The sequence below is a fragment of the Muscardinus avellanarius genome (genome assembly GCF_963383645.1).
Source record: "Muscardinus avellanarius genome assembly, chromosome: 12".
In the NCBI taxonomy this organism is placed as follows: Eukaryota; Metazoa; Chordata; class Mammalia; order Rodentia; family Gliridae; genus Muscardinus; species Muscardinus avellanarius.
Window position 1 is genome coordinate 99,464,844 of NC_137798.1, and position 110,057 is coordinate 99,574,900.

Genomic DNA, 110,057 nt, shown 5'->3' on the forward strand with positions numbered 1-110,057 from the left:
TCTGTTGGATGGAAAATCTTGTTTCTCTGGTTCTGGTGTGTGTTACCTATTTCTCCTTTGTAGTTAATCTCTTTGAGTATTTTCTCTAGCGCTGGTTTTGAAGACATATTCCTTCAGTTTCTGTTTGTCGTGGAAGCTTCTTATTTCCCCATCTAATTTGATAGAAAGTTTTGCTGGGTAGGAAATTTTTGGCTGGAAGTTGTTTTCTTTCAGAGTTTGGAATATGTTACTCCAAGCCCTTCTGGCTCTCATGACTTGGTTTGGGAAGTCTGGAGTGATTCTAATTGGTTTGCCTCTGAATGTCACTTGGCCCTTTGGTTTTTTTGCCTTTAAGATTCTCTGCTTGGCTTCCAGATTGGTCATTTTGACAATTATGTGGCGTGGGGATCCTCTTCTCTGATCCTCTCTAAAGGGACTTCTATAAGTTTCCTGGACCTGTGTATCAACCTCTTGCTCTATGTTTGGAAAATTTTCTGCTATTATTTCCTTGAAAAGATTGTTAATCCCTTTGGTTTCACCTTCTTTTCCTTCCTCTATTCCAATTATTCTTAGGTTAGCTCTCTTAAAATGGGCCCATATTTCTTCAAAGTTAGATTCCTGCTGTCGGATTTTTTTTTCTAAATTAGAAACTATGCGTTCATTTTTTGAATGATCATCTTCTAGGAGCGAGATTCTATTCTCCATGTGGTCTAATCAGTTGTTTGTACTTTGAATTGAGGCTTTTACTTCATTAATTGCATCCTTTATCTCTCTTTGGCTCTCTCTGAATTCTTTTCGAAACACCTCTATTATTTCTACAGTTATTTTCCTGATTTGATCTTCTAGAAATCTCTGAATTTCTGTTTTATCAGGTTCTGATGTTGTGGGGTTGTGGGCATTCATTGCTCCATTGTTATTCTCTTTCCCATGATTTCGGAAGTTTGTGCCTTCTCTGGGTTCTTCCCTGGGTTACTACGATTTCACTTAAGGTGCTCTGGATCTTGAGTCTGTGGTATCTCAGTCCCCACTACTCCTTTACTGGGTTGTATCACAGAGTCTCAGACCCTGGGAGTCAATAGAGGCTGCTTTAGACCATGGGGGGGTGCCAGGTTGGGCGTTCTCCTATGTTGTGATATCTCTGCCACCACCACTTCCCCACTGGGTCTAGTCCCTTGGAGTACAGTACTGGGATTTCTCCTCTAGGGGCCCCAATTTGACTCACTGTTGAGTGCGCAGATGGAGCTGTCGTGGACTCAGTGAATTCGCTGCTGCTGCTGCTGCTGCTGCTGCTGCTGCTGCTGCTGCTGCTGCTGCTGCTGCTGCCGGTAGCAATATGGCACCGCCGCCGCGCCCTCGGCCGTGAGGCTGGTGTATTTCTTTTCTGTTTTTGAACTCCACTCTGGGTCCCTGCAGGGTGCGCTGAGCCCAGCCCCTGGGAGCTTTAGATGCTCCCTGCGCCGAGAAATCTGCCGAATCTGCCCGGCTGTTTCGCAGCGGCTCACCTCGGCTCGCTGTCTGCCGCTCCTCTCTGGAGCTTGGTAGGCTGTTGAGTCTTATTATACATTTAAAGCTAAGTATGCACTAGTCTTTTTCCTTAGGCATTGTTCAAAATATCTAAACACTGTGATAATATAAATGTTGATATAGGAAATAACCTTTTGGGGGTTACATAGGGAAGATTCTTTTTTATGTGCATGTGGTATTAGGGGTTGTACCCAGGGGCATTCTACCTCTGATCTACACCCAGCCCTAATTTTTTCATTCTTTATTTTGAAACAGGGTCTCATTAAGTTGCAGAGGGCCTCACTAAGTAGCTGAGGCTGACTGAGAACCTGCGATCCTCCTGTCTGTCTCAGCCTCCCAAGTACTGGCACTACAAGTGTACGCCACCTTGCCTGGCTGAAAGATTGTTTTTTGAAAGACCATTATAAGCCGGGCGTGGTGTCGCACGCTTGTAATCCCAGCATTCAGGAGGCTGAGACCAGAGGATCGCGGTTCACAGACAGCCTCCACAAATTAGTGAGACCTTTTCGAAATAAAAAATAGGGCAGGGGGTGTTGCTTGGAGGTGGAATGTCCTTGGGTTCCATCAAAAAAAAAAAAAAGACCATTATGCCTATTTTTTTACAGTGAAAGCTTCTAGAAATGGTTATAGGCAGGATATTCTCAGAAAGTTGCTAGTTAATATTTTATACTAATTAGCAATTGTAAGGCACAGCTGTTTTAACCAAACAATATTTGGATATCTTTTAATAAAGTCTCCTTTTTTGAAGAATGGAAACAGACTGTAACCCCGTGGAGATGAGCAGTATGTCGGGGTTTGAAGAAGGCTCCGAGCTTAATGGTTTTGAAGGCGCTGATATGAAGGACATGAGGCTTGAAGCGGAGGCCGTGGTAAATGATGTCCTCTTTGCTGTGAACAATATGTTTGTCTCCAAAAGCCTGCGCTGTGCGGATGACGTGGCCTACATCAACGTGGAGACAAAGGAGAGGAACAGATACTGCCTGGAACTGACCGAAGCGGGACTCAGGGTAACTTGCTTTTCTTTTCGGAAAAATATCTCTGCTACCTTTTCAAAAAGGAAGGGAGGACAGGGAAGAAGAAGTATTAACGTCAAAAAGTAAATGCTCACTAGCTTCCAAAATTTTTTTTTATTTTACAGAAGTTTTTTTTCTAGGAATTTTCATTTAGTCTTTTGATCATCAAAGGAAATTGAGATTTTTTAAAAAGACAAATGTTTGCCTTGCAAGCATGATGCTGCTCTAATCATTATGTTCAAAACTAATTTGTTTTTCATTTTGTAGCTAAATGTGTCCACCAGAATTATGCATTCTCTACAGTTAATGAGTTTTGCAGCCATATTGAGATAATTTTTGTCCACCTGTTTTAAATGTCTCTCCAGCTCTCAGATCAGAATTCAATCAGTGCAGAACATCGTACTCCCAAATACCCAAGTGTATCCCATAGCTGTTCTTGATTACAAGAATCTCTTTATCATGAATGAGCTCTTCAGAAATATTTAAACCAGAATCATAAGTTTAGAATGGTAAAAAGCAGTACTTGAGAGCAGTTCTACAAGGAACATAGAGCTTGGCATAGTGGCACACCCCTAAAATCCCAATCTGAGGCTGAGGCAGGAGTTCGGTCCAGCCTTGTCAACACAGCATGACCTTGTCTCAAAATAAAAAATAAAAGGCAGCCAGCCTCAGCTACTTAGCGAGGCCCTTTGCAACTCAGTGAGACCCTGCTTCAAAATAAAGAATAAAAAATAGGGCTGCGGTGTAGCTTGGAGGTAGAATGCCCCTGGGTTCCATTCCCAGTACCGCAAAAATTAATTAATTAATTAATTAATTAATTAAAAATAAAAAGGGATGGGAGTATAGCTCAGTGGTAGAGTACCCCCGGGTTGAATTTCCAACACCACAATTAATAATAATGATAATACTAAGTAAAATTTTTAAGGGGGTCGAGGATATAACTAGTGGTATCAGGCATGCCCAGTGTGCATGAGATCCTGAGTACAATTCCCTATACTTGAGTACTGGGGATTGGTACCATGTGGACAAAGAAAAAAAAACCTAGTATGAAAATCTTTGACATAGTGAACAAAGGAATAGACATTAGAAAATCTAAAATTTAGCTGGTCATGGTGGGACACACCTATAATCCCAGTATATAGGAGGCTGAGACAGGAGAATCACAGGTACAAGACCAGCCTCAGAAAGTTAGCAAGACTCTTGGCAAGACCCTGTTTCAAAACAAAAAGGATTTGGGAGTGTAGCTCAGAGGTAAAATGCCCCTGGGTTCAAACCCTACTATCACCAAAAAGGAAAACATTGTTTTAATTTATAGTTTTAACTTCACTAATCAATAAGTCTGTAATCTTGGTTAAAGATGTGTGACTTTTATGACTTTATGTCTAAGAGTAGTTTCCAGGATCATATAAATAGAATACAAAGTTTAAGGAAGTAAGGATGTCACAAAGTATTTCATTAAACAAATACATGAACCCCTCTATTTATTTTTTATTTATTTTTTTATTTTTAAGGTACTGGAGATTAAACCTAGGGGCATTCTACCCCTGAGCTACACGTACCCCAACCTTATTTTTTTCTTTCTTTCTTTCTTTCTTTCTTTCTTTCTTTCTTTCTTTCGTGTGTGTGTGTGTGTGTGTGTGTGTGTGTGTGTGTGTGTTTAGTGGGGATGGAACCCAGGGGCATTCTACCTCTAAGCTACACCTCAGGCCTTATTTTTTATTCTTTATTTTAAAACAGGGTCTCACCCCTGTTTCCAAATAAATAAAAAATATAAAATAGGTCTGGGAGTGTAGCCCAGAGGTAAAAGGGCTTCCTGAAACCCCAGTACCAACAAAAAAAAAAAAAAAAAGATTTAAAACAGGGTCTCACTAAGTTTCAGGGGCTCTCACCAAGTAGTTGAGGCTGGCTTTGAACCTGTGGTCCTCCTGTTTCAGTCTCCCAAGTACTGGGATTACCATGCCTGGCAACCTCTCTTTATTTCAGTGGATTCCGTTTGTATAAGATGAATTATATGTTCCTTGATAGAGCAAATCGCAAGGCCAGCATCTTTACTGCTCTCAGTTTTCTCACAATTGTGTGTGTGTATGTGTGTGTGTTAGTTAATAGGAATCAAACTCAGCGCTCCATGCACGCCAAACAAGCGCTATACCCTGAGCTACATCCCCAGCCTCAAATTCACCAATTTTTATGCACTTCTTTCAAAATCTCTTAATTCGTACTAAAAGCTGCAGTAGCTCTAAATAAAAATGGGCAAATCAAAAGTTGAGACCCAGTGGATCTTAAATACAAATAGGCAAATCAAAAATAGAGATAAATCACCAAGGTGAATTAACTTTGTCTTGACATTGGTTAACCCTAAGGTAGTTGTAACCAGGTAGAAGAGGTTCAGATACAATCAGATATTAAATGTGAGTGAACTTGGGTGAATCAGCCCACTCTGAATCCCATCTTTAACTTGGAGGAAGGGAGGGAGGGAGGGAGGGAGGGAGGAAGGAAGGAAGGAAGGACGGACGGAAGGAAGGAAGGAAACTTAAGTCAGGCATGGTGGCGCATACTTGTAATCTCAGTACTTAGGAGGGTGAGACAGGAAGGTCGCAGGTTCGAGGACACCCTTAGCAAGTAATGAGACTTTCATCATCCTGCAAGACCCTGTTTCAAAATAAAATAGAATAGGGCTGGGGCTATCACTTGGAGGTAGAATGCCCCTGGGTTCTATCCCAGTACCACAAAAATAATAGAATTCGGGTGATTATTATATGAATAAATGATGCAGAAGAATCTAGATCTCTCAGAAAACCTGCCGTGTAGTTGCAGGAACTCCAGTGTTTGCTTCTCAGTCTGATGGACTTCACATCATTGAGTTGGAAATCAAAGCATGAAGAAAGCACCATCCCTGTTCCCAGGAGGTCCCCGTTCAGCAGGGATGATAAAGGCAAACAGAACTGTACTCCGTAGGAGGGAGGGAACGTTGTAGGAAGCTGGCTCTGAAGAGCGCCATCTGTTTCCTTAGTTGTGTGCTTCTGCTTTTTGTTTAAAAAAAAAAAAAAAGCCAGGTGTGGTACACATACTTGTAATATGAGCAGTTGGGATGCTGAGACAGGGAGATCACGGGTCTCAGCGACTTAGCGAGACCTGCCTGCTTTTGTTTTTTTTTGGGGGGTGGTGCTAAGGATTGAACCCAGGGGCATTCTACCTTCAAGCCACACCCCTAACCCTATTTTTTTTTCTTTATTTTGAAACAGGATCTCGCTGAGCTGCAGAGGCCTCACTAAGTAGCTGAGGCTGGCCACATACCTGTGATCCTCCTGTCACAGCCTCCCAAGTACTGGAATGACAAGTGTGCGCCACCACGCCTGCCTGTGAGACCCTGTTCTAAATAAAAAATAATATAGGGCTGAGGGGGTAGCTCAGAGGTGCATGCCCCTGTACTATGAACAGAATAATAACTTTTATTTCTAATAAACTTGCCTTTCCTATGGCTTAAGTAAGTGAGATTACAATATGGGAAGTTTGCAGGTTTTAAGCAACAAAACACTTTCACCATTATGGTACTAGTCACAGGCTATATCTTACAGTATTGTCCGAAAGCAAAGCTCTAACTCTGCTTAAAGAAAAAAACATAAAAGAACATTCTGGTTTCACTATATTTTGTTGTTGTTTTGTGTGTGGTACTAGGGATGGAACCCGGGGGCATTCTACCTCTCAGATACACCCGCAGCCCTGTTTTATGTTTTATTTAAAACAGGGTCTCAATTGCCGAGGGCCTCTCCAAGCTGCTGGGGCTGGGCTCCAACCTGTGAGCCTTCTGTCTCGGCCTCCCAAGGACTGGAGTTACATGCTCATCACCACACTCCGCTTGACATTTCATTTATCTCATAGATTGAGTGCTTGCTCCATGTCAGACTGTTAGATAAGTAATGTATGAGATGAAAGTGGCCTTTTACTTTAAACTTATTAAGCTAATTACTAAAATAAGTATTAATAAACTAAAAACTATTAAAACTACTTATTTAAATGAAATCATTTTAGAAATAATTTTTTCTGTGTGTGTGTGTGTGTGTGTGTGTGTGTGTGTGTGTGTGTGTTTGTGTTTTACTAGGGATTGAACCCAAGGGCACTGTACCTACAAGCTACACCCCCAGCACTATTTTTTATTTTTTGAAACAGGGTCGCACTAGGTTGCTAAGAGTCGCACTGAGTTGCTCGGGCTGTTCTTGAACCTGCAATCCTCCTGTCTCAGCTTCCCTAGTACTGGGATTACAGGTGTGGGTTCCATACCTGGCTGGAATAATTTCTGAATTCTTTTAAAAAGGAATCCAAATTAAATAAACAATGGTAAAATATAAACTAATGCTATGTTGTCTATTATAGTACCTTCATGTAGTGGACCCTAAGTATAAAGTTAGAGTAAAAAAAAAAAAAAAGCCTGTTTTGGAATATGAAAATGAAATGCTCTATATCCCTTTTAGTGGAAGTAGGTAAAGCAAACCTGTTAATTTTGAAAAGAGAATTCTATAGGAAGCATTTTGTGGTGGTGTTCCTATGTTATATAAGTTATTTGAATACTAAAAGCTGTATTAAAATGTGTATATTTTACTGATTGAGAGAATGACCCGTAGAAACATGTGGTTCTCCCTTCCGTATACCAGGGTGGAAACCCGTTATTTACTCATCCTTGCATTTCTCTTGTAGGTGGTAGGTTATGCTTTTGACCAGGTGGATGATCATTTGCAGACTCCCTACCACGAAACAGTCTACTCTCTGTTGGACACGCTCAGCCCTGCCTACCGGGACGCATTTGGGAATGCACTGCTGCGGAGATTGGAAGCTTTGAAACGGGATGCACAGTCATGACTGACCTTCTTCCTTTTAGAGGGGACTGCTGCTGGCTTAGAACGTGGGCATAAAGCTTGGAATTCTTGCATATGGTCCATAGGAAAGCATCTCTGCTTTTATGTGTTTTTCACTTCTTCAGATTTAGGCTTTTGACTCAGAACACTGTTGACTAATGAATATCTTAGTTTCTGGTTCATGAAGGGAATTCTGAAGCCATTGCTGTAACACCATCAGGAGACATTCCCGTCTCTTCACATAATTTCTCTGCGTTTCCAACCTAATCAGTATTCATTCTCTTATTACAGGGCTTTGATGATGCCAGCATTCTCTTTTACATAGGAAATTCTAGATTTGCACAGTAATACAGGAATTAGAATTACCTAGCTTCGAACTTGGATTTAGCCTGCTAAGTCAGGGGTCTACTACTTGGGATAACTTTGTAGTCATTATTTTGCTACTGGCCTTATTGGAAACAAACTGTCAACTAGTTTCCCCTGCACAAATTTTGAAATTCCCTGCTTCCTTTAGCCTGTTTGTATTACTAATATGGACAAAGGTGAATAACTAAAATGTTGTTTAACTGGTATTGAATGGAAAACAGGTACTCCAATAGTTCTGCATACCTTATTTGCGACAGCCAGCCAGCGAGGCAGAGGACAAACCGTTAGCAAATGAATGTAATAATCGTTTCCAAGATACCTAAGCACACAAGCAAATACGGGAACAGACCCCATTCTCACAAAAAGCATCCTCAGTGTATGTGACTTAAAAGAAAGAAGATTCTGGTTTCCTAGAAAACAATATTTTGACCTGTGTTGATTCTTATTCCAAATGTTTGTTTACACGATGTACAGTATATATTCAGAAAGTATTTTTGCCTCAGCGTTTCCTTTCTGTAAGGTCGTGCTTTGTACTCCTGGCTCACCCTCCTTCCTCAGTAGATGGCCCGTGTCTGTCTCAGTACTGAGCGTACAGTACAATGTGAGTGCATTGTATGGGTGTGAAACCAAAGGATGACTGGGTATTTGAAAAAGAGATACTCTGTATTTTCTATTTTATTACAGGTACTGATATTTATAAAATTAATAAACATACCATGCTGCTGCATGTTTTCAATTACATGTTGAACAATAAGGATTGGGGAGGTTTTTTTAATACTTACCTAAATCAGCTGCAGTAGAAATACGGAGCTGAAAATCTGCATTCAGACACACCTTCATAAAATCGCCATTTACAAATGTTTTTGTCATTATTCAAGAAATAGGCATTTTTAGGTTCTAAAGCTCGTTCGAGGGCTAGGGATATAGCTCAGTGCCAGAGCACTTGCCTAGCATGTGCGAGGCCCTGGGTTCAATCCCCAGCACTAAAAAAGGGGAGAGAAAAGAGATCATGTGACCCAAAGCAAATTAAAGTTCGGTTTGCATCACTATTTGTTACCAGATTTCGTCAGAGTGCTTTGTGTTGATAATGCATGTTCATCGACGGCTTTATTTTCAGATGCTTAACTGGGCAGCGAAGTCGAACTTCAGGTTGAATTTTCTCATGCTTAATCTCAGGCTAAATGTAAATGATATTTGTAAAGTTTGAATACAATTCTGTTTACTCATTTTTGAGTTAAGTATGAAGAAAAGCGATTGTATGTTTAACAATTGAAATTGTTCATTTTATGATAAATGATTATTCCAAGAGCTTCTGTTTCCATCTTTCAATTCTGCATTGTTACATTTTAATTTAAAGTGAGTAGAGTTGCTCTTCTTAGGACATCAGTAAAACTATGCAGATATCCGTAAGAGCCCAGACATTAAGACCTTTGCTTGTGTGGTGCATGCCTGCAGTCTCAGCTCGCCAGGAGACTGAGGCAGGAGGGTCAGAAGTGTAAGGCCAGTGTGAGCAACATAGTGAGACCTGTCTCAACAAGAATAAAGAAAATCTCCATGTCACCTAAACCATTTAAAGAATTTAACCAAACATATTAAGCCTTGATCTCACTTTTAAAGGAAAAGGAGAGAAGAATGGTCCTCTAAGAAAATAACTTCATAAAGTTATCAATGAGAGAAAGAAAGAAAGGGAAAACAATGGGCAAATGATATAATCAAACAGAAAAAAAAAAGTACATGTCCCATGACCACTTGAAAGATGTTAGATAACAGCCAGCCTATAATCCTAGTACTTGAAACGCTCAGACCGGAGGATCAAAGGTTCTAGGAGAGCCCCAGCAATTTACTGAGGCCCTGTTTCAAAATTAAAAAAAAAATAATAATAATAGGGCTGGGAATGTAGCTCAGAGGTGGAATGCCTATGAGTTCAACACCTACAAAAAAAAAAAAAGAGAGAGAGAGAAAGGAAAAAGATGTTCAATCCATCTAGTAATATAAGAAAGGAAATTTTAAAGTAATTTGGTCATTTTACCTAATAATCTTGTGATTTCTCTATAAATACCAGGATTTAGTGAGGAGCACCCTTACATTTTGTTGGAGAACATAATGAAGAAATGTTGGTAATAGAGCCTTTACAAAATTACAACTTGTGAACTGATGATATTCTAGCCACCAACCTAGCTTAGGGAATGACCCAACCAGTGATAGTACAAAGCGGCCCGTGTTCTGTAATGAGAAACTGGCAAGGCTCAAAAGAGTGGTATATTATGTTTGAGCGTTTTGATGGGGAATATGAAATGATAAAAATTGTGGGGAATGGCAATGGGGAAAAAGTATGCTACATATAAAAAATATATAAAGCTGCAAATTGTAATTTATCTTCAAAATATGTACAACAGAAGATTAAAAAATAAAATACTACAAAATGTTAATAGTCACCATTAGGTGAGGTTCCTGGAAGCCCTTCTTCCTCCAGGCTACACTCCAGACCTATTTTTTTATATTTTTATTTGGAAACAGCGTCTCTTAAGCCAGCGAGGCTGGCTTCGAACCTGCACGATCCTCCTGTCCCGCCGCCCAAGTGCGGGGATTACAAGCGTGCGCCACCACGCCAGGCTCATTTTCTTTATGCTGTTATATTTCCCATATTAGGTTGTATGGGTAATTAGGGGGGAATGCAGAGCTGCAGGTTGTAGCTCAGAAGCACGACTCATGCTTAGCGTGAGACCTGGGTTCAGACTCCAGCACCAGAAATAAAAGTTGAGGCGGGGAGAAGAATACAGTAGAGGCAGCCCCTACCTTTCCTCCAGGCCAGGATCAATAGTAAACGTCCCACACAGCAGGTCTGCTGCTAGTGGTGTACTTATTAGCTTGTTGCACCTAACACTGCACCATCCTTTCTCCAGGAATTAGAAACATAAAAGGCAGAAATGGGGAAAACCTAAGACCTCAGCTACTGGAGAAGCCAAGGCAGCCAGATCAAAAGTTCAAGGCCAGGGTGGACCACTCAGCAAGATCCTGCCTGAAATAGGGTTGGGGGTATATATCTCAGGAGTTAACCTCTCATGTATGAGACTCTTGATGGAAAATATCCAGTGATTAAAATTTGGGTACAATCATTAAAAATAAAGTACAATCCTAGCCGGGCGTGGCGGCGCACGCTTGTAACCCCCGCACTTGGGAGGCTGAGACAGGAGGATCACGCAGGTTCGAAGCCAGCCTCAGCTTCTTAGTGAGGCTCTCAGCAACTTAGGGAGACCCTGTTTCCAAATAAAATATAAAACAGGTCTGGGAATGTAGCCTGGAAGTAGAAAGCCCAAGGTTTCATCCCCAGTATCACAAAAAATAAGTAAATAGAGTACAAAAATCTCTAGTACCAAGAAATAGAATATACTGTTGGGTTGTTGCAAGGGAACCAGATAGAAAAACATACCAAAAGGCGCCACGATGACTTCAGAACTCTCCCTTCCCCTTGTTTTAGGAATGGCAGAGCTGAGCCTTGGATACCTAAGGAACTTGCTCAGTGGCCCACCTGTGAGCAGTAGAGTTGACCGACTCCACACAGTAAATTAAAGTCATGAATTTTGTGATTATATATGGGCTGATTTTGAAGAAGGGGAAGAATAATGAAAGATAGGTTCGTTGGTATAACTGACTGAGTAGGTTCTCCTTCCATAACCCACCAATATGAATATAAGCTGGGACCCATAGCTTTGTCATTATGGAACTAGCTCATTTACCTGATAGTGTAAGCAGTAAGAATGAAACAAAGGTAAATTAATGTCATCGACTAGCTAACTCAAAAGTACTTGCCTTCCTAACTGCCTAGCAATATTCAGGAACTAAAACTTTGAAAATGGGTTGAGTGAACTGAGAAGTCATTTGAAAAAACGCTGAATTTTGCACTGGCCTCGCGTGAGCATTTTTAATTTTTCAACTGGCAGCAGTTTCTTGTGCAGTGAGAAAATCGTTCCCAACTGAACATGAGTTTGCAAATTTTTCAAAGTGTTATTTATCGAAGTTTTAGTGAGACATGTATAAAAAAGAAAATGAAGAAGAAGCCAAAAAAATGGAAAGTGCCTTTTTTATATTTTCTTTTTTTAATGCTAAGCTTGGAACCCATGGCCTCAGGCATGTTTGGCAAGCGATCTCTACCTCTGAATCACATCCCAGCCCCTGAAAAGATGGACTGAATGAAGAGGCTACAAGTCAGAAGCTTGCCTCGGCCTCGGCCAAAAACAAGCAGCAATTTCACCTTTAGAGATTGCCTAGAAAATGTGTTTGTATGTCATTTAACCCTAACAGCCCCGTTAAGCTGGTGGCACCACACCTGTTTTACAGCCTATGTAATAGCCTGGGGAAAGTTAAGAGATTGGTCCCAGTAGCCACAGAAGCCCAGAAGCCCAGTAGCTTCAGAGCTGGAACTCAAAGGTCGAAAATCTCCTGAGTCCCTGACAGCCCACGGCCTCCAAGTGGTCTGGAGATCCTGGGTTATCTCCATTTATTTTGAAGTGACCAGTATTTAAAAGGAGACAGAGGAGAAAACACAGGGTGAGAGCCACGCATGTTGGCACAGGCCTGTAATCCCAGTACTTGGGAGACTGACACAGGAAAGATTGCAGGTTCAAGGACAGCCTCAGCACGTAGTGAGACTCATCAACCTAGAACACCCTGTTTAAAAATAAGACGGGCTGCAGCTCGGAGGTAGAATGCCTCTGGGTTCAATCCCGAGTGCCACACACTGTTGTACTGGGGGTGGAACCCAGGGGCCTTCTACCTCCGGGCTACACTCTCAGACCTGTTTTTTATATTTAATTTGGAAACAGGGTCTCGCTAAGTTGCTGAGAGCCTCACTAAGTAGCTGAGGCTGGCTTCGAGCCGGGACGATCCTCCTGTCTCAGCCTCCCAAGTACTGCGATTGCAGTCCCAAGTAGTGGTATTACCACGTCGGGCTCAGTAAGTTAATATTTAAAACAAAAATACTGCGGTATAATCAGGCTATTCTGAAGTACAGAACATATTCACAATCCACCACAACCTCCGACATCCCGTAATAAAACAAGTTAATTTTTAGGTTGAATTCAGCAACTGCCTTGGGCAAACTTTCGAAAGAAAGTCGAGTCTCAGTTGTATCCCTCTGTAAACGAGTAATTCCTGGGCAACAAACAGTCCCACCCTACCCCTAGAAGTCTTTCAAAAACTACTTCAACAACTCCGAAGCCCCGGAGCTGGTTGGACCAAGCAACCAGCTCGCCCAGCCCAGAGCCCGAGCCACGCCCCCGCCAGATATGCCACGCCCAGTTCCAGAGCCACGCCCATCCCGACACACCTCGCCCAAGCCTGCGCCACGCCCCCGCCAAGTACGCTCCGCCCAGAGCCCGAGCCAATCCCCGCCTGCACGCCCCACCAAGCCGAGCCACACCCGCGCCTTGGCTCCGCCCCTTCCCTGAAGCTCCTCCCGGCACGCCCCTGCCCAGCACACCTCGCTCAGCTCGGGGCCCAGCCAGGTGGACCACACAGAGCGCCCCGGCGAGCCTGCCCCCTCCCGGAAAGCATCCCTCAGCCCCAGAGCCACGCCCACTCCCAGCCCCCAGCTATGACACACCCGACACTCCCCGAGCCCCGCCCCCGGAGAGCTTGACCCTCCCACCTTCCCCGGACCCGCCTCCTTAGCAACCGGGGGACTCTTTCCCCTTAGCGACCAGTGCAGCTCCCAAGATGACTGAAGAAGAGGATGCTGCTGCCCCGATAGAGAAAGTTACCCGGATCCAGAGAGTGTTCATAAACCTGCTGGACACCTACAGCAGCAGAAACATCGGGAAGGTGAGCCGCGGGACCCAGAGCCAGTTCCCAACCCTCACCTCCCAGCTCCTGGGGCCCGCAACCTGGCTGGGTCGAGGCCTCCTAAGGGAGTTCCCACGTCCAGGGCTCCGTCTGCAACCGAGACAAGTACTACCACCTGGAAGCCCAAGTGTTTGGAGTTCGCAGGCCCAGCCCCGGTTCCTTCCCAGGAGAAACTGAGGCTCAGGGGAGGGAGGGACTTGCCCAGGTTCGTATAAACCGGGAGGGGCACGGCCTGGCCTCCAGTGAGATAAACCCGGACGGGCACAGCCTGGCCTTCAGTGAGATACACAGTGAGGGTAGAATGCCCCTGGATTTAATTCCCAGTACCAAAAAAAAAAAAAAATGTAGCTTATGAGACATTTTTAAATTGCCTAAGCAAATCATTTTACATTCGTGTGCTTCAATTAGACAGCTGGTTAAACATTTTCCCAGGAGCCCGGCTCTGCCTGTTGTGTGTTAGAGCAGAGAAGCTTCCTAGAACAAGTTACTGAAGCTCCCTGAGCCCGAGGTCCTCGCCCGTCCAGTGAGAGTCATCCCGGTACCCGCTGCACTGTGCTGTCCTAGGAATGACATGAACTTAAAGGAGATGAGGATATGCAGAGCGTCTGCTGCATCGTGTCAGCCCAGCAAGCTCTCCGGAGAGTAATTAGGATTCTGTGATTATTTTGTTTGGGTACTGGGAATTGAACCCAGAAGCATTCTACCCCAAACTTACATCTCCAGTCCTGTTTTATTTTTTTATTATTATTATTAATTTTTTTAGGTACTGGGGATGGAACTCAGGGGCATTTTACCTCTGAGCTACACTCCTAGCCCTATTTTTTTATTCTTTATTTTGAAACAGGGTCTCACTAGATTGAGGAGGGGCCTCGCTAAGAAGCCGAGGCTGGCCGTGAACCTGCGATCCTCCTGTCTCAGCCTCCCAAGTACTGGGATTACAGGTGTGGACCACCACACCCAGCTTTTTTTTTTTTTTTTTTTTGAAACAGGGTCTCCCTAAGTTGCTGAAGCTGGTCTTAAACCCATGATCCTCCTGTCTCAGCCTCCTAAGTACTAGGATTACAGGTATGCTCCACCCTGCCCGGCTAAGATTAGTTTTTGGAATTATCATTCACCGAACTGCCCTTACTCTGATTTGCGCTAAGTATTTGGGACATATCTGGGTTTTTTGTTTTGTTTTGTTTTGCAGTTTCTGTCTAACTGTGTAGTTGGGGCTTCACTTGAAGAAATTACAGAAGAAGAAGAAGAAGAGGAAGATGAGAACAGGCCAGCTGCCCGGGAAGCCTCCTCAGTCAAACTGAAGGAAGGGACGTTCCAGATCGTGGGCACCCTCTCCAGGCCAGACAGCGCCAGGCCCGACTTCGCCGTGGAGACGTACTCGGTAAGTCTGCCATGGAGAGAGTCGCTTCCTCGGCTCAGGATCTGCCGGGGCCTTGGCTTATGTGATGGGAAAGAATTCAGCACAAGCCAGTCAGAGAGATGAACGGAAGTTTATTTAGGAAAGTAAGAAATACACATTCAAGAGAGAACATGGCCATCTCCGGGGTGAGGGGGAAGCTTTGGGAGTGCAGGGCTCCTCGCTTAAAGGAAACGTTGCCAGTGGAAAACTTGAGGGGGGATCCAGTCCAGTGAGTTGGGTTCCCTTGATTTTGGCGCACAGAGCAGGAAGCAAGGGTCTGGTTCTTCTTAGAACCTTCGGGTTGACATTAGCAGGTTGATGGGTAGCACCTGGACGCTAGCCATTGTCATTGGGTTTGGAACAATATCTTTTTCTAGATTTCTTCGATCAGTCTAAAAATACACTCAGGTACATACAAATACATACAAAACCTGTATGCACAATTAACTAGACATAGATGCTTTAATATATACTGCACAGACCTTCAGGGTAAAGATAAGGACCGTCATGGGGTTTTTAAGATTTAAAGCTACAGTCTTACTTCCAACACCTTCACGGTGTGTTGTTAACATTGACAGGGGGTTTTTTTGTTTGTTTGTTTGTTTTTGGTTTGGGGGGTTTCTTTTGTGGTATCAGAGATGGAATCCAGGGGCATTCGACCTCAGAGCTACACCCTTAGCGCTCTTTATTTTTTGGCTGGAAATAGGGTCTCACTAGGTTGCTGAGGCTGTCCTGAAACCTGCGATCCTGCTGTCCTAACCTCCCAAGTACTGGGATTGCAGGTGTGTGCCACCACGCCTGGCTCTGCTGTGCTTCAAAGTATCTTTGTGGCCCGTGTTACTCAAGACAACTCTGGACCACCACGGAGGTATCATCTACACCAGAAAAATAGCCTTGGACCATAAGCCATTCGGCAACAGCACTCCAGTGTGTCTCTGTTTTGTTGAGAAACAGTGCTGCCTCCGTGTGACAAATTCTACACCATGCATGTGGGGACATTTCCATAGCGTGGGAAGGGCCTGCTTCCCCTCCCAGCCTAAGTCCTCCCTCCACCTGCTCTGTTACTCTCTGAACTCTGCCACACAGCTTTGCCTACACGGTACCCTGGAATAGCCCCCTCTCTTTGCCCAGCCAGTCCTACTCCTTCGAGATTTAACTCAGAGCCCATAGGTACCGGTAACCCCAGTACTTGGGAGGCTGAAACAGGAAAATCGCAGGTTCAAGGCTAGCCCCAGCCAATTAGTGAACCATGTTTCAAAAAATAAAATAGAGCAGGGGGGTATGTCCCTGGCTTAGTCTCCAGTGCCAAAAAAGAAAGAAAGAAAAATATTTAGCTCTTTACCCCATAAACTGGTACAATTACTATGTGTCCATTACAAATAAAACTTTAAAAAATTATTATTGGCTGGGTGTGGTGGTACACACTCATAATTTCAGTACTTAGGAGGCCGAGACAGAAGGATTGCAGGTTGGAGGACAGCCTGAGACTTTAGCAATCTAGCAAAACCCTGTGTCAAAATAAAAAAAAATAAAAAAGAATGGGAAGGGTTGTAGCTCAGAGGTAGATTGAGCCCATGGGCTCAATCCCCAGCACCAAATACATATATACATTTATGTACATATATTATTGTAACTTTCACCTGCACTCCCCCACACCAAAGCTGTGGGCTCTTCACTCACCTGACCGCCCATGTCCCCACTGGACATGGGAGCCTCGGCCCATCTTCAAGAGTTCCCCGAGGATCTAGAGATGAACTTGGAGCTTGTGACCCAGCAGGGCCTCCGCAGCAGGACCGTGAACATGGTGACAAGAAGATGCACACGGCAGCACCTGAAAGGCACAGGTGACACGTTCTCAGTCTTACCTACAGATCCAGGCAAATGAAGCTTTGAACCTGCCGAGCAGGGTGAGGCCCCTAAGCTCCCTCCACTCCCCAGACCCCGGGGCCTCCCTCAGCACGCGCCCCTGCAGATGGCCTTGCTGGGGAGCTTGCGATCTACAGGAGGCCAGGTTGAGCCTTCAGGGCTGAGCGGGCCTGGCCAGGGAAGGAGGAGCACGCAGGTGGGGGCACTTGGGAAAGTGTGGAGGGTGCTTTGAATAAAAAGTACCAGGACAGCGAGAGCCTGGGTGTGGGCAGCCAAGGGAAAGACCGAAGCGAGCCTGGCAGAACGGGAGGAGAGTCGAGGCCGGCCGGCATCAGGCTGCTCCAGGTTGTGAAGGCTGCCTCTGGTTGGCTCAGCAAAGCCCCACCTATTCCCTGGGCATTCCGTGTTCTGCCAGCGAGCCTCATGCGTATCCTTCTGACTCAACTCAAATGTCAACTCCTGCGAGACATAACCACATCCTCCTTCTAGTGTATTGAACCCCATGTGTACCTCTAGGAGAGCCCTTTCCACACTGGGGGCTGCCTGGTAAGGCTATGCAGTTGGTACACTATACACGGGCATTGGCCAAGGCAGGAAGGTGGGGGCTGAAAACCAGCCTGCTCTGCTGGCTGCACTGCACCCCAGAGGGATACCTTCTTCTAATTTCCCACCAAGAACAGACTGGCTTTTTCTAATTGGTACAAAGGTGTCATATGTGGTTAGTTGTGTCCTTGTTCTTTATTTGCTAAACATTTTCCCCAAAACACATATGTATACACGATGCCCCATAATTATTATTAATTATTATAAATATGTTATAAATATAATTTATACCATAAATTATATTTTATTATTTATTATATATTTATATATTATATATTATGTTATATATAATATATTATAAATTATAATTATATAAATATATTATAAATTATAATTATTAATAATAACTATTATTATTATAGGGTTAAGAGCAAAGCCAGCTGTTTTTTGGATGAATAAATAAATGTAGCACAAATGTAGTCAGGACAGTGCTGCTTCTTAAAAAAGAGCCTGTTTCATCCTAAATCGATCCCACTGTAGTTTAATAAGTGTGCGTGATCTTGGGGCCCAGCCTCGCTTGCTCTTCCTGGCTGGAATCGTGGATACCGTCTCTTTTTTCTTCTGGACCATGTCTCAAGCATACATTTTCCATTCCTGTTATTCTTCCCAAGTTCTTTCTGCCTGTCCTCCATGTGATGTTCCCAAATCTAGATCAGCCCCAGGTGTAACAGAAGAGCGGAGTCTTTTCACATCGCCACGCTCCTGGTAAGGTAAACATCAGCGTTTGGACTGGCCTCATCAGAGCGTCTTCCCTCTTACACATTCGGTCCACTTAGGTCCTGAACAGCTGATATTATGGACTGAATTTTATCCTCATCCCAAAAAGGTCCATTGAAGTTCTACTTTATAGGACCACAAAATGGGCCCTGATTGGAGACAGAGGAAATCAAGTTAAGAGGAGGTCACTAGGTAAGCCCATAAACCAGTATGCCTGGCATCCTTGTGAAGAGAGGAATTTGAACACAAGGAGAAGGCCATGAGAACCTCAAGGTGAGATCAGAGTGGTGCACCTACAAGCCAAGGAATTCCGCTGATCTCCAGCAACCCGAGGGGCTGGAGGGGGCCTGGAGCGTGTTCTCTCTAGTATCCCGCAGAAGAAACGAAATCTGCTGACACCTTGGCCTTACCTGAGACCACACATTTCTGTTCTTTAAGCCTCTCTGTTTATTGCACTCTGTTACAATAACCCTAGCTAATTAATGCAGATGCATGCAAAAAGACTTAAGGAACTGGGCTGGAGAAATTAGTGTGTGCTGTTGAATTCAACAAAGTTCTCCTCTCCCCTGGTTCTCCTGCCAAGTTGTTCAGTAAGCTACCAAGTTTGATCTGGAAGGTTGTGCTTTAATGTAAATGGTCAGAGCGCTAGAGAATATCTGATGCTCAGAACACTAGGATTAAAAACAAATGTAAAGCCTGCTTTGGAAACCCAGGACCCCTTTATGGTTACCTTGTTTGTCTTAATTTGGTTTTATTTTTGGTTTTGGATTTTTTTACAATTCTGAGGAATTTAGCCCTGGCCTTATCCATGCTAAGCAAGTGCTCTACCACTAAGCCAATGGTCTGCTCATTACTCACCTATGGGACTGTACCAGTCAGGGAGCACGGCAGCCAGGCAGCACTGGGTGACTGGTTAAAGCCCAGTGATCACCAGAGCTATTTTTGTCTAATGGAAGAGTGAATTTTACTGTTTTGGTTTTGTTTTGGGGGGCTAAGGATTGAATCCAGGGACACTACCTCCAAGCTACACCCCAGCCCTTTTTTAAATTTTTATTTTGAAACGTCTCCCTAAATTGCTGCGGACCTCACTAAGTTGCTGAAGCTGTCATTGAACCTGTGATCCTCCTGTCTCAGCCCCTCAAGTCCCGGAATTACAGACGTGTACCACCACAACTGAACAGAACCATACTTTTTTTTTGGTACTGGGGATTGAACCCAGGGTCATCCTACCTCTGAGCCATACCACCAACCCCTTATTTTTTTTTATTTTGAAACAGGATCTCAATAAGTTGGTGAGGTTAGCCTCAAACCTGTGATCAGCCCGCCTCGGCCTCTCAAGTACTGTGATAACAGGCGTGCAGCACCACACCTGGCTAGAACTGTCCTTTTCTGCATGTGTGTGGTACTGGGAATGGAGCCCAGGGGCCTTCTACCTCTCTGCTATGCCCCCAGACCTAATTTTTATTTGGAAACGGTCTCACTAAGTTTCTAAGAGGCTAGCTTCGAACCTGCGATCCTCCTGTCTCAGCCTCCCAAAGAGTCACTTAGGATCTTCCTTTCTTACTACCATGCCCAGCTAGAACTGTGCATTTTTAACCATTAAAAGTTTTCATTCCTAGCCGGGCATGGTGGCACATGCTTTTAATCTCAGCACGTGGGAGGCTGAGACAGGAGGATCATGGTTCTCGGACAGCCTCAGCTACTTGGTGAGGCCCTTTGGAACTCAGCGAGACCCTATTTCAAAAAATAAAAAATGAAAAAGAGGGCTGGGGGTGTAGCTCGGAGGCAGAATATCCCTGGGTTCCATCCTCAGTACTATAAATAAATAAATTGGTTAATTAATAATAAATAAATAAATAAATGCCTCCCTCATGAACAAGAGTTAAAACAGCATGCAGATACAGAACCTAAGACCATTTCGCAGTGTTTTAAAGTCATCTGATCTGGGCTGTTTCCACAAACCTTTTTTTTTTATTATTATTACTTGAGAACTCCACACTGAAGAGAGTCCAGGTTTCCTCTTAAGGAGAAATCCTCCTGCGGACGTTCCTGTGGGGACCCTTCCATAGGGGCGCATCTAATGTGAAAGTTGTCACTGCCTCCATGTTAAGGTGCCCTTATTAGGGTCCCCTGCAAAGGCCCATCACTTTTCTCTGCAGACCATCTCTCGGGAAGACCTCCTCATGCGCCTGCTGGAGTGCGACGTCATCATTTATAACATCACCGAGAGCTCGCAGCAAGCAGAGGAAGCCATCTGGGCGGTCTCCGGTCAGTGACATCGCTTCTAGCCCCAGAAACTCCATTTTTTTTGGGGGGGGGGCGGAGTACTGGGGATGAAACCCAGGGGCATCCTACCTCTGAGCTACACCCCAGCTCTATCTTTTTAGTCTTTTTTACTTTGAAACAGGGTCTCAGTGAGTTGCAAAGAGCCTCACTAAGTAGCTGAGGCTGTCTGCGAACCGCAATCCTCCTGTCTCAGCCTCCCAAATGCTGGGATGACAAGTGCGCGCCACCACGCCCGGCTGAAAATGGAATATTTTTAATCACTGAAAATAATGAAGCATTAACTTTCAAAATTCAACCTTGATTCATTCCACAGGCATTAATTAAAGAAGCGGGGTTGAAGGTATTGAGATGATACGAGGACAGAAGAAAGGGACTTTAACAGCCTAGTGGCACAGGTAGTCACACAAGAAACCTAAGGCGTGCTCAGAAACCTTGGAGGAAGACAGGGGAGCAGGCCCACAGGACAGCTATGCACACGCACAAGATGACGATGAGGAAAGGGACTATTTCTTTTCTTTTCTTTTCTTTTTTTCTTTTGTTTTGTTTTGCAGGTCTGGGGGTGGAACCCAGGGGCATTCTACCTCCAGGCTGCACCCCCAGCCCTCTTTTTTATTCTTTATTTTGAAACAGGGTCTCACTGAGTTGCACAGGGCCTCACTAAGTACCTGAGGCTGGCCATCACCACGATCCTCCTGTCTCAGCCTCCCAAATGCTGGGATTACAAGTGTACGCCCACACCCAGCTGGAAAGGGACTATTTCTAACTAAGAATTCAAGGCAATTCAGTAAATGTTCCATGGTGACTAAGGCCAGGGAGGAAGCGTAGAGAATGCTTCTGCTTTAAAGATGCCCGGAAGAATGAAATGAGCTCTGAACTCGAAGGGCCTCGGCTCCAACAGACACGGCGGTGTCAGCACCTTGTGATTTGCCCCTCCAGGCTCAGTCAAAGGAGAACGTGAAACATCTTTTCCTAATAGTCGTTCTAGACTAGGGCAGCCCAAAGGACAGCTAGTACCTTTCATTCCAAGGCCTTTGATATTTTTGTTTGAGATCAAAGGTCTGCAAAGGTTTTTTTTTTTTTTAATATAAAGAGCTAAATAGTCAATATTCTCGGCTTTGTGAGCCAACTCTTCTACCAATATAGGGAAACAGCTAAGCAACATGAAAGTGGACGGGCTGAAATCCAATAAAACTTTATTTATAAAAACAGGTAGTACTTTGCCAACCCTCAAATTAGATCAACAACATAGCTGTATTGGGGCTTAATTTCAAAGAAATGGAATTAGACCTAGGAATGACTGTACCACACTCAGAGAAATTGTGTCAGAAAAGTATCGTCTGCAGATTTTTAGGATTCCCCAGGAACTTAGGATGTTCAATTTCTCATTCATCACTCTGTGCCTACATTTCATTCAGTAAGACACAAATGGAAAATATGAACACTGTGTCTTTTTGGAACAGAACATGTTTAAGCCTACTTCAGCCAAATGTGGTGGCACACACTTGCAATCCCAGTACTTGGAAGGTTGAGACAGGAGGATCACAAGTTCGAGGATAGCTTCAGCAAATAGTGGGATTCTCATCAACCTAATAAGACACTATTTCAAAATAAAAATAAAATAAGACCAGGTTCAGAGGTAGAATGCCCCTGGGTTCAGTCCCCAGTACCATAAAAAAGCTTACTTTCCACAGCTTGTTCCTTTACAAATACTTAAACATAGCCAGGCGTGGTGGCACACGCTTGTAATCCCAGCATTTGGGAGGCTGAGACAGGAGGATCTCAGTTTGAAGACAGCCTCAGCTACTTAGTGAGGCCCTCTGCAACTCAGTGAGACCCGCTTTCAAAATAAAGAATATAAAACCGGGCATGGTGGCGCACGCTTGTAATCCCAGCATTCAGGAGGCTGAGACCCGGAGGATCGCGGTTCATGGACAGCCTCAGCTACTTAGGCCCTCTGCAACTCAGTGAGACCTGGTTTCAAAATAAAGAATAAAAAGTAGGGCAGGGGGTGTAGCTCAGAGGTCAAATGCCCCTGGGTCCCATCTCCAAACCCGCAAAAAAAAAAAAAAAAAAAACCTTAAACATGATATATAATGGTATTACCTAGAATAATAATTGGAGCTAACCTTTATTGAGCACTTTTATTTAGTGCCCATCTTTGAAAACTGATTTTTCACATAAGGCATGCTTGCAACATTCTTTAAATTTTTTATATTTTTTTCTGAAATAAAACCTGGAAAGTTTTCAAAATTAAAAAAGCATATTAGAGCCGGGCGTGGTGGCGCATGCTTGTAATCCCCGTGCTTGGGAGGCAGAGACAGGAGGATCGCGTAGGTTCGAACCCGCCGCGCGTGCTGGCTTAGGAGACCCTGTTTCCAAATAAAAATGTAAAAATAGGTCTGGGAGTGTAGCCCGGAAGTAGAAGGGCTTCCAGGAACCCCAGTACCACCAAAAAAAAAAAAAAAAAAAAAAAGCATATTAGAGCCTTGAGTAAAGAACAGCGGTTCCCTGCATTTCTTTTCTACCCTCCTCCTTCTTTTCCAAAAATGACTTCACATACAAGGGCCTGGGTTCATTTCCCATCACCTAAAAGAAAAGGCTTCATGGGTGGCCCTCACATTGGTCAGCTTTCCATTGCTGTGACAAAATAGCTGAAAAAAACAGCTTAAAAAAGAGGAAAATTTTCTTTTTATTCCGTTTCAAAAGTTTCAGTCCATGGGCACTTGGCAGGTGCCCAGGCAGAGCATCATGGTGGACAGAGTGGGGTCGAGCACAGCTCTTGACCCAAGGCAGTGTGGAAGCAGAGAGGGCTAAGGCAGGGCGGGGTCCCACTGTCCCCTCAAGGACAAGCCCTAGTGACCTTCCATCCAGGAGGCCCGCCACCTCCCAACAGTGCCACCTGCTGGACACCAAGCTTTAACGCAGGAGCCTCTGGAGGGAACAGTGAACAAACTCAAGTCTTTGCTTGTGAACTCAAGCACTAACCATGAAGCCTCAGCCCTCAATAGGGACCACTCCGCAGCCCTTAAGGGAACATAGTCGGACCCACACTGAGACATCGTGTGCCCTTTCCTGGGCTTTAAGTGTAGCAGATGTCTCGCTGCTGTCTTTTGCATTCTAAGAAAAAGCTTTCCATAAGAAGAAATTTTTACTTCTCTATTTGGAGGAAAAGTTTTAACTAAATTACATCGTTTCTTGATCTACAGGGTGTTTGTGTGTAAGAAAATATAGCGAGTCAGTTAGCAGAGTCTCCTGGTGCCCACGGGCTTGATGGGAGCAGGGAGAATTGAGCTGGCAACTTTGCCTTTTAACCTGAAGCACGTTCTTATTTGGTTTTTTATAATAGATAAGTGTTACTTTCTTTTTCTTTCTTTTTTGCTTTCTCTTTTTTTTTTCTTTTTTGTAGTACTAAGGATGGAACCCAGGGGCATTCTACCTTAGAGCTACACCCCCAGCCCTATTTTTTATTCTTTATTTTGAAACAGGGTCTCATTGAGTAGCAAAGGGCCTCATTAAGTAGTAGTAGCTGAGGCTGCCCACGAGCCTCCTGTCTCAGCTTCCCAAATGCTGGGATTGCAAGTGTGCACCACCATGCCCAGCTATTTATTTATTTATTTATTTATTTATTTATTTATTTATTTGCAGTACTTGGGATTAAATCCAAGAGCTTTTTTTTTTTTTTTCCAGTACTGGGGATGGAACCCAGGGGCATTCTACCCTCCAGATATACCCCAAGCCCTATTTTTTTTTTTATTTTAAAACGATCTCACTAAGTTGCGGAGGGCCTCACTAAGTTGTACCTGAGGCTGTCCTCAAACCACGATCTTTCCGTCTCAGCTTCCCAAATGCTGGGATTATATGTATATGCCACCATGCCGAGATTGCTCCAAGAGCATTTTACTACCTAGCTATAGCACGGTTCTTTTTTATTTTTTATTTTGAGACTGAGTCTTGCTTGGACTTGTGATCCTTCTGCCTCAAATTACCCAGTTGCTGGGATTACAGGCATGCCCCACTACACCAGGCCAGGCCATATTACTTTTTTTTTTTCCTTTTTGTGTTGCTGGGAATTGAGATTGAACACATGGGCATTCCACCTCTGAGCTACACCATCCATTTTTATTATTATTATTATTATTATTATTATTATTATTTCATTTTGAAACAGGGTCATGCTAGGCTACTGAGAGTCTTGTGATGTTGCTGAGGCTGTCCTCGAACCTGTGATCTTCCTATCCCAACCTCCCAAGGCTTGGAATTACAGGAGTATACCGCCATGCTCAACTCCATATTACTCTTTGATAATGTTTTATTAACTTATTTTTAGATGTCTTTCTTCTACCTTGCTTTTCACCAATACTATGAAAGGAAGGCAAGATATCACAGGAGAAAAGAACAAGTTTTGAAAAAATATATATTTATACTGAAGATTGAACCCAAAGGCATTTTACCTCTAAGCTTCACTTGTATTTCTTCTTTGGAAACAGGGTCTCACTAGATTGCTGAGAGCCTCACTAAGTCGAAAGACTGACTTTGAACCTGCGGTCCTCCTATCTCAGCCTCCCCAGCTCAGAAATGAAAACATAGTCGTGCATATGGATACGGGTGGTATTCAGAAGGGGAGTAGGCTGATCGTTTTAGACCCATTTTAAATATAAGCAAAATGGATGACCCAGTTAGAGGACCTCAAAGTGTGTCAAGTATTCACAACAGACACCAGTCTGAAGCAGAGCAGAGCAGAAAGGTTTTTAAAAGAACAAAATTAAACTGAAGGCACAATTTTGTTATTAGAATAAAAATAGGAACTAAAATTAGCATTTGAAGTTGGGATGAATATGTGAACACAGTGTTCTTAGGATCAATTCAATAGTACTTGCTCACCTTAGGGTAGAAATCCAGATATTTATTAGACCCAAGATGTCAGCATCTCATTGTTGTGCTTGTTGTTTGAGGAATCACCTCTTGAGACTAAAAATATCTACGGCAGCTGTAGCGCTCAGACCCTCTGACAATTTAATTGACCTCGCTTTATAGCTTACTTCTTTTCTGGAAAATTCTAGAAGGTGAAGAATATTTTAGTGGACATGCTTGCCAGCTGCACCCCAGCTGCATAAATGTGCGGCAAGACCTTTGGGAGTGAAGTCCTCACTTTTCCTCCCACAACTGTTCTACAGACCCATCCGTATAGGTTGTTCCTAATCCAGCGTTCTTAGTGAATTCTCCATCCCAGACCCCAGACCCAAGGCACAGGCTGCCCTCCACCCACCAGTCGGAGTGGAAGGGGTGGGCACAACCCAAATTACTTCCTTCCACAATGGCGTAAGCTAGACAGGGCTGCCCTTTGTGAAATTGGAAGAGGGCTTAACTCTGATCTGGGGCCTTCATTGCCCCATATCCAACCTGCTTCATTTTCCATATAGCTGGTCAGGTGGTCTAGTGGGGAGAGCCTAGCCTGGCAGGCCGGCTCCCTGGACTGGAGGACTGTGATCCCCATCACGTCGCTCCACGATTCAGGGCAAATTGTACCCCAGTTTCTTCCCCTGAGATAATATTAGGACTGTCTCATCATGTGAGAGTTCCTATCACCAGTCAGCCAAATAAAGAAAAGACCCACAAGAGAAGATTCTGAGACGGCCCAAAGTGAAGTAAAAAGGTAGAGGGGCTGGGGGAAGAGATGGGGAAGGTGATCCGCTGACACAAAAGCCTGTTCCACATTCCTGGGTATGTGTTGAAACCTTGACTTAAACCCCTGGTCTCCTGTTTCAGTACAAACTTTCTGGAGGACTAGCCCCAACCAATCCAGGACCAACAAGTTCTTTTCTGTTTCTGGTGCTGGGATTGAGCGCAGGAGCAATCTATCTCCAGTTACATCCCCTAGTCCTTTTTAAAATTTTTTTGTTTTTCAAAAGGATATCATTAAGTTGTTGAGGCTGGCCTCGACTCTGCAGTCTTCCTGTCTCAGCCTTCTAAGTGCTGGAATTACAGATGTGTGCCACTGGGCTCAGCTAAATTTTTCTCTTTGTGGATTGTCCTCCCACCCCCAAACTTCTGCACTTAGGGTTGGCCCAGCCCTCTTATCCATAGCCAGTGTGTAACTTCAATATAGTTTATGCTTTCCTTGGCTCTTACATCTGGTGGACTTGTTTCCAACTGCTGCCTAGCCTTCTAGCTGGTAATTCGGAACTTGTCTCTAGCTCTGGTCCCTCCTTGGCTATCATCTACAATGGCTCAATAAGCCCTTCTATTTCAGAGAACACTGGGTCTCAAGAGTTTTAATTTAAGAGCACAGGCCAGGACATAGGAAGGGGCTAAACTTTTAAGCTGAGCCCAGAGAAACCAGACTAAAGGAGGGAGAAAGGTGGGGTGGTACTGGAGGTTGAACCCAGGGTCATTCTACCCCTGAGCTATACTCCCAGCCCAATTTTATTTTTTACTTTGAAACTGGGTCTTGCTGAGTTGCTGAAGCTCTCACTAAGTTGCTGAGGCTGACCTGGAAACTAAGGTCCCCTGTCTCAGCCTCCCAAGTACTGGGATTACTGTAAACTAACAGCATATATGATCACAAAAAAATAAGTTCTGCATTGGGCCCAAAGAACCGCTGCTCTGCTTTGTCACCCTACAGCACTGAATGAAGAAATCAAACATTTTGAAAAGCGAAAGATCTTTATTTTACTATCCACGGTGATGACATGGGCCCGATCCAAACCTCTGGACCCGGTAAGTAGAGCATTAGCTTTCCTTAATGTGACTTTCACGCCTAGAGCCTGGTCTTCTCCATGCCAGTGGAGCTTTCTGCGTAAGCACTCAGTGGAGCTCATTGACAGTGAGTGCTTGCAGTCCTGCCGGACACCACTGCTTCCTCTGCTCCCCCATGAGAACTTTCAAACGCTCATAGCACGGCCTACTAATGCCCGAGTGACTGCGGCGTCGCTGATGTAAACCGATCTGCCTGTAGTGAGAAGGGCACTTGAGAATTATGTAAATGATTGTGTTGCTGTTTAATGTATGTGCCATACTTTGCTTTTTATTGTTACTGCACACCACTGAACGAAAAGAAAAGTTTACTGTAAAACAGTATGCCAGAGCCGGGTGTGGTGGCGCACGCTTATAATCCCAGCATTCAGGAGGCTGAGACAGGAGGATCACACAGCTTCAAAGCCAGCCTCTGCTACTTAGTGAGGCCCTTTGCAACTCAGTGAGACCCTGTTTCAAAATAAAGAATAAAAACTAGGGCTGAGGATGTAGCTCGGAGGTAGAATGCCTCTGGGTTCCATCCCCAGTACCACAAACACAACACTATGCTGGTCACGCTGGAGCAGCCGCATCTGTCTCATGTGCCAGGCCGCTGATTGCGCCGTTTCTCCTGTGCTCTCTTTAATCCCATGTTATCTTGTTCATCATAGCCCCTAAGTGTACAGAAGCCACTGCTAACACTGTCGGTAGGAGGCCATGTCAAGTCACTGACCAGGAAACTAAAGGGACAGTGACTAAGGACCAAGAAGGTGGCGCATCGGTGATGGACATGGCTCACCAGTCAGGAGGTCCCATTCCGACACAGCCGGGATGGTGAACTAGAGCCCGTGGAGGCTGGTGGAGGACCTGCTCCATCGAGGATGAGGATGGCAAGGCCAACAAGAGCCGGCTGTGCTGGCGCACGCCTGTAACCCCAGCACTTGGGAGGCTGAGACAGGAGGATCACAGGCTCAAGGGAAGCCTCAGCAGTTCAGTAAGACTCTCGGCAACCCAGCGAGACCCTTTTGAACAACAACAACAAAAGCCCTCTAGGTCCACTCCCCACTTCTCTCCGCCTGCTGTGATGCTGTAACTCAGACTAGCGAGCAGCCTTGTCCTCTGCTCCCAGCTGGCTCTGGCCGGCTCTGGGGGAAGACCCTCTCATACGGTAGTGCGAGGAAGGAAGAAACGAGAAGACGGAAGTCAGTCGGGGCAGCTATTCCTTCAACTCCCTTGCAAACGGTTGGGTTGCTGCTGTGGCCTGTCCCTTGGTCAAGCTCCCCCCCACCTATTCCTGGCCTCCCTACCCCTGCCTCCCTGTGAATCATCCTGTTATTAAACTCTCCTCCGCTTACCCACTCAAGTAAGCATTTCTTTGCTGCCATGTCCCTGATCGATAAGTCTGCTTCACTGATATCATTTGAGTTTGTGAAAAGTCACGACTCCACCGTGCAACTCAGGACAGAAGACTGAACGCCGGGCGGCCACCGCACTGCTGGCTCAGTCAATCAGGCAGTCGCCACGCTGTCCTTCTTGCCTGCAGAGCCTTGGTTCGTTCAGATGTCCTCGCTGCCCCATACATGCAGGGAGGGCACACGGGCCAGCTATAATTGTTTTGTGTTATTGGTAATTAATATTGGATTAACATAGCTTGCTTTTTATCTTTTAACTTTAGTCTAAACTGTTGTGAGAGTCTATATAATTATTCTTCTAAGTGTAGGTGTGTGTTTTAACATTCAGTGTTCAGCTGGGCTAACAGCCAACTTTTAGCTGATCAAGGTCAACCTTGTCTGTAGCTCTTGGCTAACAGCTTAGGGACAGAGAAAAGAATTTTATTGGTCTGCCTATCTATGAAAACTTGTTCTTTTTAGCAATTAATACTGCCTTATTAGCACTTAATACAGACACATCCCCACAAAATGTAGAATGGCTTAAACATGGAAGACATTCCCTCCCTCCTCCCTCTCTCCTTTCTTTTCTTCTTTCCTTCTTTCATGTGTGTGTGTGTTGTACTAGGGATTGAACCCAGGACCTCTGCATGCTCAGCCAGCACTGCATCGTGGAGCTACACCCCCAGCTCCATTTGTTTGCTTGTTTTGTTTGTTTTTTTTTTCTTTATTTTATCTTGTTTTTGAGACAGACTCACTTAAATTGCCCAGTCTGGACTCGAATTCGTTATCCTCCTGCTCCAGCATCCCAGATAGCTGGGATTGCAGGTGTGCACCACCATACCCTGCTCAAAATTTATTTCTTGCTCATGTAAAATATGAAATGGGTGTTTCTGATTGTTAAGACTCCTCCTAACTCCTTCGGGCTGGCTCAGCTGCCTTCCAGGCTAGAGGCACCTCTACCTCTAGCCTGTGGAGAGGCATGGGAACTTTTAAGAATTCTGTGAATTCCTTTGACTAAAACCTAACCCCGTGACCACACCTGCTGCAAGGGAGCCTGGGATGTATAGTCCAGTTGTGTGCAGGAAATCAAGGTGGTCCAGCCTCCAGTGCAGAGACCTTCTGGAAGGGCCCTCCCTGATTAACAGAGGCTTCAAGGAAGAGGCAGCCTTTCTCTCTGTGGACATTGTCAGGTCTGAATGAGAAGCTTGGAACTGCCGCTGCCAGTCCTGCCTGCTGCACAGAGGGAAGCGGAGCTAAGATGCATCAGAAAAGCGGAGCTACCAGCCTCGGGGGACAGTGAACCCCAGGTGCTGGTGGCAGTTGGAGTTTGCTTATTGTTATTTGTAGCCAAAAGCATCTGAAGATACAAATCTGCATAAAATCAGTTTTAATACAACAAAGGGTGAATATAATAGGATATTTTCATTTGTATTAATCTTAGTAAGTAGAAGAGTTTGTTTTTTGTTTTTTTGGGGGGTTTTTTTTGGTGGTACTGGGGGTGGAACCCAGAGGCGCTCTACCTCCAGGCTATACTCCCAGACTTTTTTATATTTTATTTGGAAACAGGATCTCACTAAGTTGCTGAAAGCCTCACTAAGTAGCTGAGGCTGGCTTCGAACCCGTGCGATGCTCCTGTCTCAGCCTCCCAAGCGCGGGGATTACAAGCGTGCCCACCACACCCAGCAAGTAGGAGAGTCTTAAGTGTGGTCAGAGGATTTGTTTATTTGTGTTTCTGTTGTTGTACACTAGCAAGCAAGAATAACTGTCCATAGCCAATTGTTTGTCCGAAAAGCCACACTTTATTAACAGGTTCGAACCTGGACCCAAGCATCTCTGCTCAGCAGATCATGACAAGGGCCCCGTCTTTTGTTAACCCTCCCCTTATATAGCATCTTGTTACAAGGTCATTAGTCATTCTATCAGCCTGGACATTTTTGATATTTATAACTTGAAAAGCAACCATAAGGCACACAACTGACCTGGGAACAGGGTCCCTCCTCTTATGGTATGTTTACTCAGATGTTGAGGAATGAGAGAACGGGGATGTGTGAGTTAGCTGCTACTTTTATTTTACCTTCCCCCAAGGACAGCCAGGGTTCCTTGCCCCATTTGTCTTTCTATCTGCCAGTTAGATAGAGGAGATGAGGGAGAGCAGGCTCGGGAAGGTATACACTTTTTAAATTTATAACTCCTATGTTTAAATTGCCTGAGAAGCATAGATGTTCAGGGGTGGCAGGGGCTCACGGAAGAGGGTCTCTTATCTATGGAATGTTTGTTCAGACACAAGGGCAGTGGAGCTGGCTCCGGCTGGCGTTTGTTCTTTAACTGCCTTGGGAATTTTCCTATAAGTTATTTCCCGTCCTGTGCCTGAATTTAAATCTCAAGAGGAAGTTAAGCTAAAAAACTTAAATTTAAGACTAAAATAAAACTTATGGAATCAAACTCTATTACGATATAATTTCTAAAAACACATTAAATTATTGATCTTTCTAATGATTATAACAAATTTTGTATTAGCAAAACTTAAACTAAGCCTTAATATCTAACTTAGAACAAATCACTTAAAGCAAGGCACAACACTGTGGTACCTATTTTTTTTTTTCCTGATACTGGGATTGAACCCAGACACATTCTACCTCTGAGCTATACCACTAGCCCATTTTACTTAATTTTATTTTTGGAAACAGGGTCTCCCTAAATTGCCAAGAGCTGTGCTAATTTTCTGAGGCTGGCCTTGAACCTGTGACCCTCCTGTCTTAGTCTCCCAAGTACTTATGGGATTATAGGCATGTGCCATCAAGCCAGGTGATAATACGTATGGAATCCAAAGGTAACCCTGACTAAACTAAATAGTCCAAATAGTCCAGAAAACAAAGACTGGTGGACTCTGCTGTCATGGAAAACAACCAGGTGGGATAAGGGTCCCCCACATGATCCATATGGACAAACACGTGACCATTTAGAAGGAGGGTGCTGCTGTAGTGTGGTGTGGGCATGAAGACCCAGCTACCGGGGAGGCCGAGCTAGGAGGGCGGTGTAAGCCCACTAATTTTTATCCCCATCATACTGTGCCATTATCCCCCTTACCTCCCTTCCCAGCCTCACTCCCTTCCATCTGTCAGCCAATCCATCAGCAAACGCCACTAATTCATCATCCCGATTATATCCCAAACCCACCTAGTTCTCCGTATCCATGGCACCTTTCTCGCCCAAGCCTTCGCATCAGCTTCCTGCACTTCTCAACATCTCTGTGTAGCTGTTGCCTCCTTCCAAGCCTTCCTCCACGACGCAGCCTCGGTCTGCAGCCTAGATCGTGCTGCAGTTCTGCTTCAGAAGCTCAGAACCTTCCGACAGCCTCTTATCCGTCCTAGAATAAACCTAAACTCAACTCCTCAACCTGGTCCACAAACCCTGATGATCTGGCTACCGCCTGCTTCACCCCTGCCGACTCCCCGCCGGCTCCTGTCGCTCTGGGGTTTCTTCCCATTGGGCACGCGGGTGCCCAGTCGTGCTCCTCCCTACCTTCCTTCTGCCTTTGGGGTTAAATCCTTGTAAGCTGCAGCTGCAAGGCCTTTGGATGGGTTATTTAGTTTAGATCAATGTGCAGTGATTGAGAGGTTCCCCAAAGAAAGCTGTATTTTAAAGCCCTGATCTAGCAAGGAGCCCTAAATCCAGGCAGATTTTTGGGGAGTCGCTGTGTTGCCTGGTTCTCGACTGTTCCCTTTGCTTCTTGAGTGCGTTCTGAGTTAGTTGTCTCAGATGTGCCCTTCTGTGGGCCTGTCTTGAAGGGCGACCGAATGTGCTGTACAGCTCGGTGGACAGTCAGACATGCTTCTCATCCCTGACTTCAAGAATAAACTGATACTTTGTCTTATCTGATGGAAGCTGTTGTTGTTGTTGTTGTTGTTGTTGTTGTTGTTGTTGTTGTTGTTTTGCAATACTGGGAATGGAGCCCAGAGGTACTGTACCCCCACGTTACAACTCCAGCCCTATTTTTTAGTCTTCTCATTTGTTGAAACAGGGTCTCATTGAGTTGCAAAGGGCCTCACTAAGTAGCTGAGGCTGTCCGCGAACCACGATCCTCTCGTCTCAGCCTCCAAATGCTTGGGATTACAAGCGTGTGCCACCACATCCAGCTTGCTTTTTAATTAATTTTTTGGAGGGGTACTAAGGATTGAACCCAGAGCCATTCTACCTTCTAGCTATACCCCCAGCCCTGTTTTTTATTTATTTATTTATTTATTTATTTATTTATTTATTCATTTATTTATTTTGGCGGTACTGGGGATGAAACCAGGGGCATTCTACCTCCAAACTATACCTCCAGCCCTATTTTTTATTCTTCATTTTGAAACAGGGTCTCACTGAGTTGCAAAGGGCCTCACTAAGTGGCTGAGGGTGTCCATGAACACAGATCCTCCTGTCTCAGCCTCCTGAATGCTGGGATTACAAGCGTGCGCCACCACACCCGGCTTTATTTTATTTTTTTATTTTGAAACAGCGTCTCTCTAAGTTGCTGAAGCGGGCCTCAAACCTGTGATCCTCCTGTCTCTACCTCCCAAGGACTGGGATTACAGGTGTGTGCCACCACGCTCAGCTTGGCAGCTGTTTATAAGTCTGAGACAGAGCCGGGTATGGTGGTACAAGCTTGTAATCCTAGTCCTTGGGAAGCTGAGACAGGAGGATCGCAGGTTCATGGCCAGCCTCAGCTATTTAATGAGGCCCTCTGCAATTTAGTGAGACCCTGTTATAAAATAAAGAATAAAAAATAGGGCTGAACTGTGTAGCTCAAAGGTAGAATGCCCCTGGATTCAATCTCCAATACTACAATAAATAAATAAATAAATAAGCCTGGGACAGAAACATGCACACAGAATGTTCTTATTAACATGTGATTGATTGATTGGAGGAGGGGGCCAGTGTGAAAATAGAAAAAAAAGAAGAAAAAAAAGTTAAAAATAATAAGTGCTGTGGGCTATCGCTTGGTGATGGGGCACCTGCCTGGCATGTGTGTGGTCCTAGGTTTCATCCCCCACACCTCGACAAACGGCCACACCAAAACAAACAAAAGCCTCTCCTATTGCAAAGACTATTAGGAAATATTAACATTTACGGGGACAACCTGCCACTGGACCTCCAAAATAAAAGAAGACATTTAACATTTTAATTTTGTTTCAATTAAAGTTTACATTATAGAACTTGGCTAACTAATGCGTTTACAAGAAAATTGAATCATTATTAAAATAAGCGGTAGTGGGCTGGTGATGTTGTATATACAGCCCTGGGTTCAAAAAATTAATTAATTAAATAATTACATAAACAACAATAGGATTTTTAAATAACATTTTACGCTGACAAAAATTGTACATATTTACGGGGTACATTTCAATGCATTGCACAACGTGTGATGGTCAGATCACCACGGACACATTTCTTTGTGTTGGGATAAAATCCTGTCCGCTGCCTATTCTGAAAGGTCCAGTTGATTGTTGTAAGCCATGGCTGCCGTGCCACCGAGCAGGAGTTTTAAACTCTGAGCTGAAAGGAGCGCACTTTGTGCCGGGAGGTCCTGCCGATCTCTAAAGCACTACCTTTGCCTCCCTTTTTCTCGTGTAGGATGATTCTGAGGTTCCATTTACTGAAGAGGATTATCGAAGAAGAAAAAACCATCCTAATTTTCTGGACCACATAAATGCTGAAAAAATGGTCCTCAAATTTGGAAGAAACGTAAGTCTGGAATCGCAGACCATTTTGGATGGAAGACGGTTTCTGAGGCAGTGTACATGTGCTCTCCTTGCGTGTATCTACTCGATCCCGGTCAAGCCAATGGTTTTATTTTATTTTTTCTCGTTTCAGTTCATTTCATTTGGGCCGTGTGCATGGTTATGATTGCTCCTGGCTTTCACATCAGTGCAACTCTTTAAATCTTTGTTGAGTTTCCTTGTATTTACACCCACAGATCTCTGAGCGCTAAGCTTACCCTACGATGCCTGTCCTTAGGGGCCCCAGCTTCTGGTCCAGCCCCTCCCCATCAAAGGGCGTGTGCATCCCAAGAGGTGACCCATTCAGAGCTAGTGGGAAGGAGGGAACCCGCCTTTTCTCTGTTCCCCAATTCTACTCCATTTGTCTGTTAAAACAACTCAGCAAAGTGCATCTTAAGCTCATTTGACAAGTAAGGAGACAGTGGCTTCCCAAGGCTGCGTTACTTGAGGTCCCATAACTGGGTTTTATCAGGCACTGCCCAGCACTGCTCAGCCTTGGCACTGCCCCCGTCTCAAGAACGCCGGCCCTGTGGGAAAGGGTAGAGCTGAGATTCAGACCACGACGCTCCAGATACCAAGCCCCTGCCCCCAGTCTAAAACTCCACGCCAGAAAGAGTTTATCTTGACACACCCAAAGTTACCGATTATTAAGACATATCTATAGCTGAGACATTCATGTAAACAAAATTAATAGCTTATTATGGCTGTGGGTGCGGATCATGGTTAAGCTCTTGCTTTGCAAGAACCAGGCCCTGGGTTCTATCCCCAGAACAGTAGTGGTGGTAGTAAGAAAAAATAATAATAATAACAACAACAATAACAATAATAATAGCTTATTAGACTTCCACTGCTGTAAGATTTATCATTTTGACCTGTGTCTGTTATAAAATTATTTCTTTTGTCTTTCATTTTATTTTTATATTTATGTTTTGTGATACTGGAGATTGAACCCAGAGGCATTCTACCTCTGAGCGACATCCCCAGCCCTTTTATGTTTTGTTTGTTTCTTTCTTTAGAAACCGGGCCTGGCTTGGTTGTTAGGAGTCTCACTGTATTGCTGAAGCTATCCTCAAATCTGAAGTCTTCCTGTCTCAGCCTCCCAAGTGCTGAAATTACAGGCATGCACCACCACGCCCAGGCCTTTTGTCTTTTATTAAAATAGATGACGGGAAGGCCCTGGTAATGAATAAATAGTGACAGCTGAAAACTTAATGTCCTTCCTAGTGATGTGCCTAGCAGTGTGCTAAATGTTTTACTTATGGTGTCTCCTGTAAACTTCCAGGATCTCGTGTATAATTTTCAAAATTCTTTGAAGTAGGTCCTATGATTATCGTCCCCATTTAAATTACACAGAGCCCCCCAAATCTCTAAAGATTCCATATGTCCCCCATTAGTGGAAGACCCGCAATTAAGTGATCTGCAGTAATAGACCAAAGACGCCACCTTGTGGCCTCAGAGGATATTACAACAGAAACTTCCAACGTTCCCAAGTTCTGCCACAAACGCGTTGACTCTGGCAATACAACATAACACCGCCAGTATAAAACGTGCAAAGAAAATGATGTAGAACTAGGGATTCTAGCCCCTTTTCTACCTATCAACTTGTGGCCTCAGGTAAGTCCTTAAATACTTGGGGTTATCGTGTCTCTCTCAGGGGATCAAACCCAGATCCCTGTACATGATAGGTGGCGCTCGCCCCCCTGAGCCTCATACCCGCTCCCTAACTTTTGGTGTTAAATAAAAGGGATTAGATTAGATGGCCTAAATGTATTCCAGTTTCAAATTCTATAAGTAGTTATTTTTTTAAGTCCACAACCTGAGCTGCGCATGATAACTCACACTTGTAATCCCAATACTTGGGAGGCTGAGACAAGAGGATTGTGGGTTCACGGCCAACCTCAGCTACTTAGTGAGGCCCCCTTCAACTTAGTGAGACCTTGTTTCAAAAGAAAGAATAAAAAGTAGGTCTTGGGGTGTATCCAGGAGGTAGAATGCCCCTGGGTTCCATTCCAGGGCTGCAAAAATAGATGATAGATGATAGATAGATAGATAGATAGATGATAGATAGATAGATAGATAGATAGATAGATAGATAGATAGAAGAAAAAGTTGGGCTGGGGATATAGTTCAGAGGTAGAATGCCCCTGGGTTCAATCCCAGTACCATAAATAAAATAAAATAAAAGAGAAATAAAATCCACAATCTGCCAATCATTTATTTCTAATTCTCTAGTTGAAAATGTGTAACCACTCACAAAAATTAAGTGAATGATAATTCTACAATTATCATATTATTATCATCCTAACATCTTTATTATAAAGGCAAAGGCAAACTTTTCTTTTCCCTTTTTTATTTTTTGTGGGTCTGGGGATGGAACCCAGGGGCATTTAACCTCTGAGCTACACCTCCTGCTCTATTTTTTATTCTTTATTTTGAAACAGGGTCTCACTAAGTTGTGGAGGGCCTCACTAAATAGCTGAGGCTGTCCGCGAACCATGATCCTCTAGTCTCAGCCTCCCGAATGCTGGGATTACAAGCATGTCCCACCACGCCCAGCTCCAAACTTTGCTTTTGTGGGGGTTTGAACTCAGGGGGATTCTACCTCTAAGACATACCTGAAACCCTATTTTATTTTTTGTTTTGAAATAGAGTCTTGCTAAGATGCAGAGGCTAGTTTTGAACCTGTGATCCTTCTGTCTCAGCCTCACAAGTACTAGGGTTATAGGGATGTGCCACCATGCCCAGCTCAAACTTGTCTTTAAAATGATAAAAATCAATTTTAACTATAAAGATCTGTTATTTTTATACCCAGATTTCTTTCGTTTCTTTTTTTCTCCCCAGTGCTAGGGATCAACCCAGGGACCTTGTACATGCTAGGCAAGAACTTTATCATTGGGGTATATCACCAGCCCAATTGTGTGTATGTGTGTGTGTGTGTGTGTGTGTGTGTGTGTGTGTGTGTAAGTGTGTGTGTGTTTTACTGGTGATTGAACCCAGAGGCATTCTACCTCTGATCTACACCCCCAGCCCAGTTTTGTTTCTTATTTGGAAACAAAGTCTTGCTAGGTTGCTGAAAGCCTCACTAAGTTGCAATTTTATTTGTATACTTTTTTATGTACTATCTATAATCAATCAGTTAGTAATACACTTAGGGCTTTTCTTCTTAAGCAAGTATAGAATAGCTATTAAAAGTCATAGGAGGAAGCCAGGCGCACGCTTGTAATCTCAGCACTTGGGAGGCTGAGACAGGAGGATCGCACAGGTTGGAAGCCAGCCTCAACTACTTAGTGAGGCTCTCAGCAACTTAGTGAGACCTTGTTTCCAAATAAAGTATAAAATAGGTCTGGGAGTGTAGCCCAGAGGTAGAAAGCCCCTCCTGGGTTTTCCCCTCAGTACCACAAAAAGAAAAAGTCATAGGAGAAGCCAGGCGAGGCGATGCACACCTAAGATTCCAGTACTTGGGAGGCTGAGACAGAATTGCAGGCTCATCAGCAGCTTAGCAAGACCCTGTTTCAAATTTTTAAAATTTTTTTTGAAGGCTGGGGTGTAGCTAGCTCAGAGGTAGAATGCCTCTGAATTTAATCTCTAATGCAAAACAAAGTCATAGTAGAAATATTTATAAAGTTGATTAGATTTGAATGTTCAGCATAGATATATAAATCTCATCCCCAATTTTTCATTATTTGATAACATTATCACAGAAAATAAAAAATTGTCATCTTCCCCATGACATGGTGTGCATGGCCACCAGTAAGAGGGCCACATGTGAGATATGGCTTCACCAACATTCAAACAAGCCAACCAGCTTCTGGCTTTCTCCCTTGGGCTTTTTTGAAGCTGATACCAGTAGGTTGGTTTTACTTGCCCGTGAAGTCACAGGGAGTGAGTATCAGAGTCATTATCTGCTGTGCACAGTACTCCACGCCGTGCAGCCTCTACAGGCCCACTGGCCCCTGTGGACTAGAACACTACGCATACCTCCTCCAAGCCGGTCTGTACCCATCCAAGAGCAGCGGGAGGCGTCTGAGCCCTAACTTGACCAGCTTAGGCTCAGAACCTTTGTCCACACTGTAGTCTCAGCCAGAGTGACCCATACAGGGAAAGAATCAAAACATCCCTTAGCTGGGCACGGCACATGCTTGCAATCCCAGCTTTTGGGAGGATGAGACAGGAGGTTCCGGGTTTGAGGACAGCCTCAGCTAATTAGTGCGGCCCTTTGCAACTTAGTGAGACCCTGTTTCAAAATAAAGAAAAAATAGGGCTGGGGGTGTAGTTCGGAGGTGGAATGCCCCTGGGTTCAATCCCTAGTACCACCACAACAACAAAATCCCAAAACAAAGCTGTTCACAGTTACAAAAGCTTTACTGGAACCAATTTCCTCCTTGACTATTTTATCCAAGAAGACAAGTGAAGAGAGCACATTTCCTAACTTTACTTTCCTTGCCCCACACCCATGTCTAAAATCTTTGGCCTCTATTTCCTTCCCTTCATGTTGAGTCCTCTTTCACATGTCTCCCCCAATTTCCAGTTTCTCAGCTGTACTTTTTCTCTTTCTTTCTTTCTTTCTTTATTTCTTGTATTGGGGATTGAACCTAGGGGCATTCTTCCTCCAAGCTACACCCTCAGCCAGTTTTATTTTTTATTTTGAAACAAGGTCTCACTAAGTTGCTGAGGCTGATCTCAAACCTGCAATCCTCCAAAGACCGGGAGTACAAGCATGCGCCACCACCATGCCCAGCTCAGCTGTACTATTCTACCCACCCATCCTCTAAAACCTCAGTGGTTATCTATCGACTCTCAGCAATTCAGTCCTACAAATGAAAGAAAAAAAGAGAACAGAGTCCCACAGTCCCCTCCAAGGGCACGCTACCAATGACCTATGACCTCCCATTAGACCCATCTCTTAAAGGCTCCAGCACCACCCAATAGCATTGAGCCAGGGACCACGCCTTTAACACCTGGGCCTTTGGGGACATTCCATGTCCACACTAGCACAGTGATGTCACTCCTCACTGGCCCCGATTCTCCCACACAAGGCTGTTGTCTTCTTGGGCTTCATTTTCAGTTCATTATCCCCTCCTTTATCAACATCTAACTCTCCAAAACCTAATAACAGTGAGAGTGGTGCTAGAGTCTGCATGCGTTCATTAGTAATCCTACTGAGGACTGAGGATGTAGCTCAGTGGTAGAGTGTTTGCCTAGCATGCATGAGACCCTGGGTTCAATCCCCAGCACCACAAGAAGGAAGGAAGGGAGGGAGGAAGGGAGGAAGGGGAAGGAAGGGGAAGGAAGGAAGGAAAGAAGGAAGGAAGGAAGGGAGGAAGGAAGGAAGGGAGGGAGCAAATCTCACTATAATCCACCGTATCCACTACACTATTCCGTTGGGTGATGGATTAGCTAGAAGAGACCAGTCACACACACACATAAAATCACAAATCCCTCTCAGGTGAGATTAAACCCCCACTCTAATTAACCAATGATGTATAAAAATGCGAAGTAAGGCGTCTCTGGTACAGACAGAGAGGCCCGAGACTGAACTCTGGCTCCATGAACGTCTGTTACGCCACCGCGCCTAACCCTCCCCTTCAGAGCCAGGATGAAGTTTTCATGAATAACAACTTTGGTCTGAATTTAATTAGAAATCTTAATTAAATCGTAACAGCGGTCAGAGGCATTGCTGAGTAGTGAAGGGGGCTGTTTCCCCCTTTAAGGGACACTGTTTTTGTTCTAAAAAATTCCCAAGAAGGCTGAGTTAATGAAACTTCCTATCATGCTTATTTATATTTTGTTTCTGTGTTACTGGGGATTGAACTCAGGTGCATTCTACCTCTGAGATACACTCAGCTCTATTTTATTTTTTTTTAACTTTCGAAACGCTCTCACTAAGCTGCTGAGGCTAGCCTCGACCCTGCGATCCTCCTGAGTACTAAGATTACAGGCATGTACCACCTCACCCAGCACTGTGCTCATTTTAACTACTCAAATGACTTAGTTCAATATGAGTAATCATTTTATATTTGTTTTTTCCATATTTTATTCAATAGGTCAAAAAATTTGCAACTTTCGTCGTTGCTGCAGGACTCCAGTATGGTGTAGAAGAAGGCATCTTACACACCTTTTTTAAGGTATAACTTTTTAATGACTGGAGATATTTTTTTTAGTGTTTTATAGGACTGTAGCTGTATGCCAGTGGTTAGACTGATAGCCTAGCATGTGTGAGACCCTGGGTTTCATCCCAAGCACTGCAAATCAATAAATAAACAGTATTCTACTGTAAGGATATACTGAAGGTGTTTGCCATTTCTTCTAGACGTGGCCAATTCAGGCTAATAACTGAAGATATGCATGTCTACCATGACTGCTCACGTTTATTTTCCATCATTAACAACCCCAATAATAATTTATTATTAAGAATAATAAATGAGCCGGGCGTGGTGGCGCACGCTTGTAATCCCCGCGCTTGGGAGGCAGAGACAGGAGGATCGCGCAGGTTCGAAGCCAGCCGCGCGCGCTGGCTTAGGAGACCCTGTTTCCAAAAATGAAAATGTAAAAAATAGGTCTGGGAGTGTATCCCGGAGGTAGAAGGGCTTCCAGAAACCCCAGTACCACCAAAAAAAAAAAAAAAGAATAATAAATGAAAGGATGGATATCTATTTATTTATTTATTTATTTATTTATTTATTTATTTTGCGGGTCTGGGGATGGAACCTAGAGGCTGTAAATCTCCGAGCTACACCCCCTGCCCAATTTTTTTTTAATTCTTTATTTTGAAACCAGTCCTTTTATTTATGAGGCATATATTGATGGCCTCCCAAGTGCCAGAAACTCATACAGGTGCTCGGGATTCAGTAAAGGTGTGAAACTCCAATAAAGAAGAACAAAATTATGTACTTCTCAGGGAAATGGATGGAACTGGAGAACATTATGCTAAGTGAGATTAGTCAGTCGTAAAAAGTAAAAAATCATTTGTTCTCCCTACTATGTGGAGGCGGGAGAAAATGGTTCCTAGGAGGAACTCTAGACAAGGAAGGAGAAACCATAGATGAGCAAATAAGGCGACCTAACTGAGGGGGTTGGGGAGGAGAAGAGGGAAACTCCCTAGTGTACATGATGTACACTCATAAACATCAAATCACTAAATCAATCACTAAGCCAAACTTGAGAACGAGGGAGGGGGAGAATGGGAATCGGGGAAGGGCTAAGTGACTGAGATGTGCACGTATGCCTCCACCATCTTGTACCCCATTAAGATGTATGACTACAGTGCACCAATTTAAAAAAAAGAGATGTGGAGCTTACACTCTAGTGGGGTGGAAGACATATAGATGGTAAACAAATGAGCCGGTGAATGTTGAATTTACCCAGTGTATAAACACGCTACGGAAAATGAGGAGACAGAGAAAGGCAGAGAGTGCGGGCGGGGGCTGGGGGCGAGGTGCCACCTTCCCCGCGATGGGTGAGGAAGGAAGATTTGCAGGAAGGGCAGTAACTACTTTGCTTTTTGGGGAAAGGCCATTCCAGCGGTGGGAACTGTCTCCACAAGGAACAGAGGCAGAGCTGTGCTGGCCGTGTGTGGGGGACAGGGAGAAGGCCACGCAGCTGTAGGTGGGAGAAGGCGGCAAGGAGGTCAGGAGATCTCTGTGAGGCGGCCGAGCGCAGCCTTGCAGCCCGTCGTGACAGCTTCGGCTTTGCCCTCTGAGCCATCTGAGCGAACACTGCACTGTTTTGAGCACAGAAGTAACCTAATCCATGCAAGTTTTAAAAGAAGGCGTCTTCTGCCACCATGTGAAGGATGACCACTATAGAGGGGCGAGGCAAAGCACGGGGGAGGGAGACTCGTTAGGAAACGGTGCCTAAGGCCTGGCTGCAGATGGTGGCCACGCTGAACAGTTCAGATTTGGGATGTACACTGAAGGAGAGTCATTGAGACTCGCTCGTCTTGGGTGTGAGCCGGGCATGGGTGATTGCCTGTAATCTCCGTACTTGGAAAGCCAACGTGGGAAGATTGCAGGTTCGAGGGCAGTCCCAGCAACTTAGCGAGACCCTGTTTCAAATAGAATAAGGCTGGGGACGTAGCTTCATCTACATGCTGATGATGTACATGATGTACATTCATAAACTAGCAAACTTTGGTACAAATTCCCAGTACCAAAAAAAAAAAAATCTTGGGTGTAAAGGTGGCTAAAAGAAAGCGAAGGGTCACTTGAAGGATTATGATCTACGCAGCGAAAGCGCAGGGAGTTGCAGCTTAGCGCCGTGCTAGGTTAGGGGGCGGTGAGCAGCGGGAAAGTCAAGATCCCAGTTGGGTCCTGTTAGGACTGAGATGAGAGAAACCCAGATGTAGATAAAGAGTAGGCTGTTGGACGCAGACGTTTGGAGATGAAGGGAGCAATCAGATTGGACACATAATCTTGGAGCCATCAGCACCTGGGAGGTGTTTGGACCAGTGGGGCTGCATCACTAGAGATGACCCTAGAGACCAGGAGAGGTCTGGGGACTGTGTCTTGAGATGCTCTGGTTTTGGAGGTTTCAGGAGTGGGAAGGAATCAGGAAAGGAGGCTGAGAAGGGGGTGCCCAGGAGACAAGAGGAGAAGGGAGAGAGAACACCAAAAGAGTCAAGGTAATTGGGAATCTGAGAGGAGGATCGCAAGTCCCAGGCCTGTCAGTTAATGAAGCCCTCAGCCACTTAGAGAAACCCTGTTTTAAAAGTTAAAAACAGCCGGGGCTGTAGCTCAGAGGTAGAATGCCCCTAGGTTCAATCCCCAGTATCCAAACAAAAACAAAAATATAAAAAAAACAAGCCAGTTGCGGTGACACATGCCTATAATCCCAGTGCCTGGGAGGCTGAGACAGTAGGATCACAGTGTCGAGGACAGCTTCAGAAAGTAGTGAGACTCTCATCAACCTAGTAAGATTCTTTTTCAAAATAAAGCCAGGTGTGGTGGCCCATGCTTGTAATCCCAGCACTTGGGAGGCTGAGACAGGAGGATCGCACAGGTTTGAAGCCAGCCTCAGTAACTTAGTGAGACCTTGTTTCCAAATAAAGCATAAAATAGGTCTGGGAGTAGAGCCCAGAGGTAGAAAAGCCCCTGGGTTCCACCCCCAGTACCACAAAAATATAAAAATTAAAAATAAAAATAAATGCCGGCCATGGTGGCATACACTTGTAATCTCAGCATTTGGGAGGCTGAGACAGGAGGATCTTGGTTTGCAGCAAGTCTCAGCTACTTAGTGAGGCCCTTTGCAACTCGTTGAGACTCTGTTTCCAAATAAAGACTCAAATAGGGCTGGGGGTATAGCCAGAGGTAGAAAGCTCCTGGGTTTCATCCTCAGTACTGAAAAAATAATGCACTGTTGCAGAGGATGTAGCTCTGTAAAGCATTTTCTCCTCATGCATGAGACCCTGGGTTCAGTCTTTGTTATCAAAATAAAAATAAAGCTGAGCCTGGTAGTGCATGCTTGTAATCCCAATACTTGGGAGGCGGAGACAGGAGGATCATAGGTTCGTGGCCAGCTACTTAGTAAGGCCCTCTGCAACTTGGTGAGACCTTGTTTCAAAAATAGAGAATAAAAAATGGGGTTGAGCCAGGGTTGGTGGCGGACACTTGTAATCCCAGCACTTGGGAGGCTGAGACAGGAGGATCACAGTTTGCAGACAGCCTCAGCTACTTAGTGAGGCCCTCTGCAACTCAGTGAGACCCTGTTTCAAAATAAAGAATAAAAAATAGGGCTGGGGATATATAGCTTGAAGGTAGAATGCTCCTGGGTTCCATCCTCAGCAATGCAAAAAAACATTAAAAAAAATAGGGCTGGGGATGGAGCTCGGAGATAGAACGCCCCTGGGCTTAACCCCCAATACCACAATATGAATTAATAATTAATAATAAATAAATTGATAAACAATAGAGATGTGGGGGTAGCTCAGAGGTGGAATACCCCTGGGCTTAATCTTCACTAACACACACACACACACACACACACACACACACACACACAACCAATTGTGCCAAATATTGCAGGCAATCAAATAAGACAAATCTTAGAATAGAACACTGGATTTGGGGGAGTGTTGTTAGGACAAAGTCTGACATTCGTGGGTTCAAGAAGGAGCAGGTGGAGGGAACTGAAGATGGTGAGGACAGAGAAGTACTTCAAGAACTTTGCTATAGAGACAGAGAAACAAGGAAAAAGATAGAGGAGAAAGTCTGGTAAAGCGAGATTGGTTGTCCTATCCAAGACGTGGGAAAGTAAGAACTGTCCTACACTGTTGGTGGATTACAAATTAGCTCAGCCACTATGGAGATCAGTGTGGAGATTCCTCAGAAAAGTAGAAATGGACCCACCATGTGATCTGGCTGTGTCGCTCCTGGGGATCCTTCCAAAGGGACTGAAATAAAAGAACTACAGGAATATACGCATACTCATGTCCATAGCAGCACAAGTCACAGTAGCCAAATTATGGAACCAACCTCAGGAGCCATCAACACATGAATGGATCACAAAATTATGAGATAGCCACACAATGGAATTCTCCTGAGCAGTCAAGAAGAGCAAAATTATGTCATTTGCAGGAAGATGGAAGGACTTGGAGAACATTATGTTGAAATGAGCCAGTCACAGAAAGTGAAGAGTCACATGTTTTCTCTAACATGCGGAAGCTAGAAAGTAATTGGGACACCAGAGGGACTCCAGACGATGGAGGAGGAGCCGCGGTGGGGGGGGGGGGAGGGAGGCTAGAGGAAGGGGAGCCGAAGAGTGAGGATCAGTGAAGGAAACACTTCCATTGGCTCTATGTACGTACGTGAGAACACCAGTGTTCATCTCAGTACCCTCTATGGAGAAGCGATGGGAGGGAGCCCAGGGGAAGCCCACCAAGTGCTGAGTGCATTATGTCACTGTCAACATGATTGACATTATGATGTGACACTGTGCGCCAATAAAAGTAGATATACAAAATAAATAAATATCCAGTGACAAAAAGTAAGCATAAACACTCCCAGACCTATTTTATATCTTTTATTTGGAAACAGGGTCTCTTAAGCCAGCACGGCTGACTTCGAACCTGCGCGATCCTCCTGTCTCTGCCTCCCAAGCGCGGGGATTACAAGCTGTGCTCCACCACGCCCGGCCTTCTATTTTTTTAAAAAAAGAAGAAGAAGCCGGGCGTGCTGGCGCACGCTTGTAATCCCAACCTTTGGGAGGCTGAGACGGGAGGATGGCAGTCCACGAACGGCCCCAGCTACTTAGTGAGACCCTTTTCAACTCTTTGAGACCCTGTTTTAAAATAAAGAAAAAAAAAATAAGGCTGGGAGTGTAGCTCAGAAGGAGAATGCTCCTGGTTTCCACTCCCAGTGCTGAGAAAGAAGGTTGGTTGGGTTTGTTTGTCTGTTGATTTGGTACTGAGGACTGAACCCAGAGGTGTTCTACCTCTGAGCTACATCCCCAGTCCTATTTTATTTTGTATTTGGAAACAGGGTCTTGGTAAATTGCGGAGAGCCTCCCAAGTTGCTAAGGCTGGCTTTCCAACCTGCGATCCCCCTGTCTCACCCTCCCAAGTACTGAGATTACAGGCTCGATTAATTTTTTAAATATCAAAGATCATGGCAGTTAAAGAGGACAAGCTAAAAAAAAAAGCTTTCTCCAGCCACCGGGGCGGGGCTGGCACTCTCAGGTTTCCGCCCACTTTTGTCTCCTCCCTCTGCGCATGCTCCCTGTCTTGCTGCGTCCATTCCTGGGACCAACCGGGACCAATGACTGGCAAACTTAGGCCTGCACCAAGGCTCCCTCTCCTGACTTCCAGCTCTATCGGTCTAGCTGCCTCCTCAGCCCCTTATCTCGGATGTCCTTAACAAATCCGAACTGGCTACAGTCACCCCCAAACCTGCTCCTCCTTCAGGGCTCCACCTCAGAAAATGAGAGCCCCCCCCCGCCCCCGTCCAGTCTGTGATGGCCGCCCATCACAGACTCCCCAAGTGCTGGTCACGTCCTCCCTCCCTCCCTCCCCGCTTCTCTCTCTCCCAACCCCTGTTCATCGAGGCTCTGCATTCAGATCGACATTTTTTAGCTTCCACACATGAAGAAAGAATGTGTGTGTCTGGCTTATTTCATTTAACGTCCTAAGGTCCTAAGGTTACACTTTATTTCTCCTGGTCCTGTCACCAGGACGAGGGTCCTGAGGAGGTCCCCACAGGGGAGGTGGACCTTGGCTCGGGCTGTGAGGATCCTCGACGTCATCCGGAAAGGAATTTCAGGACGGGCCAGAGTGAGGCCGAGACTGACTTGATGGAGAGAAGGAAAGCGGGCCGAGTCAAGGTAGAGGGTGGGAGCTGGAGGCTACCTGGAAGGACAGGTGGAGAGCGGGCGTGGAAGGGGAGTGCCCTAGTGACGCCTTAGCTGGGTACAATCTACACCGCAGGGACACGACTCCAGAGGGTGTTATTTTCTTCCCCTTTGGATCAAACACTGGGCATCTTAATTATGACCTACTCTAGGTCATTTTCTTCTTTCTTCTTGTTGAAAAAAATCTAATAATTACACACACACACACACACACACACACACACACAGGGTGTGTTGCTATTTTATTTGTTGAACTTAAAAACAGTGTTACATGCCAGGCGTGGTGGGCACACTTGTAATCCCCACGCTTGGGAGGCGGAGACAGGAGGATCGCGCAGGTTCGAAGCCAGCCTCTCTAGCTTAAGAGACCCTGTTTCCAAATAAAAAGTATAAAATAGGTCTGGGAGTGTAGCCCGGAGGTAGAAGGGTTTCCAGGAACCCAAGTACCACACACACACACACACACACACACACACACAAAACCCAGTGTTACATCCATGCAACACTGAGGGTTTGATAGCACTTTGATGTAACATTGCGTTGAGGGTTTGTTCAAAGGTGTAACACACAGCTGAAGTCCTCAGGTGACCTAGGGATCGGATCCAAGAGCTGATTTAATTGTGCTGTTAGTGATCAAGGTAGGTGAAAATAAATTTAAATCACAGCCATTCTTGTTTTGTCCCTCACGTCTTCTACCTATGTCTTCTACCCTCCTTCAGTAGGATTGGACTCCATATTTCAACAAGACTGAGCGTCTCCTGGAGGGGACCACCCAGCGGAGAGCTAGGTCTTCCAGATCACTCTCACGGGCCCTGTATGTGCGCAGCAACAGTCAGACTCATATAACCGGGGCCAATGCTCTTGCTTTTCTTTCTTTTAGATAGCCTGGTTGGGTGAAACTCCCGCATTACCTGTTTTTGGAGATGGGATGAATATAATTCCAGCGATTCATGTTTTTGACCTAGCAGGGTAAGCATCCTCCCAGAAACGCAACTCTCCCTAATGATCAAAGTGTTTATCTGTAAACTGGCATTTACCGAGCATCTCCCAGTGCTCAGATCTGCATACATGCACTGTTATGTTTGTTCTCTTTATTCTTCACAACAGCCCTATGTAGAAGGTACTGTTATTTTCTCCTTTTTTTTTTCTGTATTGGGGATTGTATTATACCCAAAGTCCGGGATCTCAGGGGGAGAGAGACCGCCGACACACAATAATGCAAAGGCAGGAAGGGGTTTTATTGGGGAACCAGCTCGAGCTGGGGTCCAAGTCCTCCAACGCAGTGGAGTTTTGACAAGCACCCCAAGTCTTTGTTCCAAGACAGTTTTATACATTTCAGTCATTCCTGTGGGCTGTGATTTACATTTCAGTCAGTCGGGCTGTGATTTACAAAGGAGTTATCTTTAGACCTAAAGGAATCTTTGCTGCTGTTATCACAAGCAACTGGACAGGATACTTGGTGCCTCCCATTCGGTTTGTGCCTCCTGAGGTTGGTTGGGAGTTTTTCATCCTGACCCAGGTGCCCAAACTGACACTTAACTGTTGTTAGTTGTATTCCTGGGAAACTGAAACTCAGGCCTAGATGAAGCCTGTCATGGCTCCGCTCTGGTCCTACATTTGAACCCAGGAACATTCTACCTCTGAGCTACACCCCCAGCCCTATTTTTTATTCTTTACTTTGAAATAGGGTCTTGCTGAGTTGCAAAGGCCCTCACTAAATAGTAGCTGAGGCTGTCCACAAACCACGATCCTCCTGTCTCAGCCTCCCGAATGCTGGGATTACAAGCGTGCTGCAACACGCCTGGCTTTTTCTCCATTTTGCATCTGATGATATCACGTTCACCTAGCCAGGTGTGATGACAAATGCCTGTAATCCCAGTACTTGGGAGGCTGAGACAGCAGGATCACAGATTTGAGGCAAGTCTTAGCAACTTAGTAAGACCCTGTATCAAAATAAAAAATAAGCTGGGCATGGTGGTGCACGCTTGTAATCCCCACGCTTGGGAGATGAGACAGGAGGATCACGCAGGTTCAAAGCCAGCCTCGCTGGCTTAAGAGACCCTGTTTCCAAATAAAAATATAAAACAGGTCTGGGAGTATAGCCCGAAAGTAGATAGGTTTCCAGGAGCCCCAGTACAACCACAAAAATAAATAAATAATAATAAATAATAATAATAAACTAAAAAATATAACAGGTTTGGGGTATAGTTGAGAGAGAGAGAATGTAAGAGAGAAAATGTGAGAGGGGAAGAGAAAAGAGAAATAACAAATAGTGTCTACCTAAAATTTCCACACTTCTTGTTTTTTATTATTTTATTTTATTTTGCGGTGCTAAGGATGGAACCCAGGGTCTCAGTGTATCAATGAACTGCATCCCAGCCTCCAAAGCTCTACACTCCCAAAGACAAGTTCAGGTTCATCTCTTAGAAACTTAGACAGAAGAGTAACAATCCTAGAAAAGAAAGAACTCAGCATATACACTCTGGGAACACTTCTAACTTTGTCCCAGATGGGACTGGTGTGTCAAGCCCCCCAATTTCAATTCCAGAAGTCAGCTGGCATACTGTTGGCCAGCAGCTTTATTTGTTGGTGTACTTGGCAATCGTAGGTAAAGCTTCAAGGTAAAATAACAACTCTGCTTTCAAGGAAATAAAATCATTTATTCTGATGCAATTATTTTAAGGAATAAAGTGGTTTATTTTGACACAAACATGAGCAGCCATGCATAGGCCAGGAATGCAGATTCCAGTTACCCTGAATGGCGCGTTCTGCGTGCAGAGAGGTAGCATAAACTCTTCTAGCCACAGAACAAAAAAACCCGCAAATGACAGTCCCACCAACACAGCGGTGGACCTTGGGTAAGAGGGCCCCAGCAAAGCGAGGAGATCTGTTCCAAAGCAACAGGTGTTATCTTGCAGCATTCTTAGCTTCAGGGTTGGAGGAGGCCAGAGTTCACTAAGCTTAACAATACATTCCAAGAGGTTTACCTAAGAGTCAGGAGAAAGCCAGGTCAGATACAAAGGTCAAAAGTAAGTGGCTGTTTTTCCAAAGAGACTTACGCAGCCCAGGATAATCTGGTCTCCACCTGCAGCATTCCACGATTAGGACTTGAGTGTAGATTAGCTCCACGATTAGCAAGGTCTTCCTGTATACGCAGCTTCTTCGGAGGAATTTTGCTGCACGGTGACCTATTATCACATTCACAGGACAACCTAACTCCGCGCAGACTGGCCCGAGACCCTCTGTGTCGGTGGTGCGCTCCTCCGCTTTCCAGGGTCCCGGGACTCCATCCCACCGCCCCAGGCTCATCCCCTGGGAGGGAGCGGTTTCTGCACTTCCGGGGAGCCGGCTGGCTTCTGCTCTTCCCCTCATCCACCGGCCTCTAGTAAATTAGTCGTGATCTCGGAAAGCTTTACCAGGAAATAAATGAAGCTTAAACAGTAGGGCTGTCCCTTGTGTGAGTCCCTTTCAGCCCTGAACCTAATTTTTTTTATTGTCCTTAAAAAAGGATCGCTTAAGCCGGGCGTGGTGGCGCAGGCTTGTAATCACCGCGCTTGGGAGGCTGAGACAGGAGGATCTCAAGGTTCGAAGCCAGCCTCAGCTACTTAGTAAGACCCTGTTTCCAAATAAAGTATAAAATAGGTCTGGGAGTATAGCGCAGAGGTAGAAAAGCCCCTGGGTTCCACCCCCAGTACCACACACAAAAAAAAGGATCGTTTAAATTAATTTAACTTTCAGACTCCATAAAATCTAGACCTCTTCAGCCAGTATTAACTCATGTTGCAGGAGCCATAATGTGCGTTTTATTTCTGCAGTTTGTCTTTTTATTTTGACATTGAGTCTTGCTAAATTGCTAAAGCTGTCCTTGAGCCTGCCCTTCTCCTGTCCCAGCATCCCCCACCCCATACATACTGCGATTACAGGCAAGCACCACCCCATCCGGCTCTGCAGAGATTTTACATGTTACCAGGTCTTACAGATGCAGATGTAAGCAGGGTATAGTGGCATATGGCTATAATCTCAGTACTTGGGAGGCTGAGACAGGAAGGTCACAGATTCGAGACCAGCCTTGGCAATTTAGCAAGACCCTGTTTCAATATAAAGAAGTAAAAGGGCTGGGTCTAGTCCAGAGACAGAATGCTACTGGGTTCAATCCCAAGTACAAAACAAAGTAGATGTAAAGGACTTTCTCACATTTTTAAAAATTTTTAATAATATCGGGCATGTTGGATAACACTTATAATCCCAGTACTTGGGAGGCTGAGACAGTAGGATCCCAGGTTCTCGACCAGCCTTAGCTACTTAGTGAGGCCCTCCACAACTTAGTAAGACCCTGTTTCAAAATAAAGGATAAAAATAGGACTGGGAAGCCAGGCGTGGTGGCGCACATTTGTAATTCCAATGCTTGGGAGGCTGAGACAGGAGGATCGTACGGGTTCGAAGCCAGCCTCAGCTACTGAGTGAGGCTCTCAGCAACTTAGTGAGACCCTGTTTCCAAATAAAGTATAAAATAGGTCTGGGAGTATAGCCCGGAGGTAGAAAGCCTCTGGGTTCCACCCCCAGTACCACAATAAATAAATAAATAAATAAATAAATAAATAAATAAATAGGCCTGGGAGTATAGCTTGATAGCAGAATGCCCCTGGGTTCAATCCCCAGTACTGCAAAAAAAAAAAAAAATCGGTTATTACTTTTTTACTATCATTATTATTTGGGGATTGGGATTAAACCCAGGAGTGCTCTACCATGAGCTACACATTCAGTCATTTTTATTCTTTTACTTTGAAACAGGACCTCTCTAAATTTCAGAGGCTGGCCTAGAACTTGTGATCCTCCTTGCCTCAACCTCCCTGGTCACTGGAATTACAGGCCTATATCACTCCACCCAGTTCACACTCCTAAAACATTTAGCAAGCTGGGCGTGGGGGCACACACTTGTAATACCAGTACTACTTAGGATGCTGAGGCAGGAGAGAATAACAGGTTCACACCCAACCTCAGCAACTTAGTGAGGCTCCTCACAACTCAGTGAGACTCTGTTTCAAAATAAAATACTCTTGTAATCCCAGTCCTTGGAAGGCTGAGGCAGGAGGATCGCAGGTCCAAGGACAGTTTCAGCAAGTAGTGAGACGCTCAGAAACCTAGCGAGACCTTATTTCAAAATAAAAAATAAAATAGGGCTGGGGGTGTTGCTTTAAGGTACAATGCTGCTGGGATCGATCCCCAGTGCCACAAAAACTAAAATAAAATACTTGGCACTGATTCTTAACAGCTTTTTCCCAAACAGACGGAGAGTGAAAATGTTTCTATTACAGAAGGTCCTGGGGCTTTTTTCAGTAGCATTGCTTCTTCCTATAGGTTTCTTTGAAGATGTTCAAATATTTCACAGGAAGAAGCTAAAAAATTAAAAGTACTCTGAAAACTTAAATATAAGATAAATATGAAATGAACATATTATTATTATTATTATTATTTCATTTTTTTCTTTTTCATTGCTGAGAATTGAATACAGACCCTCATGCATGCTAGGCAAGCACTCTACCACTGAGCTACCCCCCCAGCCTGAGCATCCACATGTGTGCATTTTTCATTCATTATACTGAAAGGAAGTTAAAATGGCCCTGGTGTTGACAGGCCATTGCACTGGGCTTTATTCACTACTGTTTCACTCTGAAATTCTTTCATCTGTTCAGACCCCGGCTCTGCCCCTTATCAGAGTTCTGCAAACTTGGGAAGTTTGCCTTCTCTGTCTAATTTTCTCATTCAAAAGATGGAGATGTCACCCATTTAGAACGGGTACAGTGGCACACACCTGTCATCCCAGCAATTCGATAGGCCGAGACCAGAGAATCACAAATTCAAGGCCAGCTGGGGCAATTTAGTGAGACCCTGTCTCAAAATAAAATATACAAAGGGCTGGTATTAGCTGGTCGTGGTGGCACACACCTGAAATCCCAGTACTTGGGAGGCTGAGACAGGAGGATCATAGGTTCCTCAGCAATTTTGCAAGGCCCTCAGCCACTTAGCAAGACCCTGCTTCAACATTAAAAATAAAATAGGGATAGGGGTGTAGCTCAGAAGTAGAACACCCCTAGGTCCAATCTCCAGTACAAAAAAAAAAAAAAAAAAAAAGACTAAAACGGCTGGTGATGTAGCTCTGTGATAGAGTATTCCTGGTTTCATTTTCCAGTATTGCAAAAAAAAAAAAAAAAATAGATGTATGTATGTATGTATGATGTATGTATGTATGTGTATAAGTGAGTAGTACCTATTTAATAGGGCTGTTTTGAAGAATCAATGGAATGTCACCCATATAACCCTTGACGCAGTCCTAGCATGGAATTAATCACTCAGAAATGTTAACAATCATTAATGCAGATTAAGACATCTCAGATTCAGTCACTGTGTTGCTACAGGACTTTGAGAAAGCCACAGCTCCTCTGAATCAGTGTCTTGCTTTATAAAACACCGACCCCAAGCCAGGTTGTGCTAGTGGAGTGAGCCGCAGGCTGGGCAGGGGTCTCACGACCCAAAGCGCTGGTCCCCTTGTGGCGGGGGTGCTGTGTACTAAAACAGAGCTACAGCCAGGTACTTCTGACATTGAAGGCTGTCTCCTCCACATTCCTCAGCCTGAGAAACGTCACTTAACGCTTTAACACTACCCTCATTTTAAAGTACAGATAATAGTCTCAACCCGACCTTGTTGACACATAAGTAAGATAACTTATTAACGCACCAAGGGCCAAGCTGGTGCGTGTTGATGGAGTTCAGCGGATTTTAGTTTTCTACCTCTCTTTGGCTCTTCCCCTCCGGTGACTATTTTCCGTGTTGTGCTGCAGAGTAATTCAAAACATCATCGACCACGTCCCAAAGCTTCACTACCTGGTTGCCGTGGATGAGTCCGTTCACACCCTGGAAGACATAGTCAAGGTACCACCGTTTATTTCAACCCATACTGGATGACACATAGTTTTGCCCCCTAACCTATAGGTAGGGAATTAGTTGTGCCTATAAGACTGGGGACTCCCTAAAATAGAAAGAATGTCCTTAAAACTCAAACTCACTGTGTGTATCTGCAGCACCTGCTTTGGAAAATTCTAAGCAAGTGGCCTTTCTCCCATACATTCATGGAGGGGAACAAAGATGAGCCCTATAGGGCTCATCTAATGGATGGAGATCATCACACCTCACACACAACCAGCACAGGGGAACACTACGATGTGCCAGTAGACGTTTGCCTCCGTGCCAGCAAGGGCACCTTCAGCACCCCGCTGGCCACTCGCAGGTGCTCTAGCCGAGGGCTGCCTCCCCCAGTCCACGCCGCCGCCTGGGAGCCCCGCTGCTGTGGCCCTCTCCTGCCCGCCCTAGCTATGCCTCGCTCAGCTTGAAGACTCGCTTCAAGCGGGGCTTGGTGGCACACACCTAATCCCAGCACTTGAGAGGCTGAGACAGGAGGATTGCAGGTTCCTGGCCAGCCTCAGCAACTTAAGAGACTCTCTTTCAAAATAAAAAATAAAATAGGGCTGAGGGTGTAGCTCAGAGATAGAATGCCCCTGGGTTCAGCCCCAAGTACCCTGACACATATGTATCTGCCCGCTTCAGCTATCTTCCTCTGCATCCCCCCGCCATACCTCCTGCCCAGGCCAGTGGCCTCTCATCTGTGCTCCCAGAATGCCTTAGTCCATTTGAGTTGCTGTAACAAAATGCCATAGGCTAGGAAGGTTATAAACAACAGAGGCGTATCACTTACAGTTTTGGAGGCTAGGAAGTTCGAGACTGAGATTTGGTCACTGGTGAAGGCCCATTTTCTGGCTTTGTAGATGTGGGAGGAGACGGGGAGCTCTCTCTGGCCTCTTTCATAAGGGCACTAATTGCACTCGCCAGTGTCCACCCTCATGGACTAATCACTTCCTCGTATCCTCACCTTGGGGTTAGGATTTCAACTTGTGCGTTTGGGGGTGGACGGGGCACAAACACTGAGATCATCAAAAGACAAAATTGCAGCCAGGAGCAGTGGCTCGTGCCATTAATCCCAGTACTTGGAAGTCTGAGACAGGAGGATCCCAAGTTCAAGGCCAGCTTCAGGAACTTAGTGAGACCCTATCTCAAAACTTGAAAATGAACAAAAAAAAGCTGGGCGTGGTGGTGCACACCTGCAATCTCAGTACTTGGGAGGCCAAGACAGAAGGATTGCGGGTCTGAGGACGGCTCAGAAAAACAGGGAGACTCTCATCAACCTAGTGAGATCCTATTTCAAAATAAAAATAAATAGGGATGGGGATGTAACTCGGAGATAAAATACCCTTGGTTCAATTTCTAGTACCCCCCCACACACAGAATAAACATGTACTGGGTATATAGCTCAGTGGTAGAATGCCCCTACGTTATCCCCAGTACCACCGCCAAAAAATTATTTTTAAAAAATTTAAAAGGCCGCCGGGTGTGGTGGCGCACGCTTGTAATCCCCACGCTTGGGAGGCTGAGACAGGAGGATCGCGTAGGTTCGAAGCCAGCCTCAGCTACTTAGTGAGGCTCTCAGCAACTTAGCGAGACCCTGTTTCCAAATAAAATACAAAATAGGTCTGGGAGTATAGCCCGGAGGTAGAAAGCCTCTGGGTTCACCCCCAGTACCACCAAAAAAAAAAAAATTGACAGTTGCTGAAGATTTAAAGACGTTTATTAGAAAGATAGAAATACAGAAAATAGAAATACAGCCACATGCCAAAATGGCATGGGAGGGGGAGTGACTCGAAATGAATACACTCCCCCCCAAAATTTAAAAGGCCAAAATTGCAACAAATTTTGTTATGGATCTAATTGGCTTCTTTCCTCAAGTCATGAACTGGGGCAGCCTCCATTCTAAATCATGCAATGAGCGTGCCCCCTGGACAATGGCAGGATAGTGGGTTTTGTAAGTTCAGAGCAAGGAAACAGTGGAGTGCTAACATCAGGCTAGTTACTTTTTAAAGTTAAAGCAGAGGGCACTCCTTACAAAGCGGACTCGGGTGAACTGGAATCTGTTTCAAGGGGGAAAAACTGCCTGTTTGTTTGGGGGTCTATCTACTTCCTGAAGGTCTCAGTTTGATTCTATGACACCTAGCACGAGTCCCTCCATTTTGGTCTGGTCTGGTCTGTTGGTGCCTAGCGCAGGAGCTCAGCCCCAAGCAATGGCTCCCATAATTTCCCTTTGACAAGAGCACAGAACCCCGTTTCCTGAGCTGCAGATGTTTGACATGATGGTTATCTGTGTACACATCTATCTCCCTTCTCTAACTGGGAGCTCCTTGAAGAGAAACTGGGCCTTACTCAGCTCTACCTCCAATATATGTTCAGAACAAATAAATGCACACTACCCTCCATCTTGTAAATATGAGATAGATCTCACATTTACATTCGTAGATATATATCTGTATTTAGTAATGTTAAAATTCATTTGATAAGTTATATAAAATCATATTGTTAAACCAAATAATATCTCTATTTTTTTCCCCTAACAGTGCATCAGTAAAAGTACTGGCCCTGGGAAAATCCATAAAGTACCCAAAGAAAATGCTTTCCTAACCAAGGAGTTAACTGTTAGTATCCAAGAAATTTTTTTTTTAATCTGTTTTCCTAAATAACATTGATTCTTGAAGTATTTGGAATCAGAAAGCCTGGCTTCCAAGCTGGTCCACTAGATGGTCTACCCTAAGGTGACAAATTACTCTTCTCTTCTTCTAGGCTTAGTTTTCTTTTTTGAAAAAAGTTATGGCCTAAAATGTATGTGAGCCGGGCGTGGTGGCGCACGCTTGTAATCCCTGCGCTTGGGAGGCGGAGACAGGAGGATCGCGCAGGTTCGAAGCCAGCCGCGCTGGCATAAAAAACCCTGTTTCAAAAATATAAAATAGGTCTGGGAGTGTAGCCCGGAGGTAGAAGGGCTTCCAGGAACCCCAGTACCACCACCACCAAAAAAAAAAAAAAAAAAAAAAAAAAATGTATGTGAGCTGGGCACAAGTTTGTAATCTCAGTACTTGGGAGGCTGAGACAGGAGGGTCACAGGTACAAGGCCAGCTTCAACAACTTAGTGAGACCCTGATTCAAAATTTAAAAGAAAAAATAGGTTTGGGTGTAGCTCAGCAGTAGAATACCCCTGGGTTTAATCCCCAGAACCAAAAAAAAAAAAATGTATTTAATATGTAAAATACTGTGCAAACACTGGATATTATTCTCTTTGGCCTGTTTCTAAAATTAAAATAGCATACCAAGATCTCTATTTTATCCGAACAAAAACATCAGCAACAAATATGTTTTAGTTCTGCCAGGATCACTGTAAGTTTGCTTTAAGATGTAATGGTCAGCAAGCTAATTTATAAATAAACACCGTGCTTGAATGTTTCAATAAAGACTGATGTCCCCCATTACCTCTGAGGAGCAGAACTGGGTAGCTGGTGGTCAGGGGCCAGGGGAGTATTTTCCTCTTACTGTTCTTTTGGTTTTTGAAACATGGACCTGCAATGTTCAAAACGTAGATGCCACTTACAATTTTAGAAAAGGATTGGAGAGATAGCTCCATAGTAGAGCCCTTGTCTGGCATGAGCAAAGCCCCAAATTTATTACCCAGCGCCATGAGACAAATAATGATAATATAAATAAAAATGTAAAAAGAAACCTTGTGTTTGGACTTCCAGTATCTTCCTATTCTTTGAGCAGCGTGTCCAGCCTCAAGAACTGGGATGCTGCTGCCGCAAGGGCCCGCAGACTTGGGGAGCCTTTAAAAGCATCTTAGGAGCTGGGTGTGGTAGCGCACACTTGTAATCCTAGTACGTAAGAAGCTGAAACAGGAGGATCGCGCTTCACGGCCAGCCTCAGCTACCTAGTAAGGCCCTCCGCAACTTAGTGAGACCCTGTTTCAAAATAAAGAATAAAAATTAGGGCTAGGAGTATAGCTCAGAGGCAGAATGCCCCTGGGTTCAATCCCCAGTACCGTAAAAAATATATTAAATAAATAAATAATTAAGTAAATAAAAAGTATCTTAGGACTGGGGTATATCTCAATGGTAGAGCTATTGCCTAGCACACCTGGACTCTTGGTTTCTAGGCCTAGCCTATAAAATAAAAAATAAACAAATAGCCGGGTATGGTGGTGCACGCTCGTAATCCCCGCGCTTGGGAGGCTGAGATGGGAGGATCGCGCAGGTTCGAAGCCAGCCTCAGCTACTTAGTGAGGCTCTCAGCAACTTAGTGAGACCCTGTTTCCAAATAAAATATTTTAAAAAATAGGTCTGGGAGTATAGCCCGGAGGTAGAAAGTCCCTAGGTTCCATCCCCAGTACCACCAAAAAAAATCTTTAAGTAAAATAAAATATAAATAAGTAAATAAATGTATTATACTGTCACGGTTGGTGTGCTGTAAATACCGAGCACAGGATTAACTGGCTCTCATGACTTGTGACTGTCTCTTGTGTTTCCCCGTAACTGAAGTCATTTTAGCCTGCTCTGCCTGTCAATGGGAAACAAAAAGGCAACCGTCTGATCTCCTTTTACTTTCAGCAAGAGTGCCTTGACCATCTGCAAGTCAACCTGAGAATGGAAGCGCTCTTTGTGAAGGAGAACTTTAACATTCGATGGGTCGCCCAGTCGGGATTCGTGGAGAATATCAGCAGTATCCTCAAAGAGTACAAGCAGAGCAGAGGACTACTGGTGACTACCCCCATTTCTTACATTCTGATTTAAGCCGGCCATGGTGGGACACACTTGTCATCCCTGCATTTGGGAGGCTGAGAAAGGAGGATCCGGGTCCTCAGCCAACCTCAGATACTTAGTGAGGCCCTCTGCAACTAGTGAGACCCTATTCCAAAATAAATAATAAAAAAAAATAGGGCTAAGGATGTAGCTCGGAGGTAGAATGCCCCTGGGTTCAATCCCCAGCACCACCAAGAAAAAAAAAAAAAAAACTCAAAATTAAATTTTTATTTAAGCAAAGTAAATGATACTTTTGGTACAACTACACCAATAAAAGTGTCTTCTTTTTCAAATAGCCAGTTTGACAGATGTGTTTTGGTCTAACAATCTGCATGTATGTGATGTTAATATTTGTCAGCAGAACATTGAACATTTTAAAGTGTGCACTGATAGCCAGGCACGGTGACACAGGTCTGTAATCCCAGTATTTGGGAGGCGGAGACAGGAGGATCACATATTCGAGCACAGCCTCAGTATGTCGTGAAACTTATCAACCAAGTGAGACTCTCTTTCAAAATAAAAATAAAAGTAGGGCTGAAGGTGTAGTTCAGAGATAGAATGCCCCTGGGTTCCATCCCCAGTCCCACTCACACACATACACACACACACACACACACACACACACACACACACACACCCCAGAATAAATTAAATGTGTTAAAAATAACTAAAGGCATGATCGCACATACCTATCATCCCAGTCCTTGGGAGGCTGAGACAGAAAGGTCGCAGATTTGAGGTCAGTCTCCACAATTTAGGGAGGCCCTCAGCAATTTAGCAAGTACCTCTTTCAGAATAAAAAACAAGCCGGGCATTGCGGTGCACACTTGTAATGCGAGTACTTGGGAGGCTGAGACAAGAGGATCACAGACTTGCAACCAGCCTCAGCTATTAGTGAGGCCCTCCACAACTTAGTGAGACCCTGTTTCGGAATAAAGAATAAAAAACTAAAACTGGGAGTGTAGCTCGTAGGTAGAATGTCCCTGGGTTCAGTTCCCAGTACTGCAAAAAATAAAATTAAAATAAAAAGGGCTGGAGATGTAGCTCAATGGTAAAATATCCCCGGGTTCCATCCCCAATACTACTACTACTACTACTACTAATAATAATAATAATAATAATAATAATGACCAAATTCAGTCCAGAAACAATATTCAGACAATAACCTATAAGTCCCTTGTACACTGGACCAGAAATTCTTGTGGGGTTGTTGTTCTGAATGAAAGGGCAGCATTTGATGATGGAGCACTTGTCCCTGAGTACTTGTGAGTATCCTTAAGGCCATCTTGCTGGGCAGGGTTTCCGGACAGGGTCAGTGGATGCAGGCAGTGCTGTGGAATCTCTGCTGAAGGACGGACCATGTGCCACAGCGTGAGCTCCCTGACAGGGAGCAGAGGCTTTCAGGACACCGTGCTGGGGACCAGGATGGCAGGGAGAAGAGGCAGGAGCTCTAGAGCCTTGATGGAGACTCGAGAATCATCCTGAGAGGCCGGAGACTGCCAAAAAGACACATCCTCGAAATAACCCACTGTGTCGCTACAGACAGTTCAGGGTCACTATATCCTCTTTATTCTCCTTTTTCAGCCAATCAAGATTTGTATTCTTGGTCCTCCTGCTGTGGGAAAATCCAGTATTGCCGAAGAACTGGCCAAGCACTACAAACTACATCACATTAAGATGAAGGATGTGGTTTCCGAAGCCATAGCAAAACTGGTGATGCTTTACTGAAAATTTTTACATTTCAAAGATGCTTTTCTTAGTCTTATAATAAGAGAGCAACTATTTTACATGTCAAAGAGATTTGCTACTGTAATTGGATTTTGTTGTTGGCCCCAGTTATAAAAATCCGGAATTCCACAGGGCTTTCCTCTGAAATGGCAACATCCCTCATGGATTGTCTTTGAAATTTAGTTTTCTCCTGCTCTTGCTTAAAATATATCTTGTCTCTTCTCTGTTGACTGGAACACTTTTAAGCTTTTTACTCTTGCTGTACGTTTCCCAGGGCATTACCAAAACTTTACCTGCTTATTACTTTATTGGGAATGGTAGATCTTGAGGTATGTTTTCATAAGTGATTACTAAAAGTCTTTTTTTTTTTTCTTTTGGTGCTGGGTATTGAACCCAGGTCATTGTACTACTGAGCTATGCCCTCAGCCCAAAGTCTTGATTTACACAAAATACGTTTCTTTCAAGTAAGATACAACCTTACAAAAATGTTGAGTTGCCAGGCATGATGGTGCATGCTTGTAATCTCAGTACTTGGGAGGCTGAGACAGGAGGATGGAAGGTTTGCTGCCAGCCTCAGCTACTTAGTGAGGCCCTCTACAACTTAGTGAAACCCTGTTTTAAAATAAAGAATAAAAAATAGGGCTGGGTGTGGTGGTGCACGCTTGTATTCCCCGCGCTTGGGAGGTAGAGACAGGAGGATTGCACAGGTTCGAAGCCAGCCGTGCTGGCTTAAGAGACCCTGTTTCCAAATAAAAAGTATAAAATAGGTCTGGGCGTGTAGCCCGGAGGTACAAGGGCTTCCAGGAACCCCAGTACCACCAAAAAATAAAGAAGAAGAAGAAGAAGAAGAAGAAGAAGAAGAAGAAGAAGAAGGAGGAGGAGGAGGAGGAGGAGGAGGAGGAGGAGGAGGAGGAGGAGGAGGAGGAGGAGGAGGAGAAGGAGAAGAAGGAGGAGAAGAAGAAGGAGGAGGAGGAGGAGGAGGAGGAGGAGCAGGAGGAGGAGGAGGAGGAGGAGGAGGAGAGGAAGAAATAGGGCTGATACTTAATGAGACCCTGTTTTGTTTTATTTTTTATTTATTTTTTATTTTTGGTGGTACTGGGGGTGGAACCCAGAGGCTTTCTACCTCCGGGCTATACTCCCAGACCTTTTTTATATTTTATTTGGAAACAGGGTCTCACTAAGTTGTGGAGAGCCTCACTAAGTAGCTGAGGCTGGCTTTGAACCAGTGCGATCCTCCTGTCTCAGCCTCCCAAGTGCGGGGATTACAAGCGTGCGCCACCACACCCGGCTGTGAGACCCTGTTTTAAAATAAAGAATAAAAAATAGCTCAGAAGTAGAATGACTAAGTTCAATCCCCAGTGCCACAAAAAAAGAAGAAAAAATAAACGACTTTTGCTAGGGATGGTGGCCCATGCTTGTAATTCCAGTATTTGGGAGGCTGAGACAGGAGGATCTCCGGTGTGTGACCAGTCTCAGCAACTTAGTGAGGCCCTACTCAACTTAGTGAGACCCTCTTTCAAAATAAAAGAATAAAATGTTCCATCCCCTTGGGTGTACTCATTCGAGTCACCCCTCCATGCCAGTCTGGTATGGAGCTGTACCTATCCTCTGTATTTCTCTTTCTAATAAACTTCTTTAAATCTTCAAAAAAAATTTTTTTTCCATCCCCAGTACCACAAAAAAGAAAGAAAAGAAAAAAAGAAAAGTGTTCATTTTTAAGCAATTCTGGCATTAGCACAGAAATACCATCCTAAACCAAGTTATGATAGCGCACACCTGGAATCCCAGTACTAGGGAAGCTAAAACAGGAGGCTAGCAGGTTTAAGGACAGCCTCGTCAACATAGGAAGACTCTTAGCATCTAGCAAGATCCTGTTTCAAACTAAAAAGGACTGGGGGGTTAGCTCAAAAGTAGAAGACCCCTGAGTTCAATTCCCAGTATACACACACACACACACACACACACACATACACACACACACTATGCCTTTTCATACCTAAATATTGTGTATGTGTCTGTGTTCTCCTAAAAGCAGAGTAAGAAAACCTTAGCTGGGTGTGGTGGCACACACTTGTAATCACAGCGCTTGGGAGGCTGAGACAGGAGGGATTGCACAGGTTCGAAGCCAGTCTCAGCTACTTAGTGAGGCTCTTAGCAACTTAGTGAGATTCTGTTTCCAAATAAAATATAAAAATAGGCCTTGGAGTATAGCCCAGAGGTAGAAAGCCTCTGGGTTCCACCTCCAGTACCACCAAATAAATAAATAAATAAATAAATAAATAAATAAATAAAAGCAGAGTAAGAAAACCTTAGCCGGGCGTGGTGGTGCAGACTTGTAATCCCCGCGCTTGGGAGGCTGAGACAGGAGGATCACACAGATTAAAAGCCAGCCTCAGCTACTTAGTGAGGCTTTCAGCAACTTAGTGAGACCCTGTTTCCAAATAAAGTATAAAAATAGATCTGGGAGTATAGCCCGGAGGTAGAAAAGACCCTGGGTTCCACCCCCAATACCACCAAAAACAAAAACAAAAACCATTGAGACCTCACACATCCTTGTAGATACGTACCCTGCATACTTTTGCGTGACAGCCGTGCTTGTCAGCCTTGCACACCGACTGAAACAGCTTAGAGGAGGAAAACAGCTTTGGCCCATGGTTTCAGAAGTTCATTACTAGCTGGGCACGGTGGCACATACTTGTAATCCCAGTACTTGGAGGCTGAGAAAGGAAGATTGCAGGTTTGCAGCCAGACTCAGTTACTTAGACTCTCTACAACTTAGTTAGATCCTGTTTCAAAATAAAAATAAAAAAATAGGGCTGGGGTGTAGCTCAGAGGTAGGATGCCCCTGAGTTCAATCCCCTGTGCCATAAACAAAAGAAGAAAAGCAAAGCAAAACAAACAAACAAACAAAAAACAAAAACAGAGGTTCGTTGCTCTGGGCTCTGAGGAGAAGCAGAATGAAATGGTGGAGAGATTGGCTCCACTCATGGCAGCCAGAAAGTAGAGAGAGAGAGAGAGAGAGAGACAGACAGACAGACAGATGCAGAGAGAGAAAGGGACCAGGGACAGATAGAGTCCCCAAGGCCACACCCTACTGCCTACAATCACCATCCAAATTAGTGATCCATCAAAAGGCTTAACCCACTGAAGAAGCCAGAAGCCTCACCATGCAGTCATCTCTCCTCCGAGCCTCTGCACGAGCTGGGGAGCTTTCTTTGAGCACAGGAGCTTTTGGGGGCAGTCCAGATCCAACCCCCACTGCCCATCACCAGGGGCATTTGCAGTTGCGTAGCAGACTTTTTCCCAGACCCCTTGCCAGCTGACCTGTGAGGAGCGAACCCGTGAGGGGCCTGTCCAGTTTGAATACCCCTGTGCTCTGCAGGAGGCGATTGTGGCTCCTAAGGAAGGAGGGGATGGAGAAGAAGAAGGCGAGGAGGAGGAGGAGGAGGAGGAGAACGTGGAAGATGCCCAGGAGCTCTTGGACGGCATCAAGGAGAGCATGGAGCAGAACGCGGGTAACGTTCTAGAGTCTATAAAATCTGGTCATGAGGAATGGGGTGCTTGCCCTTTAAAAGTACTGCAGAGGGCAGGGGGTATAGCTCAGTCATATGTCTCTGGGTTCCATCCCCAGACCCACTAAATAAATAAATAAATAAATAAATAAATAAATAAATAAATAAATAAATGTACTGCAGAATCATAACAACAAGAAATTTCACTCATGGTCTCACCACCCAGAAAAAGAAAGCACCGAGGATGTGTTGGTGACTGATTGAAGAATGAGAAAGAAGTTCTTAAGCCGGGCGTGGTAGTGCACGCTTGTAATCCCCGCGCTTGGGAGGCTGAGACAGGAGGATCACACAGGTTCAAAGCCAGCCTCAGCTACTTAGTGAGGCTCTCAGCAACTTAGTGAGACCCTTTTTCCAAATAAAATATAAAATGGGTCTGGAAGTATAACCCGGAGGTAGAAAGCCTCTGGGTTCCACCCCCAGTACCACCAAAAAAAAAAAAAGAACTTCTTAAGTTTAAAACAACAATAAGCCAGGTGGGATGGTGGATGCCTGTGATCCTGGCAACTCAGGTAGCTGAGGCAGGAGGATCCCTAGTTCAAGGCTAGCCTGAACATCTTAGTGAGACCCATCCTAAAATTAAAAATTAAAATTAAAAAAGAAAAGGACTCCCAGTATTTGGGAGACTGAGACAGGAGGATCACAGATTTGAGGACAGCCTCAGCAATGCAGTTAAACTCCCAGCATCTTAGTGAGACCCTGTTTCAAAATAAAAAGCAAGCCAGGCATGGTGGCACATGCTTGTAATCTCAGTACTTGGAAGGCTAAGACAGGGGGATCGCAGGTTTGAGGACAGCTCAGCAATGTAGTGAAATTCCCAGCAACTTAGTGAGACCCTGTTTCAAAATAAAAAGTAAGCCAGGCATCAACCTAGCAAGACCCTGTTTCAAACTAAAAATAAAATAGGGCTGGTGGTATAGCTTTCAGGTGGAGTGCCTCTGTTCAACCTCCAGTACCACAAAAATAAAAATAATAAAAAATAAAAAGGGCTGGAGTGTAGCTCAGAAGTAGAATGCCCCTGGTTTGAATTCCAGTACCAAAAATAAATAATATAAAGATCTGTTCCGCCAGGCATGGTGGCGCACGCTTATAATCCCTGTGTTTGGGAGGCAGAGACAGGAGGATCGCGCAGGTTCGAAGCCAGCCGTGCTGGCTTAAGAGACCCTGTTTCCAAATAAAAAAATATAAAATAGGTCTGGGAGTGTAGCCCGGAGGTAAAAGGGTTTCCAGGAACCCCAATACCACCAAAAAAAAAAAAAAGATCCGCTCCTTAAAAATTTTTTTTGTACTAGGGATTAAACCCAGGTGATATATCCCCTGTACCCATGTATATATGTATGTATATATTTTGAGACAGGTCCCACTAAATTGCCCAAGCTGTATTACAGGTGTGCACCACTGAGCCTGCCTCCACAAACTGAGTTTTGAACTGAGATGCCCCTAAGGGAGCTTGGTACCCAGGAGAAAGGCAGAAAACCATTTCACTTTTATATTTAGACACTTCAGACCCTCTGGAGCTGGTTCTTTTTGTACCCTCTATAGGCCAGCCCAATGGATAAGCAATACTTGGGACCCTTCACCAACACAGCCTTCCCCTTCCACCCTCTCAGCCACCTTCCTCTTCTTTCCTCTCCCTTGCTGGTGGCAATTTCTGAGCCCCCAGGATTGGGCGGGGCGAGTGGAGATTAGAGGTAAATAAGAGAGGTGTCTGTGTCCTGCCCGGTGGAAGCCTGTGTGAGTGGCAGACACATGGCTGCTGCCCCTTCAGCCTCCGCTGAGACCCGCCCACAGCGTGCCTGGGGGCACAGATCCAGCTGCCCGCAGTGGCCACCCAGCCATGTCCTCTGGCACCCCTGTCGGTCCCTGAGTCGCTCTGTCCACTCCTATACCTTGGCTAGGCACCTGGCTTCCCTCTCCTAACCTCGTACCCCTTACCCGGTGTCTGTGTTGTTCGTACCCCACTGGGATATGCAACTGTCCCTCCCGCCATAGCCAGCTCGAGTGTGGTCCACGCTGGTCCCCGCCCTCCTCCTTCAGGTTCTTATACCTGCTGCAGCAGTGTGAGGTGTCGCTGTACGTTCTTATTCTTAGCTGGTTTATAAAACAATAGCCAGAAGTGCACTGCTGCAGGCTTAAGCCAAGTTTTATTATGACAGGTAGAAAGGGGGACAGAGAAATTAAAGCACTGTGTCAGAGGAACGCAGTGGAGTGCCTTAAAAGCCAGACACTAGCCGGGCGTGGTGGCGCACGCTTGTAATCCCCGCGCTTGGGAGGCGGAGACAGGAGGATCCGGCAGGTTCGAAGCCAGCCGCGCTGGCTTAAGAGACCCTGTTTCCAAAAATAAAAAATAGGTCTGGTAGTGTAGCCCGGAGGTAGAAGGGCTTCCAGGAACCCCAGTACCACCACAAAAAAAAAAAAAAAAAAAAAAAAGCAAGACACTGAGGTGTCTGGTCACATAACATTTTTTTTTTATAAGAATTCATTATCTCCTCCCTCCCATCCTGCTTAGCCAATAGTCCTCTTTTCTCACCAAAAGCAGGCACAGGCCCACAGTTGTCTCTGCTGTGTGAGCCTTTCCTGCTAGCCTTCTTTGTTTATCCTCACAGGGACAGACAGGTCTGACATCACTGATCAAAATGTGTTACTTGGCTAGCGAGGTCAGGGGCTGCAGGGCGGAAGCCCACTTTATCTTTGGTTTTATTTTTACTCTTAAGTTTAAAGCATGTATTGTCCACCTGTGACCTTGGTGAGTTCTCAGCTTCTCCTTATCTCTGTCAGCTAGAAGTTGCTTACTATGATGAAAACTTGTTTTATAATAAAGAAAAGAAAGACACAGGAATATAGTCTTTTAAAGTCTGGAGGTTTGGGGAGCTATCATTGTTTTGTGCTATTAATAATTAATAGGTTAATATAGCTTGTTTTTTAATCTTTTACCTTTAAACTATTGTGAGTCTATATAATTCTTTTTCTAAGTACAAGTGTCTGTGTTTTAACATTCAGTGTCCAGCTGGGCTAACAAGCCAACTTTTAGCTGACCAAGGTCAACCTTGGCTGCAGCTCTTGGCTGGCTGACAGCTTAGGGACAGAGAAAAAGATTTTATTGTTCTGCCTAAGTATGAAAGCTTGTTCTTATTAGCAGTTAATATCGTCCGTATTAGCCCTCAGTGCAGGCTCAGTCCCCAGAACCTGTCACTTAAAGGTCTCCAATTTCTCTATTCCTTCCTCTGAACACCCTGGTACTTCTCTTCTCCCAGGCTGGTCTAATCCAATGGGGAAACTGGCTTTTAGATGCAGACACCCGAGTGGCCACTTGAAGACTCAAGTTGACTGAGTCTCAGGTTCTGTTAGAGCGTGGGCTGGTGCAGGCGGCAATGGCATTTAGAATCCCAGGGAGATTTCCCACAGGAAATGGGGGGCAAACAGAAAACACAGATAGTACTTGCCTGCGCCTGGCCCGGGAGGCGTTCCCGAGTCAGCTTAAGAGTCTAAGAGCCCTGGTGCTCACCGTGTAGGGAGAGAGAAAAACCTCAGGATGAGACACGGCCTGGTGAGGGCGCAGGAAGAAATGGGGTGAGGCCACATGGCAGAGTGCAGAGCGGAATACTGAGGAATGAACAGGTTGCGTGACCTTGGGGAGGGGGTGGCAAATAAGGCCCCAGAGAGGCAAAACGACCGACATGCAGGCTAACAGGATAGGGAAAACATGTTCCTTAATGCAGAGACTAGCCAAGATCCTATCCAAGAACTCAGTGTAACAAGATGGTGTGAATATAGACTGAGCTTTCTTCATGGCCAAGGAGGTTGAAAACATAGAACAAACGTGATCAAAGAAAGTGCCCAGCCGAGCTGTCACCGAGTCGCCAAGCTCAGAAGGACCTGTCCTTGGCCGAAGACTCTGTTCTACCCCCAGTGCAAGGGAGGCCTCGGGCGAGAGACACGTGAGACGGCACTGGGGCCCAGCACAGGGCTGCACGCCTGTAATCCCATCAGTACTCAGGAGTCTGAGACAGGAAGACCGCAGCTTTGCAGCCGGCCTCAGAAATTTAGAAAGCCCCTCAGCAACTTAGTGAGACCCTGTTTCAAAATAAAAAGTCAAATAGTGCTGGGGGTATAGCTCAGAGGCAGAATGTTTCCGGGTTCAATCCCAAACACCCTGCTCCATGCACACACATAAAGAGGGGCTCCGGATGGGAGCAAAAAGTGGTCTTTGGGGAAGGTAGTACTTAAAATAAAACCCACTGCCTCCCCCCCCCGCACCGTTGCACCCCCAAACGCCCACCCTCCTCCTGTGAGATTGGAACATTTCATTCAGTTTTCTTTCACTTTAGGAAGATATTTCTTTTCTTCCTCAAGTTTGTCCAAAGAGCCTTCCTGTTCTGAAAGTAAAACATGGACCTTGATTGTGTTTGAACAACACAGGGTGGACTTCGACCCATTGCAGAGACGCGTCTAGAGGACGCCCAGTGAGCTCACTTTCCCCCACGTGGCCCCGTGCCCTGGTACTGTGGCTCCCAGGACTCAAGCGGCACCCGTCTCAGGGTGCAGCAAGGGCCACCACAGCCCTGCGCAGAAGTCCACTTCCGTCAGCCCTGGCTGTACAGACGAAACCAGGACTTCCTTAAAGACCGCCTTTTGTCAAGATGTTTGCGTGCATTTTGTACATATCAAAAGCACTGTGGAACTATTAAGTCTAGTTGGTGGGATTTCCAGTGAGTTTGTGAATGAAAAGGGAAAAATCTGTTAAGTGTATCAACTTCATAGTATTTATACTATGTTTGGATTCTTGGAAGAGCTTGGTTTATAGCCAGCTTTTGGCGGGGCGGGGGGGGGGGTGTTACTGGGTATTGAACCCAGGGGCATTGTACCTCCGAGCTACACCCCCAGCCCTATTTTTTTTATTCTTTATTTTGAAACAGGGTCTCACCAGGTTGTGCAGGGCCTAAGTGGCTAAGCTAGCTGCAAACCTGTGGCGATCCTCCTGTCTCAGTCTCTTGTAATACTCGGGTATTACAAGTGTGTGCCGCCATGCCTGTCCAGGTTCAATCACCAGCACTGAAATAAATAAGTAAATAAGTAAACAAACAAACAAATAAATGCCAGGCATGGTGACACATGCTTGTAATCCCTGTACTTGGGAGGCTGAGACAGGAGGATCTCAGGTTCACGGCCAACCTCAGCTACTTAGTGAGGCCCTCTGCAACTTAGTGAGACCCTGTTTGAAAATAAAGAATAAAAAATTGGGCTGGACGTATAACTCAGAGGTAGAATTCCCCTGGGTTCAATGTCCAGTACCAAAAATAAATAAATAAATAAAAATAAAAAGCCAGGTGTAGTGCTACAAACATGTAATCCCAGTACTTGGGAGTCTGAGACAAGAAGACTGGGTTTAAGACCGGCCTCAGCAATGTAGTAAAGTCCTGTTTCAAAATAAACAATAAAATGCTATGGGGCCAGGCCTGGTGGTGCAGGCTTGTGATCCCAGTATTTGAGAGGCTAAAACAGGAAGATGGCAAATTCATGGCTAGCCCCAGCTACTTAGTGAGGCTCTCAGCAACTTAGTAAGAACCTGTTTTAAAATAAAAAATAGGGCTGAGGGTATCGCTCAGAGGTAGAATGCCCCTGGGTTCCATTCCCAGCTCCACAAAAATTAAGTAAATAAATAAACATTCTAGGGGTGCAGCTCAGAGGCAGGATGCCCCTGGGTTCAGTCCCCAATACCAAAAATAAACAAATTATATTTTGGTAATTATGAAGATGGGTTAATAGTAACATTTTAAGTGCTACTGGTATTTAAAAGATAGACTTTATTTATTTATTTATTTATTTATTTATTTGGTGGTACTGGGGTTCCTGGAAGCCCTTCTACCTCCGGGCTACACTCCCAGACCTATTTTTACATTTTTTTAATTTGGAAACAGGGTCTCCTAAGCCAGCGCGCGCGGCTGGCTTCGAACCTGCGCGATCCTCCTGTCTCTGCCTCCCAAGCGCGGGGATTACAAGCGTGCGCCACCACGCCCGGCTCAAAAGATAGACTTAAAAATTATAAAAATCAAGGTAACATTTAATTGATTAATTTATTTATTTACTTATTTACTTTTATGGTGCTGGGGATTGAACCCAGAGGCATTTTAACTCTAAGCTACACCCCCATCCCTTTTTTTTTATTTTTTGTTTTGAAACAGGGTCTTGCTAGGTTGCTCAGGGTCTCTCTAAATTGCTGAGGCTGCCCCCAAACCTGCCATCCTCCAATCTCAGCCCCCCAAATACTGCCATTACAGGCCTGCGCCACCACACCCAGCTTGAGCACCTACTTTTAACAAATCATGCGGCACGAGACTATCTCACTTTCTTCTCACAACAGCAGCCATTATTGTTGTGTATTATGAGTGCAGAACTGAAATATCAAAATAGAATTTGGAGCGCTGGGCAGTGGCCCGGGCCTGTGGTCCCAGCTAAGGCCAAGGCAGAAAGAACAGCCCTGTGCAACAGGAGACCGGACCTCCTCAGCAAATTAAACAGAAGAAACTCAAGAACAGGCAACCTCCGGGCAAGTGGGAGCACGCTGGTTTCTCTACTTCCGCCTGGTCCAGCTTCCCCCAAAGGGTGTGATGAGGGCATTTCCCAGTGCAGACGTCAGCGTCTGCTTCTGTTCCTCTTCCTAGGCGAGCTCCGTGGGTTCTCCTACTTTATTGTGCACTAGGACACCCGTGTCATCACCCAAAACCACATAATGTTTACTCTAAGAGCAAAATAAGAGGTTTTTTATAATACCTTTGACTACACAATGGTTTTTTGTTTGTTTTGGTACTGGGGATTGAACCCAGAGGCATTCTACCTCCAAGCTACACTCCAGCCCGATTTTATTTTATTTTGTTTCATTTTTATTTAGAAGCAAGGTCTCACTAAATTACCAAGGCTGGCCTTGAACCTGTGATTACAGGCATGTGCCACTACAAAATAGTCTTCCTTTCTTTTTTTCTTTTTTTTTTTTTTTTTTTGCTTTTGCGATACTGGGGATGGAACCCAGGGACATTCTACCTCAAGCTACAGGCCCAGCCCTATTTTTTATTATTTTTTTTTATTTATTGATTTATTTTTGTAGGTCTGGGGATGGAACCCAGGGGCATTCGACCACTGAGCTACACACCCTGCCCTATTTTTTATTCTTTCTTTCTTTCTTTCTTTCTTTCTTCCTTTCTTTCTTTCCTTCTTTATTTTTTGGTGGTAGTGGGGTTCCTGGAAGCCCTTCTACCTCCGGGCTACACTCCCAGACCTATTTTTTATATATTTTTATTTGGAAACAGGGTCTCTTAAGCCAGCACGGCTGGCTTCGAACCTGCGCGATCCTCCTGTCTCCACCTCCCAAGCACGGGGATTACAAGCGTGTGCCTCCATGCCCGGCGTTATTCTTTATTTTGAAACAGGGTCTCACTAAGTTGCAGAGGGCCTCACTAAGTAGCTGAGGCTATCCATGAACTGCCATCCTCCAGTCTCTGCCTCCCAAATGCTGGGATTACAAGTGTGTGCCAGCACGCCCGGCTTATTCTTTATTTTGAAACAGGGTCTCACTGAGTTGCCAAGGGCCTCACTAAATAGCTGAAGCTGTCCCCAAACCATGATCCTCCTGTCTCAGCCTCCCAAATGCTGGGATTACAAGTGTATGTCAACCACACCCAGTTTATAAAATAGTTCTTAACATAGAATATAGAATTATATTAGAATATAGCCTCAGTGTAGAAGCTACTTCACAGTAATCTATTTTTCTTTTTATCAGGTCGGCTGGAAGATCAATATATAATTAGATTTGTCAGGGAAAAGCTAAAATCTATGCCATGTAGGAATCAAGGATACATTTTGGATGGATTCCCAAAGACCTACGATCAAGCAAAAGATGTGTTTAATCGTAAGTTTGAGCAACCCCCGTGTTTTGTATGTGTATATCCAGGTCAATTGCAACCTTGTTTAGAGAAATATTCATCATTCAATTTAATAAAGAACAAATTGAGCCAATGGTGGCTCATACCAATAAACTCAGTACTTAGGAGGCTGAGTCAGGAGGATCACAGGTCTGAGGAAGAAGTGAGACTCTCTCATTAACCTGGCGAGACCCTGTTTCAAAATAAAAATAAAATAGGGCTGAGGGTATACTCAGAGACAAAATGCCTCTGGGTTTAATCCCCAGAGGAAGAAGGAGAAAAAATTGGAGTTTTTCTTAAGAATCTTGGTTTACCTTTTATTAGGTATGTAACATACATTTATTAATTTATGTACTTATGTATTTAGTTAGTTAGTTAGTTAGTTATTTACTTTGTAGTATTAGGAATTGAACCCAGGGGTAGTCTACTTTTAAGCTACACTCCCAGCCCTATTTTATTTTTTTATTTGGAGACAAGATCTTGCTAAATTGCTGAAGCTGGCCTTGAACTAGGATCCTTTTGCCTTGGCCCCTTGCATTTCTAGGATTATAGGAATGGGCCACCATGCCTGGCTAGAATTTTCTCCATTTTAAAAGGTGAATAGAGCCAGGTATGGTGGCATATGCCTGTAATACTAATATTTGGGAAGCAGAGATTGGAGGATTGCAGGTCTCAACCAGCCTTGGCAACTTAGTAAGGTCCTCTACAACCTAGATCCTGTTTCAAAACAATAAAAAATAAAATAAGGCTGGAGGTGTAGCTTAAAGACAGAATGCCCTTGGGTTCAATCCTCAGTACCACTAAAAAAACAAAAAGTTGAATAGTATTTCATTGTTTGTATAGAACCCATTTTTTTTATTGATCTGTCAATGCACATTTAAGTTGTAAGACTATTTCTGAAATATTTGCTCTATTTGAAATATTTCTGCTCTGTTGCTGACTAGTTTTCATAAGTGATTGCTAGTTAAAATACAACATTTGAATTTCTTCTATAAGCCCTAATAATATAAGCCCTAATGACTATATATATTTTGTTCTTTAAGAAGAAGATGATGATGAGGAAGAAGAACTTAGAGGCAAAATGTTTCCCGTTGATAAAATAATTATACCTGGTAAGTTCAAGATATTTTTCCAAGATCTCGCTGAAATGGGTGCTATTAAATGTCTCTTTTGTGCCAAAACACTTTTTTTGAGTTTGAAAAGGTCCATCTGTTTTTAGTAAGTAATCAATGAAGTAATTAAAAGATACATGCAAGCATAAACTTGGAAGCCCAAGGTTGCATTAGGGGTAAATCTTGAGATAATAAACTGGGTGTGTTATCGCACACTTGTAATGCCAGTAGGTGGGAGGCTGAGATGGGAGGATTACAGGTTCAAAACCAGCCTCAGGAACTTAGGCCCTCTGAAACTTAGTGAGACCCTGTTTCCAAATTTAAAAATTATAAAAAGGGCTGGGGTTACATCCAGAAGGTAGAAGGCCCCTGGGTTCTACCTCCATTACCGCACACACATAAATATTGGGAATATAAAGGTTCTGAAATGGATAGAGATTCCTTTGAGAGCTTTCTTCTGCCTGCTCTGTAACAAAGGACAAGGTGGCCAACCTGTTAGTGACTTGGCCTCTGCGTCACTTAGAGAGACCACAAAGCACCTGGTGACCACAGTTCCTTTCCCTTGTTTTTGGCTAATGAGGCCTTCGTTTCCAGAACGTTCTCCACCCCTGAATGAGCCTGGGCAGGTGAGAAGCTTTTGGGTTGACTCCAGGACACTTTCAGTCTACCACACTTTTTTTTTTTTTTTTTTTTTTTTTTTGCAGTACTAACTAGGGATGGAACTCTGGGGCATTCTACCTCTGAGCTACACCCCCAGCCCTATTTCGTATCCTTTATTTTGAAACAAGGTCTCACTAAGTTGCAGAGGGCCTCACTAAGTAGCTGAGACGGGCTGCGAACCTGTGATCTTCCTGTCTCAGCCTCCCAAGTAGTGGGATTACAAGCATGTGTCACCATGCCAGGCTCATTGTGTCCTCTGGAAAGCAATGCCTGAACAACTTGTCCTACACCAGGCACATCTGCGCCTTCCTGTGTGCTTTCAAAGGTTTTGCTGTTAGTATTGTTTTTAGTCAGTCTGTAGGAGGTGTGATTATGGGGAGTAATTTGGGTCAGATGATCAATACAAGAACATCTTTTTATTATTATTACTATATTATATATTATATGTAATGTATTATTATTATTATTATTATTATTATTATATTATTATTATCTACAGTACTGGGGATGGAACCCAGGGCCATTCTACCTCTGAGTTATACTCCCAGCCCTTTCTTTTTTTTTTTTTTTTTCTTAATTGAAACAGGGTCTCACGGAGTTGCAAAAGGCCTCACTAAGTAGTGGCTGAGGCTGTCTGTGAACCAGGATCCTCTTGTCTTGGCCTTCCAAATGATGGGATTACAAGCGCCCACCACCACGCCCCGCCCAAGAACAGCTATTTTTAGAAATGCAGGTCACCTGGGGTAGTAGAGCACGCTTGTAATCCCTGCGCTTGGGAGGCAGAGACAGGAGGATCGCGCAGGTTCGAAGCCAGCCGCACTGTCTTAAGGGACCCTGTTTCCAAATAAAAAGTATAAAATAGGTCTGGGAGTGTAGCCCGAAGGTAGAAGGGCTTCCAGGAACCCCAGTACCACCAAAAAAAAAAAAAAGAAAGAAAGAAAGAAAGAAAAGAAAAGAAAAGAAAAGAAAAGAAAAGAAAAGAAAAAAGAAATGCCGGTCAAGATTGTAACTAAAAAGACCTGCTCCTGGCCTCAGGTTCCTAAGAGGTACAGTTGACAGATGTAGCTGATCATTTCTTCCTCTTGGTCTAGGCACAGCTGTCCTAGAGAAGCTTCTGGAAGCTCTGAGATCACCAGATAGCAGTTATCCTTGGGGATTGATAGCTATTGTTTGCCTGTGGATTCTAAAACTAGTCATAGAAACATGAAATGCCAAAATAATGGGTTGTAAGCCAGGCCTGGTGGCATACGCTTGTAATCCTAGTACTTGGGAAGATGAGACAAGAGAGTCACAGTTCATGGCCAGCCTCGGCAACCTCCTGAGGCCCTCCGCAACTTAGCGAGAGCCTGTTTCAAAATAAAACATAAAAGTAGGGCTGGAGGTATAGCTCAGAGGTATAATGCCCCTGAGTTCAATCCCCAGTACCACACATACACAATAAAAAGTCAAAAGGATGGGTTGTCTCAGATAGCCCATTAATTTAGGTATGCACCTCAGCAAAAGTTGAAAAGTAAAATTGATTCCTCTGAATACCAGGACTGTCCAGTGTGTGAACCTTTAACACTTCTGTTAATAAGTGCATTTTGCAATCTGCCCCGGGAATACTGAATTCACATACTCCACAGGGATTCAAAATGCTCTCGCTCAGGCAACTGGATAAGATTCAGCTCAACAAACAATTTCCCACGTGCAGTCAGACACGATGGCACACACCTGTAATCCCAGTACTTGGATTGCTAAGCAGGAAAATGGCAGGTTCAAAGACAGCCTCAGCAACTTGGCAAGAGTCAGCAACCTAGCAAGACCCTATTTCAAAGCCTACAAGTAAATGGGCTGGGGATGTCACTCAGAGGTCAGATGCCCCTAGATTCAATCCCTAGTAACAAAAACCAAACAATTTGTCACATGCCAGGCAACCCACAGGTTGTGCTTCCTAAAGAGCCTTTTCTTTTCTTTTTTCTTTCTTTCTTTTTTGTGGTATTGGGGGTGGAACCCAGGGGCTTTTCTACCTCCAGGCTAGACTCCCAGACCTATTTTATACTTTATTTGGAAACAGAGTCTCACTAAGTTGCTGAGAGCCTCACTAAGTAGCTGAGGCTGGCTTCGAACCTGTGCGATGCTCCTGTCTCAGCCTCCCAAGCGCGGGGATTACAAGTGTCTGCCACCACGCCTGAAAAGAGCCTTTTCACAATTGTGTGGGGGAAGAACAACACCTAGTTTACTAGTTTCCGAGATTTATCCAAGTCCAGGCTATCTATAGGGTAAGAAAACTCGAACAGAGGTGAAGTTCTGGGTGATGCTTAATCATGGTCCCCAGGGCTGCTCTCTCTTCGTGGGACAAAGCCCAGCAATGTCCGAGATGTTATCTGTTTGGAAGGTTTAGTGTGTTCTTAGGGAATTATACTCTTGCCAGAAATTGTCTTTTATTTCCTAGCATTCAAAAATAAAGTAGAGCTTTGTCTCATTGGTGCCTGTGGGGTTTTAATTTGTGGAGGCGGCTAAGTGATAACACCAAGAGGAGAGGTGAACGCGGCTGGAAGAAGAATTCGTGACTTAGATCTCCTGAGAGGAGGGTCATGCCGTGCCACGCGGGGCCACCTGGAGGGCACCGTGTGTGCGGAGGCAGGAGCCGGGGGAGAGCCGAGGCACAGTGACCAGAGTCTCTGCAGGAAACAAAGGCAGGCCAGAGCAGTGGCTCAGGGTCAGCAAGTCTGGGCTACAGAGGTGGTCTCTAATTGCCTGGTGCCTTGCCCCGGAGGCCTCTGGGCAGGGCAAGCACTGGCATCATGTGAGTTACCTAGAGGATGGCTGGCCTGTGAGAGGTGTGCTCCCAAGTGAGGTGTCATGTATATCTGACAATCAGCTAGCCCTTGGAGGGCAGCCCCTCCCCAGATCTGCAAGGCCTCCCAAGATGGCAAAACATTATAAGATACAGAAAATCTTAAAAAATGTATCCATGTTGGAGTACTGGGACCTTCAAACCCTTGGCAATTCAGTTGTAGCTGCGTTCTGTCTGTGATCAGTCCCTGTGTTTTGCCAGTGCTGGTAGCCCAGGTCCTGTTCCGTTCTTCTCAGTTCTCCCAGTTAAAGGCGACAGGTTTAAAGTTGTACTTATTTGGTGAATATGGAAAATGTCATTAAAACCTAGATTTTGTCAGGCTTGGTGGCACACGTCTGTAATTCTAGTACTTGGGAGACTGAGACAGGATCGCAGGTTCAAGGCCAGCCTCAGCAAGTTTGACACTGTTTCAAAACAAGACAAAAGAGTGATTTATTTTCAAGCCAGTCCACTGCATTTATTTATTTAATGCAGTGCTGTGTTCAGTCCCTTCTTTCTGCCTTTGTAATAATAAAATTGCTTAAGCTTGCCGGGCGTGGTGGCGCACGCTTGTAATCCCCGCGCTTGGGAGGCAGAGACAGGAGGATCGCGCAGGTTCGAAGCCAGCCATGCGCGCTGGCTTAGGAGACCCTGTTTCCAAATAAAAATATAAAATAAGTCTGGGAGTGTAGCTTGGAGGTAGAAGGGTTTCCAGGAACCCCAGTACCACCAAAAAAAAAAAAATTGCTTAAGCTTAATAAAAAGACAAAAAATAAAAAAATTAGGCTGGGAGGTGTAGCTCAGAGGTAGAATGTTCCTGGGTTCACTCCCAGTACCACCACAGAAAGTTTTTAACCAGCCAGGCATGGTGGCGTATGCATGTAATCCCCAGTACTTGAGAGGCTGAAATGGGGGATCCATGTTTGTGGCCAGCCTCAGCTACTTAGTGAGGCCCTCTGCAACTTACACCCTGTTTCAAAATAAAAAATTGAGCTAGGGGTATAGCTTGGAGGTAGAATGCCCCTGGGTTCCATCCTCAGCACCAAACACACACACACACACACACACACACACACACACACACACACACAGGTTTTAACCTAGATATCTAGCATCATAGAACTTAAATAGATTTGATTTGGCATAATTTTGATATAAGTGCCATCCCAGAATTTAGGGATTTAGATTTCTCCCTTTTCATAGTAACTACACACGGAGAGCAAAGGGTCAACAGCGAGCGGCACTGGTCAGAAAAGCAGTAATATTATGAAGCTGCAGGAGTGTCTGCCCCAAGCTTGGTTTTCATAGTAACACTTGTGGCCGACCTGTCCACACCTGTTCCACACGCCCCAGGGGCACACCCTCCTCGAGACTCTTCCCGGTACACTTGACTCTCTTACCTGTTGGAGAAGCCTCGTTAGAATGTGAGTGCACAAGAACGGCGTGTAAGCTGGGGAACCAGTACAGCTGAGAGTAAAACCCAAACCATCCCCAAGCCTCGCCAGCTCCCGTAGGCAACACAGGATTCGGATGTCCTGGGCCATCTGTATACTGGGCACCATACCCTGGCCCTATTGTTGAGAATATCTGAGAATAGAAACTCCCCTTGGAAAGTTTATTTCACTCACCAACACTTTAATTTTCTCAACAAATACCCGGTGACCATGTACTACAAGCTAGAGAAACACCTGCTTTCATAGCTTAAAAGAAACTTGCGTGTGAGTATAATGACGAGCATCAGTAATGTGATCTGATTGTGGGATGCTTGATAAATGTTGTTGTACTGAACATAGATATTTCATACCCAGCAGCATTACTTGGGGACAGAGCTCTATGGGTGGAAATCAAAATCCCAAGGAAGTCCCCATTTTTATGACGTTGGCAAACTAGCCCTCCAAGCATTTTTCTCAAAGCCTGTGATAATCATGCTCGAAAGAGGCAAAGTGAAGATTGTCTAGGAAGCTGATGTCACCGGGTTATCAAATATTTGCTATTTAAACCAGGGGTGGTGGCACACATCTGCAATCCCAGTACTTGAGAGGCCGAGATGGGGATTGCAGGTTCGAGGCCAGCCTCAACAACTTAGCATGACCTTGCTTCAAAATAAAAAAAAAATAGGGCTGGGGGTGTGGCCTGGAGGTAGAATGCCTCAGCGTTTACACACACACACACACACACACACACACACACACACACACACACACAGCTATTTACAGTTTCTGTTGCTCTTATTAAAAAGAAGGGAGGGAGGGAGGAAGGCAAAATAGTAGATTGCACAAAACGCCCATTGGTCGGACCTCACGGGGTGGCCCCTGGAAATGATTTCATCTCTCTGGCCATCCCTGCTCTGCCCTCTGTGCCGCACCCTCGCAGAGCTTCTCCCTCTTCTCCCCAGAATTCGTGTGTGCGCTGGATGCATCCGATGAGTTCCTGAAGGAGCGGGTGATGAACCTTCCTGAGAGCGTGGTGGCCGGGACCCATTACAGCCAGGACCGCTTCCTCCGGGCTCTGAGCAACTATCGCGACATCAACACGGAAGATGAGACTGTCTTCAACTATTTCGATGAAATTGAAATCCACCCGATACACATAGGTATGAGACGAACCCCAGGATAATGTGACCGTGCAGACCCAGGACCCTCCCAGCACATCCCGTGCATGTCTGATTGGGATTATAGGGCTTCGGGAAGGAGGCTGGAGAAGGAGGCTGACCACAAGATGAAGCCACAGTTCAATCCTCAGTACAAAAAAAAACAACTGGGCACTTCTCCTGGGAAGCCCTTTTGCTTAGGGATATGGTAGTGGGAAGGTGTTATATGAAAATATATGGGTAGATTATAAAATAGAATGCCAAAGAGGCATATTTATAAAAAGATGCCTCAGCCAGGCATGGCGGCGCACGCTTGTCATCCTGGTACTTGGGAGGCTGAGACAGGAGGATCTCAGGTTCTCAACCAGCTTCAGCCACTTAGTGAGACCATCTACAACTTACTAAGACTCTCTTTCAAAATAAAATCATAACATAGGGTTGCAGATGTAGCTTAGAAATAGAATGGCCCTGGGCTACATCCCCAGTACCACAAAAAATTAAAAAGCTGCCTCAAAGAAATGTATGTTTACTGCTGACCACTGCAGGCCATTCCCCCAGGCATCCCAGAACAAGGTTCTGTCCCTGCGGCATTGCTGGGCACAGGTGCTCTTCACAGGCCCTCTTCTGGCCTTTGAACTGGTCAGCTCACCTCATAGCTAGCGGGGAGACCAGAGGCTCTTCATTAAATCCCTCCTGATCACCCAGCTGGGCTTAGCACGCGCAGGACTCAGGAGAGAGACTCCCCTCCAGCCTCCTCATGGTCATTCCTGGCTCCAAAGCTCAGCTTTCATCGCTGTCTCACCTCCCTGCGGCTTGGTGAATGCCTCACCTTCCTCTCCAGCCTTCTGGATCTTGGCACTTCTTAAGACTCTGGGTTTGGGGGATACATGCAGCCCCCTGCCTGGTGGACACTTACTGCCAGCGGATGGGACAGCACTTGGGTCCTGCAGTACGGATGGGCTTAGAACTGAGAGATGTTGTCAGCAGGAGGCAGGATGGATGCTGGTTCTACCTCTGCCTCAGTTTCCTCATCTGTGACCCTATATAAGCCAACAATCAGGCTCATAGGGATGTTACAGGTGGTAGAAAAGATACGCACCGAGTGCCAGGCACATGGAAGGAGTGTGTTAGCACGACCAACTCGAACTCACTAAATGATGCTCTATTAAAAAACAGAAAGATAGCCAGGCGTGGTGGCACGCGCTTGTGATCCCAGCATTTGGGAGGCTGAGACAGGAGGATCGAGGATCACGGTTCGTGGTTCATAGACAGCTTCAGCTACTTAATGAGGCTCTTTGCGATGCAGTGAGACCCTTTTTCAAAATAAAGAATAAAAAAATAGGGCTGGGGCTATAGCTCAGAGGTAGAATGTCTCTGGGTTCCATCCCCAGAACTGAAAAAAAGAAAAAATGGAAAGATAACAACTTATAGCCAGACTATAGTACTTGCGAGGCTGAGACGGGAGGATTGTGGGTTTAAAGCCAGCCTCAGCAACTCAGAGGGGCTCTCACAACTTAGCAAGATTCTGTTTCCAAATACAAAATAAAATAGGGTTGGGGATATAACCCCGAAGTAGAAAGTCTCTGAGTTGAAGCCCCAGTACCCCTACCTCCACACAAAGAAAGAGAGATCGAGGAATGACAATTTATAGCCAGGCACGGTGACACACACCTGTAATCCCGGGACTTGGGTGGTTAAGCAGGAGGTGCACAGGTTTGACGTCCTGAGTTCAACCCCCCGTCCACAATACATAAATAAATAATGAAGGATAGCAACTTATAAATTTGAAAATTTTTCTCTGTTCTGCGCCCTTGGCAGTGACTGGGTTTTGCCCCCATCTGGCTGTGTTTCTGAAAGTTGGACACATTTTGTATATAAGAGCTAAGGCTTCTACGCCTACCAATATGGAAATAAGTTTACACTATTTAGAGAACTAAGAAAGAACGGTGAATTTCAGAAAAATAGCTATTGTCATCTTTTCAGCAAAGAAAAAAAAAATAGAGAAAGATCAGGAGAGCCCGAGGGAGGAACATGGGGAAAAACAGAAGGGAGTGGGAGGGATGAGCGCTGTCACTGGAGATACAGAAAGGCCAATGTGGGAGACAGACCGGAGGGACGCACCCTCAGGACGCGCGCTGGGGAGGGGCCACGGCCAGGACGGCAGGTTCCACCTCTGCATCTGTGATCCTATATAAGTGATCTCTTTATACCGACGTCCTCTTCTTCCTCCCCGGCCCACATGGTGAAAGGACCGAGGCTTTGTTACCCTGACCGCCAAGCTCAGAGCGGGACTTGACTCTGTCCTGACCCACTCCTGGCGCATCCCTCCATCTGTCTCCCGCCTTGGCCATTTTTTCAATCAATTCAAAAATAAAAGAGACTGAAACTAGGGCTGGGGGTGTAGCTTGGAGGTACGATGCCCTTGGGTTCCATCCTCAGGACCACAAACACAAAATAAATAAATATATTTCTTCCTGATACCTCAGAGTGATTACAACCTGGATGTCACTAAGGGCGCTAGAACGTTTTTGAAAGCGTCCTAGTTTAGGAAGATGTGCTCCTGGGAAACAATTCTCCCCAGCAATAGGTCACCCTGACGCTGGAGCAGGGTGACCGTGGACTGGACCCCGGGCTACCTGCCCCCGCCCTGACCGGCAGAGCTGCCCTCCTGGGAAATTTTTGAATTTCAGTCTCACTGAATTGTGAAGGGCCTCACTAAGTAGCTGAGGCTGTCCGTGAACCACAATCCTCTGGTCTTTGCCTCCTGAATTCTGGGATTACCTGCGTGCGCCAGCCTGGCTTTTTTTAATTTTTAATTTTTTTGTTTTTGTTTTCGGTTTTCTTTTTTTTTTTTTTGCAGTACTGGGGATGGAACGCAAGGACATTTTACCTCTGAGCTACACCCCCAGCTCTATTTTTTATTCTTTATTTTGAAACAGGATCTCATTAAGTAGCTGAGGCTGGCCACAAACCTGCAATCCTCCTGTCTCAGCCTCCCTAGTCCCAGGATTACAAGCGTTCACCACCACGTACAGCTAGAAATACTTTTCAACACAGAGGCCAGGCAGGGAGGTGGCAGCCGCGAATCCCATGCGTTTTGGTGTACTTTGCTTTCTAAGGGTTTACCACTCACTAATGCAGGGCCCTCCCCTCCCCCTTCCCATGTTAGAGTCTCTGGGGCATGTTTTCCCATGTTAGAGCAGGGTCCTACAGACAAAAGAGGTGGCCAGAGCAGCTGCTAGGGTGAGGATGGGGCCAGGGGGTCACCTGGGGAAAGGTCTGGAAGGGATTGGTGCCAAAATGTATCTGCTGGACACCACACCATTCTCCTCAGACACCCTCCAAGGAAACCAGAGGCAGTGTAGCAGTGACTACTTTAGCTCCTTCCTGGGAAATTGCTTATCAACAAGCCTTCCTTTTCCTCTTCCTTCTTCCTCTTCCTCTTCCTTCTCCTTCACTTTCTTTTTTTTATTATTTATTTATTATATTTTTTTGCGGGTCTGGGGTTTGGAACCCAGAGGCATTCGACCTCCGAGCTACACCCCCTGCCCTATTTTTTATTCTTTATTTTGAAACAGATCCTCACTGAGTTGCAAAGGGCCGCACTAAGTAGCTGAGGCTGTCCGCGAACCACAATCCGCTGGGATGACAAGCGGTCGCCACCACGCCCGACTTTTTTTTTGGTACTGAGGATTGAACTCAGGGGTTTTCTTCCTTCAAGCTACATCCTCAGCCACTTTTACTTTTTATTTTAAAACAGGGTCTTGCTAAGTTGCTGAGGGCCTTGCTAACTTGTTGAAGCTGGCCTGGAACCTGAGATCTTCCTGAATCAGCTTCCCAAGTGCTGGGATTACGGGCATGCATCACCACACCCAGCTCCCCTCCCCCTCTTTTTTCCTTGTATTAACATTAGTTAGATATGCTTGGTCTTGGACTTTCTCATAACTAAAATTGTGAATTGAAAATGTAGCCCAGAATAATTGGTTTTCAGAAACAAAAATCGGAAGAAACCTTAAGGTCACCCTTTCTACCCTCAGCAACTTAGTGAGACCCTATATCAGTATCAAATATAAGCCAGGCACAGTGACGCACAACTATAATCCCAGTATTTGGGAGGCTGAGACAGGAGAATCACAGGTTTAAGACCAGCCTTCAGCCTCAGTTACTTAGTGAGGCTCTCAGCAACCTAGTGAGACCCTGTTTCCAAATAAAATAGAAAATAGGTCTGGGAGTATAGCCCGAAGGTAGAAAGCCCCTGGGTTCTATCCCCAATACCACACACACACACACACACAAAAAAAAAACCAGCCTCAGCAACTCAGCAAGGCCCTCAGCAACTTAATAAGACCCTGTTTCAAAATAAAAATAAAATAGGACTAGAGGTGTAGCTCAGAGGTAAGAATGCTCCTGGGATTAATCTCTAGTACAAATAAATAAATAAATAAATAAATAAATAAATAAATAAATAACTCACTCAGTGGTAGAGTGCCCCAGTTTCAATTTCCAGTGCCACATACTAAATAAATAGGTTTATAGTGGCTCACAGCCTCAGGAGTCCAAGCTGCAATCGGCTGGCTCTGTCGCTCTGGGCCTGTGGCAGGGCAGCACATCATGGTCGGACCATCTGATGGAGAGAAACTGCTCACCTCAAGGCCAGGAAGAAAAGAGAGGAAGAGAATCTGGGCGTGGTGGCACATACTTGTAATCCCAGCCCTTGGGAGGGTGAGACAGGAGGATCACAGGTTTGAGGACAGCCTCAGCTACTTAGTGAGGCCCTCCACAACTTAGTGAGACCCTGTTTCAAAATTAACAATAAAATAGGGCTGGGGGTATAGCTCAGAGGTAGAACACCCTTGGGTTCAATCCTCAGTACCAGAGAGAGAGAGAGAGAGAGAGAGAGAGAGAAGAAGAAGAAGAAGAAGAAGAAGAAGGAGGAGGAGGAGGAGGAGGAGGAGGAGGAGGAGGAGGAGGAGGAGGAGGAGGAGGAGAAAGAAAGAGGAAGAGACTGGGGTCCCAGAATCCCCTTAAAGGGCACACCCCAGACACCTAAGTACCTCTAGCTAGGCCCTCTCTCCTAAAGGCTCTACAACCATCCAGTGATCACCCTGGGCGCCAAGGCTTCAACACATGGGCCTTTGGGGAACATTCAAGGTCCAGACCATAGCATGTTCCATCTTTTCATCCGACCACTCACCAACCACTCAGATCAACAATGATTATCAGAATTCATGGACCATCTCAGTACTTGGGAGGCTGAGACAGAAGGATCACAAATTAGGGGCCAGCCTTGGCAGCATCATGAGACTCTGAGCCTACGTAGTGAGACCCATGTTACAAAATAAAAAATAGAAAAGGTCTGGGGGTGTTTCTTGGAGGTAGAATGCCTGTGGACTCAATCCTTAGTAACACACACACACACACACACACACACACACACACACACACACTTCATAGACTCAAGCCCAAACCTCTCACATGACTCTTAGACTCTGTGATATTTGCCCATGGGAAAAGAAGTTCTGAAATATGCCACCAACCAGATAAAGAACCCTCACGGTGGCAAGTTACATAATTTACAATCACAAATTCATTGTAATAAAGCAATTCCCTAACTGCTGGCAGGCCTAGAATCTAAGCATGTGTTGATCTATTCTCTACTGGCGTTTAAAGATGTAGGAAAACTCGAAGATGCTCAGAACAGACTCGCTATCAAACAGCTCATCAAAGAGATCGGGGAGCCCCGAAATTATGGTTTAACAGAAGAGGAAAAGGCAGAAGAGGAGCGGCGGGCGGCGGAGGTGCGCCTGGCCAGGGAGGCTGCGGAGGAGGCAGAGCGCGAACACAGGGAGGCGGTGGAGACCGCGGAGAAGATCGCGCGCTGGGAGGAGTGGGTGAGTGCGCGCGTGCAAGTGTGCAAGTGTTTGCATGTGCGTGCACAAGAGGCTGGGCTATGGATGCTGGCAAAGCCCTTCAGGCCAGCTCTCAACCTGCTGTAGACAAAGGTCACGGCTCTGCCCCAAACAAGGTTTTCATTTGTTTGGTCATTTTCTGTCATGTCTACCATTTTTAAAAAGAAAGCCATAAACGAGGCCTGGTGGCGCACACTTGTAATCTCAGGACTTGGGAGGCTGAGACAGGAGGAGCACAGGTTCACGGCCAGCCTCAGCTACTTGGTGAGGTCTTCTGCAACTTTGTGGGACCCTGTTTCAAAATTTAAAAAAATAAGATAAAATAGGGCTGGGGGTGTAGCTCAGAGATAAAATGTCTCTGGGTTCAATTCCCAGGACCATACACATCATCATCATCAGAATGTGCAGCTCTGTTAATATGTAGCATTTTACTGCATGTTGTCCTTGTGAGTTTTTGTTGTTTTTATTGTTGTTTTTTCTTTTTTTTTTTTTGGTGCTGGAGCGTGAAGTCAAGGGCATCTACCTCTGAGCTACACCCCCGTCCCTATTTTCTTTTATTTATTTGGAAACAGGGTTTCATTAGGTTTAGGAGAGTCTCGCTGGTTGTTGAAGCTGTGCGTGAATCTGCTATTCTCCTGGCTCAGCCTCCCAAGTATTGGGATGACAGACATGCACCATCACGTCCGACTTTCATTTTAAATTTTGCAACAGGGTCTCACTAACCTGCCGAGCATCTCAGTGGATTGCTGATTCTGGCCCCAAATCTCTATTTCTCCTGTCCCAGCCTCCTAAGCTCCCAAGTACCGGGATTACACACGTGTGCTACAACATAAGGTTCCTTTTTATTTTTTATTTTTACTTTGAGACAGAGTCTTGCTAAGTTGCAGAGAGTCTCACTAAGCTGCTGAGGCTGGCCTTGAACCTGTGATTCTCCTGTCTCAGCCTCCCAAGCGCTGAGATCCCCAGGACGTGCCAGCGCACAGCGAGAGCCTGCGATCTGACTTGCTTGTCCTCCATTTACCCATGTTCAGCCTCATTCCGCCCCCCCTCACCCCCCAGACCACCATGTCTTCTAAAACAGCACCCGCACCCAAACACCCCCAGATCCGCGGTTCTCATCGGAGCCAGTGGCGCCTTCTGGCTGGGATCGCCCGCTCTGCCCTGCACACCTTCCACCTGGCCCCCTGCAGCCACCAGGTGATCTTGTAAAATGTGGATTCCCCACAGCCATTTTCTCTTGAAAGCTCCACACAGGCTGTCCAGCACCCTTAGGTGGAAGCCCATGCTCCTTCCTCACGGTGGCCCACCGGGCCCACGCAACCCGTTCCTAATGGTTCCCAGTGGTCTCCAGTCCTCATTTGCCTCGCAGCTTACTCAAACTCATCTTTCCTTTTTAATTTTTCTTTTTACTTCTCTTTCTCTCTCTCTCTCGTATGTATGTATGTATGTATGTATGTATGTATGTATGTATGTATTTGCACTGGGGATTGAACCCCGGGACTTTCTACCTCTGAGCTACAACCCCAGCCCTATTTTTTATTCTTTTTTTGTGTGTGAGTGGTACTGGGGATGGAACCCAGGGGTTTTCTACCTCCAGGCTACGCTCCCAGACCTATTTTATACTTTATTTGGAAACAGAGTCTCACTAAGTTGCTGAGAGCCTCACTCAGTAGCTGAGGCTGGTTACAAACCTGCACGATCCTCCTGTCTCAGCCTCTCAAGCCCTGGGATTACAAGCTTGCGCCACCACACCCGGCTTATTCTTTATTTTGAAACAGGGTCTCATTGAGTTGCAAAGAGCCTCACTAAAGCAGCTGAGGCTGTCGTGAACCCGGATCCTCCTGTCTCAGCCTCCCAAATGCTGAGATTACAATCCTGCACCACCATACCCTACCCAGCACACTCTCAGCCCTTTTAACTTTGGTTTGGAAATGGCTTGCCAAGTTACTTAAGGTCTAGTTTCTGAGGCTGACCTCGAATTTTTTATCTTCTTATCTCAACTTCCCAAGTACTGAGAATTACAGGGATATGCCACTATGCCTGGGCTAAAACTCATCTTCCTTTTTTCTTTTCTTTTCTTCTTTTTTTCAGTACTGGGGATAGAACCCAGGGGCATTCTATCTCCAAGCTACACCCCCAGCCTGATTTTTTATTCTTCATTTTGAAAGAGTCTCACTAAGTGGCAGATGGCCTCACTAAGTAGCTGAGGCTGGCTGTGAACCTGCGATCCTCCTGACTCAGCCTCCCAAGAACTGGAATTACAATGCGCCGCCACATCCAGCTTAAAACTCATCTTTCTAATGAGGCTTTTCCTGGGTACCATATGTAAAACACCAACTCTAGCCTCTTCCCACAACACGTATCCCCAATACCTTTTAACTTTCCTCTTTGCACTTATTCCATCTAACATGCTATATGTTTTATGTATTTTTCTTGTTTCTTGCCTTTTCCTTAAACAGAATTTAAGTTTCATAGGAGGACAGAAATCTTGGTCCATGTTGTTTCCTACTCTATTTTCAATGCCTACAGCAATGTCTCCCACCTAACAAGCATGCCGTAATTGTTACGGATTGGGAGAATATGGTTTGGGAAACTGTTCCCCAGGAAACCCTGCTAGGGTCCCGGACACACCTTCCCCCAACCCATAACAAAAGCCCAAACGACCAAAATCAGAAAATTACCGCAGGTTCTTGTCCTAAGCTAAGAATAAATATGCATAGCTTGGACAGTTGCTGAAGATTTAAAGAAGTTTATTAGAAAGCTAGAAATACAGAAAAGAGAAATACAACTCCATACCAGACTGGCATGGAGGGGTGACTCGAAATGAATACACCAAAGGGATTACACGTGGACTCGGCCTTTTATACCCATGACCTCCATCTTGTTTGCGTGACTCTGACGTATTGAACGGCCCTGTGAGGTACCTCCCTTTAACCCTGAAAGGTACCTCCCCTTACCCTGAAAGGTACCTCCCCCAATAAGGTGTGGCGAGGTGTCTTCTTTCATGAAGGGCAAGGTCAAACCCTGCCCCCTCTTAGCTAGCTTATCCAATCATGTAGATCTGTCTCTAGGTAAAGGCCTAGTTCTCCTCAACTAAGATCTGTCTTTAGATAGAGACAGGCCTAGTTCTCCTCTCCTATTGACTGCTTAATTGCTTTTAAGCTAGGTTAATTTACATTGGAATAGTTGCCTGCTTTTAGGCAGAAACCAAGTCCTTGCACAGATTTGCCCTTCACCCAGTTTTGAAATATATTAATAATCAGAGCTTTCTCAAATCTTCCTAGGCCATTCCCAATACTGGCACAATAATTACTGTGGGAAGGAGAGAGGGAATGAATGAATGAATGAATGAATGAATGAGGAACGTCCTCATGCTCAGATCTGTGCGTGAATGATTCATCTCCTTAGCATACATTTCCAGACTTGGCTACAGTTTTGGTAAATACTTCCAAACTGTCTCCAGCAAGGGTAAACTGGTCCGTGCATAATCTAATGGTGGCTGTTTCCCTCTACTTTACCCAACGCTGCACTTTCAAGTTTGCTCACTCTTATCAAGCTGATGAGATAAACCAGTGTTTGTATGTGTTTGGGGTGTGTGTGTGTGTGTGTGTGTGTGTGTGTGTGTGTGTGTGTGTTGACTTACTGAATCTGTGCGTTCGTTCTACCTCTGAGCTATACCCAAAACCCTATTTTACTTTTTGTTTTTGAAACCAGATCTCACTAAATTGCAGAGGGCCTCTCTGAGTTGCTGAGACTGGCCGCAAACCTGTGACCCTCCTGTCTCAGCCTCCCAAGTACTGAAATTGCAAGCATGTGCCTCCATACCTGGTTTCTGATCCCTGGTTTGACAACTTTTTCCGCTTGTCAGGAATTTGTTTGTCTTCATGCTGCACATTTTCTCTGCCTATTTTTGGCTGTTTGTTTTCTTATTATTTTGTAAGAAATCCTAGCTGGGCGTGGTGATGCACACTTGTGATTACAGCATTTGGGAGGCTGAGATAGGAAATTTGGGTTTGTGGCCAGCCTCAGCTACTTAGTGAGGTCCTTTGCAACTAAATGAGACCCTGTTTCAAATAAGGAATTAAAAAAAAAAAATAGGAATGCCCCTGGGTTCCATCCTCAGTACTACCAAAACAAACAAATAAATAAATAAGAACTCCTGATAAAATATTGTAATGGAAACAGTAATGACCTCACTTGGTCTTCTAAGTCTTGCTGCTAAATTTTATTTTTTTTTATTTTTTATTTTTTTGGAGGTACTGGGGGTGGAACCCAGAGGCTTTCTACTTCTGGGCTATACTCCCAGACCTTTTTTTTATATTTTATTTGGAAGCAGGGTCTCACTGAGTTGCTGAGAGCCTCACTAAGTAGCTGAGGCTGGCTTCGAACCTGTGCATCCTCCTGTCTCAGCCTCCCAAGCGCGGGGATTACAAGCGTGCGCCACCACACCCGGCTTGCTGCTCAGTTTTAAGTCCCACTCTGCTCTCCTTGTAGGTACGGGCCAAGTCAAAGTTTCTCTTTCGATCTTAGTTGCTCCGTCCATAAAACACGGGTAAACAGAGCTAGAGATGTAGCGCAGTGATAGCACACGGCCTAGCACGTGCAAAACTGTGGCTTTGCTCCCTAGCACTTCAAAATGAATAATAAACAAGAAGACAATGATAGTGCCTACTTCATAAAGTTACTGTGGTGGTTACAGAGTTAATATGTCAAGTCAGTGCTGTGGGGGTACTGGGGGTGGAACCCAGGAGCCTTCTACCTCCAGACTATCCACCCCCCAAGCCCGATTTGATTTCTTTCTTAGTAACAGGATCTCACTAGGTTGATGAGAGTCTCACTACTTGCTGAAGCTGTCCTTGATACAAGTGTGCACCCGTGGTGCACCCAGCTTGTAAAGTCAGTGTCTGACCAATAGTATGCACTTACATAATATCTGTATAATATCCTAGCTCTTGTAAAGTATTGCAAATAATTTTCTAATTCATCATTTGCCTTTTGGTATTATTTGCGGTGTTTTCTCTGGTCAAACAAAGGTTTCATGCTTATATGCAGTCAAACCCATCTGTCTGCTGGGCATGGTGGCACACTCCTGTAATCCCAGTACTTGGGAGGCTGAGACAAGAGAATCACAGGTTCAAGGACAGCCTCGGCAACTTAGGCTCTCTGCAACTTTGTGAGATCCTTTTTCCAAATAAAAAATAAAATAAGGCCGGGCATTGTGGTGCACGCTTGTAATCCCAGCATCTGGGAGGCTGAGACCCAGAGGATCGCAGTTCGCGGGCAGCCTCAGCTACTTAGTGAGGCCCTTTGCAATTCAGTGAGATCCCGTTTCAAAATAAAGAATAAAAAATAGGGCAGGGGGTGTAGCTCGGAGATCAAATGCCCCTGGGTTCCATCCCCAGACCTGCAAAAAATAAAATAAAATAAGGATGAGGGTATAGCTCAAAGGTAGAATGCCCCTGGGTTCCATCCCCAGTTTAAAAAACCCATCTATCCATCTGTCTTTGCCCCATATTGCTATCCGGGTTTACTGTGGACGCTTTATCAGAAAAACAAATTCAAAATGGCCTAGACATAAAGAAAACTGATGAGGCCTGGCGTGGAGGCGCACGCTTGTGATCCCAGTACTTGGGAGGCTGAGACAGGAGGATCGCAGGTTCAAAGCCAGCCTCGGCAACTTAGCAAGGCTCTCAGCAACCTAGTGAGAGCCTGTTTCTAAATAAAAAATAAAATTGGGCTGAGAGTGTAGCTTGGAGGTAGAATGCTTCTGGGTTCCATCCCCAATACCAAACAAAATGAAACTTAAGCATCTGGTAGCAGAACAATGCAGAGTTAGGGCCGGCTTCAGGAGACCCTGATATAGTGGCTCAGATGACGTTGCCAAGGCCTTCGGGGCCCCTCTGCTCTCCTTCCCATGGTGGGCTTGAGCCTATGTCTTCACCTGATGTGCCCGTCCTCAACTACCATCGTGGCCAGGAGGGCTCAAGTTCCACATAGACCAAACGACTGGGTTGGGAAGGGAGAGTTCTCACAGGGAATCAGGAGTTATTATTTCTAAGGGGGAGCGGGGCTGTGCATATCACTATGCCAATTCTCTCTGGATTTTTATGTGTGTGTTACAGGGGATTGAACTCAGGGCTGTTCTACCTCCGAGCTACAGCCTCAGCCCCACTTTTTTTTCTTTCTTTTTTTTTTCTTTTTCTTTTTCTTTTTTCTTTTTTCTTTTTTCTTTTTTTTTCTCTTTTTTTTTTTTTTTTTTTTTGCAGTACTGGGGATGGAATCCAGGGGCATTCTACCTCCAAGCTATACCTCCAGCCCTATTTTTTATTCTTTATTTTGAAACAAGGTCTCACTAAGTTCCAGAGGGCCTCACTAAGTAGCTAAGGCTTTCCACGAACCATGATCCTCCTGTCTCGGCCTCCCAAGTACTAGGATTACAAGCATGCATCACTACACCTGGATTTATTTTTATTTTGAAACAGGTCTCACTAAATAGCTGGTCGGCCTCAAGCCTGCTATTCTTTCTTCTCTGCCTCCCAAGTATTGGGATTACAAACATATACCACCACACCGAGATCCTCTGGACTTTCTAATAGCCCTTCCTCCCTCAATCCCTCCCTTTCTTCCTTCCTTCCTTCACTAGAAATTATTTTCATATAAGAAATGATCCCAAGGCAGGCATGGCGGTGCACAATTGTAATCCCCGTACTGGTAGGCTGAGTCAGGAGGATAGGAGGTTCAAGACCAGCTGCAGCAACTTAATGAGACCCTGTTTCAAAATAAAAAATAAAATGGGGGCAGCTTGGAGTTAGAACCCTCCCTGGGTTCAAGCCCCAGTGCCACACATATACAAAAACAAAAGAGAGAGAAAGAGATGACTCAGTTTATAATTTTCTAAGTGATTCAGCAGTTGTTATAACACCATTTCTATCTTTTCTCTGCTGAGTGGAAATACCATCTTTATCATAAGGCAGTATCGTTTTTAGCACATCTAGTTGGAATGCACTCTGGAGGGGGTGTACAAAAATGTTCTCTTTCTGACTGTACATTTACTCCACCCCCAAATTCTCTATTTATAGAATAAACGACTCGAAGAAGTAAAGAGAGAAGAAAGAGAATTGCTGGAGGCTCAGTCTATTCCCCTGAGAAACTACTTAATGACCTACGTTATGCCAACTCTTATGCAGGGTCTAAATGAGTGTTGTAAGGTCAGACCCGATGATCCTGTTGATTTTCTGGTAAGAGGTTTAATTTTAAAACATATCAATTTGAAATCCCAGCCGTGGTGGAGTACCCTTATAATCCCAGCATTTGGGAGGCTGGGACAGGAGGATCGCAGTTCTCGGTTAGCCTTAACTACTTAGTGAGGCCCTTTGCAACTCAGTGAGACCCTGTTTCAAAATAAAGAATAAAAAATAGGACTGGGAGTGTCGCTCAGAGGTTGAATGCCCCTGGTTCCATCCCCAGTACTGAAAAAAAAATCCATTTGAAAATATAACATGCCTAAAATTGAATGGAGAATTGTTTGAGAGAAACTATACGTCTAGTTATTTAGGAAGGAGCATCCAGTACATTCATAATCTATAATGTGATTTTTCTTTTCTTCTCACTGTGTTTTTGCTTATTCTTACATAAGTTTTTTTTTGTGTGTGTGTGGGTCTGGGGATGGAACCCAGGGGCATTCGACCTCTGAGCCACACCCCCTGCCCTATTTTTTATTCTTTATTTTGAAACCGGGTCTCACTGAGTTGCAGAGGGCCTCACTAAGTAGCTGAGGCTGTCCGCGAACCGCGATCCTCCGGTCTCAGCCTCCCGAATGCTGGGATTACAAGCGTGCACCACCACGCCTGGCAAGATTTTTGTTATTTGGAAGCAAATACTTTACATACTTTTATACTTAAATTATAGACATCAGGCTGGGCGTGGTGGCGCACGTTTGTAATCCCTGCGCTTGAGAGGCTAAGACAGGAGGATCGCGCAGGTTCAAAGCCAGCCTCAGCTACTTAGGTTCTCAGCCACTTAGTGAGACTCTGTTTCCAAATAAATTATAAAAATAGGTCTGGGAGTATAGCCCGGAGGTTCCACCCCCAGTACCACCAAAAAAAAAAATTATAAACATCAGTACAAATAATATGACTAATAATATCTTGTAACTTACTGGCTTCTTTTCTTTTCATTGTAGGCAGAATATCTCTTTAAGAACAACCCTGAAATGCAGTAAATCTTGGAAGATCTTGTCGCATGCCGCTTTATGAAACTAGAGATAGCGTTATGATTTCAAAAAACTGCTTTCGAAAATGCTTTTTCGATTTTTGGAAAATTATTTTTTCTGTGAGCAAATATTCTATAAAGTAGACGCATTCCCCAAAGCTCTATGACAATGAACGATTACTTCTTTAAAACTGTATCTGAAAAGTAAACTGATAAAGCGTCTGTGCAGAGCCCGAGGGATAAATACTGATTTCATAGGTCGGCTCCGAGAATTCTGCCTCTGCATATTTACATTTATAGTAATTTAATTTAAAGCATGAAGGAAATTAGACTATATATTATTCTACCATGTACGCCAATGACTTCAGACAACTTGTCCTTGCCCCAGTAGCAATGGTGTTAGAGACGGGAATGAAGTGCCACAGTTGTGCGTCTCAGGAAGTAAGGGAGACATGCTTGGTCTCTCCAAGGATGCTTCGGAGTTCAGGGTCAGAATTCCAGCCTGTGAGTCAGAGAGAACTGTGAAGCTTGTGGCAGAAAACTTCCTGGGGCCGCATAAATAATATGTGATAATTAGGAAGGTGCTGAGTATTTTCAAAAAACTAATTGTATAATATAGGCATAAGCTATCAATCTTCATGGTATTTTTTCAGCTCTAAAAATCCCATTAAATTCCTAAAGGTAATCTGAATGAGAAATTACTTTAGGGCATTTTAGTGTGTGTGTGTGTGTGTGTGTGTGTGTGTGTGTGTGTGTGTTGCTGGAGACTGAACCACCTCCCAGGGGCATTCTACCTCTGAGCTGCAACCCCAGACAGATTTTCTAATTTTTTTTTTTTTTTTTTTTTACTTGAAGACAGGGTTTCACTAAGTTTATTGAGTCTCACTAATTGTTACGGTTGGTCTCAAACTTGTGATTCTCCTGTCTCAGCCTTCCAAGTATTGGGATTATAGGTGTATACCACCCCCACCCCCAGCTAGTTTAAGTTTATTTTAATGGCATATATATTTATCTCTTTAAATAATGTAACCTGGGTGGGCATGGTGGTACATGCTTGTAATCCTAGTACTTGAGAGGCTGAGACAGGAGGATTGCAGGTTCAAGGCCAACCTCAGAAACTTAGTGAGGACCTCCATAACTTAGTGAGACCCTGTTTCTAAATAAAAAATAGGGCCGGAGCTGTATGTAGCTCAGAGGTAGAATGCCTCTGGGTTCAATCTCCAGTACTGTAAAAAATAAATAAATAAATTATGTAACCTAAATATTTGCTTTTCTTTGCGGTACTGGGGATTGAACCCAGGGGCATTCTGCCTCTGAGCTACACTCGCAGCCCTATTTTTTTATTCTTTGTTTTTATTTTTATTTTATTTTATTTTATTTTATGTGGTACTGGGGATGGAACCCAGAGGCATTCTACCTCTGAGCTATACACCCAGCCCTGTTTTTATTCTTTATTTTGAAACAGGGTCTCACTGAGTTGCAAAGAACCTCACTAAGTAGCTGAGGCTGTCCGCAAACTGCGATCCTCCTGTCTCAGCCTCCGAAGTACTGAGATTACAAGCTTGCGCCACCACGCCCAGCTTTTTATTCTTTATTTTGAAACAGGGTCTCACTAAGTTGCAGAGGGCCTCACTAAGCAGCTGAGGCTGGCCACGAACCTGTGAACCTCCTGTCTCAGCCTCCCAAGTACTGAACTTACAAGCATGTGCACAGCTTATTTGCATTTTGATTATTGTAAAATAGACATAAAATGTACCTTTGTAGCACACACTGTCCAAGTGTGCATTCACCAGCACTAAGTACGCTCACAGTGCTGCGCTCCCACAACCACGATCTAGCGCTGAAACTTTTCACCATCCCAGAGGAAACCCCATGGACATCAGCAGTTATTTTCCAGTTTCCTCTCCCCTCGCTGATTTATTCTTTTATTTATGAGGCACTGGGAATTGAACCCAGGGACTCGCAGTCTCGGTAAGCACTCTACCACTGTACCACTGAGAGTTGTAGAGCCCCAGGCCTTTTTTTTTTTTTTTTTTTTTTGAGACAGGATCTCACTAACTTGCACAGGCTGACCTGCCTTGAAACTGCAACCCTCCTGTTCTCAGCCTTCTAAGTATGGGGATTATAGGCATGCACCACGACACCTGGCTTATTGGTGATTGAACTCATTCTACCTCAGAGTTACACCCCCCCAACCCTTTTTATTTTATTTTATTTTATTTTATTTTATTTTATTTTGAAACAGGGTCTCACTAGGTCGCTCAGAGTTTCACTGAGTTATTGAGTTTCACTGAGTTATTGAGGCTGGACTCGAACCTGCAATCCTCCTGTTTTAGCCTTCCAAGTACCTCCACATCCGATTTATTACTATTTTTTAATGGTGATCCCGATGGACGTGAAGTGACCTCACGTCGTAACGCAGCTTAGTTGTCACTGTGTGGTCTTGGTGGTCCTGGGCACTGGGCCCGGCCCGTGCATGCTTGGCCCGTGCTGGCCCACTGCGCTGCGGCCCCAGCTCGGTAACTGAGCATCATTTAAGTGCTCATGGGCTGTTTGGATATTTTCTCTGGAAAAAGAAAAGATGAAAGATAATATTCAAGTCCTTTGCCCGCTTCCTTTTGGATTGCTTTTGTTGCTGCTGAATTTTAGACACTCTTTTTTTGTTTGTTTTAAGGTTTAGACTATATTTCTTAAATATGCCATATTTTAGCAGGTACCGAGTGCTTTTACTTGGTTTTGGGAATTGCTTTTGAAACAATGTGTTACCACATCAGCTGGCATGATTACTGATCTCTCTGTTTCTTTGGGATGAAATAGAACTCTGTCAACAAGGGACAGGTTCCCTTCTATTCCGATTCGTGTTGCTGTATGTGTCTACACTAGTGAATACAGCGGTAGCCATTTGCCAGGTAATCGGGCGGCTCTGCTTGGCTATTTTTTATTATTATTATTATTATTATTATTATTATTATTATTATTATTATTTTGGTGGTACTGGGGTTCCTGGAAGCCCTTCTATCTCTGGGCTACACTCCCAGACCTATTTTTACATTTTTATTTGGAAACAGGGTCTCCTAAGCCAGCGCGTGCGGCTGGCTTCAAACCTGCGCGATCCTCCCGTCTCCGCCTCCCAAGCGCGGGGATTACAAGCGTGCGCCACCACGCCCTGCTCTGCTTGGCTATTTTTTTGCTGAATGTTTTGAACTTGGAGATGACTTAGTGCATTTTTGGCCAAGGGAAATATGGAGCTGAAGGTAGAACTGTGGGAATAGCAGCTGCCGGTTTGGTGTAAATTTGCTCCAGGTACCCTTGCAAATAGCCCCAAGACACCAAATGGGAAGAGTTCTCCAATGTACTCAAGATATGAGTCTCTTACCAGATATATGAGTCACAAATATTTTCTTCCAATCTCTGCAATATCTTTTCACTCTGTTGATAATAATGCCCCCCCCCACTTTACTATTTTGTTTTGTGTTTTGTTTGTATGTTTTTTGTGATACTGGGGATCGAACCCAGGGGCATTCTACCTCTGAGCTAAACCTCCGGCACTATTTTATGTTATTTTTATTTTTATTTTATTTTGAAGCAGAGTCTCACTAAGTTGTGGAGGGCCTCATTAAGTTTCTGAGGCTGGCCTTGAACCTGCGGTCCTTTTGTCTCAGCCTCCCAAGTACTGGAATTATAGGCATGCACCACCATGCCTGGCTTAATGCCCCCCATTTTGAAGCTGAAGATTAAATCCAGGGCCTTGTGTGCATGCTGAGCACATGCTCTACCACTGAGCTATACCCCCAACCAATAATACCCTTGCATGAAAGGTCCCCCCCCCCCCCCCCGTTGTACTGGGGGTGGAACCCAGAGGCTTTCTACCTCCGGGCTATACTCCCAGACCTATTTTATATTTTATTTGGAAACAGGGTCTCACTGAGTTGCTGAGAGCCTCACTAAATAGCTGAGGCTGGCTTCGAACCAGCGCGATCCTCCTGTCTCAACCTCCCAAGCGTGAAAGTTTTTAATTTTGAAAAAATCCATTTTAACTGTTTTTCTTTTGTTTCACTGCATTTTAGTTATTGTTCGTTTGTTTGTTTGTTTTGTGGTATGGAGGATTGAGACCAGGGGCATTTTACCTCTGAGCTACACTCCCAGCTTTATTCTTATTTATTTAGAGAGTCTCTGCTGGGTGCGGCGGTGCATGCTTTATAATCCCAGTACTTGGGAAACTGAGGCAGGAGGCTCGCAGGTTTGCAGCTAGCCTTAGCTACTTAGTGAGGTCCTCTGCAATTTAATGAGACCCTGTCTCAAAATAAAGAATAAAAAATAGGGCTGGGGGTGTAGCTCAGAGGTAGAATGCCCCTGGGTTCAATCTTTAGTACCACAAAAAAAAAAAAAAAAAAAGAAAGAAAGAAAAAGAAACAGGGTCGCGCTAAGTTGATGAGAATCTCAGAACTTGCTGAGGCTGTCCTCCAACCTGTGATTCTCCTGTCTCAGCCTCCCAAGTACTGAGATTATTGGTGTGTGCCACCACACCTGACTACACGGCACTGTTTTTAAGCCTTGGTTTATATTTTTTAAATTTAATTGATTAATTAATTTATTTATTTTGGTGGTACTGGGGACGGAACCCAGGGGCCTTCTACCTCCGGGCTACACTCCCAGACCTATTTTATATTTTATTTGGAAACAGGGTCTCTTAAACCAGCTGAGGCTGGCTTCGAACCTGCACGATCCTCCTGTCTGGGCCTCCCAAGCACAGGAATTACTAGCATGCGCCACCACGCCCGGCTTTAAGCCTTGGTTTTTAATTGAAATACTAAGTGTTATGGTGACCCCTGAAGAGCTGGAGGTTGATACAGTTAAGTCATGGGGGTTATGACCTCATCAGTAGATAGATCCATTGGAATAGACTGATCTTGGGGGTAACCTAGGCTGGTGAGTGTGGGTGGGGAAGGTGGGTCCGTGGGGTGTGTCCTTGGGGATCCTGCTTCTGTCTTGGAATCCCCCCTTGATCTTTCTTGTTCCTGGTCTCCGTATGAGAGTGAAGCCCTGCGCTTTCTTCTCTCTCCCTGTCCTGCCATACCCTGAGATCTGTGGTCCCTGGCCTCACATGGGCGGAGCCCCCAAATCCCCAAGGAAACAGTGAGCAAATAAATCTTCCTTCCTCTAAATTTTATGGTCAGTTCTTGGGTTATAGCAATGAGAATGCTGACTAAGACACCAAGTAAACCTGTTTTCAACAGGTTGAAACCATTAGTATGTATGTATGTATGTATGTATGTATGTATGTATGTATGTATTTTGCAGTACTAGGGATTGAACTCAGGGGCATTCCACCTCTGAGCTACACCTCCAGCCCTGTTTTTTATTCTATATTTTGAAACAGGGTGTCTCTAAGTTGCAAAGAGCCTCACTGAGCAGCTGAGGCTGGCTGTGCACCTGCGATCCTCCGGGCCTAGTCTTTATAATAGTTAAATTCTCGTGCCTTCATTTCATGAGTTTGCTTCTTAATTCACTATGAAGAAAAAACCCAAGGAATCGAAAGAAAGCTTCCACATCGTCCCTCCCACACATCTACTTCTGCTTTCACTTCTGCAGAGAATCGTCTGTGCTCCCGACTGAGGTCACCCAGCTTGTGCCCTGGGTCGTATCCCTTCTCCCATAACCAGATTCTACTCCTAAAATTGTTTCTTCTCTCTCATTGCTTATCTTTTCTTACTTCTGGATCATCATATTCTTAGTTTTAAACAGTGATGTACTAATTTCAATATTTCAAAACAAGATTAAAAAACAATTAAAATGTAAAACTTGGCCAGGGGGGTGGCGCATGTATGTAATCCCCCGCTTGGGAGGCTGAGACAGGAGGATCGCACAGGTTCGAAGCCAGCCTCAGCTACTTAGTGAGGCTCTCAGCAACTTGGTGAGACCCTGTTTCCAAATAAAATATAAAATAGGTCTGGGAGTATAGCCTGGAGGTAGAAAGCCCCTAGGTTCCACCCCCAGGACCACACACACACACACACACACACACACACACACACACACACAAATGCACAACCTGGCCTAGTCCTCCACCGATTTTTACAACTATGGTCCTAATATTCTGCTTCGCTCTCTGGCAAGGTTGCTAGTAGGCTCTGCGTTTCCACATCCAACCTATGGCCAATTGTCAGACCTCATCTCGCCTGACCTCTCAGATCATCAAACACATTTAATCTTTTCTTTCTTGAAACATGTTCTTCCAGTCATCTGAATACCTTTTTTTTTTTTTTTTGTACTAGGGGTAGAACCCAGGGGCATTCTACCTCTGAGCTATCCCCCCAGCTCTTTTTATTTTATTTTGAAAGAGGGTCTCACTAAAGTTGCTGGGACCTGCAATCCTCCTGTCGCAGAATCCCAGGTCCTGAGAAACTGCAGCCTGGCCACCTCCTATTCTTGATCACCCTCCTCTCTCCCCCTACCTGCTGCTGTTCCTCCCATTTTCCCATCTCAGTTGTTGACGATGCCTCCCTTCCAGCTGCTCAGGCCCAAAGCCCTGGAGTCGTCCTGGACTTCCCCCTCCCTGACAGCGCATCCGTTCATCTGTGCCCGGTGCCTGCCCATTTCCAAACACATCCTCAGTCTGTTTCTCACCCTCCCAACACACCTATCCTGGTCTCACCTGGATTGCTGCTGCAACCTCCTCGCTTGCCCTGTTCCTCTCTGCGATGACGACGCTCAGCAACTCTAACACTGAGCTGCATTTTCTGTTCAAACGAAGTCAGTGCAGCCCAAAGGCCGCCCTACCTTCCCGCCTCACATGGAGTCAGAGGCCCTGGGCCTGGGAGGCTCCCTTCGTCCTGATCCCTTGGGACTTGGGTATCCCTGTCTCTTCACCAAGGGCTCTGTGGGGCCTTTGTATGGATTCACTGCCACGCACAGCCACGTGGCTCCCTCCCCTGTAGGCTCAGCCCACAACTCACTCCTCAGGGACGCCCCCCGCCCCCCGCTGGCCCTCTCCAGGGTACCTCAGCTCTGTTCCTTTTTTTGCTTAGGTTTGACAATTTTTTCATTCATCTCCCCCACTAAAATGTAAGCTCCTGGAAGGCAAGGATTCTGTTTTTCTGTATTTTTAGAGACTAGAAAAGTACGTAGTAAGCCAGGCGTGGTGGCACACGCTTGTAATCCCAGCATTTGGGAGGCTGAGACAGGAGGATCACAGTTCGCAGACAGCCTCAGCTACGTAGGCCCTTTGCAACTCAGTGAGACCCTGTTTCAAGATAAAGAATAAAAAAATAGGGCTGGGGGTGCAGCTTGGAGGTCGAATGCCCCTGGGTTCCATCCCCAGACCCGCAAAAAATAAAGTACATAGTAGATGATAGAATGCAATAAATATTAATGAGGGAGGGAATGAAAGCTATTTAAATGAATTTTGTTCTACACCCATATGTTTATGTATATATACTAATTCAGATCTCCAGTCATTCAGCAAAGGTGACATTTCCATTTTCATATGGCTGTGAAGGCACACTTAAATAATCGGGTCACCAAGAGGCCACCTCGAGTGACATTAGTCCTGGAGGCAGCTTCCTTGCCCCCAGCCATGTGAGTTAGGAAATCTCAGCAAGCCAGGCATGGTGGCACCTGCCTGCAGTCCTAGTTGTGTGGAGGGCTGAAGTGGGAGGATCACTAGAGCCTGGGAATTCAAGGCCAGCCTGGGAAACAGAGCAAGAACCAACTGAACAGAGAGGGGGGGGGGAGAGGAAGAGAGGGAGAGGGAGAGGGAGAGAGAGAGAGAGAGGGAGAGGGAGAGAGAGAGCGAGAGCGAGAGCGAGAGCGAGAGAGAGATGAGGAGAGGGAGAGGGAGAGGGAGAGGGAGAGGGAGAGGGAGAGGGAGAGGGAGAGGGAGAGGGAGAGAGGGAGAGAGAGAGAGAGGGAGAGGGAGAGGGAGAGGGAGAGGGAGAGGGAGAGGGAGAGGGAGAGGGAGAGAAGAACGCACGCAACCTCCACAGTCAGGATAGCTAGGGCCCTGTGATACTGACTTCGCTGATTTTCTAAGAGACCAGGAGTAAAGACAGAGAACTGGTTTATTTACAACAAGAAGCATTTTTCAAGTGGTGTGTGTGTGTGTGTGTGTGTGTGTGTGTGTGTGTGTGTGTGTTACTGGGGAATGAACTCAGGACCATTCTACTTCTGAGCTACACCCTCCCCCAGCCCTTATTATTTTGTATTTTTAATTTTGAAACCGGGTCTTGCCAATCCTGCAGAGATTCTCACTGCTTGCTGAGGGTGGTCTTGAATCCTCCTGTCTCTGTTTCCCAAGTCCTGGAATTAACACGCCACCATGCCCAGCTACAAGGGATTCTTGCATCCACTTCCCCAATAAATTAGTTTCTGGAAGCAGATCCTATGAGAAGGCAAATGACTAGTGGCGCTTGGGAACAGCTGGGCATGGCGGAGCACACTCGTGAAGGGCTTCACAAGTTCAGGTTACTGAGGCTGGCTGCAAGCCTGCGATCCTCCTGTCTCAGCCTCCCAAATGCTGGGATTACAAGCATGAGCCACCACGCCCGGCTTCAATCTTCTTATAGGGGACGAAGAAAGGTGGTGGCCAGGGGCACAGGGCAGGAATAAGGCAACATGGGATGGCGTCTCCTATCTTTGAATGTTTGGGTTTTTGCCATTACATTGGTAGGTTCTGGGCTCAACAAAAGGTGGAAATTCTTTTGGAATTTTTTTTTTCTCCCAGGAAGTTGAGGGGCGAAGATGGGGTGAGGGGCCCAAAAAAGGTGAAAGTTCCTCTCTGGGATTTAGTATCCCACGCTTCATTTAGTGAGGTCCTTTGCAACTCAGTGAGACCCTGTTTCCAAATAAGGAATAAGAAAATAGGGCTGGGGGTGTAGCTCGAAGGTAGAATGTCCCTGGGTTCCACCCCCAGTAAGGCAAAAAAAGGAGAAGGAGAAGGAGAAGAAGAAAGATTGAAAAACTTCCCAAGGCTCCCCGTCCCTGCTCACACCCTTGAAATGCTCATGTTCTCCCTCCAATTGGTATCCCAGTGTCACAGCTGTAACAGCGCGGAGGGATCTTTTCCTCAATTCCAAGTAGATATGTTGAATCGGGAAATTAACACTAATAAGTACCTTGAGTTGCAGCTTTAACAAATCTTTATGTCAATAGGAAATCTAAAGGGAAGAGAAGAAGAACAGTGTGTCTGGAAGACATGCTGAAGAGCCCCAAGATGAAACTGCAGCTATTTCCGACCCCAGCCCTTAAATACAGTTTTCTCGCTGGGCGTAGCGGCACATGCTTGTTATGCCATTACTTGGGAGGCTGAGATAGGAGGACCACAGGTTGGCAGCCAGCCTCAGCTACATCGTGAGGCCCTCTAAGGCTTAGCGAGACCCTGTTTCAAAATAAAAATAAAAGAGGGCTGGGGGTGTAGCTCAGAGGAAGAATGCCCCTGGGTTCTCATTGGTATGTTTTTATAAAAGTTACCAAGACAGGCTAGTAACTTCTTTTCCCCCCCCCCGCAGATCTGGAGATGGAACCCAGGGGCATTCGGCCTCAGCTACGCCTCATGCCCTATTTTTTATTCTTTATTTTGAAACAGGGTCTCACTAAGTTGTGGAGGGCCTCACTAAGTAGCTGAGGCTGTCCAGGAACTGAGATCCTCTGTTCTCAGCCTCCTGAATGCTGAGATTACAAGCCTGAACCACTACGCCTGGCTCACGTAACTTATTTTTATCCAGGTGGTGTCTTTTTGTCTCTGGACAGCGTATTTACTAAGTGTAGGAGTTAATAATGTATCTTGTTTCTACCTTTGTTGTATTGGGCTGTATTGGTTTCCCATCAAGTATGGGTGCTCTGAGGTAATACTTGGGGTTTACATTTCTCATATCAAGACTGGGTCACAAAGAATAAAAGGGAAACAGAGGCACTAATTACAGCCAGTGTAGCTGTGTGTAATCTCTAAGAGCAATACATGAAGCCCTTGCTATCTTTACAGCTTTAAATGCACCAGGCAGAGTCACTGTGATCTTAAGGCTTTTAATTGTTTTTATATATTTGTAGAGCTAAAGGCTTTAATTGCCTCCAGGTCTTTATAAGGCCAAGGCCTTTAATTGTTCTATATTCTTACTATGGGTTAACATTAAGGCAAAAGGCAGAGGGAAGGAAGAGTTCTGGAGAGTAACAGGCACAGCTGCATTTTTTCCTGCCTGAGTGCCTGTGTGGTACCCAGACTCTGAGTGTTTTTTATATTTTTATTGGAAATTAATACCAAAGCAATTTTTCAATACCAGCACACCTCACTTTTCTAAATAAGTCTGTTTTTGTCTCTGACCAGTATGTGCTGAAATTCTTTTCTTCCACATAAGCCAAGAACCCCATGGAATTAATGTGTTTTCCCTTAACATCAAACTTGGCGCCCAATGTGGGGCTTCAGAGAGGCATCAACATTGGTAAATCTACTAAAATGTTTGTTTTTTTCATCCCTGTTTTAAAATGTTCTATTTCTGTGTATATGCATTATATATGTGCTCCTGTATATGTGTGTGTGTGTGTGTAAAATCCCTCTCACTTTCATGGTCCAAATAGAGCATAAGCTTGGTCTGCCCTCTAACCGTGACGCCCCATGTGTAGGTGGCAGGAGAAATTTCCCACACTGCAGGCACAAATGGCAAAGAGCCGCCGAGGCTGTCCTCAGAGGCCTGGGAAAGTCTCTGAACTCAAATGCTGTGCAGGAGTTAAAATTGTCCCCTTTCTTCTTTTCCTTTTCTTCTCCCTGTTTTCTTTGTTGAGGGCCTCCTGTGGTTTGTTTACTTGTCTGTTGGTATGTTTCTTCTAAAACCAATTGCTAGCCGGGTGTGGTGGCCACGCTTGTAATCTCTGTGCTTGGGAGGCTGAGACAGGAGGATCGCACGGGTTCAAAGCCAGCCTTGGCTACTTAGTGAGACCTTGTTTCCAAATAAAATATAAAATAGGTCTGGGAGTATAGCCCGGAGGTAGAAAGCCTCTGGGTTCCACCCCTAGTACCACCAAAAAAAATAATAATAATAATAATAAAACCATTTGCTAGATATTGGACTTACAGGAAGATTTCTCCCTCTCCTCCCCTCTCCTATCCTTTCCTCTTCTATTTCTCTCTCTCATTCCTTTCCTGGCCAAACCTAATCTCCCTTAGAAAATGAGTGCTTAAAGGCACCAACGACAGAACCCACCCTTTTAGGTTAAAACACACTCCATTCCTGGGTCAGAAGGAACTTGGGTTCCTTATCTTGAAAAATACAAGCGCAGTGGTCCCCAGCATTTTCTGGCAGCCCCATAGTTTCTTAACTATAGGGTCCATCTGAGACACATGTTGAAGGGAACAGACTCTCATGTAAAAGTCAGAGGAGCTACCTTCATTAAAGCACCACATATTTGGGCCTGACACATTTTAGTAGCCAAACTGTTGATTCCTTAAGCCTTTTATTATAACTGTGAGTTCTAAATGTTTTTGTGTCGTTGTGTTCCAGTTAAGCTGGTCCACCGTGCAGTTACTGTGATAGGGGCACACTTTCAGGATTTTGTCTTGCATGCTGATTTCTTTTCTCCTATATTTGTACTTAATATTTAGAAGGGTAAGTAAATCTAATTTTGTCTTTTTTTTTTTTTTGTCGGTACTGGGGATGGAACCCAGGGGCATGTGACTACCAAGCTACACCCCTTGCCCTATTTTTTATTCTTTATTCTGAAACCGGGTCTCACTGAGTTGCAGAGGGCCTCACTAAGTAGCTGAGGCTGTCCGTGAACCACGATCCTCCAAGTCTCAGCCTCCCGAATGCTGGGATTACAAGCGTGCGCCACCACGCCAGGCTCTATTCTTTTTTTTTGAAACAGGGTCTCAGTGAGTTGCAAAGGGCCTTACTAAGTAGGTGAGGGTGTCTGCAAACCGCGATCCTCCTGTTTCAGCCTCCCGAATACTGAGATTACTAGCATGTGCCAGCATGCCTGGCTGATTTTGTCTTTTAAATGGGTACAGTCAAATGAAAAATGTTTTTCTCTTTGACCCCTTGCCTCAATTAGGAGTAGACCTACACTGCTTATATTATTCAATTAAGAGGAAACATCCCACCTCCTGGGGACAGCAACTGTCGTCTAACTTCTTGTTTGTGGTACTGAGTTTTGAACCCAATTGCACTCTACCTCTGAGCTACACCCCCAGCCCTTTTTCCTGTTTTTTTGTAAGAGTGTTTTCCTAAGTTGTTGAGGGCCTTGCTATGTTGCCAAGGTAGGTCTTAAACCTGCAATCTTCCAGCCTTAGCCTCCCCATACTGAATTACAGGTGTGCATGACCACACTCTGCTCACTCCTTTCCTGAAACTTTCAATGGCTGCCCTGTCACAAAAAGACAAAATCTAAATAAACCAGAGTAGTTCCGGTTCTCAGTTCAAAGCTCAGCTCCTTGGAAAAGCCCTGTAAAGGCTCGCCCCCCACCTGAACCTGACCCCCCACACGTCTCACCGGGTCCGTTTTGTTCGTGGCTCCTCTCGTCGTTTCTAACTCTGTTCATGCACTTAGTTGCCCTCCTTTACCCTTCCTGTATGGTCCGTGTCAGTCAGGAACTTTATTTTTTCATAGTAGAAAGTAACACCCTCCCACTCCCTTGTACACAGTGATGGTGCAGGGCTGGCACATGATAACCATTTGTTGCAGCCAGGGCATCTTTTGTCTCTCCTTTCGCTTTTCAGCTTTATTTCCACCACCGAACACAACATTCTTTCTTGGTTAGTCCCTGTCGAGTCTCCCATTCTCCATATAAATGTTAAATTATTTGTACTTTTCTCTTTTTTAAATTGTTTCCTTTACCTGATAACTGCCGTTCTTGCCCTTTTTTCCACTTTACACCAAGCTCTAACTTTTCTATCAGAAGTGTGTGTGTGTGTGTGTGTGTGTGTGTGTGTATGTGTTACTGGAGATTGCATCCAGGGGCATTCTACCTCAAAGATATACCCCAACCCTTTATTTATTTATTTATTTATTTATTTATTTATTTATTTTTTGCGGGTCTGGGGATGGAACCCAGAGGCATTTGGCCTCCGAGCTATACCCCCAGCCCAATTTTTAGTCTTTATTTTGAAACAGGGTCTCACTGAGTTGCAGAGGGCCTCACTAAGTAGCTGAGGCTGTCCGTGAACTGCGATCCTCCAGTCTCGGCCTCCCGAATGCTGGGATTACAAGCGTGCGCCACCACGCCCGGCCTTATTTACTTATTTATTTATTTATTTAATTTTTTGAAGTACTGGGGATGGAACCCAGGGGCATTCTACCTCTGAGCGACACCCCCAGCCCTAATTTTTATTTTTTGTTTTGAAACAGGGTCTCACTGGGTTGCAAAGGGCCTAAGTAGCTGAGGCTGGCTTCAAACCTGCGCAATCCTCCTGTCTTGGCCTCCCAAATGCTGGGATTACAGGCATGAGCCACCTCACCCGGCTTATTTTTATTTATTTATGTATTTATTTGGTGGTACTGGGGTTCCTGGAAGCCCTTCTACCTCCGGGCTACACTCCCAGACCTATTTTATATTTTTGAAACAGGGTCTCTTACACCAGCACGCCTGGCTTCGAACCTGAGCCATCCTCCTGTCTCCGCCTCCCAAGCGCGGGGATGACAAGCGTGCACCACCACGCCCGGCTCATTATTTTTTATTTTGAAACAGGGTCTTGCTAGGTTGCTGAGGGTCTCACCAAATGGATGAACTTGCTCTTGAACCTGCCATCAGACTCCCAAGTCCTCAGATTATAGCCGTGCGCCACCAAGTTGGGATCTATCCGGACGTTTCTAGAATCACTGGTCCTTTGATGTTTACTCTGACTTAACTGGGCCAGGGGCCTGACTCTGGAGAATTGAATAATCACATTGCCACTCACTCACCCCAACAGACACGGTCGTGGTGGGAAGCATAGCTTTTTAATTTAATCAACATAGCCACATGGGGGATATAAAGGGGACCCCAGTCCTTAGCCTTGTCTTCTGGGGCCAACAATGACTTCAATATTGTATAGAAAGGGGAACAAGGGGAGCGTTAGGGGTTTGCACACCTGGAGAGTTCTGATAGCTGCAAAAGCAGGTGGTCTTCATTAGGTGTGGTGTAGTCCATCAGTATCTTAGGACTGGTCAGGCAGGGTCTTGTCTTAGATAAGAAAGTTTCTGTTTCCTGGAGGGCAGCTCTGACTCATGGATCGGAACTTGGTAATTCAGAGAAAAGATGACAGATACAAAACGGAGGCAGAGAGGCCGAGTCTCCCATCAGATATTTGAGGCAAAAGTGAAGAATCTAAGTCCTTGCTGTGTCTTCAGAGGAGAATGGTGCCTAGCCCATTTTAGAAATATACACTAATCAGTTTTACTATAGAACTATCTCTTTTTTCTTGTAGAAGGCTGAAACAAAAATTACTTGAATCACTAGCTATAAATCCAAAGAGAGGTTTAATGTCCATCTCCTTTTTTTCCCTCCACCTTCTGAGATGCCTGGCAGTGAAAAATAGGAATTAAAGAAGTTCTGATTCTTCAATTCATAAAGTCTATCTTTAGTACATATTGTCATTAACTCTTTTGTGTGTGGTGCTGAGGACTGAACTCAAGAACATTCTGTCTTTGAGTTACACCCTGACCTCCCTGTTTTAACCAAGGGATTCTTTTTTTTTTTTTTTTTTTTTTTTTTGGTGGTACTGGGGGTGGAACCCAGGGGCTTTCTACCTCCAGGCTATACTCCCAGACCTATTTTATACTTTATTTGGAAACAGGGTCTCACTAAATTGCTGAGAGCCTCACTAAGTAGCTGAGCCTGGCTTCGAACCTGCATGATCCTCCTGTCTCAGCCTCCCAAGCGTGGGGATTACAAGCGTGTGCCACCACGCCCGGCTTTATTTTATACTTTATTTGGAAACAGGGTCTCATTAAAGTTGCTGAGAGCCTAACAAGTAGCTAAGACCGGCTTCAAACCTGTGCGATCCTCCTGTCTCAGCCTCCCAAGCGTAGGGATTACAAACGTGCCCCACCAGGTTTGTAATCCTAGACATTCTACATTTGAGCTACACCCTCAGTCCGTGTGTGTGTGTGTGTGTGTGTGTGTGTGTGTGTGTGTGTGTGTGTGTAGTACTGAAAATTGAACCCAGGGGCATTCTACTAATTTTCTTTCCTTTTATTTGGTGGTATTAGAGATAGAACCCAGGGGCATTCTACCTCCAAGCCTTAACTCAGCCCTATTTTTTATTCTTTATTTTGAAACAGGGTCTCTCACTAAGTTGCAGAGGGCCTCACTAAGTAGCTGAGGCTGGCCCCAAACTGGGATCCTCCTGTTTTAGTTTCCCCAGTACTGGGATTACAAGCCTGGGTCAGGACACCCTGCAACACCCCCATCCCTTTTGCTGTTTTGTTTTGCAACAAGGTCTTGGGTTGCTGAGAGCCTCGATGTGTTGCTGAAGCTGTCTTGGAACCACCAATCCTCCTTGTTTTAGCTTCCCAATTACTGGGATTACAGAAGTACCTCCTTGTTTTAGCTTCCCAATCACTGGGATTACAGAAGTACGCCACCACGCCCAGGGAGCTGTTTGTTTGTGGTACTGGGAAATGAACCCAGAAGCATTCTACTTCCCTGCTACACCCTCAGCCCTATTTTTTATTTTTATTTTGAAACAAGGTGTCATTAGGTTGATGAGTCTCACTACTTGTTGAGGCTGTCCTGGATCTTGTGATTCTCCTGTCTCAGACTCTCAAGTACTGGGGTTACAGGCATGTGCACCACACCTGCATCTGAGCAACTTTTAAGACCATAGCCTTCATACATTAGCAGCTTCTCCAGATCTCAGATCTTCAACTTCGTGTGTATGCGTGGTAGTTGGGACTAAACCCCGGGCCCCTATCCCTGAGCTACACTCACGGCTTATTTCTTAGTTTGAAACAGGGTCTCAGTAGTTTGCCAAGAGTCTTGCTTAAGTGGCTGAGGCTCATTTTGAGCCTGTGATTCTCCTGTCTCAGTTTCCCAAGTACTAGGATTATAGGTGTGTGCCTTAACACCCAGCGGAGATTTGTGTGTGTGTGTGTGTGTGTGTGTGTGTGTGTGTGTGTGTGTGTGGCACTGGGGTTCTTGGAAACCCTTCTACCTCCGGGCTACACTCCCAGACCTATTTTTTATACCTTTTTATTTGGAAACAGGGTCTCTTAAACCAGAGCAAGATTAAAACTAATCTCGCCGGGCGTGCGCACGCTTGTAATCCCCACGCTGGGGAGGCGGAGACAGGAGGATCGCGCAGGTTCGAAGCCAGCCGCGCTGTCTTAAGAGACCCTGTTTCCAAATAAAAATATAAAAAGTAGGTCTGGGAGTGCTGCCCGGAGGTAGAAGGGTTTCCAGGAACCCCAGTACCACCCAATATATATATATATATATATATATATATATATATATATATATATATATATATATATATATAATATAACCAAAATATTTCAACACATAATCAGTAAATTGTGACTAGGGCACTTCACATTATTTATGTTAAGATCTCTAAAACCAGGGCGTGTTTTGCCCGTACAGGACATCTTAAATGCACTAGCCACACTCAAGTAGTTAATAGCCAGAGGTTTCAAAGAGCTGAACAACTGGATAGCACAGGCTTAGATCCTGGCTATCTCAGTGTTGAGCCATTAGCGCTAGAATGGAAAAAGAGAAATCCTACGTCAGTTAAGTGCATATAAACTTACTCAGAATTTGGAACTTTGGCTAAAGTGTTTCCCCGATTTATTCAATTCTCCCCCTCCCTCCCTCCCACCATTAACCTTCGGTGAGACACCGTGGAATGTTGAATCTCAGTTCTAATCTCAAGAGGGAAGGAACCTGGGGTGGAGGGAGGGGCTGCCTCAGGCTTCCTACTGGGGGCTAGGGAGGAGGTAGAATTCCAGGTCCTTACGTAAACACAGGGGCTGAGGGCTGGAGACAGCCTCAGGAGAGATGACCGCCAGAAACCAGCCTTTGCGAAAGTCCCAGTGGTTACCGACGGTCTCACCGAGAAGTTCCAGTGCACCATCTGTTACAAAGCAAAATTAGCTAGTATTCCAGAATTCCCTGTCACCACAATCCTCTCCTGCAAAGTGCATTCGTTCAATACATATTTGTTGCGAGGCTGCGCGAAGGCCAGTCATCG

The 110,057-nt window shown here is 45.0% G+C and overlaps 2 protein-coding genes across 5 annotated transcripts; both read left to right on the plus strand.

Moving 5' to 3' along the window:
- Positions 1-2,252: 2,252 nt before the first annotated feature.
- On the plus strand, positions 2,253-7,370 carry GSKIP (GSK3B interacting protein; the record flags this gene model as incomplete). The annotated part of the gene is made up of 2 exons (XM_080707819.1): positions 2,253-2,510; positions 7,209-7,370. The coding sequence occupies 2 exons, from the start codon at positions 2,253-2,255 to the stop codon at positions 7,368-7,370; spliced, it is 420 nt and encodes a 139-aa protein (XP_080563945.1).
- A 6,077-nt stretch (positions 7,371-13,447) lies between these two features.
- AK7 (adenylate kinase 7) lies at positions 13,448-92,911 on the plus strand (the record flags this gene model as incomplete). 4 transcript variants are annotated; one of them, XM_080706904.1, is made up of 18 exons in its annotated part: positions 13,448-13,552; positions 14,763-14,954; positions 20,318-20,426; positions 27,067-27,161; positions 34,184-34,294; positions 40,374-40,454; positions 47,549-47,637; positions 53,508-53,598; positions 56,166-56,243; positions 58,197-58,346; positions 59,973-60,101; positions 63,499-63,631; positions 71,460-71,588; positions 72,645-72,713; positions 78,587-78,784; positions 84,452-84,672; positions 91,770-91,928; positions 92,873-92,911. In XM_080706904.1, the coding sequence occupies 18 exons, from the start codon at positions 13,448-13,450 to the stop codon at positions 92,909-92,911; spliced, it is 2,178 nt and encodes a 725-aa protein (XP_080563030.1). The 4 variants fall into 4 exon arrangements, with proteins under 4 accessions (XP_080563030.1, XP_080563031.1, XP_080563032.1 ...); XM_080706905.1 differs by lacking the exon at positions 72,645-72,713; XM_080706906.1 differs by lacking the exon at positions 56,166-56,243.
- Between the last annotated feature and the right edge of the window lie 17,146 nt (positions 92,912-110,057).